Source organism: Jaculus jaculus, chromosome 1 (assembly GCF_020740685.1).
Source record: "Jaculus jaculus isolate mJacJac1 chromosome 1, mJacJac1.mat.Y.cur, whole genome shotgun sequence".
NCBI lineage: Eukaryota > Metazoa > Chordata > Mammalia > Rodentia > Dipodidae > Jaculus > Jaculus jaculus.
Window position 1 is genome coordinate 228,565,382 of NC_059102.1, and position 138,156 is coordinate 228,703,537.

Below are 138,156 nucleotides of genomic sequence, written 5' to 3' on the forward strand. Positions count from 1 at the left end.
GGGTGTTATAGCCAGTTTCCCCATGCCAGTATTTGGCACACTCTCCTGTTGCTATGGTCTACCTTATGTTGGCCAGGGGGTGATGTCCACCCTCTGCTCATGCCACTCTTTCCCCCTGCCATTGTGGAGCTTCCCCTCGAGCTTGTAAGCCAAAAGAAACCTCTTTTTTTTTTTTTTTCCCCAGAAGCTGTTCTTGCTTGGGTGATTTCTACCAGCAATGCAAACCGGACTGCAACATCAACAACAACAAAAATTGCGCTCGCTTTGGCAGCACATATACTAAAATTGGAATGACACAGAGAAGATTAGCATGGCCCCTACACAAGGATGACATGCAAATTCGTGAAGTATTCCATATTTTTCATGTGCTGTTTACATACTGAATGTGTCCATAACTAATGTAAAAAAGAAAGCCGGGTGTGGTGGCACTTGCCTTTTAATCTCAGCATTTGGGAGGCAGAGGTAGGAGGATTACTGTGAGTTTAAGGTCACTTTGAGACTACATAGTGAATTCCAGATCATCCTGGGCCAGAGCAAGACCCTACCTCAAAAAAATGAGAAAGAAAAGAAAAGAAAAATAATGGGCTGGAGAGATGGCTTAGCCCTTAAGGTGCTTGCCCATGAAACCAAATGACCCAGGTTCAATTCCCCAGGACACACATAAGCTAGATGCACAAGGGGATGCATACATCTGGAGTTTGTTTGCAGTGGCTGGAGGCCCTGGCACACCCATTCTCGCTCTCTCTCTCTCTCTCTTTCTCCTTGCCTATTTCTCTGAAATATAAAATAAAGGGCTGGAGAGATGGCTTAGCAGTTAAGGCACTTGCCTGCAAAGCCAAAAGACCCAGGTTTGACTCCAGGACCCATGTAAGCCAGATGCACAAGAGGGCTCACACATCTGGAGTTCTGGAGTTCATTTACAATAGCTGGAGGCCCTGGTGTGCCCATTCTCTCTTTCTCTCTCTACCTATTTCTGTATCTCTCTCTCTCTCTCTCTCTCTCTCTCTCTCTCTCAATTAAATAAATAAAACTAAAATAAAAGAACATATCCCACTATACCATGATAGAGAATTTTTCGGTCTGGAGTATGGCTTAATATTAGAGTGCTTGTCCACCATGCATGAGGCACTGGCATTCCCAGAACTATAATAAAACAAGCAAATAATAATAATAATAACTTTTTTGGGTGGGGGGTTCTCACTCTAGCCCAAGCTGACCTGGAATTCACTATGTAGTCTCAGGGTGGCCTTGAACTCATGGCTATCCTCCTACCTCTGCCTTTCGAGTGCTGAGATTAAAGGCATGTGCCACCACACCTGGCAGTAATAACATTTGTGAAAACTTGAAAACCACTGTTCGAGCAGAATTTGCAACACAAATGTTAAGAGCAGCATCATTATCAGTAGCCAAAAGGTGGAAACAGCCCAGGGATTCATCAGCTAAGGGCTGTTGGACAAGTTGTGGTCCATCCACAGGGTCATGTGGCCATTGAAAAAGGTGCACTATATCTCAGTTACCTTCTCATTGCTGATGAAGATCAGTTAAAGAGGGCTGAAGAGATTGCTCGCTGGCAAGGCCTGACAGCCTGGGTACAATTCCCCAGTACCCATGTAAAGCCAGTTGCACAAAGTGGCGCATACCTCTGGAGTTCATTTGCTGTGGCAGGTGGCCCTGATGTGCCCATTCTCTCTCGCTCTCTTTCTTTGGAAATAAATAAAAGTTTTCTTCCTTTTTTTTTTTTTTTTAAAAGGAGGGCTGGAGGGATGGCTTAGCAGTTAAGGCACTTGTCTACAAAGGCAAAGGACCCAGGTTCAATTCCCCAGGACCCATGCAAGTCAGATGCACAAGGTGATGCATACATCTGGAGTTTGTTTGCGATAGCTGGAGGCCCTGGCACACCCATGCTCTCTCCTGTTCTCTCTCCCTCTTTTTCTCTGTCAAATAAATAAAGGGAAATAATATTTATTTATTTATTTATTTATTTATTTATTTATTTATTTATTTATTTATTTGAGAGCGACAGACAGAGAGAGAAAGAGGCAGATAGAGAGAGAGAATGGACGTGCCAGGGCCTCCAGCCACTGCAAACAAACTCCAGACGCATGCACCCCCTTGTGCATCTGGCTTACATGGGTCCTGGAGAATTGAGCTTTGAACCAGGGTCCTTAGGCTTCACAGGCAAGCGCTCAACCGCTAAGCCATCTCTCCAGCCCCCATAATAGGCTTTTTTAAAATTATAATTATTTTCGGGACTGGAGAGATGGCTTAGCGGTTAAGCGCTTGCCTGTGAAGCCTAAGGATCCCGGTTCGAGGCTCAATTCCCCAGGTCCCACATTAGCCAGATGCACAAGGGGGCGCACGCGTCTGGAGTTCGTTTGCAGAGGCTGGAAGCCCTGGCGCACCCATTCTCTCTCTCTCCCTCTATCTGTCTTTCTCTCTGTGTCTGTCGCTCTCAAATAAATAAATAATTAATTAAAAAAAAAAAGAAAAAAGAAAGCCTATTATGGTGGCGTATGCCTTTAATCCCACTAATTAGTAAGCTGAGGTAGAAAAATTGCTGTGAGTTTGAGGCCAGCCTGACAGTACATAATGAATTCCAGGTCAGCCTGGGCTAGTGTGAAACCCTACCATGAAAAGCAAAACAAAACAAAAAGAGAGAGAGAGAGCTGGAGAGATGGCTCAGCAGTTAAGAGCACTTCCTGTGCAATTATGAGGGCATGAGGAGGCCTGAGAGACTGCTCCAGTTCAATCTTTAGGACTCACATAAACCACTGGGTGTGGTCACACATGTCTGTAACCCCAGTTTTGTGGGGAGCAGAGACCAGAAAAGCATTGAGATTTGCAAAAAAAAAAAAAAAACCCAGCAAGCTCTGGAATCAGTAAGAGAAGAGAGTCAAGTAAGAACAAGTCAAAGAGCGATGGGGGAGGCATGGAAGCTCCTCTCCAGCCACTGCAGGGAAGGAGAGCACCCACCTTCGAAGAGGGCACGGCGCCACAGGGACACGTACACACGCATACACCACACCACACATGCCGCGTCACCGTGTGTGTGTGTGTGTGTGTGTGTGTGTGTGTTTTCGAGGTAGGGTCTAGCCCAGGCAGACCTGGAATTTACTAGGTAGACTCAGGGTGGCCTTGAACTCACAGCAATCCTCCTACCTCTGCCACTTGAGTGCTGGGATTAAAGGCATGTGCCACCACAGCCAGCCTTTCCACATCACTTTTAAAATACTTTTTAAAAATGTATATATATTTATTTATTTGAAAGAAAGAGAGAATGGGCACAGCAGGGCCTCTAGCCACTGCAAATGAACTCCAGACACATGTGCCCCCTTGTGCATCTGGCCTACGTGGGTCCTGGGGAATCAAATGGGGATCCTTAGGACTCACAGGCAAACGCCTTAAACACTAAGCCATTTCCCCAGCCCCTTAAAATACTTTTTAATATTTTATTTATTTAATTGAGAGAGAGAGAGGAAGAGGCAGAGAGAACGAGAGAATGGGATTTCCAGGGCTTCTAGCCCCTGCAAACAAACTCCAGACCATGTGCCCCCTTGTGCATCTGGTTAACATGGGTCCTGGGGAATCAAACCTGGGTCCTTAGGCTTCAGAGTCAAATGCCTTAACTGCTAAGCCATTTCCCCAGCCCCAAATATTTTATTTATTTATGAGGAAGAGGCAGGTAGACAGAATGGGCATGCCAGGTCCTCTAGCCACTGCAAAGGAACTCCAGACGCATGCGCCACCTAGTGCATCTGGCTTTATGTGGGTATTGGGAATTGAACCTGGGTCCTTAGGTTTTGCAGGCAAGCATCTTAACCAATGAGCCATCTCCCCAGCCCCACATTATTATTATTATTATTATTATTATTATTATTGATGTAGGGTCTCACTCTAGCCCAGGCTGACCTGGAATACACTATGTAGTCTCAGGGTGACCTGAAACTCACAGTGATCCATCTACCTCTGCCTCCTGAGTGCTGGGATTAAAGGTGTGTACCACCATGTGCCTGGCTCACTATTTTTTTTTTGTTGTTCTTTTTGTTTTTTTTAGGGTAGGATCTCACTACAGAGTGAGACTACAGAGTCTCAGGGAGGCCTTGAACTCACAGAGACCTGATCCTCCTACCACTGCCTCCCAAGTGCTGGGATTAAAGGTATGTGTCACCATGCCCCACTTTTTTTTTTTTTTAACAGTGAACAGTTTTAAGAACCTTGAGATGGGCATGGTGGCACATGCCTTTAAACCTAGCACTCAGAAGGCAGAGGTAGGAAGATTGATGTGAGATTGAGGCCAGCCTGGGACTACAGAGTGAGTTCCAGGTCAGCCTGGGCTAGAGTGAGACTACCTCAGGAAAAAAAATAAAAAAGCATGGCACGGTGTCTCATAGCTGTAATGTGAGATAGAAGTAGGATGATAAGTCGTTTGGGGTCATCCTAAGTTCCAGGCTGGCCTGGGCTACATGAGACCCTGTCTGAAAGAGAGGGAAGGAGGGAGGAAAGGGAAGAAGGAAGAAAAGAAAGCAGGAAAGAGAAAAGGTTGGTAGTGGAGATCCCACTGGGAATTGTGCCAACAAGGTCTCTGGCCGGAGGCCTTTTGGCAAACTGCTAATAGGAACAGGGAAGAGATGTTCGGCCGCATGGCTGTGAGGAAGTGAGGAAGATGGGAGTGGAGTAAAGGCTGCATGATTAGTCATCGATGTTTTCCAAATGAGCCTTAGGATTAAAGCTCTCAGGAGGCAGAGGTAGGAGGATTGCCTTGAGTTCGAGGCCATCCTGAGACTACACAGTGAAACCTCAAAAAACCAAAGGGGAGGGAAAAAAAAAAGAGGCTTAGCAGTGTGCCTGTGGTTTCATTACCCTACATGAGCAGTGAAACCAGAACCTGACTAGATGGGTCGATGGAGAAACAGGCCCTAAAGAAACTGGAGGCTGAAGGCCCCAACTTGAATCCATATGTGCGTCCCCACGGCTGACAGCCATCAGGACAAGGGCAGTGTAAGGGCTTTGGGACAGACCAGGCTGCTATGATTGACAGCTTCTGAGCAGCCCTCCACAGCCCTGCCCCACCCCGGCATCTTTCAGGAGCAGCAGTGGGCACATGGGTGCTTCTGGGAGGGCAACACTGGGGGAAAGATGGAAGCTGCTCCCCGCCTCAGCCTCAGCCTCATCCCCTTTTTTTTTTGAGGAAGGGTCTCACTCTAGCTCAGGCTGACCTGGAATTCACTATGTAGGCTCAGGGTGGCCTTGAACTCATAGCGATCCTTCTACTTCTGCTCCCCGAGTGCTGGGATCAAAGGCGTGCTCAGCCTCATCACCTCTATCCAGCCCTGGTGATTGCTCCCTGGCCTCCTCCCTGGGGCTGGCTCTCCTCACGCTGCTCTTGCAGGCCAGCAGGTATTCACAGCCCTCTCCTGGAAGGCTGCTCACAGCCCAGAGGGGAACAAAGCGGCCTGTGGTAAGCTTGGCTGCCACTCCCCCTTCTCTTGCCCACAGGTCAGTGTGGAGGCAGGGACAGCTCAGGGGTGGAGATGCCGAAGGACTCACCCCTTTCCTTTTTTACAGGAAACTTCAAGAGGGATTGTAACCAAGCACTTTGATGCCACCTGGATGCCCTCCGTCACTGTGCCCTGTTAACCTGCCCTGGCAGCTCTGTGCCCTGCCTTTCCTCCATGCTGACGGCGTCCCAGTGTCTCTTGGCCCCCAGGACAGAGATCATCTACTGCTCAGGGAAAGGCAGAATGCACTCTTGTTGGTCACCGAACACAGAGAAGCAGTGAGTGGACAGGCCTCTTCTCCTGATGACCTTGGCTACGAGCAGAGATGGAAGGGGTGGTCCTGAGCATCTAGGTCCTGGAGCCTGACCATATCACTCCTGTTCTCACAAGGGACAATGACCACCACCCACAGCTCTCAGGGCTGTTAATCCTCATTCTTTTTTTTTTTTTAAGATTTATTTTTATTTATTTCTTTATTAGAGAGAGGGGGAAGAGAGTGAGAATGAGCACACCAGGGCCTCTAGCCACTGCAAACAAACTCCAGACGTATGTGCCACCATGTGCATCTGGCTTAGGTGGGACCTGGAGAATTGAACCTGGGTCGCTAGGCTTTGCAGGCAAGTACCTTAACTGCTAAGTCATCTCTCCAGCCCTCATTTTTCAACCACCATGTTTCTGCACCATAGCACCCCTGATAGCACCCAGTGCATCTCTCTTGGTCACCCCACCACCTGGGATGCCTTCTTCAAACTACCAGTTCTTCTGAACACCTCAAGAACCCTTTAGCTGCTCAGTAGTCACCATGCTATGTCTGACTACCTGAGACATTGGGAGCTTCTTCTAGTGACAAACCCTGCTTTTTGGGTATGACCATCATTGCCACAGATGTGGGGGTTCCTGAGCTCTGTATCAGGGATTTGACACCTCCAGAGCCAGCATAGAATGACCATTCAGTGTCCCAGAGAGCCATGAGGTAAGGGCCTTTGTCAGATACTACTGCAGACCACTGATCACTGACCCCAGACAGCAAGCTCAGTGAGTCCACAGACAACAGAAATGATGTCACACTGGCTCCCAGCCCTGACCAGGCCCCTCCCATGCCCATTTCCTGCTCAAAGCTGTGTTGGAAGGGAGCATGAGATGCCCAGGACACATCCTTGTGCATACGTGTCCACTCCAGAAGGAAGCTCTTTGAGAGTTGTGGGTAAACTGAGTCCTGAAAATGTGCTCTGCCGGCTCTTCAGAGGACCCTTGGGGTGACTGAGTGGCCAGCGGCAGAGGCAGCCCAGCCAAGGCTGAATCTCCATGGCCCTGCCTGGCCTGCCTGGCCCCCTTGTCCCTCACATTGTTTCCTGTGAGGCCTATCCCAGCAGAATTCTAGTTGAAACCTTTGACTCAAGCTCTGCTTCTTGGGTGCTTCCGGTTAGAATCCCTCCCCTGGGTTAGGTGTGTGGCCTAGTGAGGGGTAGAGCTCTTGCTTAGATGTGTGTAGCCCTAGGATCTATTCCCCCCTGAGATCTCTATTCACGACACAGGAGAGATAGAGATGCATATAGACAGAGGGAGAAACCAAGAAAGTGTGCAGTGTCCCTGACACGGTCCCTACAGAAGTTGCCATAGCCAAGGTTCCTGCAGGGCCAACGCCCACACCATCGCTGAACCCACAGTCCCCATTCACACCCTGACCCACACCCGCACCCGTTATCTATTGCCCCTCACTCTCCCCCCTGGCTTCTAGGAGTCTCTTCACTGAGCCTGTCTTTGTTTTCAATTATGGTGGGTTTGTTATCAGGGGAAACACCTGGCAATCAAGCTACCCGTCAACAGTCAGCAGGTCAAGGGCCTCAGCTAGTAGGCAGCATGCTTGGCCTCAGCCACACAGTGTGCAGGAGCTCTCAGCAAGCGTTCCCCGGCTGCAGGAAGCACCACCCAGACTACGCTGAGCTGGACTGGCCAACAACACACATTGCATGGGCCGGTGGGGGAGTGGAAGACCCAGAGCTTAAAATTCCCAGCAGGCCTCCTCCTTCATCCTCTCCTGGTGCACCCAAATATCTGAGGGCTGGGCCAACCCAGAGGGAAAAGGAGCTAACTCTGCAGGAATCCTTCAGGCACTGCGTGGTGCAGGAATGCAGAGAATTCCTACCTAGATTCCAGGTTGGGGTTGGACTGCCAGGAAGATGAGAATGTGGGACTGGAGAGATGGCTTAATGGTTAAGGCTTTTGCCTGTAAAGCCAGAGGATCCTGGTTTGATTCTCCAGGACCCACGTAAGCCAGATGCACAAGGGGGCATATGCATCTGGAGTTCGTTTGCAGTGGCTGGAGGCCCTGGCTTGCCCTCTCTCTCTCTCTCTCTCCCTTTCTCTCTCTCTCAAATAAATAAATAAAATATATTTTAAAAAAATATGAGGGCTGGAGGATGGGTAAGGTGTTTGCCTGCAAAGCCAAAGGACCCAGGTTCAATTTCCCAGGACCCACGTTAGCCAGATGCACAAGGGGGCACATGCATCTGGAATTAGTTTGCAATGGCTGGAGGTCCTGGCGTGCCCATTCTCTCTCTCTCCCTCTTTCTCTGTCAAATAAATAAATAGATATAGATATAGATAGATATAGATAGATAGATGAAGCTGGGTGTGGTGGCACACACTTTTAATCACTCAGGAGGCAGAGGTAGGAGGATCACCTTTAGTTTGAGGTCACCCTGACACTACATAGTGATTTCCAGGTCAGCCATAGTGAGCCCCTACCTCAAAACCCCCCCACCACAAAAAAAAAAAGAAAAAAAGATGAGAATGTGTTCTCATGGGCAGGGCCCATGGAGGCACCACACATCCCTGGCCATCTGCATGGCTGTCTCTCTCCCTAGGTCAACAGGAAGCCCCATGCCCCTGGGACCTTCCTCTTTCCTTGCATTGTTTCCCTTCCTCTTTTCCACAGGCCTGGCTGAACAAAAGACAGCAGGCAGAGTGGAGCTGTTGAAGTCTCTGTGCTGGACGCAGGCCCTGCTATGCCTCTGCACTCCATGGGCCCCTGGGTGATATCCAAGGCCTCCTCCTGGCCCTCCCTGTGCATCCTCCACATAGCAACCTAGCAGCTTCTGTCAGTGCCCATCCCACAGCTGCTCCTTCTCTCCGGCCTCAAGAGGAAGGGCAGACTCCTTCATGGTACTCCTCATGGGTCATGGTCAGGCCACCTTAGCCACTGTGGCCTCACACTTAGGAGGAATTGGGCAGCCACTTCTGCCTTCCTGCCACAAATGCCCCGGCTCATCTCCAAGGATGCAGGTTTCCAACCATAAGTGGATTTGTGGCCCTAGGACCCCAGACCTGGAAGTAGCTCTTCCTCCCCCTTCCAAACACCAGGGTTCAGCAGCCTCCCCTGTCACTGAGGCACACCACATCTGCCAAGCTCCAAACCCTCCAATAGGTTCCTACTCTCCAGCCAGCACTGCTGGGACAGTCCTCCTCCCAGGGTCCGCCATCCGCTCCATCAAGCTGTCTGCATGGGATTGGGCTTCACACACAGGCCCCCCTTACAAACTGTATCTGACCTCAGGTGTTTTGGTGATTTGTTTATTTCTTTATTTCTTTATTTAGGTTTTTCAAGGTAGGGTCTTGCTCTAATCCAGGCTGAGAGGCAGACGTGAAATTCATTATGTAGTCTCAGGCTGGCCTCGAACTCACAGTGATTCTCCTACCTCTGCCTCCCAAGTGCTGAGGTTAAAGGTGTGAGTTACCACAGCCGGCCGGCTTTTTTGTTGTTGTTTTTGAGACAGGATCTCCCTATGCAGCTCATCCTCCGGATTCAGGCTTCTGAGGACTGGGGTTAAAGGAGCACAACACCATGCCTGGCTACCTTGTGGATTTTTTGGTTTGTTTGTTTTTGTTTCTGTTCCTTTTGAGGCAGAGTCTCTCTCTAGCCCAGGCTGACCTGGAATTCACTCTGAAGTCTCAGGTGGGCCTTGAATTCACAGCAATCCTCCTACCTCAGCCTCCTGAGAGCTGGGATTAAAGGTGTGTGCCACCATGCCTTTTATTTTTTATTCATTTATTAGAGGCAGAGAGAGAGAGAGAGAGAGAGGGAGAGGGAGAGGGAGAGAGAGAAAAAATGGGTGTGCCGGAGCCTCTAGCCTCTGCAAACGAACTCCGGACACATGTGTTACCTTGTGCATCTGGCTTATGTGGGTCCTGGGGAATTGAACCTGGCTCCTTTGGCTTTGCAGGATAATGCCTTAACTGCTGATCCATCCCTCCAGCCCCAGTGCCTTTTTTTTTTTTTTTTTTTTTTTTTTTAGACAGAGTCTCATATTGTAGCTCAGGCTGTCTTGAAGCTTATGGCAGTTTTCCTGCCTCTTTTTCCTAACAGAATTTTTATAAAAAAAAAAATTGTTTTGAGCTAGGGTCTCACTGTAGCCCAGGCTGACCTGGAATTCACTATGTAGTCCCAGGCTAGCCTCAAACTCATGACAATCCTCCTACCTCTGGGATTAAAGGGCTGTGCCACCACACCTGGCAGCTCCAGAGTTTTAAATTATGCCTGTCAAAGGAGCTGTGCCATAAAGTCCCCATGGGGCTACAGACTCATAGGAATTGGCTATCTATGCCAAGATGGGCAGCATATAGAAGCCTGGGGTTCTAGGGCTGCAGTAGCGAGGTGGTACTCCATGGAGAGGCTCTGTGAGATCTTCTGGGCCTCCCAGAGCTCCTGCTTTCCCCCCCAAGAGCAAGGAAGCATACACTGACAGGCCAGGCGATGGCGGCCTACCAGCGCCTGATGGAAGGGGTAGAGGGGAAGAGACCCTGGGGTGAGCATGCTTGCCTCCACAGTTTTAGGGAGTATGGGAGGCACTGCCAGAGCTTAATTGAGTTTTTCAGAATTTGTAAAATTAATTAACTAATCAATTTGACACAAAAAGAGGGAGGGAGACAGAGAGAGAATGGGCACACCACGGCCCCCAGCCACTGCAAATGAACTCCAGATGCGTGCGCCCCCTTGTACATCTGGCTTATGTGGGTCCTGGGGAATTGAACCTGGGACCTTTGGCTTTGCAGGCAAATGCCTTAACTGCTACGCCATCCCTTTAGACACCACCCCCTTTTTTTTTTTTTTTTTTTTGAAGGTAGGGTCTCACTGTAGCCCAGGCTGACCTGGAATTCACTATGGAGTCTCAGGGTGGCCTCGAACTCATGGCGATCCTCCTACCTCTGCCTCCCGAGTGCTGGGATTAAAGGCGTGCGCCACCACGCCCGGCTACCACCCCCTTTTTTTGACATAGGGCTTTGCTTTATTTAGTCCAGGCTGATGTGGAAATCACTATGTAGTCTCAAGGTGGCCTGAAAGTCATGGCAAGTCTCCTATCTCTGCCTCCAAAGTGCTGGGACTAAAGGTGTGCACACCACGCCTTCATAGTGTTTTTCAGACAGTTCTAGGCATTCTCCCTTGAGTTCTTATAAATAGTTCAAAGACCCCTGTCCATGAAGAAGGGGCTAAGTCTGTGGTCATTTGTGGTCAACAGGTATCAGAAAAGAGATAGTGGCAGGTGCCTTAGTGAAGCTGGCCAGTGGCCCCAAAGCACAGTGACCATACCTGGAGCCCTGGGACCCAATAGGTCACCACCAAGCTCATGACTGTGTCACTCTCCACCTAACTGATTGGGCTATGTATGCAGAGTATTGTGTCACATCTGGTTTTGCTTGCCTCTATGCCCTAGGAACCTTCCTAGTTCTGCATGTGAATCAGATGGGCAGCTGTCCAGATGACCACAAGCGTGAACCCTGTAAGAGCTCAAAGCCTGGGCTCACATTCTTGTTTTTTCCCCAAGGTAGAGTCTCACTCTGGCTCAGGCGGACCTGGAATTCACTATGTAGTCTCTCCGGATGGCCTCAAACTCATGGTGATCCTCCTACCTCTGCCTCCCAGGTGCTGGGATTAAAAGAGTGTGCCATATATTTTAAAAATAAAATTAAAAATGGGCTGGGGAGATGGCTTAGTGGTTAAGGCACTTGCCTGTAAAGCCAAAGGATCCCAGTTTGATTTTCCAGGCCCCATGTAAACCAGATGCACAAAGGGGCACATGTATCTGGAGTTCCTTTGCAGCGAGTGGCTGGTGGCTCGGGCACACCCATTCTTTCCCCCTCTTTCTCTGCCTCTTTCTCTCAGATAAATTAATAAAATATATTTAAAGGAGTGTGCCACCATGCCCGGCGCATTTTTTTTTTTTTTTGGTTTGTTTTATAGAGAGAGCGTGCGCATGTGGCAGAGAGAAAGAGAGAGAGAGAGAGAGAGAGAGAGAGAGAGAGAGAGAGAGAGAGAGAGAGAGAGAGAGAGAAAGAGAATTAGCATACCAGGGCCTCAGCCACTGCAATCAAATTCCAGATGCTTGTATGCTTGTGCCACCTAGTGGGCATGTGCAAGCTTGCACTTGTGTCCCCTTTGGGCATCTGGCTTACATGGGATCTGGAGAGAGAATCATTAGGCTTCACAGGCAAGCGCCTTAACCACTAAGCCATCTCTCCAGCCCTTTTTTTCTGTTTTTTTTTTGTTCATTTTTATTTATTTATTTGAGAGTGACAGAGAGAGAAAGAGGCAGAGAGAGAGAGAGAGAGAGAGAACGAGAGAGAATGGGCACGCCAGGGCTTCCAGCCACTGCAAATGAACTCCAGACGCGTGCGCCCCCTTGTGCATCTGGCTAACATTGGTCCTGGAGAATCGGGCCTTGAACCGGGGTCCTTAGGTTTTACAGGCAAGCCCTTAACTGCTAAGCCATCTCTCCAGCCCTTTCTCTGTTTTATTTTTTTTTAATTATTTTTTATGAGAGACAGAGAGATTATTGGCATGCCAGGTTCTTCAGCCACTGCAATCAAACTCCAGACACATGTGCCACCTTGTGCACATGCGTGACCTTGTGCATGCATCATCTTGGGCTTCTGGCTTACGTGTGATCTGGGGAGTTGAATATGGGTCCTTAGGCTTCGCAGGCAAGCTCCTTAACTGTTAAGCCATCTCTCCAGCCCTGGGCTGACACTCTCTTACGGTGACTGTTAGGCAGGGCTAAGGACAGAGTGGAGGCCATGTCCTACCCTTCCATTTGGGAAAACAGTGCTGAGAAGTTCAGCATCGTATCTGAGGCCAAAAAGCCAGTAAAGGTGGAGCTGTCAGCATAATCAGGATGATGGTGTTTCTGATAGTGGTGATGGCATTGATGATGTTAATTGTATTAGTTACATTCTCATTGCTGGACAAACGACCTGACCAGAAGCAACTTAAGGAAAGAGGGTCTGTTTCAGCCTATAATTCAAAGTTACAGTCCACCATGGAAGGCACTGCCTGAAGAAGCACTCAGGAGCTGGCCGCATTGTGTCTGACACAAGGAAGCACCGAGATGAGAGCTGACGCTCAGGCAGCTCTCACCAGCCCCTTGAGTGGTGCCCTTCACAATTAAGGTGGGTCTTCCCACCTCGGTGAACATCATCAAGATAATCCTTCCAAGCCAGGCATGGCAGCACACGCCCTTAATCTCAGCATTTTGAAGGCAGAGGTAGGGGGATAGCTGTGAGTTCGAGGCCATCCTGAGAGACTACATAGTGGATTCCAGGTCAGCTTTGGCTAAAGAGAGACTCTACCTTGAAAAAACAACAAAAACAAACAAGCAAACAAACAAACAAAAAAAGATAGAGCCAGGTGTGGTGGTGCACATCTTTAATTCCAGCACTGGGGAGGCAGAGGTAGGAGGATTGCCGTGAGTTCAAAGCCACCCTGAGACTACAGAGTGAACTCCAGGTCAGCCTGGGCTAGAGTGAAATCCTACGTCAAGTAAAATAAAAAATATACATAAAAGAACAATCCTTTACAGACATACCCAGAAGATAGTTTTCCTAGGTGACTCTAGGTCGAATCAAGTTGACAATATAAACCATCACAGTGATGACAATGTTGGTAATGTTGGTGATCATGAGAAAAATGTCAAATATCTCAACAAACTGTGTTGAAAGAGTTTCTGGAGGGGCTCTTGAGGTGGCTTAGTGATTAAAGGTGCTTGCTTGCAAAACCTGATGACCCACATCCAATTCCTCAATACCCACATAAAGCTAGATGCAAAAAGCGACACACTGGGTTGGAGAGATGGCTATGTGGCTAAGGCCCGTCATGCCTAAGGACCCAGGTTTGATACCCCAGTACCCACAAAAGCCAGATGCACAAAGGTGCACATGCGACTTGAGTTTGTTTGCAATGGCTAGAGGCACGGGTGTGCCCATTCTCTCTCTCTGCCTCTTTCTGTCTCAAAATAAATTAAAAAGAAAAACTGGCACATGTCTCTGGTGTTTGCAGCAACAAGACACTGTTATGTATAAACATACACACACACTCAAATAAAAAATATATAAGCTGGGCATGGTGGTGCACGCCTTTAATCCCAGCACTCAGGAGACAGAGGTAGGAGGATCGCCATGAGTTCAAGGCCACCCTGAGAATGCAGAGTGAATTCTAGGTCAACCTAGGCTAGATTGAGACCCTATCTTGTACCATCTATATATGGAGAGAGAGAGATTTTGGGTATACTGGATAAAATTTAAAACACTGCTGAAATTATTGCCACCCAATTCTTCTCACTGATTTGTAATGTAATGTAATGTAATGTAATGTAATGTAATGTAATATAATGAATCCACAGTGGTTCATGCTACATTTCTATTGGACAGAGCAGTGCCAAATGCACACATAGCAATCAAGGCCAAGTTAGTCCTCTGTCCATCTCCATATTTTCTGGAACCAAGAGGGACAAGGTGGGTTCTCTCATAGAGATAGACATGAGGCTCTCAGTCGCTGTCTCAGCTCTGCTGTGAGCAGGATTCCAAAAGATGCCCTGGTACCGATGAGGAAACCAAGTGCTCAGGAGGAGAGGAGACTGCCTGTGTCACCCCACCTGTGGGCAGCAGTGGCATTTTCTCTATACTCCTGCTTTTTCCCATCCATAACAGACTTCAAGGTTGTCTGGCAGATAGCCAAGTGCAGATCAACCCTGGATGAGTTTCAAAAGCTTTCACTAAAGGTGCAAGCTGCCTCTAGACATGGTCACAAGCATCAAGTTAGAAGCCAAGATCGTGTAAAGATCCCCTGTGGTTGCAGGTGACTGACAGGATCCCTTCAGGACCCCAGGGAATCCAGTTCCCTCATCAGCTACTGCTTCCTGTCTCAGTCTTTATGGGAGAGCAACAGACCAGCTGTGTGCTTATGTTTTCTTTATTTTGTTATTATTAGTTTTTCCTCCCCAGGAAGGGTCTCATTCTAGCCCAGGCTGACCTGGAACTCACTCTGTAGTCTCAGGCTGGCTTTGAACTCACAGCGATACTCCTGCCTCAGCCTTGCCAGTGCTGGGACTAAAGACATGTGTCACCATGACTGGCTTCATTCTATTTTATTTTAATTTTTTGAGGTAGAGGTCTTACTTTAGCCCAGGCTGGCCTCAAACTCACAGTGTTCCTCCTACCTCTGCCTCCCAAGTGCTGGGATTAAAGGAGTGCAGCATCATATCCAGCCATTATATATGATTTATTTGCAAGCAGAAAGAGATAGGAGAGAGACAGAGACAATGGGTGCACCAGGACCTCCAGCTGTTGCAAATAGACTCCAGATGCATGCACCACTTTGTACATCTGGTTTTATGTGGGTACTGGGGAATTGAACCCAGGTTGTTAGACTTTGCAGGCAAGTGCCTTATCTGCTGAGCCATCTCTACAACTCTAGTTTTCCTTCCTTCCTTCCTTCCTTCCTTCTTTCCTTCCTTCCTTCCTTCCTTCCTTCCTTCCTTCCTTCCTTCCTTCCTTCCTTCCTTCCTTCCCTCCCTCCCTCCCTCCCTCTTTCTTTCTTTCTTTTATGTATTTATTTGAGAGAGAGAGAAAGAGGCAGATAGGGAGGGAGAGTGAGCATGTCAAGCATGTCAGGGCCTCTAGTGACTGCAAACGAACTCCAGATGCATGTGCCACCTAGTGCATCTGGCTTTATGTGAATACTGGGGAACTGAACCTGGGTCTTTTGGCTTTGTAGGCAAGCGCCTTAATCAGTAAGCCATCTGTCCAGCCCTTTATTTTTCTTTTTCACATTTACTTTTTAATTTTATTTTATTTTAGAGAGAGAGAAAGAGAGAGAGAGGGAGAGAATGGGTGCATCAGGGCCTTTCAGTCACTGTGAACGAACTCCGGATGCAGTTCCCCCTTGTGGTGCTTGTGCAGCATTGCGTGTTTGCATCACTGTGTCTGGCTAAGTGGGATCTGGAGATTCACTAGAACATGTGTTCTTAGGCTTCGCAGGCAAGTGTCTTAACCACTAACCCATCTCTACAGCCCTACTTTTAAATTATTTTATATCTTATTTTTATGTATTTATTTATTTGAGAGAGAGAGGGGGAGAATGGTCATGCCAGGGCATCTAGCCACTGCAGAAGAGCTCCAGACACATGTGCCACCATGTGCATCTGTCTTAGGTGGGTTCTGGGGAACTGAACCTGGGTCTTTAGGCTTAGTAGGCAAGTGGCTTAACTGCTAAGCCATCTCTTCAGCTAAACACACACACACACACACACACACACAACACACACACACACACACACACATTTTTGTTTTGTTTTGTTTTTCAACATAGGGTCTCCCTCTAGCCCAGGCTGATCTGGAATTCACTATGTAGTCTCAGGATGGCCTCGAACTCTCGGTGATTCTCCTACCTCTGCCTCCCGAGTGCAGGGATTAAAGGCGTGCGCCACCACACCCAGCCTCTATGTAAAGTGGGGGAGAAGTACACCAGGTAGAGCCCAAAGGCCCATGTGTAGCTCAGGAGTCCTTGTGACCAGGTATGAATCTGGGGAGAAAAGCATGAAAAGAAAAAAGAAAGTTCAAGGAGCTCTCACCATGTGGGGAGTTGGAGGGGTTAAAGAGCCCATGTGGAGCGTGAGGGCTAGGGGGCTCTCCTGGCTGGGTCTTGGCTAGGGTCTAGGCCAAGCAACCCAGGCACAGCAGAGAAAAAAACTCTCCCAAGTGCAAGTTCTTAAGTGATCAGAGAGAGAGAGCTCCAGCCCTATTTAAATTTTACTTTATTTGAGACACACACACACACACACACACACACACACACAGAGGCAGATAGAGAGAATGGGTGTCCCAGGGCTTTCAGCTGCTGCAAACAAACTCCAGACACATGCACCACCTTGTGCATCTGGCTTACATGGATCCTGGGGAACTGAACCTGGGTAATTTGGCTTCACGGGTAAGTACATTAACTGCTAAGCCATCATCTCTCCAGCCCTGTTTTGTTTTTTTTGAGGTAGAGTCTTGCTCTCTAGCCCATCTGGTGATATCGCTCAGGTGCTCGTTACTTTGTAATTATGAAGCCTTGTGTTCAATTCATAGCACTGAAAACAAAAAATCTTTCAAACTATCTGAGTTGCTGTCTTGGCTTTCAGCCTCTGGTGCTGTGTGTGTGCCTGCTCTTTATTCACCGGACACATGGAGGGAGGATGCATCCCACACTTGGCAAAGCAAGTCTTTTTTTTTTTTCTTCTTCTTTATTTGTGATTTAAGAAAGATTATTTATGCGTGTGTGTGAGAGAGAGAAAGAGAGAGAGAGAGAAAATGGGTGGGCCACGGCCTCCAGCCACTGCAAATGAACTCCAGATGCATGTGTTACTTTTTTTTTTTTTTCTAGAGGGAGGGTCTCACTTTGGTCCAGACTGACCTGGAATTCACTATGTAGTTTCAGGGTGGCCTCGAACTCATGGCGATCCTCCTACCTCTGCCTCCCGAGTGCTGGGATGAAATGCGTGTGCCACCACACCTGGCTTGCATGTGTTACTTTCTGCATCTGGTTTTACGTGCCTACTGGGGAAGAGACCCTGTGTCCTTTGGCTTTGCAGGCAAGTGCCCTTAACTGCTTGCTGTGCCATCTCTCCAGCCCTGGTTTAAATATTTATTTACAGCCGGGTGTGGTGGCACACACCTTTAAGCCTAGCACTCGGGAAGCAAAGAAAGAGCTTAAGGGCACTCAGAGACTACATAGTGAATTCTAAGAGTGAGACCCTACCTGGGAAAACTAAATAAGGTACTAAAAAAAAAAAACAAACTAAAAAACTAAATAAAGTACTAAATAAATAGAGTACGGGCATACCAGAGCTTCCTGCCACTGCAAACCAACTCCAGACACATGAGCCACTTTGTGCATCTGGCTTTATGTGGGTACTGAGGAATTGAACCAGATTCATTGCCTTTAGTTGCTGAGCCATCTCTCCAGCCCACAAGTCATTTTCTTCAGGAGCTCCAATCCAGGGTTGACTTTATTATTTTCGAGGTAGGGTCTCACTGCAGCCCAAACTGTCCTTGAACTCACAGCGATCACAGCAGAGAGGTAACTGTGCTCTAGAGGGCTGGGATTAAAGGTGTGCGCTACCACACCCGGCTCGGGGTAGATTTTGAAAATGTGGTAGTGGCTGGGCGTGGTGGAGCAGGCCTTTAATCCCAGCACTAGGAGAGGCAGAGGCAGGAGATGGTCAGGTCCAGCTGCTGTGCGTCCGAAATCAGGTGTTTGTTTTGCAAATGAAGAGTCGCGTAGGGAGCCACGGAGGCATCGGGAGCAGAGGCAGCTTCCTGCACCCTTCAGCAGCGGTGACCTGGCGGCCACCTACAACCGCCAGATCACAGCCGTCTCAGGAACCTAGATCTGGGTAACTTTCGCGCCACACTGCGGAAGCGTGCGGAAACGCCGCGGGCGGCTAGCGAAATGGAGCCACACGGTCGTGCGCCAGTGCGCATGCGCCGGGCCTGTCCATTTCTTTCGCGCGCACATTCGGTCCAATGGCATGGCCGGGAGGTGGCGGGGCTGAACGCGCTGCCGGGCTTGGCTCAGGACACACACTAGTGCGCACGCGTCAGCGCATCTGTTTTCCTTTTCTCCCCCGTGCAGCTGGGCACAATGGTACGGCCTGGGCGGGGCGGGGCGGAGTCTGACCAGCGCCGCGAAAACCGCGCGAAATATACGCGAAATTCGCGCGAAACTGCTTGCAGGCGTCATGGCGCAGAGCCGTGTCACGGACTATTTTGTACGCCGCCGCCCTGGCCTCGCCGCGCCGCGGCTCAAGAAGAAGGTCTGCAGCACCCCGAGCCCCGCCGGCTCCGAGCCCCTGGCGCCCGCCCCAGGCGGCAGCCGCAAGCGCGCCCGACCGCCCGCCGCGCCCGGGAGCGACCGGGAGCCCGCGCCGCCCGCGCGCCGGAGGCTGCGACTTCAGGACTCGGTGAGTTGGAAGTAAAGAAGGGTCTGGGGGATGGTGGAGGACCCCTGCCTGTCTGGGGAGAAGCCAGGTGAGACCTTACGGCTGGGATCTGGATGCCAAGACAGCGGTAGGGGGAGGGTGGAGGAATGTAGCCTTCCCCTCCCGGGATTCACTCTCTGCCTATGGGTGCAGAGGGGGCCTGACCCCTCGAGGACGCTGCAGCAAGTTGGGTGTCCTGCGAAGATTTGGACGGGAGCTCCCGCGATGAGGAGAAAGCACTGGAGGGTCTGTGCGGGGGAGGGGGGGGCTGACAAGTTGCTGGTAAACCTAGGCAGAAGTTATGCCTGGAAGCTGCTACGAGGAAGAGAAACGGGCCCAACAAGCCTGGTGGGTCTTGTCCCTCCTGGTGGTTTCATCAAATACTTTTCCCCCAAGGTAGGGTCTCGCTGTAGCCCAGGCTGACCTGCAGTTCACTATGTAGTCCCAGGGTGGCCTCGAACTCACCGCGATCGTATTATGGGAGTGCTGGGATTAAAGGCGTATGCCACCACCCCTCGCCATCAAAGACTTTTGATTGACAGGCACCCACAAGAACCTGCCTCCCAGCCCTCGGGGTCCAGTGAAGAAACAGTGTGTTGACCTGTGACTTCCTTTCTACTAGGATTCCTGTCCTGGCTCTCCAGATGCGCCAAGCTCCCCAACAGCTTCAGACTCGCCAGACCTTGCACCTCTGGTCAAGAGACTAAAGAAAGCCACGGGCTCCGCAGTCTCTCTGCCCCAGCCTACAGTCCAGCAGGACAAGGTGAGGAGGTGGACCAAGGGCAGACTGGGGAGGTCCGTGGGTGACAGGCTGGTCTGACAGCACCTGTGTCCCCAGGTTCCTTCAAAGAACTCCGTCTCTGAGCTCAAGTCCTGCCTGCAGCGGGCCCGGGAGTTAGGAGCAAAGGCCCGGGCACTGAGGGCCAGAGCCCAAGAGGATGCTACAAAGCCTTGCATCTCAGAGGCCAAGAGCTCCACAGAGCAACTATGGTGAGTCCTGATGGGGTCAGGACCGGCTAGTAGGAGGCAGTGCAAGGCCTGAATCGAAGGGCCTGGACTCTGTTCCTTCTAGGGCAAACAGTTGGTATGACCACAGGGTCTTGTTTGTCAGCTCTTATGTCCTTGTCCCCATTTAAAGGAAGATAGCTCTTGTCTTGGGTTCAGAACACAATGCATAGCTGGTTAATGTCATGTTTCACTGTGTTTCAGTCTTTCTTAGGTTCTGTGTGGCCACCTGTCCCTTCCCCTTTTCTCATTCTGTTCTCAAAGGCAGAAGTGGATGTGTTTTTGAGGCTGGGACCAAGGGTTTATGCCACCTGGTGGCCTGCTGCTGGGTTGCGGGGGGGGGGGGGGGGGGGGGTCGGGAATGTGTGTGATCTGGTAGTGGTGGTCTCACAAGATGTCTCCTTTCTGACAGCGGCAAGAAGGCCCCTGCTTACCAACGCTTCCATGCCCTGGCCCAACCTGGCCCCCCAGGCCTTGTCCTGCCTTACAAATACCAGGTGCTAGCTGAGATGTTCCGTAGCATGGATACCATTGTGGGCATGTTATTCAACCGCTCTGAGACCGTGACCTTTGCCAAGGTCAAGCAAGGTGTCCAGGACATGATGCGCAAGTGAGTAGCCTATGGGAGCAGGCTTGGCCACTACTGGCATCTAAGGCTGGCCTGCCTGGTTTCTTCTGACTTAGCCCCTTCTCCTACAGACGCTTTGAAGAGCGCAATGTGGGTCAGATCAAAACTGTGTATCCTGCATCCTATCGCTTTCGTCAAGAACGCAACATTCCCACCTTCAAGGACAACGTCAAGAGATCTGATTACCAACTCACTATTGAGCCATTGCTGGAACAAGGTGAGTTCTGGCTCTAGGGTCTCATCCTAGGCATGGTCATCTTGGACTTGGTTACTTGCCTGTGACCCCAACACATTTGGTCAAATGTTGGCATCAGGTTTGTTTGTAGTCGGGCTGGGTGAGCCTGAGGCTCAGCAAAGGTTCTTTCCACAGAGGCTGGTGATGGCATCCCCCAGCTTACAGCCTCACAGCTCCTGCAGCGGCGGTATGTTTTCCGGCACAACCTGGTGGAGCGGGTCAAGGAGCACCACAAGGTGAGTGCCTGGCTTGAGGAAGTGGGTAGGTGCTAAACCTTTTTAAAAAAATATTGTTATTTAATTGAGAGAGAGTGAGTGTGCCAGGGCCTCTAGCCACTGCAAATGGAAATCCAGAAGCATGTGCCACCTAGTGTATCTGGTTTACATGGGTACTGGGGTCTTGAACCTGGGTCCTTAGGCTTTGCAGGCAAGTGCCTTAACTGCTAGGCCATTTCTCCCGGGCCCCCCTCCCACCTTTTTTATTTTTTGGTTTTGTGAGGCAGGGGCTTGTTCTAGCCCATGCTGATCTCAAGCACATCCTACCCCATCCTCCCAAGTGCTGAAATTAAAGACATGTCCCCGTTGTTGTTGTTTTTTTTTTTTAACTTTATTTATGTATTTTCAAGCAGAGCAAGAGAGCACGAGATAGGAGACAGAATGGGCACACCAGGGCCTCTAGCCACCGCAAATGAACTCCAGACACATGAGCCCCTTGTGCATCTGGCTTACATGGGTCCTGGGGAATCGAACCTGGGTTCTTTGACTTCACAGGCAAATGCCTTAGCGTTAAGCCATCTCTCCAACCCCATTTTTTTAACGGGCGGGATTTGTTTTTTTTTTTTTTTGTGGCAGGATATTCTATCCTGGGCTGACCTGAAACTTCCTCTGTAGCTCCAGGTTGACCTCAAATTTGCAGTGATCCTACCTCAGCCTCTTGAGTGCTGGGATTAAAGGTGTACATCACCATGCCTAGCTCAGTCCCTACTCTTTTTTTTTTTTTGGAAGTAGGGTCTCACTGTAGTCCAGGCTGACCTGGAATTAACTCTGTCATCTCAGGGTGGCCTTGAACTCATGGCAATCTTCCTACCTCTGCCTCCCAAGTGCTGGGATTAAAGGCGTGTACCACCCCGCCCGGCTACTCAGTCCCTACTCTTATGAGGACAGTGTGGCTCAGTGCTTTTCACGCCTTGGGCAACCTACTCAGGCCCAGTGGACTGCCCTGCCCCCAAGTGCAGAGGCCTGCAGATCTTTTTATTTTACTTGCAAGTAGAGGTATGAATGGGTGTACCAGGGCCTAGTGCCACTGCAAATGGGCTCCAGACACGCAGCCTTGTGCATTTGGCTTTATGTGGGTGCCAGACAACTGAACCCAGGCCTTCAGGCAAAGCACCTTTAACCAGTGAGCCCGCTCTCCAGCCCTTTGCAGGTCTCTTAACCCCTTACATTGGCTATCTTAGGAGGTAGGGGGGGTCCAGCTTTTGTTTGCTGGCACCTTCTGGGCAAGGGCTTCCCAGAGCTTAGGGTCTCCTAGGTCACTTGGTGAGTACCATCTGTGCAAGGCAGCATTGCTTTCCCTTACCTGGCTGTGTCACGGCAGAGAAGTTAGGTCACTTCCCCAGGGTTCAGCTGGAAGTGAGTCGGGTAGTCCAACATTCATTTACCTATTTCTACAGGCTTTCCTTGCCTCATTGAACCCCCCCATGATAGTACCTGAGGACCAGCTGACACGCTGGCATCCACGCTTCAATGTGGATGAGGTGCCTGATATTGAGCCAGCTGAGCTCCCCGTGCCACCCACTGTGGAAAAGCTAACCACTGCCCAGGAGGTGCTGGCCCGTGCCCGCAACTTGATGTCGCCCAAGGTGAGGCTGGTCAGGCTTGTGATTGGATCCCTTCCTCCTGAGGGAGTGGGGAGCTGAGGTCCAGAATGGGGCAGTACATGTCTCACACCCTACTAAGGGAGCAGTCCAGTGGCTTTGCGTGTCTGCTGGAGAACTGGGTCTGGAGAGAGATGGGTACTTCTTGGTGGGGCGTAGGCAGAGCAAGGGGCTTTCTCACAAGGCTGGGGCTCACTGCCTCTCTTGACCTCTGCCTACTGTTTAGATGGAAAAGGCTTTGAGTGACCTGGCCCTACGCTCAGTTGAGCCCAGCTCCCCGCAGGCTCCCAGCTTGGCACTGCCAGCTACTCCGCCTGCCACCCCACCTACTGCTTCTCCCAGTGCCCTGAAGGGCGTGTCCCAAGCCCTGCTGGAACGGGTGAGTCCTGGGTGACAAGTAGGGGCCTTGGTGATGTGCAGAGGGCTTTGGTGGCCATTTTCGCTGACCACTCTGCATTTGTGCAGATCCGGGCCAAGGAGATCCAGAAGCAGCTGGCACAGATGACACGGTGCCCGGAGCAGGAGCTGCGGCTGCAGCGGTTGGAGCGCTTGCCAGAGCTGGCCAGGGTGCTGCGTGGAGTCTTCGTGTCTGAGCGCAAGCCGGCACTCACCATGGAGGTGGTCTGCAGCAGGATGGTGGGCAGTTGCCACACCACATTGAGCCTAGGTTTGTGTGGGGCAAAGCGGAGGTGAGGGTGGGCATGGCTGTGCCTGATGTGGACTTGTTCCACTTCAGAGCCTACGGGCAGCTGCCTCAGGGGCCTCACCCTGAAACCTGTTCCTTGTAGTCCTTGGAAGAGAATTCAGATTTCCATACTTGAGGCCACATGTGAGCTCATGCTCCCCTCCAGCCTGGTCAGCCACATCAGGCCGGGAGCCCTTACTGTGTCTCCAGCCCCTTACTATTCACCTGCTGCTTCTTGTGGGCACTGCCCAGGGAGTCCAGGGCTGGGTCTATACCCAGTAATAATAAGTCCATTTTATAAAGTAGCTAAGCTCCAAGGAAGGCCTGTGGAGAGTTGTAAGTAATGCACATGGTTGGCCAAGGGCACCACTCTGACATCCCCCTCCACCATCCACAGAGGAGATGGAGAAGCACTTGCTGCTCCTGTCCGAGCTGCTGCCAGACTGGCTCAGCCTGCATCACATCCGCAACGACACCTACTTGAAGCTGGACAAGGCTGCAGACCTGGCTGGCATCACCACTCAGCTGGCTCGCCAGACTCGTACTGAGGGGCTGTGACAGTCAACAGGATTGGTGTTCTGGGCACGTCACTAACATGATGCATGTGGGCCTCATCTCAGAACTTTTGGGAACAAAGCTCCGCCAATGTGGAGCTGAACAGTGAGTGGCAGAACGGTGCTCACATCCTAAGCCTGGGAACTGTGACTTCATATTTCATGTGATCTCTCATGACTATTTGCCTGCAGTGTCCATCCCATGAGCTACTCAAGGCTAGTTCTAGGTGCTGTCAAAGCCAAGGTCCAGGTGGAGTTCAGAGGCTAAAATAGCTCTGATGTCTCCTGCTCAAGGATGTTGTCCTGATTCACAGTCCTGTAACGGAAATCTTAGATTCACGTTGAGAACTGCTAACCCAATTTGATGAGGACAAGGCACTAAAATGACAAAGCCAGACCCTTCCCCTCTTTGTAATGAAAATATCTGGGTTTTAAGATGAAAAAGTTTTGTGAATATTAAGGTCATGGTTTTGTTTGTATAAAAATCAACCATTTTCAAGCCTCATATCTCTTGTCCCAGAGGACCCAACTTTCAACCTTAGCTTTTATAAAGCTTGAGTCACTAGAGATTTAAATAAAAGTGCTGTCTAGATGACTGTTGTGCTGAACAAGTTGCGGAGAGATACTACCTCCATGACATAACAAATTAGTCTGGGCCTAGCACATTCAAGCCTGTGGCTTTTATCCTCAGCATGTCTTCAGCGAGCCAGGTCAACCGTTTCAGCAGGAAAGAGTTGATGGGGGTGATTGGGCCGTAGGATTCTAGAGGAGCAAGAAAGATGCTTCCCAAGGCTTTAGAAGGGGTTGCCTTGTGAACCAGGACTGAAGTGAGACTGACAGCAAGTGGAGAGGAAGGCTAACACTTGCTACACCAAGGGACTTCTCTGCTGAACCTGTTCTTTATAAAAAGAGCCCAGCTCCTTGCCAGGCAGCGCTGCAGTACCTTCTGCTGCCTTCAGCCACCCATGAGCAACAGAAGTGTGGAAATGCCATGTGTCACGAAAGTTACTCTGCTAACTGTGGCATGTGCCGTTAACTCCTGGTAGTGTGTAGCTCTGCTCTAGGCATTGGCGCTTTTATTAGACACTGCAGGAAGGGTTCAAGTGGTCCAAAGGCACGCGAGTTGGGTTGGCCAGCCAAGAAAGAAAACGGATACAAAATTTCAAGAGAGCAGCTGGGTCTGACCCTTGGTGGTCATCTAATGACTCAAGGCTGAGCCATGGTCTGGTTGGGGACACCAAGTGAGGGAAGGCAGCCATCTGGCCTCACAGTCACTCATACTGCAGGAGGGAGAAGAAGGGGACAGCCCCCAGTTTCTCCCTGCCCTTCAGCGAGGTCAGCTCCACCAGGCTCACACACTCCAGCACCTCGGCCCGCAGCTGGCCCAGCAGCTCACAGGCTGCACGCATGGTTCCTTGGGTGAGGGGGGACAAGGAAAGAGGAAGTGATTGGTATGAAGGTTTCCTTGGCTGCGACTCCGACTCCACCCCACCCATCACTAGGAGGGGCCTACTATATGCCCTGGGGTGGCTCTTACCACCAGTGGCTAGGAGATCGTCCACAACAACCACTTTCTGCCCAGGCTCCAAGGCATCTTTCTGGATCTCTAGTTCAGCCTGCAGACAAGAAGTACTGTCAGAGCCTAGACAAGTGGCCACCTCCCTGGGCCTGGTTCACCCTTAGTCCCCCTGTCCCCTGGCTGTGTAAGGGCTCAGTGTCTCAACCTGTCTGAGCTCCGACATTTACTGTAACCACAGCAGCTCCACTTGTGTCTCCTGAGTCTCGCTTCCCAGGTTCTCAGAAAACTTGAGGGACACAGGCAGCAGTGGCCACCCCCAGCCTGCTCACCTTTCCGTACTCCAGTGCGTAGGAAACCGACACGGTGGGGCCTGGCAGCTTCCCGCGCTTCCGGATGAGCACACAGCCTAGGCCCAGCTCCTGGGCCAGAGAGGGGCCAAACAGGAAGCCCCTGGAGTCTAGGCCTGTCAGGGTGAGGCGGGTGTTGGGTGGAGCTGAGAAGCATGAGGCTTCCACAGGCCAGGGCAGAAGGGTTTAAGTATTACAGTAACCAGGGATCAAGTACACTAGGTCTGACTGGCTATAGCTAGAGGCTGATAGCTATAGGGTGGCATCTTGGCCTTGGAGATGTCACTTCCTGTCTGCACAGCTCAGGGTCACCTCAAAAGCAGATTGTGCCCAAGAGTGCTTTGTCTGCAGAGAGAGGCTGTGCCCAGAGCCATCTGCAGGTAGCCTCAGCCCGGACAGGGATAACAAGCTCACCCCTGGAGTGAGGTTGGGGGTTCTGGCAGGAAGCAAGGAGGGACCAGCAGTATTGTGCCCAATGAGAGACAGCTGAGCCTTCTCGACAATGGCAGAGCAGGACTAGGTGACTGGGAGCTGCCAGGGCCCCCTGATTCTCTGGGCCTTTCCAGGAAGTCTCAGTGCTACCCTCTCTATGGTGAACTGCTGCTTCCCCTGGTGGGCACTGAGTTATCCAAGGGCATATCTGAAGCTCAGGCTCAGACATGTGGGGCCTGGTACAGAGCTGACGCTCCACGCAAGTGTGTGCAGAGGAATGAAGGCTTCATGGATTCAGGTTAGACTGAGAGACAAACAGGCCCTTAAGGCAGCCAGGTTATAGTGGGCGTGCCCATCCTTTAGACATTGCAACACCAGTTAAATATGCAATTGAGTTATAAAGAAAAACCCAAATGTTTTTGATTTTCTTTTGGTCTACATTCATGGCTATCCTTTTTTTTTTTGGTTTTGTTTTGTTGTTTTTTGAGGTAGGGTCTCACTCTAGCTCAGGCTGACCTGGAATTCACTATGTAGTCTCAGGGTGGCCTCAAACTCACGGCGATCCTTCTACCTCTGCCTCCCAAATGCTGGGATTAAAGGCGTACACCACCACACCTGGCCTTAGCTATCCTTTTAAAAATTGAGAGGATGGGCTGGAGAGATGGCTTAGCAGTTAAGCACTTGCCTGTGAAGCCTAAGGACTCTGGTTCAAGGCTCGATTCCCCAGGACCCACGTTAGCATAAGGGGCGCATGCGTCTGGAGTTCCTTTGCAATGGATGGAAGTCCTGGTGTGCCCATTCACTCTCTGTCGCTCTCAAATAAATAAATAAAAAATAAAAAATTTAAATTTAAAAATTGAGAGTAGACAAACAGGTTGCGCCAGGGACTTTAGCCCCTGCAATTTAACTCCAGATGCATGTGCCACCATGTGTATCTGGCTAACATGGGTATTGGGGAATCGAACCTACATCCTCAGCCTTTGCGGACAAGCACCTTAACTGCTGAGCCATCTCTCCAGACCCATAGCTATCCTTGACTGCAAGTGGCCCACAGGTCGTATATGCCTGCTAGGGAGTACCCACCTGTGCTGAGCAGGGCAACCTGTGCCAGCCACAGTGGAAGGCCTTTAGGCCTGCTCAGGCTTGCTTAGGAGCCACGCCTTGCCTTAGGGATACCAGATTGTGAAGTCCTTAGACTAAGTCTCAACCCACTAAGGCTTTCCAAAGAACCAGTGCCCACCGTTTGAAGTTCTGGAGGACCCCCAAATCTCTCTCCTACAAGCACACATGTGGACCTCACAACCCTGCCTTCAGGGTGCCTTCCAACCTCATGATCCACGAGATGAACAAAGGGCTGGCCCTGGACTTGAGGACTAGGCAGAGGCCGAAGGTCGGAGGCTGTCCCGCAGGAGACTTGGTAGTGAACCAGGGTGGTCAAAGGGTCCAAGCGGGTAAGGGGAGGAGGCCTATGGGAGGAATGGGCTGAGGAGGTTGGGACTGGCTGTGAGGGAGGGAGCGTTACAGAGTTGGGGAGAAACGGGGTGGGGTCTAGGCTCCGGGATGCGGAAGTACTGCCCCGCGTGGCCACTTGCCTGCGATGTAGTCGATCTTGCCGCCGTGCTTGGTCTTTAGGTGACTGGCCAGGAGTCGGATGGAGGCGCGGAAGGAGTCGGGGTCCTTCAGAAGGGGCGAGATGTCCCTGGGAACGAGGACAGCTTGGTGACTCGGGGCTGGCCGGGAGCACGGCCCGCAGGACCCCCGAGCCTCAAGCGCTGCACCAACGCCCGGGCCGCCCGCGCGCGCACCTGAACAGCACGCCCGGGATGGGGAAGTCGGGGAAGCTGCGGATGCGCCGCGCCACCAGCTGCAGCTCGGCCTCCGCCATGGCCGCGTGCGTGCCGGACACAACCGGGCCGAGACCGCGGTCCGCCGGGGCGGGGCGGGGCGTCCTCGGTGGGCGGGGCTCCCGGGAGAGGCCGGAACGAGGGGCGGGGCGTCCGGAGACGAGGGCGGGCACGTGCTTCCGGTAGGAAGTAGCGTATTTCGTCGGACCCTAAATGCAATCAGTTTGGAAACGCGGTCATTTCTTACGCCGCTGAGCAGATGCATTAACCCCCACATCCCAAGGGTGGGAAAAGGTGCCCTGGGTACGCGATCAGCCTCCCCGGACCACAAAGGGCCCGCATCCGTCTGGCCCGCGCTCGTGGCCGGGCCTCGCGTGGGCTGCGCTGCTGGCACGCGGGGACTCTGCCTTCCCGGAATCAGCCACGAAGAGGAGGGAGGGCGTTGAGTCTTAAGGCCTGCAGGGTGTGCAGCCTGCAGTGGAGGGGAAGACCTAAGCAGGTCAGGATGACGCAGTGTGCCTGACGCAGGCGGACCCTTGTTGGCCTTGCCTGGATGGGGCCCACTTCCTAGGAAATGATGGAGTGCTTAGCTGATCTGGAGGCCCACTGTGAAGGCACAGACCCTTTTGTCCATCTGCAGAGATGTGAGCCCCTTTGCTTAGGGGTGGAAACCGGGGGATCCCATTAGCCAATAGCAGAGAGAAAAAAAGGACCGACTGCCTATTACAGTATCCAGGTCCAGTGCTCCTCAACACAATCCCCTTTTATTATTTATTCAGTTATTTTTCTTGAGGTAAGAGTCTCGCTCTCACCCAGGCTGACCTGGAATTCACTATGCAGTCCCAGATTGGCCTGGAACTCAGTGATCCTCCTACCTTGGCCTCCCCATTGCTGGGATTTAAGGCGTTGCTATCACGCATGGCCCACAATCCCCCTTTAAAAAACCTAAACGAGGGTGGAAAGATGGCTTAGTGGTTAAGAAACTTGCCTGTGAAGCCTAATACACGGGATCTGATTCCCCAGTACTCATGTTATGTGGTGCATATGTCTGGAGTTCATTTGCAGTGGCTAGAGGTCATGGCGTGCCCATTTTTTCTGTCTCTGTCTCTGCTTGCAAACAAATAAATATTAAAACAAAAACAGCTGGGTGTGGAGGCGCACGCCTTTAATCCCAGCATTTGGGAGGCAGAGGCAGGAGGATTGCCATGAGTTCAAGGCCACCCTAAGACTAGTGAATTTCAGGTCAGCCTGGGCTAGAGTGAGACCCTACCTTGAGAAACCAAAAGCAACAACAACAACAAAAAAAGGGGGCTGGGCACACAGGAGCCAGAGGTAGGAGGATCACTATAAATCCGAGGCCTGCCTGGGACTACAGAGTGCCAGGTCAGCCTGGGCCAGAGTAAGATCCCAGCTCAGAAAAAAAACAACAAAAACCCAAGCTGAAAAAACATCCAAACGCCAGAGGTAATTAACACACCTCCTGTCTCTTTATTCTAGGTCTCTTCATGATTTCCAACCTTTACAGTTCAGCTTTGGCCCGACAGTCATTGCAGATGTGAAAACTTGCTCCTGGCAGGCAAATCCTCAGGGACAGGGTCTTGGAAACCCAATCTGGAGACCTGCATGGGACAGTGGCAGATGCAGCAGAGTAGTCCCACAGTGTGCTGGGCCAAGGCCAGAAACTTAGGATGATATCATCTTCACAGTTCTGTGAAACAGCCACATCTGCTTTCCCCTTGGGTGGGGTGGCATGATGATGTCTCTACCACCACTCCTGTCTGCAGCCAGAGAGAAGAGGGAGGATGGCTGGGTGGGGTCCTGACGGCTGGGTGGGTGGTGGCCCTTCTTCACAGTACTGAATTTTCACTTTTGCCTGTGATGGCAAGGCAGCAGCACTCCAGACCCTGAGATAGAGCACTGGGCCCTAGACAAGGCCAGATGCTTCTTAACAGCCAACTGGGAAGGTGGGCTGCAGGAATGAGGAGTGGATTCCATGGCCAGGTTTCTAAAAGCTATGATCTTGAGGCCCTGCTGCTCGTTGGGGCTTCCTGCCCAGTGGTAGAAGGCAGCTGGGACTCCTCCAACCTGTGTGAGTCCTGAGGCCTGAGCACTTGCACGGCTGGCTGGAGATTCCTGTCTGTGCTGGTTAATGGGGCCAGGAACACTTCTCAGGGACAGACTCCGGGGGTGTCAGACACTTCCCCAACTTTTCACAGCCTGGGGGTGCCCAGTTCTACAAAATGAAATTCAAGAAAATGAACTGCAGTTATCCAGGCTCTTCTGGTCTGGGCATACCCAAAGGCCATGGCCCCTCACCCCCATCCACCCACTTGGCTGCGGAGTTCAGAGACAGACAGACACACACACGCACAGGCAAAGCTCACACCTAGAATCACTGGAGGGAACTTGGAACCCAGGGGCTTCCTCCTCAAACAGCAGCAAGTAAGCTGCCAGGAAAGAGCGGGCAGCCTCAGGGAAGAACTTCACACTGCCTCCTGGGCAGTGTTTCCAAGTGGGAAAGCCTAGGAAGAAGCCTAAGGATATCACCAAACTGAGGTGTTAGGAAAGTGTTCTTCCCAGATGGAGGGGTGGCCACGATGCTAGCTCAGAGAGCCTCTCCAGGGAAGCTAGGGTATGGACTACCAGACTGGCTCAGTGTGAGCAGGCTTCTGGGAACAGGAAGGGAGCTTCTGCCCTAAGGGGCACCTGCTTGGCTGTGATCCTACTCAGACCTGAAAGCCAGGTGTTGCTGAGTCAGACCCAAGTGTTGTGACTCTGCTTCATACACAGCATCTGAGGCACTGCGTGTCAGTGTCTCTGCTGCTGTGATCACAGGGGCCCCCGGAGACATGTGTGTGCGTGCGTGCGTGCGTGCGTGCGTGTGTGTGTGTGTGTGTGTGCAGTGTCAGCTGCCTGTGTGGGCACTGACAAGGCTGTTCCCACTCTCTGGAGGATAGGAACAGTAGTGGTGAATATTTTCAGGGTAGGGTCTATACTTCTCCCAGGTTCTGTCTGAAGGCATGGTGCAAGGTACCTCCCAGGGGTGTTGATGGCTTCATCATAAGTTCAGGAGGAACTGACTTGGCTTTTGGGTGAGCAGAGCTAGTGGGGAAGGACTGCAGGAGGGTGGTAGGTGGGGCTACTGCTGAGGGCAATTTGTGGACTCCGCTGGACATGGCTGTTCACAAGTATATCCCTGGCATTTAGGAGATGGTGGCAGCATCTGGCCACATGTTACTCACCTCCCTGACCTGGAGCCTATCTTCGTGGGCTCAGCCTGTATTGCACAGTAACTGTAGATCTGATGGGAGAAGCACTACCCTGCTGGGGGAGACTTGGGCTCCTGGAACCTTGGAAATCTGGTGGTCCTAAGAAGGGACTCACCACTCCACTGCTGTCATACCTGGCTGGAACGCCAGCAGCACAGTGTCCCTTTACAAGAAAGGCCTTGCCAGGCATGGTGGCATACACTTTTAATCCCAGCACTCCGGAGGCAGAGGTAGGAGGATCACTGTGAGTCCAAGTCTAGCCTGGAACTACAGAGTGAGTTGTAGAGATCCTACCTTGAAAAAAAAAAAAAACAAAAACAAAAAACCAGCAACTGGGGCTAGAGATGGCTTAGTGGATAAGGCACTGCTAAGCCTAAGGACTCAGATTCAATTCCCCAAGATCCACATAAGCCAGATGAACAAGGTGTTGCATGCATCTGGAATTTGTTTGCAGTGGCTAGAGGCCCTGGAAAATCCATTCTCTCCCACCCTAATAAATAAATAAAATATTTTTTTAAAAGTCTGAGTCTTCCTATGGTGACACTCAGCACAAGACACTAGTCCGGTGTAGGGACCAGGCCATTTCTCACAGGCTCCCATGAACTGTGAAGGCTCTGTCCAGCCCAGTCCCAAGCAATCCCTTAGCAGAGGAGCAGTTCTCCAGTCCTTGGACAAGGCTAGTCACCCGCCAAAATCCTCACCAGAGGCATGTTCCTGTGCCATTTCCCTCCCATACTGCTCAGAACAGTGACTTCCTCCTTGGTACCCACGTCCACCTAGCCAGGCCAAGCTCTATGTGTGCAGGGAGCCAAGGTGTCCTCAAAACAGAACAAAGCCAGCATCCAGCCTGGGCAGCAGTAACCAGACACAGGAGAGCCCCAGCACGCACCCACCACTCACCATGACAGCCTGGTTACACACATTGAGCTGGGGCTGTCCTGGGACCAAGGCCTCCTGGTGCTGCCGGACGACCTGGGTGGTTCTGTCAAGGACATCCTGGTACTCGGCACTGGCAAAACTGGAGAGAAGGCTTGGTCAGAAGGCTGTGACGTCTGGGGCTAATGAGCTCCCAGCAGACAGCACAGGAGGTTTAGACATTCCAGACAGGGAGGGTATAGTCTGGAAAGTTTGATGCTCTGAACTGGCATGAACAGCAGCCTGCAGTCAGAGTGGGCCTCCCTGGTCAGCCACCTTCTCAGACTTGGGCAGGAAGGCTTCCTCTGTCCCTGCCTGTGTGACCAGGACCCCTATGGCACACATTTTTTTCTTAAGTACTGTCGTGAAAGGGAGGGGCTAGAGGGAAAACAGCATCCACAGCTCTAAAGTTTCAGCACGGGCACTTGTGGTATGTAATTCCTTTTAATTTTCACTAAAACCTGTTCAATGAATGCACCATGCAGCTGGAACACAATGACTAACCTCTGCCGTCCCCAACTGTGGTGCTGTCATGATGTATAAGGATGTCTTTGGGGACCAAGTCTTGTTTTTTCCGAGGTAGGGTCTCACTGTAGCCCAGGCTGACCTGGAATTCACTATGTAGTCTCAGGGTGGCCTTGGACTCACGGCAATCCTTGTGCCTCTGCCTCCCGAGAGCTGGGATTATGGGCGTGCGCCACCACACCTGGATACCTACCTTTGTCTTAGGCCTCAAGGATCTGCCTCTCCTCAAGCTCCACTTCCAAAGGGTTATGCCCTGGGGCCAGGAGGTAGCTTTGGGACAGAGACTGGGCGGCTGCTTTGATGGGTGGGGTTGTGTGGTCCTCACCCAGCCTGGCAGGAGGGGCTCACCCACAGTAAGTGAACAGCTGTGGGGAAGCATCTCCTCAAGAGAGGAGATCTCGGGGCTGGAGAGATGGCTTAGCACTTAAGGGGATGGTCTGCAAAGCCAAAGGACCAAGTTCTATTCCCTAGGACCCACATAAGCCAGATACACAAGGTGATGCATGCATCTGGAGTTTGTTTGCAGCGGCTGGAGGCCCTGGCACGTCCATTCTCTTTCTGCCTCTTTCTCTCAAATAATAAAAATAAAAATATTTTTTAAAAGAGAGAGAGGAAATCCCCTCAGGACCCAAATGCTGAGCTAGATGTGTGGTTGGATTAGAGGCACCAGAAGGACACTGGCCTTTGGGTTGCCCCCAAGGGGGGTGGCCATTTCCAGCATCTCATGAGCCCATGATGGGGGCTAAGCCAAAGGACGGCCCGCCTCCAATCCACCCTGGTTTAATCTCCACTCACAGCCTCACCAGCCCTTATTTCCAGAGTTCCTATGACTTGCGATGACTTTAAGTGTGCCCTGTGAGGAACTACCACACAACACCAGCTCTAGAGTCAGAGATCTGGAGTTGGGGCCCCATAGGGCCTCCCTCTGGAGGCGCCTTCCTGTCTGGTCCTTGATTTGTGGCTGCATCTTGTCTCTGTCACATCCTCATATGTCCTTCTCTCCTTGGTATTGGTGTCCCCTCATCTCTCAGGATGTATTTCCCCCCATGACCTCATTGCTACCTTGACCTTACTGATATCCACAGAGACCTTACTTTGGACACGGATTTGAGGGATCCTCCTCTCACACTGCTTCTTGCCATGGTCACTGTCTTGGACTTTGGAGCTGGTTGAAGGTCCAGGGGAAAGAATTACTAAAAGCCACCTCACAGCCTGTGGGCACTGAGTGGACCTCAGGGGTCAGTCCCTTCCTAAGTGACTGCTGGGCTAGAACTGGCCCTGGCGGTTTTAGGGGGCAGCCAGCTCCAGCACAGAGTGGAGTATAGCCTAGACCACCTGCAGTGCCAGTGGGCGGGCGGCTCTGTGCATTGAATCCCCAGCATGCAGGGCCAGAGCTGGGCTTACACGGTGTGGTGAGATACAGGCACTCAATGGAGGATGTAGGAGCCCAAGACCATTCCCATGCCCAAAGCCCAAAGCTCTGTGTCCTGTGCCTGTCTCCTACCACCCCCTCAAGTCATCACCTGACTTAAGCAGAAAGCTGCACTATCCAGACAGTCATCAAAATCCATCAGGAACGCTGGAGGACTCAGAGACATGGACCCCAGGAACCCCATTCTGCCAGGGGAGTTGAGGTGGCCTCCTAGGACCCACCCTGGCAATAGCTAGTCATGGATGGGGCATGGTGGCCTGAGGAGCTGCTAATGGGTTGTGACCTTAGAATCCCACTATGGGGTGGGAGGCCTCAAGGGGGTGTCCTTGAAGCCAGGGCCAGGAGCTCTGAGTGGCCACTTAACTCGCTGGGGCCCGTCACTGTGAGCAGCCAGGTGGTACCGGGAGCAGTGGCTCCACAGCTGAAGCACCCTAGTCCAGCAGGAACCACTAGACAACCTCCAGCTCGCTCCAGGGTGCTGGCTGCCACCTGAAGCACCTCACTCCAGGATCTGGGACCCAAGGTGTTCCCTGCACAGCCCCTTTCTTAGCCCCTCCCTTTAGACAGCCCAGGGTCGGTCATCACAGCCAGCCATTTCCCTGTGCCTGGGACCCCTTATCCCTGCCCTCAGCCATCTTAGAAGGCAGCTCAGGCAGGGCTGGAGACACATCGCCGGGTGAAGGGTGTCAATGGATTGGACTCAAAAGAGGCAGAAGCGGGGCAGCCGCCACGAAGGGCAGGAGCGAGGGAGCTCCCAGACAGCAAGGTAGCCGTCAAACCCAGATGGGGAAGCCAGACTAGGAAGCAGTGACGACCTGCTTCCACCTCAGGACAGGGGCCCAGGTGTTGTTTCGCACATTCACAAGGGCACACATCCCTCCTGTGATGAGAAAAGCAACTCCATGAAGACAGAACACCCAGGCAGGCACCTGCCTCTGGCCAGGATTGACCAGCACTTCCTCGGCAGCATGGTGGCCCTGTTTCTGCCTCACCTGAGCGGGAACCTTTCTCCAGGGTCTCGTCCCAGGTGGAAGATCAGAGGCAGCTCTGTGTGCTCTTCCTGGGTGTGGGTCGTAACTCCCGAGACATTCTGCCCAGGGCAGAAGTTGATGCCCTGCAACAAGAGGTAGGGAAGGCAGGTGGGTGTTCCGGAAATGGAGCCTGCACAACAAGAAATGCCCCGCAGACGCTGTTCCTCCTATTTCCCCATGCCTGGTGCTGCAGGATGGTCACTCAGCATTCCTGGGGTGTGGGTGTCTTGCTGAAGAAGCCTCAGGGCCAAAGCTACTATGCAGCTTGCCCCGAGTGGCTTCCTTCCTTCTCTTTTTGGTATCTACTTGTGGGAGCAAGGCAATTTGCAATAGTCTAGGCAGTTTAGGGTGGTAGAATATACCTGTGCTGCCAGCTCTTGGATAGTGGAGGCAGAAGATCGGGAGTTCAAGGTCAGTCTGGACTACATGATATTGTTTCAACCACAAACAAAATTACCTAGGCAGTCTCACATTTTGACTGCCAGCAGTAATGACAGCTTCTTTTATCCCCTGTGTGCCCCAGGAAGGCCAGTAAACCTCTTAGAAAGACGTAAGCCATAGCATGGGAAGAGGATGGACCATGTGCCTAAAAGCTAAGAGATGCACAAGGGTGCACATGTGTCCGGAGCTCACCTGCAGTGGCTGGAGGCCCTGGCGTGCCCATTCTCCCTCTTTCTGACACACACTCTCTCAAATAAATTTTTTAAAAAAGCTAAGCGAACACAGGTGACAAAACAGACTCATGGGTTAGACATGGAAGTTGAAGGCAAGACACAGAACCACCACAGCCGCAGGCTGAGAAGACACACTTCAAGTGATCACAACCTCTACCTTAAGGGGTGCAGAAAAGAGACAGAATTGTGCATTCAGGCTGCAGCCAGGCAGCGCAGTGCCAGTCCCTCTAGTGCCCTCCACAGGTGGCTCTGGCTGCCTATTCCAAGTGTAGCCTGAGACCCGCACACTGGGGTTGTGGGTGCAAGTCTGCTGTTTGTCCTGCCTGCACTCAGCTCTTTCTGGCTGCCCCTCAGGGTTCCCTGATGTGGAAATGGGGAGGACCCCAACTCCAGTCCCAGAGAGTTGTGAGTCAGGGGATCACCGTGGTCTGTTAACCTCTGCATGGGCAGCTGGGTGGGAAGGCAGAGAGCAGTGTGGTCTGCTAAAAAGTAGGCACCTTTAACCATGGAGCCATCTCCCCAGCAGTCTGCTAAACAAATGTCTCGTAGCCCACGGGTCTGTGACTGGTCAGTGTGGTAATTCAGTGTCTACAAGTCAGGGAGGCCAGCCACCAGAGAGGTTCCATTCGCGCCGAGCAAGCTGCAGAGCTGAGTCTGCAGCTGGGAGGTCATAGCTACCTTCCAACGGAAGTGGTTTCCAGAGTAGTGGCCATCTAGAGTGTCCTGCCAGGGGACAAATGTGCACTGTACAGCGGGAAACTACTACAGTTGCTGTGAAAACGCCAAGTAGTTAGTGGAGAAGTACCCAAGTCTAGATAGAGGCCATAAATTATAACTTGGATGCAAATCAAATAAGCTATTTAATTAAGATCCCACTAATTGGTCTAGGATTTCCCTCTTCCAGCTGCTGCTGTCTGGTTGCCGGGCCCTCAGGGCACTGTCAGCAGTGCCTCCTCCCCCCACATAGCAGCATGTTGGGTAGGGCCTTGGCCCTGGCTCTGTGAGGACAGGCAGGTGGCTAGAAGCCCAATCTGAGTTTGGGGAGGTGGCAGGAATACAACCCCTCAGACAGGCTTGCTCTCCTGTGACAGGGAAGAAATTCAGGTCGCAATTCTCCTCCCATTGTGGATACTGCAGAGCTGTTGTGGGTCTTCAGCCTGGGCAGCGTGGTGCAGGACCCTGGGCAGCCTGTGCTGGCCTCACCCACAATCATCACCCACCACCAAGCAGCTACTAAAGGCATGGGAGACACGACTATCTACCCGCAACACAGACAGCGTGACAGGTGCAGTGAGCATGGCGGCTGGCACAGCCCGCAGTGGACGGACCCCAGGCACTGAGGACAACACAGCATAGGCCTGGAGGGGCCTGGGGAGAGGGGAGGTTCTACCCATGGAGGAACTAGGCAGAGATGAAGACAGACTCGGAGAGACCCATCCTGAGTACTGTGTGGGGCAGTGCAGGCTGGGACACCTGCTTGGTTGAATCTCAAAGCAGCGAGGACAAAGACAGGGCCTGGCTGGAGTGGCGTCAAGGCAGAGGTAAGGCTGGCTCTGAAGGTGGGTGGGAGAAAGAGCCTCCAGGATTAGGCAGTTGCTAGTGATCTTGAGCAGTCTACCAGGCGTCCTCTGTCCCCGCTGCCAGCTTACCAGGCAGGCACTATGTGTCCCCACTCCAAGGCCATTCTACTAGGAGGAAGGACCCTGACCACGGCCCCAGCCATGGGGCCCAGTACTGCCATCTATCTCTGTGTCTCCTCTCTTATACTGGCCTAGGGGGAGGAAAATACTAAGGACCTCATCAGTGGGTGAGGCCCACCTAGCACTTTGCTGAGGAACTTCCCACAGGCCACTCCATAGCAGTCACACCAAGGAAGCCTAGGTCTGCAGGCCCAATGTGGGAGTGCAGCAGCCTACCCACTCAGGTGACCTTCAGCCAAGGGGACATACAGATGGCAGCATCCTCAAGCCTGGCCTTTAGAGCAGGAATGGCCCCCGTGAGCAGCTATGTGACCTCTAGACTAGTTACCCATCAGTAGGGGATGGCAGGGCAGATGACAACTCCTAGTCCTTGGCATATGTGATCTGTGCCTCTGAGCAGCTCGGAGGACATGAATTGGTTCTTTGCAGGACTCCTCCTGACTCTGGGCCATCAAAACTGCTACGTGGAGACCCTGGTGTTTGAACTGAGAGCATCGTGTACTCACAACAAAGGGTGGCGGGAAGCTCATGAAGGCCTGAGGCCTCTAGAGGCTGATCCATAAAAATCACATAGTGACCTGGGACCACAAGACCGGAATCCATCAGGTGAGTCCTGGTTACAGTCTAGGGTCTATACTGATGACCCAATGTCATGATCGTGGACTTCAGCAGGTAAGCCTAGGGTGGATGCTGACTCTTCTGATCCTGGCTGTGATCTTGGGCAGGTACACCACTGTGCTGGCCTTCATGTAAGGCAGGCCCCTTGGGTTATGAGTTTTGAAGGGCAGAGCTGGCTGGCCCTGGTCTCTCCCTGCTCCTCTCAGCCCACCAGGCAGGAGCAGCCTGGCTGGGAAGCACTAGCCTAGCTCGTCTCACCCAAACGCCAGCATGGCTCTCTCTAGACTGAACTTCAGCAAGTAACCAATTTTCAACTATCTTACCTGAGCTCAGTGGAATGGTGTCTGTCAGTCCAGATGTGGCAAGGGAGTATATGAACGGTAAGGACCACAAATATTCCAGATGTGAATTTTACATGCTTCATGTTCCCAGAAGACAGAAGCCATGCAAACCCAAGCTGACACAGGCTCCCCAACAGGAATCTCACAAAATAAAAGTGGCATACTCCTCTGTGGCAAAGGGAGGGGAGGGCAGCCCACACCAGGCCTGCCAAACAGAGCTGCTGGTGGCACTGGTTGGGCTTCTCCTAATGCCTTTTAGCAAACACCAACCAGTTCCTGGAGAACCTTCCAGGTTTTCACAGGTCCTGACAGGAGCCACTCTGAGCATTCTGGATGGGTACCAGTCAGGTAGAAGCAGGAATAAGTCTGTGGGCCATGCCCCAAGGAGAACAAAAGGACAGAACAGCCACCTTGTCCCTAACTTACTCAGCAGGGATCCACACAGGCCTAAAAGGTGCTTCCTTCTTCCTGGCTTCTGAACCTCCCATGCTTTTGAGAACACTAGGGACCTCGGAGAGGGCCCTGGGGAGATGGGGCCACATGTGGCACCCCTAAGGCTCTGTTCACTGTCACCTCAGATCCCTTGAGGGTACTTCTAGAGTACCTCTGGGTTTGGGTCACTAGGAGCAGCAGCTGCCCTGAGCACCCAAAGAAGAACAGATACGCTTAGGGTCCTGGCTGGCAGGGTGCTCAGGATGGCCCTTGAGGCACATGTGGCAGGTATGGGTGGGGCCCACACGGTTACAGAAGAACCTGCATGTCAGTGCCCTTGAGTCACAGTCCCAAGTCCTCCTTCTGTGCTGTCCACCTGTCTGTGCTGCCCTGCCCAGTCTGGCATTCTACCCAGCCCAGTATCCTGCCTAGCTTGGAGCCTTGCCCAACCTGCCTTCTGAACCAAAGAGTTTGCAGTTTGCTTCCAAGTTCTAGTATTCAGATCTTTCATGATGTTGATTTTCTTCCCAATTAAGACACATTAGTGGCATTTCATGTGCCTGAAAGCCTTGTAGAGCCCAAGGGACTACACCTGCGTGGGCCCAGTGACATGCAGAGTGCCAAGCAGGTGCTGGCCTCAGGTGAACAGACACGGACAGCAGGAGCCCAAGGCTGTGTGTGCTGTGACACGTCACTCTCAGACCATGGCCTGGAACTGGGATGCAGACTCTGCCAGTCCCCTTCAGGGCACCTGGGCCAGGTCACCCTTACCAGCCTCAGAGGAGGTGAGGGAAAAGAGGCTCAGGAGAGACCCAGGGGAGTGGCAAGATAGCAAGGCCCACTGCCTGGAGCTGGGCTGTGTCCCTCTGAAGGCCTCTGGTCAAGGCAGGATGTCCCACAAGGGTATGAAGGTCTCTCTTATGGCATATCACTCAGGTGTCCCTAGCATCTCCCATGTAGGGCAGAAAGTTTGACTGCCTCCAGTTCCTGGACATCTGCCCACTGTGTGAACACAATGTGTCCACGCTAAGGGTAGTGGGGACTAGGAGGCTGAGGCCACACCAGGGAAGCAGGCAGTGGGGGCTGTGGGGCCTCCTGCCACCTCATCCTCTGGCTTGCCCCTCTTCCTGCTGGTGGCTCAGAAGTGGACAGAGACTCCACCTCCCCAGGAGGTTCTCAGTGATGAGCCCCTCCCCCGCCCCAGGCTTGAACCCAGAGTCCTGTACCTGTCTGAACTCCTCCCAGGAGTTGGTCCAAGTCCAGAAGTGGGCTTTGTGTTGGCCAAGAGTGACTGCCATCAGTGTGTTGCCACGGTAATAGAATATAGGCCTGTTGGGTTAGGGAAGGGAAGAGTAAGGACAGAATCCATGCGTTCACGTGTGGGGCTTCTGGCTGGACAGTGGCGAGCTGCCTGTGTCAAAGAGCAGGTTTTAGCTGATACTTTAGTTGACCATGCTCAGGTGAGACAGTACAGAAAAAAAAAAATGGGAAGAGGGATGGGGGTGTGGCTTAGTGGAAGAGTGCTTACACCAAGAATTAGGATGCTCCTGGCACCATGTGTGGGTGTTGGGGGTATGTATAGGTCTGCATGGCTACAGGGCTGGCTTGTGGTGAGGCAAATCCAGGGCCCAGAAGGTCAGGTAGATGGGAATCCCCTTTCTAGAAACCAGATGCATCTGAGAGAAGCCTGTGGCCATAGGCAGGGACACAGTCCTTCAACCTGCCCTTCAAGATGCTTTCCAGAGTCAAGGCTTGCTGGTGCCCTGATGACCCCAGGCTACAAACTTCCTCACTGCCCTTTCATCTCCTTCTGCCTAGAACATACTCCCATATCCTTTCTCACTGGCTAGGACCAGGTGATGAGGAAGCTGTAGCCTGCCTACGGCTCTGGGTCACTAGGAGCTATCAGCTAGCACCCACCTGTCCATGATCTGGCCCTGGAGCATCGTGGGGAGGAGGTCGAGGCCATCAATCACCCTGTCACTGGGAGGCTTCAGGCCTGCGAGAGACAGGCTGGTGGTGAAGAGGTCCATGATGCTGCCCAGCTGGTGGCTGACCTGAAATGGACACAGGACTTGCTTGAGACACTGGGACAATGAGTACCTGATTCTCTTCCAGCCTACACTTGGGCGCACATGTTCCTACACACACCATGGGGATCAAGGTCAGAGCTGAGTGGAGTCATGGGGCCAGTGGGTAGCAGAAAGGACTCATGCCATGCATGTGACCCTAGAGCCAGGCCACACTCCTGCTCCACAGCCCCTGCTGCATGTGAATCTGCAGTCATGAACAGAAATGGCAAAAGTACTTCCTGGTTCCTACCGAGGAGACACAGGGAGGGTCACATCTCTCGAGGCTCAGCTGTCCTGAGAGATAGCAATATAGATTTTAACATCTGAAACCCTAAAGCTACTGTGGGCTTTGCGAATGAGAGGAGTGCTGCAGGAGAGAAATCATGAAGGGGTGGTGGGGTAAGAGGGGACCAAACTAAGTGGTACCCTGCCGAGGAGCTGGCCAGAGCTGGTTTCCTTACCCACCCAGCAAAGGGATCGCTCCAAGAGAGGCAGTTGTCGTAACACATGGAGCAGAGGGGAGCACAGCCACCAATAACCAGAGTGGCTAGGGGTGGTGCCATTGTGGCTCTGCCTTCTCTGGGCCATTGGGTCCTTCACTGGCTACTCCATCCTCAACAGCTGGCCAGGCCCTGGCTGTGCTGGGGACAGGTAGCAAGGCTGTCCCTGCTTACTGACTGTGGGAATCAGGCAGGCCAACACGGGGTAAACACATTCCCTGGGGTGGGGTGGCATGTCTGGGATCTTCCAGGCAGGTAGCGCCCACAGCTACCAGCCAGGAACTCAGGCTGGGTCCAGTTTGGTCAGCAATCTCCAAATTCCTTGCTTGGCCCATGCTTAGCTACCGTGGCTGAAGATGTGACACTCAGTGCAATAAGGTCACTGTGTGGTAGACACTCCTCTATAGAGGCTTTGGTTAACATGGTACGCTTGTGGCTGTTTGTGCTGATCATAGTCTATTACACACACCCAGGGCAGGGAAGAACACTAGCGTCCACATTTGGTTCAGAATCCCTCTTTTTAAAAAAATATATTTATTTTTGTTTATTTACTTATTTATTTGAGAGAGAGGGAGAGAGGGAAGGGTAGGATGGGCGCTCCAGGGCTTCCACCCACTGCAAACGAACTCCAGATACATGCACCCCCTTGTGCATCTGGCTTACATGGGACCTCGAGAGTCAAACCAGGATCCTTTGGCTTTGCAGGCAAACCCCTTAACTGCTAAGCCATCTCTCCAGCCAGAATTCCTCTCAAGCCTTCACAAGGAACAGTCTCCTAGGAAGTCCACAACCCCCTTCCAGGGAAGGGAGAGGAAGAGAGGGGGAGGAAAGAAGAGAGGGAGGGAGGGAGGAAGGAGGCTGGCAGGCTAATCCTTTCACTATGCGGAGAAAGCAAGGGAGAGGAGCTTGTTGCACGGCTTGGGCAATGGAAAGGCGTAGATCTGATGCTGTCAGGGTGTCTAGCTGAGTGTACACAGAAGCTGTTCATGATGCTGCACCCAAAGCGGGAGGTCACTGAGGCTGCTATGAGCACTTTAAAGTCAGAAGTGAGTCAAAGGGTGCAATAATCCCACCCCTGCAAGATGTGGCTGTGGGAAGGCTAAGTAGCTGACTTCAGTGGACAAATGTCAGAGTACTTATGTATAATCCTGTTATCACAGCACACAGCCTGATTCCTTTCTGATCAGTTTCCGTTTGTGTCTCACGGGAAGTGTAGCACAAAGGTGGCTGTGGCTCCAGAGGGCTGATCCTTCCTCCCTCAGAGAGTAAGGCTGATGGGAATAACTGTGTGTGGGGGGGGGCAGACACCCTGACCCCTTGGACAGAAGCAGGGTGGGTGGGCTGGGGCAGCTCCGTCTGCCACCCCAGGTATGTCTGAGTTGGGCCAGTGTTAGGTAGGGACGTGTGCAGCCTGTGGCCTTGGAGTCTATGTGGCTCCTCATGGAAGAACAGAGCCCCTTGTGGGCATTTCTCCCACTCCTCACGCCTGACTCCTGGCCCAAAGCTCCCTGTAGACTACACCAGAAGCGACAGCACTTGGGGATGAAGAGGTGGTGCAACTATGGTCCAGGTGCCTCATACAAGGATGCACGGACATGCCAGTCTGAGTACGCATTCCCACCCTGCTGACCAAGCTTCTCCTGTGTGTAATGGGGCCACTACCATGGCCACTCTGCTCTTCAGAGGAAGGTGGGCCTTTGTTAGGAAGGCCTGTAGCTGTCTGTTCAGCAAACCATGTGGTCCTTCTGCCAGAAAGGCCCCAGTGACTTGGGGTGACCTAGAAGTCCTACGTTGGGAGGTCCTGGGCAGAGGGCCAACCAGGTCTGAGTTTAAAGATCAGGTGTGCAGGACAGGTGCCACCCCAAGTGTCTTTTGTTTCTGGGGATATGTGAAGACTATTCCAGGCATGGTGGGCAGGAGTGCAGACCTCAGAGCTGGGCACTTTCAGGCTGTTCTCAGTTTGTCCCATTGGCTGCACAATTAGAGGAGGGAAAGCCACTTGAGGTCAGCAGAATGTCAGCCTCCAGGGACATCTGCATCCCAAATCTGGACCCTGTGGTTACATGGTCTCACACAGCCATGACACATAAGACAGCGGGGTGGGCAAAGACCCCACATTAGCTGGCCTGGCACAAGAGACTGGCCTGGACTATCCAGTGTTAATAGCTGGATAAAGGTGGAAGAGTAGGGCTAAAGACAATGAAATGGAAAAACGTGAGCCTAGCCCACCAGGCCCCTGAGGCTGACTTAAGGAAACAGATCTGCCTTGGAGCCTGCAAGGAGTCGGCCTGAGGAACGTGGTTTAGTAGAGTCTGTGTGGACACAGATCCTGACTGTGGGAGATGGTGTTGTCCAGCCCTAAGTGGCAGGAGAGAGAGGGAGACTCCTATAGCTCTGATAACCTGGAGGCCATCAGGCTACCATTGCGAGGGCAAGTGATGGCTATGGTGTGAGACACACCTCTGAGATTACCAGGGGGAAAAGGTCAGTTGAGAAACAAGTCACACGTGTGCCTTGTATAGGAGTGACTAGAGAGTCCCACAATGGACTCTTAGCCAGGATCTGGCTTGCCTGAGGCTAGGACTTAAGGATGCCACTTGTCATGATGGCTCTCCAGGCTGGGGCATAGCAGGATACACACAGACATAACACACAGATATTGTGACCACACAGAAATGAGAGTCCCATGTTAGGCTGCAACTGTCCCCTGCAATGAGTTCACAGAACACAGACCTGGGGGATGGTGTGGCCATACCAGGTGTACACACTAGCTGCCTGTGTTACTTTAGAGGCTCCCTGTGTCACCAGCCCACTGAGATCCCACAGTAACTGACCACAAAAGTCCTTTCCACACAGTGAGCACCACTTCCTCTGTGAAGCCCTGCAGGCGATGCAGCCCCAGTAGGCATGTTGACTTACCTGGCCTGCAGCAATGTGCCCAGGCCACCACGCAATCGCAGGCTCTCTCATCCCACCTTCAAATGTGGTCTGCTTCCCGCACAGGAAGGGACCGTTGCTGCCACCTGGAGATGAATCATCACCTATCAGTCCTGGGATCCCAGGCCCAGCAGGGAATCAGGAGTACATAAACCCCATGCTCATTCCAGGAGGCACCAGCCTGTTCTGGCTCCAGAGCAACTTGTGAGGTGACCTTGAGTCTTGAAGCCTTCACATAGGCAAAGGGCCAGGCAGAGGAGGCCAAAGTCAGAAAACCTGCTCTGATTCAAGAAGCTGAGATGCTCAGGCTGGGGCTTTACAGAGACAGCAGACAGGTCTGGGAGCTGTTACTCAGAAACAGAAAACCACCAGCCGCTACGCAGAGCCATAAAGTCCACTCCTTGCCATAGGCTGTGGCACCCACCAATGCTATACACTTAGCGTTCTTAGATGCTGACATTCACAAGTGTCCCGTGTCTGGGGGCATTCTACTTGAAATGCAGCCAACACCAGGTACCCACCCTCTGGTTCTGACACAGGCCCCAGGGACTGGGTACAGGAATGTATTTCCCACAAACACCAGGGCTGGATCTTGAACCTGCAAGCTTGTGGGCAGGTATCAGAGACAAAGCTCTCAGGTGACATGTCTGGCTGAATCCCAGACACAAAGGTTCTTGGGGCTGTGTGGACCTGCATCATGAGAACTAGTGCGTCCCTACTGCTACAGTACAAACTGCTGGAGTCTACCTTAGATCCCTGAAAAACAGGGCTGGGTGCAGGAGAAACAAAATACTTTCCTAGCAATGAAAAAGTGAACAGAAGCTGGGCGTGGTAGCGCATGCCTTTAATCCCCCCTCCCCAAAAAAAGAAAGAAAAGAGAAAAAGTGATCAGGAAAAGCTGGGCATAGTGGCGCACGCCTTTAATCCCAGCACTCAGGAGGCAGAGGTAGGAGGATCGCCGTGAGTTCGAGGACACCCTGAGACTACATCGTGAATTCTAGGTCAGCCTGGGCTAGAGTGAGACCCTATCTTAAAAAACAAACAATAACAACAACAAAAAAAAAGTGAACAGGACTCTCATCCTATGGGAAAGGCAGTTACCATGCTCTGTGGCTGCCCAGGAATCCTGTCCCTTCTCCATGCAGCCAAACCAGTTTAAGCAGAATTCAAAACAGAAGGGCCACGTTGCCATTGTGCAGACGGGACAGTGGCATGGATGGATCAGCCAGGAGAGATAGTGGGTAGCAGCAGGGTTGTGCCTAGGGAGAGTGCCCTGGGCCTGAAGACAACCACCATACTCTTTTTCTACTTATTCTTCTTTTTCTTTTCTTTTCTTTTTTTTTTATTTGAGGAAGGGTCTTTCTCTAGCCTAGGCTGACTTGGAATTACTCTCAGGCTGGCCTTGAACTCACAGTGATCCTCCTACCTGGGCCTCCCAAGTGCTGGGATTAAAGGAGTACACCACCACACAGAGTCTCACTCTAACCAACGCTGACCTGACCTGGAACTTACTCTGTAGTCTCAGGCTGGCCTCAAACTCATAGTGATCCTCTTACCTCAGCCTCATGAATGCTGGGATTAAATGCATGAGCCACCCAGGGTGGCTTCTTTTTCTACTTTTTTTTTTTTTTCAAGGTAGGGTCTCACTCGCCCAGGCTGACCTGGGATTCACTATGTCGTCTCAGGGAGGCCTTGAACTCATGGCAATCCTCTGCCTCCTGAGTGCTGGGATTAAAGGCATGCACCACCATGCCCGGCCTCTTTTTCTGCTTCTTAAACTGAGTTTGGGCATGCAGACTTCCATTTTAAGGTCATTTATACCTTGTACGCTTACATGGGGGTTTAAAAGCATCCTATAATTTAGAAGTAAAGACTTAAACTGCAGAAACCCAGTGCCTACCCTCAGAGGCCTCGTGCTTCTGGTTAGTGATGGCTACCAGAAGAAGAGCCCTGGGGATGGTGGTCAAGGTCACTGCTGCCCTTTTCCCAGCACCTCTTATCCCTAAGAGGGCAGCAGCTGGGCCCTGGGCCTTTGCTGGGAGGTGACAGGGCTCTTGTACCTCTGTGGAACATGAGCATGAGGGGGGCTTGCAGGAAACTAAAACCACTGCAGATTATATAGCTGGGCTTGTGGAGCTTCTAGGCTGGCCTGCCTGGATTCAGCAGCCTGTTGTGTTGCCAGCATGGCTCTTTTTCAGCATCAGCTGGCTGTGCAGTGTTATCACTTGGACCTAGGAAGACTACAGGACAGGGGTGAGCCACTGAGGAGGTGGCAGAGCCTGAACTGCCCAAGGGCAGTAAAGGTGGAGGTGGTTGCCAGGCCCTGAGTATTGGCAGGTAGCACCATCCTGACAGGGCAGCTGAGCCACTGGTCTCATGAGCCACTGGCCCCAGGACCTCCCCAGCAATGCCAGGTGCTCAGCCAAAACCATGGCTACCAAAATGTCTAACAGCCTGAGGCTGCTAGAAACTGGCTTCTTCGGGAGTGAGACCTTCATGAGACGGTGTCTCTTCCCCCTGTAACTTCTTGCTTCTTCCCCTTCAGGGGATCCAAATTCATGGGGGCCCAGGCCAGTCCTGGGAGGGGAGAGCCAGGACCTTGCTGCGGGACATTGTCCCAGGGAGGCCTTCCAGCGCTGACCTCGGGCCTGGGGACAGAAGCCAGCACTTGCCTTGCTCGGGAGCAGAAATGAGGGCCGCACCGTTGTCAGATGTGAAGAAGACAAGCGTGTTCTTCTCGAGGCCCAGGCCCCGCAGATGGCTCAGGATTTTCCCAACACTATCATCGATTTCCCGAATAGCATCACCATACCTGCAGGGGAAGGTGACCGTCTATCAGGTAGCCAAGGGCATTAGGACGATGCAAAGAGCACATTCGTTGTCACTACAGAGACAGAAGCAGGACAAAGGGGAGTTCCCACTCAAGTTCAAATGCTGCGCTGCAGACCGAGCCCGCACTACTACTGTGGCCCTCCGTGCCCAGAGTGATCGTGGCTCGGAAGGGGGCTTCAGAGGCAGGGCTCTTTGGAGCTTTCCCCTCTGTGTGGTGCTGAGGATTGAACCCGGGGCCTCATGCATGCTAAGCAATCCTCCCACGCCTGAAAAACATCCCAGCTGTCTGGGGCCTTTCCACAATGGCCCTAAAAACCATGCCCCACAATAATCGGCACAGTTGAGGTCCCCAGTGGGGCCTATGACTCACCGCCCTCGCTGACTGGTACCCAAGAAAGGTCTTGAGGCATAAACAGGTGCATGTGTGGCATCAATGGCCCAGTAGAGGAAGAAGGGGCGCTGCCTGGTGTGCTGCCTCTCAATGAAGTCCAGGGCTTCCTAGGAGGGAGACTTCTGTCCTCCTCTGCTGCAGGCCAACTGACCCTCCCACCTTCCTGACTTGCCCCAGCCCACTAAACCTCACTTGTAAGTACAGCTGGGTGAGGTTGGCTTCTCCGGTCTTCAAGTTAATTGGGAATTCTTCATAGAATCTTAAAGCAGAGAGAGAGCGAGAGAGAGAGATGAATGGGTGCATCAGTGCCTCTAGCCACCACAAATGAACTCCAGATGTATGCACCACCTTGTGCATCTGGCTTAAGTGGGCACTGGGGAATTGAACCTGGGTCCTTAGGCTTCACAGGCAAGCGCCTTAACCACAAAGCCATCTATCCAGCCCACACTCTTGTTTTTAAAAAAAGGCAATGATCTGGCTTAGCCCTTCAGTTTACCTGTGTAAAAAGAGCTTCTGCCAAAGGAAGGAAGGAAGGAAAGACAAGTTAGGCTCGTGATGTAGGTGCTGATGCTGAAGGCGCCCTGCCCAGCACTGAGCCTTAGTTGGTTCCCTTCTGGGACAGCTCCCTCCTGTGACAAGGGTCCCCTATGTGGATTTCATGTCAGTTTAGCCTGGTCATCTCTGCTGTGTTGCAGTTGACAGTGTAACTTGGTGCCACAGACACTAGTCACTTCACCAACAGGCTGCATGGGTCCTGAACCCACTCCCCAGAAGAGTACAAAGCTATGAGTGCACCTTTTTGAAGAGCCTTGGAGTAATACATCCCAAAGGGACCTGTCACCCTAGAAAGGCACCAGAAGAACTTCCTATTAGGCTTTAAGAACAGTTTCTGGGGCTGGAGAGATGGCTTAGTGGTTAAGGTACTTGTCTGCAAAGCTTAAGGACCTGGGTTTGGTTCCCCAGTACCCACACAAAGCCAGATGCACAGAGTACTGCATGTGTCTGGAGTTTGTTTGCAGTGGTTAGAGGACGTGTGCCAAAACTTTCCCTATCTAACCTCCCTTCTTCTGTTTTTTTTTTTTTTTTCCAAATTTTGTTTATTTATTTAGTTTGGTTTTACAAGGTAGGGATTCACTCCCGTCCAGACTGACCTGGAATTCACTATGTAGTCTCAGGCTGGCCTTGAACTCACAGTGATCCTCCTACCTCTGCCTCCCAAGTGCTGGGATTAAAGGCATGCACCACCACACCTGGCTCTATCTACCTCTTTATTTATTTATTTTGGTTTTACGAGGTAGGGTCTTACTCTAGCCCAGGCTGACCTGCAATTTACTCTGTAGTCTCAGGTTGGCCTTGAACTCACAGCCATCCTCCTACCTCTGCCTCCCGAGTACTGGGATTAAAGTCATGCACCACCTTGTCCAGCCTCTTTCTCTTAAATCAATAAAAAAGAACAATTTCCTAGAAGTAGAGCTCTCCTGCCAGCACACAGCGTTCACCAGCAGATGGTTCAAGAGCCACCTGTCCTGATCCTGGGGCCTTACCAGAGGTGAAGGGCAGGAGTGAAGCAAGGCTGCTATCAGCAGGGGTGAGGCAGGAGGGAGGGAGAAGGGGCTCCATTACCTGCCGACCATCTCCCAGTCTCTGTACACAGGAATGTTGGGCTTGGCCCTGTTGTCATAAGGTCCAAAGTGACAGTTGGGGGATCCAAACCACTCATCAAATCCATGCCTCAGAGGGTGAAACTGGGGCCTGTGACCCAGATGCCTAGAAACAGGAAGCAGGACACTTCAGGCACCTCCACCAGGGACAGTCCAATGCTGGGAGCAGCAACAACCAAGCCTGTTCACAATATTTCATCCCAGAAGCAGCCTACCAGCAACCTCTCTATTCAGTGCCGGCCATGCTATTGTCAGAGCACCAGGCATAACCAAGGGTGTCCAGAATGCTGAGGGTGCACAGCTGAAGCTATCCAGGTAGAGCTGAGGGTGTCTAGGCATACCTGAGAGTATCAGGGTACAGCTGAGGACACCTCAGCACAGCAAAGTACAGAGGAGGTCTGGGGGTTCTCCAGGATGTTGGGAGGAGGCCCCAAAGGGTGATGTAACAGTAAGAAATCTCACAATTACCCTTGGGTTGGAGGGGTGGCTTAGCAGTCAAGACACTTGCCTGCAGAGCCAAAGGACCTTGGTTTGAATTTCCAGGACCCATGTAAGCCATGCACAAGGTGGTGCATGCGTCTGGAGTTCATTTCCAGTGGCTGGAGGCCCTTGCACGCCCATTCTCTTTCTCTGTATCTGCCTCATTCTTTCACTCTCAAAAAAATAAAAACGTTTTTTAAAAAATCAACCCTCACCCCCACCCAAAAAAACTTTCTTGTCTTTACTGCCCATTTCAGCCCATCTCCAGGCTCCAGTGCTACCTCCTTTCCTTCTTCACCCTAAGGAACACCTGAGGCCTGTTTCCACCTTGGATTTCCAGCCAGGCAAGTCACTGCCTCATCTCACAGCACAAGCCATCAAGTCTTCTCTCAGTTAAGGGAAAATCACCAAGAAGGTGACTGGGTGGGTGGATGACACGGCAGCTCAGGGCTTGTGCCCTCACCCTGAGAGCCCTAAGCGTGAACAGTGAACACACAGGAGCATGGCAGCGCCCATGCTGGCAATGGAGCAAACTATTTAGAGACGGAGGCTCACCCACTGAGAGGAGTTCAGGGTGGTGTGCGGGGTGAGGGGGGAAGAGTTGTCAGGTGAAGTTATGGGAGTCCCCAGAGGCCCCACCCCTCCTCTTCTGGGGCAGCTAATCTCATGTTGTCCCTCCACTAGCAGCCACAGGAAGGCTTCTGGGAGATGCCAACACCTTGACTTTGGCTTCCAGCATCAGTGAGCCAGAAGCCTTGATGTGTCCCTGGAGCAGAGCCTGTCCTTCCTGGGGAGGCTTGCTCTTCTGAGCATGTGTCAGAGGTGATCACTGCCAGGTGTGCCATGTTGATATGGCCTGGGACACACCCCCCATTTATCTTGGTTATCCACACGCCTGTGGAAAGCCTCTCGTGGACATAGCTTTAAACACAGTATCGTCCCTCTTCTCAGCTGTACTTGGTGGAGAGAGGGTTTCAAGCCCGACCCCCAATCACTCCTCCCGGCCTGAAGTGCAGGTCTGAGGTCAGCATGTGATCCCTTGATCACTCTGTGGGTGGGGTGGAGGGGTATCAGGGAAGGCAGGGGAATGGACGGGGCTGGCCAGCAACTGCTCTACCTGGCCTTCAGGGAAGCACATCTGTGTGGGGCTCTGGTTCCTTACTTTCAGCAAGGGAGGATCTGGCTTTGCAGTTCAGGCCTGCCCGATAGCTGCAAACACACAGGGCAGTCTAGAGTCACTCTCTGGCCTTCATACCTCTATTGTCTATCTTCTCTTCTGCATCTTGCATGCTCTCAGGCCCAGTACCTGACATCTGTCCTGTCTGAACACTGCCAGACAGGAGGGAGGCCCCAGCTGCAGGTGACCTTTTTGTGCCCATGCCCGGCAGTACAAAGGCTGCTGTGTATGAGGAACATGACCAAGGCCCAGCTTGGACACAGCTACAACTGAGTACACTGGTCTCAGCAGTAGCTGGTACTGGCCAGCAGGTGAACAGGAATGGACAGAGTGCTGCTGACACCCTGGGATTTGTGTCCCAGCCCCACTGGCTCACATGTGGCTTCTAGAAGATCACACAGTCTACTTGCAGGAACCCAGGCTCTGTCTACCTCAGGACTTGTTTCAGAGTCTTGGTGCTAAAGTCTGCATGAAGGACACAGGGCAGTCCTACTTGCAGGCCACAGCAAGGACCAGGACCCTGCTCATCAAGAGCAGCTGAGAGATCTGTCCCAGACCTCCTGAAGCCCATCTTCTTGCCAGTCTCACTGCTGGCCTGTTTGCACACTGAGCTATGTTCTGAGTCACCCAGAGCTGCTTCTCCTGGTCACCTCTTTCCTGTCAGGAGTCATCCTGGAATCTTGGCTGGCTCCATGGACACTTTATGCCTGTCCAGCTCTAGTCCTCAGTCACTGAGAATAGGAAATTATGGACGGGAAGAGCTACCAGACCAGGTATAGGTACCTCTGGTCACCGTGGGACCTCCTTTGTCACCACAGCCCCTCAGAAGGCAGCTCCATGTTTCCTGGAACCTGCTTGGGAAGTAAGTGTGCTGGTGAGGAGGGGCCTGACATGCCCATCAGCTTGGCTCTGCCACGATGACTAGCTGGGCACACTGGCTTCACTCTTGCCTGAGGAGTGACAAAGTGGTCCCTTAGGCAGCCTCTGGATCACTTGGACTAGTGGATTATTCTTACGGTCTCAAGATCCACGTCCCTGTGGCTGCCAACAACTTCAGAGAGGCTGTCCCCAAAGGACACCCCAAGAGGGGTCATGAGCTCATACAGGTAAAGGGACATGGGATGTCTTCAACACCCAAGTATCTCCAGAGTCAAAGAGAAGAACCTCTCTGCTGTCAACGAGAAGCAGTGCAGTGGCAGGAGCTGCAGACAGCTGCTGCCCATCCCATGGGCTCAGGGCTGCCTGTTGCTCTTCTGCTCCTAGCTACTGCTGTGTGCTTTAGAATAAAGTTTTTGCTGCAGAAACTCTCTGTTGGCTGGCAAGGTACCTGGCCCAGGATGGTATTTGGGTGTGCAAAAATGTGGCTGGCTCTTTACTGACCCTGTAGGGGAAGTAGGGGGAGGCAGTGCCAGGACGCAGGGACGGCTGACAGCACACAGGTAAGAGAACTAGCTGAGGCAGTGCATGATGATACACAGCGTTATGTGCTTGTTGTGACGCTGAGGCAATTCTGCTACAGCCTGGTGTCTTGACCTCAGATAGACCAGAGATCCTAGCAGCAGGGGCACAGCAAATGCCAGGGAGGGTCATGTCACGCTCCTAACTGCTCCCTGTGGAAACCAGGAGTGGTGGCTTGTGCCTTTAGTCCCAGTATTGAGGAGGCTGAGGCAGGATGATCACAAGCCCAAAGCAAGCCTGGGCTACACAGTGAGATGCTATATCAAAAAACTCCCCACAGTAATCTAAATGGATCTACAGCTCAGTGCTTCCACCCCTTTTCCAGGAATTCTTATTTGGAAAGACCTGGGCAGGCTGTGCAGAACCTGCCCCAGCGGTGTAACCAGGACTCACCACTTGCCCACGATCTTGCTGGTGTAGCCAGCCTCCTTCAGGAGCTCGGGTAGGAGATGCTCCGAGTCAGGAATGCCACCCACGATCTCCTGTGGTGTGTATGCTGGAAGAGCAACACTGCATGAGCCAGCATCCTCGCAGCATCAAACCTTCGGAAAAGATGCACGTGCTGGCCGGGCAGGGCGGGCAGGCAGAGCCGCGGGTAGGTTTAGAGCACTTCTCGGGATATTCTCAGACACTATCCAAGCAAACACCATCGTGGGGTCGGGATGGTGCAACGGCCTCCTTGGGGGGTGGGGAGGCATTCTGCCGGATCTCAGTGCTGTCTCTTACCCCTTGACTCTTCAACTGCTTCACCATCTGACAAGCTGTGATCCTGGTCCATACTCCCTTTCTTCAAGGCTACCTAAAATCTCATGTGGGAGCCCACCCCTAGAGAACCTATTCCAGCTCTAGAGTCTGTTTCCAGAACATTGCCTGTAGTGACCTTTAAAGCTCCTGGCTTCCCTAGTGCCCTGGGAGCTTCTAGGAGGAGGATGTATATTCTCTTCACCATCACCAGGCAGGGCAGGGGTGACAGCTGGGTGCTGAGTGGGGTACCTGGGGTGTCCCAGCCTCTCAGCTCTTACTGAGCCAGTACAAGGAGGGAGCTGGTAACCTGGGGGTCCAAACAAGGCTGCCTCTACTTGTCTAAAACATTTATCATGGAAGTGCTGGAATCCCTTAGAACAGAAGTCAAATATCTAGCCTTAGGCAGTGTATGCCACTCCATAGGGCCACACATGGTAACGAGTGGACAACACATCTCTCTGCTACATTCTTTCCTGACCCTTGGCTTTTCCTACTGAGGCCCAACACAACAGGAGAACAGCCTTCCCCAGTCTAGGTGGGCTGTCCTTCCTTGCAGGGCTGGGAGGACATACCGTTCCTGGCATGTGCACTGGAGGTGTAGAAACCGTTGCGGATGGGCAACCGTCCTGTGAGCAGGGCCGCCCTAGCTACGGGGACAGATAAAGACAAACACTGTGAGATGGATCTGGGAGGACCTTCAGAGAGCCCTGCAATGCCTCCCACATGCAATTCCTGCAATGAGTCTGCCACACTTGTGGGAGGCCCTGAGTCGTTGGGGGAGGGGCAGGCACAATGTTCTGCTGAAAGTGGAGATGTGGACTACAGGCTCTGCTGCTTAGCTATGTCCTGAAGACCTGTGCTTGGCTCTCCAGGATCTGGGTCAGCAACTGGGCTGCAGGCTGGCATGACCCTTCCCTCAGCTGACCCTTCACCCTATCTATTATTAATTCTTTATTTTTTTCTTTATTCTTTTTCTGTTTTTTGGCTTTTCAAGGTAGGGTTTCACTCTAGTTCAGGCTGACATGGAATTCACTATGGAGTTTCAGGGAGGCCTCTAACTCACAGTGATCCTCCTACCTCTGTCTCCCGAGTGCTGGGATTAAAGGTGTGTGCTACCACGCCCAGCTCTTTCTTAAGGTCAGAATTTCTTTCTTGTTTTTGAGTTAGGGTCTCGCTCTAGCCCAGACTGACCTGGAATTCACTATGTAGTCTCAGAGTGGCCTCAAATGCATGGTTATCCTCCTACCCTGCCTCCCAAGTGCTGGGATTAAAGGCGTGTGCCACCATGCCCGGCAAGGTCAGGATTTCTATAGGCATGAATCTAGTAGGAATGATTCTCCTCGGGAGAAGGGCATGGCTTTACTATTTCCCCACCAAGACCCATGTCCTGTAACCAGGAAATGCTCCCTAGAGAGTACTCTGAGCCCTTGCTGGGGGCAGTGTGGCCCATCCACACTAGAAGACCCCTGGGGATGGGGTTATCCTTCCATGCTGAAAGACAGCAGCTTTCAGGGTTAACTACTGCCTCTGAAATGTCCTGGAAGATTTTTAAGCCCAAATGTTCAGAGGACTTAGAAGTAGGGAAGAACCCATGTGACCAGGGGCTAATAGAATCAATGACAAAGACCTTATTCTGCTTGCTGCCCTTCCAGTGCCTGGGAAGTGGATGTGTCACGTGGGGCAGGGCTGGAGGGGAGGATGTGCTGGGTCCTGCTGGCTTACTCCACCCCAGAGGCCAGCCTGCACTGACTTACATGGTGAGCACAGAGGGTTGGCAGAATAGAAGTTTGGGAAAAGCATCCCTTCTGCAGCCATTCTGTCCAGATTTGGGGTCTCTCTGGAAGGTTCTCCATTCACTCCCAGGTCGCCCCAACCCATCTGTAGGGAAGAACAGAGAAACAAAGAATTAGCTCTTTTGGCAAGTAGTACTTTATTTCTTCAAGAGAGAGAGAAAATGGGCATGCCAGGGCCTTTAGCCACTGCAAACCAACTTCAGACGCATGTGCCACCTTGTGCATCTGGTTTATGTAGGTACTAGGGAACTGAACCTGGGTCCTGAGGTTTCACAGGCAAGCACCTTAACCACTAAGCCATCTCTTTAGCCACAAGTGGTACTTTTTTTTTTTTTTTTTTGGTTTTTTGAGGTAGGATCTCACTCTCACCCAGGCTGACCTGGAATTCATATGTAGTCTCAAGGTGGCCTCGAACTCATGGTGACCCTCCTACCTCTGCCTCCCGAGTGCTGGGATTAAAAGCACATGCCACCATGCCTGGCATTGTACACAAGTGGTACTTCTGACAGGGGAAGGCTGCAGAGTTCACCTCCTAGCCCACTTGCCCTGGGCGCTCGCAGAACCGTTTCCAGGGTCCCCCAGGGCTGGGCTTCGTTGGCTGTCACTTCCATGTCTGACTGACTCCCATCTGTGCACTGTGTCTGTGTATCTGCCCCTCATCCCCTCCGCAGCTGAAGCCAGTATCTGCATGCTCTCAGGGCCCTGGTGTCTAAGAATATACACCTAGTTTCAACATAAAACTGTTATGCAAATTTAGATTTCAAAAACAAGTAACGACAAAAAGCTGAGCCCAGAGTTACCACATAATGCAGTACACTCCAGAGAACTGAAAACTCATGCCCCAAGACTATATACACAATATCCATGGCAGCCTAAGGGCCAAAGCCAGTCCAAGTTGACCACCAGATGATGAATGGACAAGTTGTGGTCTATACTATATGAGCGTGAATTGTGTCTCCCCAAATTCATGTCCACTTGGAGCCCATGAGTGTAACCTTATTTCAGGACAGTGTCTTGGATATAATGAGTTACAATGAGGTCACCTGGGATCAGGGCTGTCTGAACTCAATATGGCTGGTGACCTGTAAGTTGAGGGAGAGACACATTGGGAGGAGTGTGAGCCCCAAATGATTATCTATGTTGAACATGAATGACAGCTGCCATAAACTCAGACTGTGCTGTGCCCTCTTCATACCTTGAGCCTGCCTGTGCCCATCAGGAATTCTACAGCTTTCTTTGCTTTTGCTTCCCAAGGTAGGGTCTCACTCTAGCTCAGGCTGACCTGGAACTCACTCTGTCATCCCAGGCTGGGCTCAAGCTCACATATCTCTGCCTCCCAAATGCTGGGATTGAAGGCGTGCGCCACCACACCCAGCTCACAGCTTTTGAAAAGTTTCACTTCTTGTTGGTTGCTCCGGTTCTGCACAGGGACAAGCAGGCAATTGCATCTCCACTTCACATGAGCATCAGAGCTTTGAATGCAATAATGGCTCTGGTGGTTTCAGGTCAGGTACCCCATTGGATGAGACTATGGGCGGAGCGCCTGGCCCAGTAGCCAGGGACTCTTCTAACTCCTCTTCTTCTTTCTTTCTTCTTCTTCTTCTTCTTTTCTTTCTTTCTTCCTTCTCCTTCTCCTTCTTCTTCTTCTTTCTCTTCCCCTTCCCCTTCCCCTTCCTCCTCCTCTTCTTCTTCTTCTTTTTTTTTGGTTTTTCGAGGTAGAGTCTTACTCTAGCCTAGGCTGACCTGGAATTCACGATGTATTTTCAGGGTGGTCTTGAACTCATGGCGCTCCTCCTTCCTCTGACTCCCGAGGGTTGGGACTAAAGGTGTACACTACCATGCCCGGCTCTTAGCTCTGTTTCTAATAAAGACTGTAGAGAGCTTCCTGAGAGCAGGTGTGATCTGTGGGCTGAGTAGAGGGCTGTCTGCCACTGGTCTCAGCAGTTCTCAGAGTCCCACATGTGGCATGAAGCCTTCAGAATTGGAGACAGGCCTTGAGCTCTTTCAGAGTGCACCCCTAGATGCATTCTAGGTATGTCATCCTGGACTCCAAGGACACTCTTGTGGAATGACCAGTCAGATACAACACTGCTCTGGCAAGGCATACCTCCTAGACAGATGAGGGGGTGAGGGATGGCATATAACCCCTACGTACACCATCCTGTTGCGAGAACCAGCCTCCCATACTGGCTCTGACCCCTGAGGCAGGGGTGGGTATGTGGGCTTCTCCCGGCCCAGGCAGGGTCTCATTCTAGCCCAGGCTGACCTGGAATTCATTATGTACTCTCAAGGTGACCACGAACTCATGGCGATCCTCCTATCTCTGCCTCCTGAGGAAAGGGATTAAAGGCATGCACCATCATTTTTTTTCTTCTTTATATTTATTTATTTGAGAACAAGAGTGAGAGAGAGAGAATGGATGTATCAGGGCCTCCAGCCACTACAAACAAACTCCAGACACATGTGCCACCTTGTGCATGCATCTGGCTTATGTGGGTACTGGGGAATTGAGCTTCGAACTGGGATCCTTAGGTTTCACAGGCAAGTGCTTAACCACTGCACCATTTCTTCAGCCCATTTTTAATTTAATTTTATTTTTTTGAGGAAGGATCTCTAGCCCAGGCTTCCCTGGAACTCACTCTGTAATTCCAGGCTGGTCTTGAACTCATGGTGATACTCCTACCACTGCCTCCCAAGTGCTGGGATTAAAATCGTGTGCCACCACACCTGGCTGTGTGTGGTCTTTGGCAGGTCAGTGTGATTGGCAGGGGAGTGGGCCTTGAATGGTGCAGTACACTGGCTTTGAGGCATCCACTCCCTGTTCTGGCACTTTCTCAAGTGGAAGGGGTGAGCCAGCCCTTAGTCACTTATGACTGGGGAAGGACAAGGTCATAGGAAGCAAGGCCACAGTGACATTTCCTGGAAAATCTTAACTGAAGACAATCTTAGGCTGTAGTGAGTATGAGGCTGGGAGGCCAGGGAAGTCATTCTGGGCAAGCCAGACAGACATAAGCACCTGCTGCAGGTTCAGGCATGATTAGCCCGACAGAGGCAGCTATAGAGGGCTAAGGAGAGGCTGGGGTGCTGAGAAGAGGGTCTAGAGGAAGGCCTCATGCTGGTGAGGCTGTACCCTTTTACCACTAAGGAGGCACTTCAGGGCTCCTCTCACCTGCTGGGACCCCTGCCCCTTCAGAGAGTGACACCCTAAGGATGGTCAGGTAGACTCCAGGAAGTCTTTCCTCCCAGGGTGGCTCTTCCAGGGGTGGGCCCCAGTCAGTCAGAACCACGGGATGCTACCTCTGTTACTTGTAAGGTGAGTGAGCTGGGACCTGCCCGGGGCTGTCACGGGGACCATCACAGCCGGCTCACAGACAGCAGCCTTATGGGAAGGGGGCCTGAAACTCATCTGCTTGACTCCAGAGCTACCTAGTTTGTCTAGTTAGGAAAGCCAGGGGAGTCCCATTTTTGCTTAAGTTACTTGAGTTCATTTTATATTATTTGCATAAAAAGTCCCAAGTAATACATGTTCCTTGAACAGACTGAAGTCGTTCATCTCTGAAGAACCCACAGAAGCCCTGGGAAGAACCCCGGAAAGAACACTGGCCAGGATGTTTCTGCCCAATCCCCAGCGTGCCTAGAAGTTCCCAGTCAACCTCCCTGGGGGAAATATTCTGGTCACAATCCACCACCCAAAACTTCCTCATTCTAAACTGGCACCACCCAGTAGGAACACAATGTAAGCCCTATGTGTAATTTGCCATTTCCTAGTAGCCACACCAGAAAAGTTAAGTGGGTACCTAGGCATGGTGGCTCATGCTTATTATACTCCCAGCACTCAAGAGGCTGAGGCAGGAGGATTGCTTTTAGTTTGAGTCCAGCCTACATAGTGAGTTCCAAGCCAGCCAGAGCTATAAAGCAAGACCTTGTCTCAAAAGCAACAACAAAGGGCCGGTGAGATGATTCAGCAATTAAGGCACTTGCCTGCAAAGCCTAAATGACCAGAGTTCGATTCCTCACTACTCATGTAAAGCCAGATATACAGTGGCACATGCGTCTGGAATTCATTGCAGAGGCAGGAGTCTCTGACACACCCATTCTCTCTCCCTGTTTGCGAACAAATAAAATGATTTAAAAAAGGTAAGTAGATGAAGTTAAAACTAACATTATACGTACTTAATTGCCAAGTCTATTGTTTTAACACTCTTCAATATAAAGAAGTTACTAAGGACGTGCCACCAGAGGGGAACTCTAGCTTCTTATACCCTGTCACTTGGAAAGGAGAAAAGTAGAAAAGCTAAAGGAACATCTGCTGCAGTCAGTGCCTCTGGAAAAAAAGTGTGGTTGACTCCAACACACTAAGTAACTCATTTCCAATCCTTCATGTCACTCCAAGGACGGGCGGAAGGACGGACGGACACACAGACAGACACACACACACACACACACACACACACACACACGCCCACACACTCCCTTAGATAAGAACACAAGGACAGAGCTACCCAGGACTTGGTGGCTGATGGAAGGCCCCAGGCTGCACACCTGACCCTCAGGTGACATTCTTATCTTTCAGCTGTTCCCTGCCAGACCTTCGTCCAAAGTGTTTGAGAGGCCCGAGGCTGCCACCCAAGGCAGGGTGCGCGCTGACCCTCGAGCATTGCTGCGGGCCGCCAGGGCCCAGGGAGCATCCTTCGGTGCGGCCCTGGCCTCTTCCATGGGGACGGCCCAGGCTCTCAAGCCTCGGTGCAGACACCGTCCGCGGGCCACCCCGCACCTCCTGAGCCCTCGCGCTGCGCGTCCACCACTCACGTCATCCATGAGCAGAAGCACGATGTTAGGGGGTTGCGGGTGATGCGCGACCGCGAGCTCCGCAGCGCTCAGCACCAATAGGAGACACCATCCTGTCGTCGCCTCGGCAACCGCCGCCATAGCAACCACACCGCGTGTCCCGGAGCAAGGACGGAGCGCTAATGCAGCGGTCCTTCTGTGGGACTGCAGGGCGGCGCCAGGCGTCTGAGTGACGCAAGGAGCGGGGACAAGGCCTGACGGGAAGGGGGCGGGGCCACGCCACAAGCGACGAGTCGGGCTGCCCGGACGGGGAAGGAGGGGCGGGGCCACGGACGCAGGGGGCGGGGCCTGAGCCTGAAAGGGAGAGGCGGGGCTGAGGCTGGTTGAGTGACGAGACGGACTGGGCCGGGCCTGACGGGACAGACGACGTGGAAGCACGTCTCAGCGACGCCGGGGCTCTGGACCGCGACGACTTTGCCTGATCGGTCTGGTGATCGGGGGGCGGGGACAGAGACCATCTCGCTGAGTGACAGCCGGGGCGGAGCGTGGGGCGGGGCCTGGCTGCTGTCACGTGACGCAGAGCGCGTCCTCCCAATATGGCGGTGTGCATTGCGGTGATCGCTAAAGAGGTGCGTGAAGGCGGGCGGGCGGCGGGCCTCCTTCCTCGGGTCCTTGCGTGTTCGGGGCCCATTTTTGTTGCCCTTCTCGCCAACTGTCAGTTTAGCACCCCGCCACTTGTCAGGCGCCAGTCGGGGCTTCTGGAGCCCTGCGACCCACCAGAACCGATACACCCTCGGCCTCCGCCGCCTTCCGGGTCCTGCCCCTCTGCCCGCCTCCAGGACCGTTCGCCCGTCTCTTGACAGCTGTTACCTACAAACCGAATGCGTCGCGCCTTTGTCTAGAATCCATCCAGGGGCCTCCTGCCATGCCAAGTGCTGCAGCCCCAGAGGCGTCCCCTTTCCCTTCCTGTGCCTTGGCACCTGCGGCCCCTCCCGTCAGCTCCTGTCCTTCCCGCGGGCCAATAGCTATTGCATTTCCTGGGAGAAGCTGTTTTGGAACATTAAGACAGCTCCGGTGTACACGTGGTCCCGCTGCCCTACTAGGTCTTTCTTGAGACCAGCGATCAGGGATGTGGTTGCCGTGAAGCTGTCTGTGGGCTTCCCTTTGAGCTCAGCCAGAACTAAGCTTACGGTTTTCTTATGGTGCAGTTGTCCCCATCACCCCTACCCGCCTCCTCCCCGGGAATCAAAACCGTCAAGTCAAAAATGTAGCCGCTTCCTTGATAAACTCAGTAAAATTCAACATCTATGCCAAGCCCTTCTGAGTCGACAACTGTGAGTTTGTTGACCAGATACCATTTAGCGCCAGTAGGTGGGGACAAGATGTCATCCAGGCACCTTACATAGTGGCTGTGGGAGCCCGGGAGAGAAGCTGTTCAGCTTTTGGGTTAGGATACTTAGAAGTGTAGAGATGGATCCAGCTGACCCTTGGACGATTGAGCAACAGGGCCACCTTCCTTTCATGGCATGTGAGGAAAAAGCCAGTGCTGGAGGTGCCCTATTAGCATGGCCACACACAGTGAGGTGGTTGAGGTAGTGTAGAGCCCAGGGAGGAGAGTCCAGCCACTGGGGTGCTAGAGCAAATTATGCTGCACTCGAGCCCCTTTTCTTGTGCCTCTGCCCACCTTCCTGCTGTGTGAAGGTAGCACATGAGCTTGCTTAGGTTAGATTGTGCCTCTACAGGCAGCGTGCACTGCAGTGGATTTCAGAGAAGGGACAGTTGGAGAGCTGTCAGGCACACTCTGAAACTTTTCAGAATCAGCACATGCTGGGAAGATCCCCATTGTTTTCAGTGATTTCCATCCTTTCTTGCAGAACTACCCTCTGTACATCCGTAGTACCCCCACGGAGAATGAGCTGAAATTCCATTACATGGTGCACACATCCTTGGACGTGGTAGATGAGAAAATCTCTGCCATGGGGAAGGCGCTGGTGGACCAGAGGGAGCTCTACCTGGGCCTGCTGTACCCGACTGAGGACTACAAGGTGTATCCTTCAGTGCCCGAATGGCATCTTCAGTCTCGGGGGCGGGGGAGGGGAGGTGTGAGGAAATCCATGAACAGGAAAATCATGAGGGTTTTCAGGTGGCCAGGTAGCAGGGCATCTTGAAGCTTACAAAGGCCTAATGCTTTTCTCCCTTAATTGGAAGATTTACTTGGAATAGCAAGGCTGAGCTCCATGGAAGATGTGAGTCCACCTTCAGGGACCAGTGCTCTCGAGGGCCACCATCTTTGAGCCAGGGGTGATTGTTCCATGGTATCATCATTAGGCTTAACATCATGCAGCACTAGAAACTTTTTTTCTTTTTGGGTTTAATTTGAGGTAGGGTCTCTATTCCATGCTGACCTGAAACTCACTGTGTAGTTTCAGGCTGGCCTCCAACTCACAGTGATCCTCCTACCTTTGCCTCCCAAGTGCTGGGATTAAAGGTGTGCACCACCATAGCCAGCACTGAAAACTCTTTTTTAAAAATATTTATTTTTATTTATTTATTTGAGAGCGACAGACAGAGAGAGAAAGAGGCAGAGAGAGAGAGAGAATGGGGCGTACCAGGGCCTCCAGCCACTGCAAACGAACTCCAGATGCGTGTGCCCCTTGTGCATCTGGCTAACGTGGGACCTGGGGAACCGAGCCTCGAACCGGGGTCCTTAGGCTTCACAGGCAAGTGCTTAACTGCCAAACCATCTCTTCAGTCCTTTTTTTTTTCCCCCCATCATCAATATTTATTGAGCATTTACAGTGTACTGGGCACAATGGAACATACAGAAAACATTGCCCCTGCTTGTGAGGAGCTTACATTCTAAAATAAAAACATACACCTCTTTTAAAATGGCAATTTTGTTTGGTGTTTTCTTAAATAGGAAATATTTGGTAGGGTGTGAGCTTTGGGTATAACTTAGCCCCATCATTATTTAAAGAGGAAGAGAAAGGATTTTAAAGGCAGACAGTGACAGACCATTCAGGATAGGGAGACAACACATTCTCATCAACTAAGGAGAGATGTGCTGCAGTAAAGGGGAGAGGGAAGTGTGTGGGGTGCAAGCAAAGGAAGAAGATCATTATCTTAGACATGAGTGGAGCCAGAGATCGTGCAGCCTTTCCCAAGTACATGGCCACTAAGTAGGACTGGTTAGTGACAAGAGGCTAAAAAGGTAGGTAATCTTGCTTACTTGACAAACAGAAAGAATAAAGGATCAAATCAAAGGCAGGCTATAAGAATACCAAGATAGTTGTAAAAAATAAAGTGATTTGGAAGCACAGAACTTATAATGTCATGATGGGCCAAGAATGTTGTGGCTTCCTAAGTTAGAAAATACCATATACCAATTTTTATTAACATTTTCTATGATTATAAAAAATATCCCATGGTAATACCCTCCCCCCCACACTTTCCCCTTTGAAATTCCATTCTCCATCATATCCCCTCTCCATCCCAATCAGTCTCTTTTATTTTGATGTCATGATCTTTTCCTCCTCTTACGATGCATATACCAAAATTTTTAAGTGGACCATATTACCTTCTGCCAATCTGTCCCCACTTCCCCCCAAAAGTTCATTTCACTGGGAAAGGGGGAGAAAAGGGGGGGAATATGGGATTTGGTAGAGAATAGTAGTTATATTAGCATTTTTTGTTATGATAAACTTGGTAAAAGCCCATTAGCTGCCAAAGGGAATAAAGAATTTCCAAGAATGTACAATTTCCTTTAGAGAAGTTTCAAAACTAAGACTAATTTACATGAAAAGCTATGGAGAAAGTAGTTGAAAAGTCTATTCATAAAACTTATTCCACTGACATGAACTTAAGACACATGTTCTTAACAATTATGCTTGGATTGTTCATGACAGTTTCATAAGACATTAAACAAAGCTAGCCATCATCTCAAGTTATTTCCCTGTTAACTAGTTTTACAGCACATGCATGGTAGGCAAGTATCAAAAAAAAAAAAAAAACCCCTAAAAACAGTTAAATACATGGGATTTTTGTTTACTGCGGTGCTTGATACATATGAAGTCATGAATGCCAAACATTCATTTTACTGTACTTTTACACTTGTTCTTAGGTTGCCTGAAACATTTAAGTACAAATAAAATGTGTAGCAAAAATAATGAAAGCAAACAGCAGGTAACTTTACAAATAATGGAATGTGAACCGTTTCTGCCCTTATCCAGAGTAAATTAGGTCACAACTTTTTCTAAAGAACACTTCTGTAGCTGCAGTCAGATGTGCATGCTGAGACTGACTATTCCACAGAAACACGTGATTCCAACATGTAGTATACCATGGGATATCTGTTTGTACCACAGCCTTGTAAGTGCTCCAAACCTTAAAGTACCCACAATAACTACGCTTGTGACTGGAACCAATTATCCCTTTTATTCCCCACCGGGACAAACCAATATGTAGGCAGTTTTCCTTGCTTAGACATGGAAGCAGTTTTAACACTGGCCCCTGTGAAGCCACAATGTACCAAAAGTACTATGCCAAACATTTATAACGTGTATAAAAATTCCACATCCCCATATTGGCCACCTCAGGATGAAAACAAGTAACTCCCTAAATGTTAACTGGCTCTACTCCCCTAATATTAAACATAAGAACCACATGGGAAATAAAGAAATTCAAATAGAGGTAACATAAACCTGTCGTAAATTGTAAACAAAAAACTATTTGTGGGACGGCATGGATGACAAATGGTCTACTGTATAAATTTGAGAATGAGGCAGACAAAAGTTGGAAGGCTAGTTAATTTTCCCCTCCTTTTGCTTCCGCTTCGTCTCCTTGGGTGTCTGATGTCCACAATGTCAAGTTGTCTCTCAGTCACTGCATTATTAGTGTGCTGTCTTTGTATGACTCTTCACTTAATGCACGAAGTTCAGCAGTGGCTTCATCAAAAGCTGTCTTTGGGCTGGAGAGATGGCTTAGCGGTTAAGCGCTTGCCTGTGAAGCCTAAGGACCCCGGTTCGAGGCTCGGTTCCCCAGGTCCCACGTTAGCCAGATGCACAAGGGGGCGCACGTGTCTGGAGTTCGTTTGCAGAGGCTGGAAGCCCTGGCACGCCCATTCTCTCTCTCTCCCTCTATCTGTCTTTCTCTCTGTGTCTGTCGCTCTCAAATAAATAAATAAAAAATTAAAAAAAAAAAGCTGTCTTTGCAAGAGAGCAGGCTTTCTCTGGTGAGTTCAGAATCTCATAATAGAACACAGAGAAGGGTCAGGTCCAATCTGATAGGATGTGTTGGCTGCATTTCCTTTTTGCTGATTTCAAAGGCTTCTTGGTATGCTTGTTGTGACCGATCTACAATCCCTTTCTTGTCATCACCAGCAGCAACCTCAGCCAAGTAACGGTAGTAGTCTCCCTTCATTTTCAAATAGAAGACTTTGCTCTCTGCTTGTGAAGCATTGGGGATGAAGAATTTTTCCAAGAGAGACAGTACATCATTGCAGATATATATTAGCTCTGTCTCAACTTTCTCTCTGTATTCTAGAGCCATCTGCTGTTTTTTTTTCAGCACCTTCCATCTTTTGCTCAATACTTGGGATGACTCTCCAGAATGACCTATGGGCTCCTCCAGCATTTTTATAAGCAATGGAAAGAAGATTCCGCTCCTCATTAGATAATTCAGCTCCTTGCTCCATTGCAGACTTCATGCAGGCTGCCATGTCATCATATCACTCAGGCTGCTTGGCCAGTTTGGCCTTTGTACCAACTCATTTTTATCCATGACTGGATGTCTGTGTCCCAAGTGGGTGGCGGGTGGACGGGCGGATTGACGGGTGCTCGGCAGTCTCTGGGCAGTGGCAAGGCTGAGGCTCTGTCCTCTTCATTATTATTAGTTTTATACTCAGTGGATACAGTCAAGTTGATACCATTGTTAGCCTCCTCCTTATCCTCCCCCTCCCCCTGGCCCCTCCTTGTTGAGGTATATGGGTCATGCATTGTGGGGTTAGTCCTCAGATATGGGTAGGAGGAAATGTCTCTGTGTATCATGACCCAACGTGTGCCTCTGACATTCAGCCCCTTCTGCAAATTTTCCTAAGCCATCTTGGGTTTATTTTAGGTCTGCTTCAGTGATGAGGTCTTGGGAGCCTCTGTGTCTCTGGATATCTGATTTGGTAGGAGTTGATTGTTCTCTGAGTCAATTTCCTTCACCCTTGTGCTGGTACCTGGTTCACCAAGAAAACAGCACCCTTGCTTGTTTTGCCAATTATTCTTAGTTTCAGCTGGGTCTCTTTTCAGGTATGATGGGGTGGTTCTCTCCTTAGGATCTGCAGCTATCTGAAAAAGAAAAGCAGATTCTCCAATGAAGAATAAAGTTAGCGCCAGATAAATGGGATAACCCTTATACTTTTAGAGAGGATTTAATAGGTGTAGGCCCTCTCGTAGCCCACGATTGGTGGTAGCTTGATAATGGAGAGTGGGATCATTTTTGGATATGGTTCTGACTTGTTTCCCAGCTCCAGCTATGGGTTCCATTCCACTGAGCGGACCAGTTAGCCAAATCAAGAGCAGTTGGTTTCCCACCATGGCTGTGCGCCATTATTGCACTTGCCAGCACTGAAAACTCTTAACCGACCCTTGGGATAAATTGATTGAGACTATGGAGTCCAAAGACATTCCTGTGGACACTGAGGTAGCCAGTCCATAGTGACATTGATGCAGGAGCCACCATGTCATACTTTGGTTTTGCAGTTAACCCTGTGCCTAATACTGGTTGAGAAAGAGGCTGAGCTGGTCCTGGTACACAGACATATTTAGGATCTGTGAACTGGGGGCTTAGCTGCCTCTGCTCCTCCAGCATGTGCTAGTTGGTACCCAGGAAGTATCCAGACTCACACAGTGTGCAGTTAGCACAGCACTGGCCCAGCCTCTGTGCTTTGTATACTTCAAGGTCATTGAGTTTCTCCGAAGTGAGGGCTGCACACAGAGGTCTCTGGGGTGGCAGGTTCTTGATGATGATGCTGTGCATCAGTTGCTGTCATGCTGTCCCTGTGTCCACGTTTCTCCTAAACCAGCTGTGCAGATATGGCTACGTGACCAACTCCAAGGTGAAGTTTGTCATGGTGGTAGATTCCTCCAATACAGCCCTTCGAGACAATGAAATTCGCAGTGTAAGTGCAGGGTGGGTGAGTGGGTGGGTGTTTCCTAGTGTCTGCAGTAGCCTTATGCACATGTGCATTTAAACCACTCCTGGGTCTTTCAGATGTTCCGGAAGCTGCATAACTCCTATACAGACGTGATGTGTAACCCTTTCTACAATCCTGGGGACCGCATCCAATCAAGGTGGGCTCTGTCTTCTGTGTTTGCATCTTTGTGTAGCTTCTGCCTTGTGACAGTGAGGCTATTTGCTCTGTCCCAAGGCCATGGTTTCAAAGCAACCAGTCCCTGTTTTTCCAAATCAACATGACAAAGACCTCCAGTGTCTACAGCAGATCAGGAGCAGGGCTCACCCATCTGCTCTCCCAGGGGTCAATGGTTTCCTGAGGACCTCCAGTGGATTCAGCAAGGGCCGTAGCCTTCTCAGAGGCAGTGCCATTCCATTGTGGCCTGGTGTGCCGTTTGTGTTAGACGTGGGTGGTTTGGAACTGATTGGAAGTGTCTCCCAGTCACCAGCTAGACAGATGTCACATAGGTGCTTCCTCAGGAGGCATAGATGCCATGTGTGTGTGCTCTATTCCAGAATTACCTTCCAGGAAAATTCTAAAGGACCTTCTTGCAGTTGAAAAATGGCTCAAGCCAGGCCTTTCTTGCACTTTCTATCACCTTCCCTTGGCCAAGACACTGTGTCTTGGGGTCATTTGGGTTTCATATTGTAGACAGGTGTTCCCAGGCTGCAGCACCTCCTGCCTATGAGGTTCACTCCCCACCCCTGCCTGCACCCTGCAGAGACCTGCCTGGGAAGGCTGTGGAGCAGTGGGTCTGAGGATTCAGGCACCACGGAGGCAGAAGATGGGTCTCAAAGCCTAGTGTGGGTGCACACCCTACTTCCCTGGAGAAGCCCTCTGCATCCAGGGGAGTGGGTGGTGCAGTGCCACTCTCTGCCAGCAGAGGGCAGGACTGCAGTTGCCCTGCTCAGTGTTTGTGGTTCTCTCTTCACAGGGCCTTTGATAACATGGTGACATCGATGATGATCCAGGTCTGTTGAGAGTGAGCTCTGCCCTGGTCACTTGAGAAGCATATGTGCTTGGAGATGGTTATTTATTCCCCTTCCTCCCCGAGTGTAACCTGCGCAGCTGGTCAGGGCCTTTGGCTCCTATCTTTCCACTAAAGATGTCACAAGACAAGAACTGCTTTATCCTGTGTCATCAGAGGGCCCAGCTGAGGATATGGTTGGGGACCAAGTGCGCACCAGGAAGCATGCTCCTTGTAGATTTGAAGGGGCCCTGACTACAGCCGGGACATGTGGGGGGCGCACCCAAGGCAAGAAGACTCCTGCCTCTGCCTCACTCTGTGCTCTCACCAGGCCTCCGTTACTGGAGTAGGTGGATGGCCCAGAAGGGTGAGAGGAGCCCAGAGCCAACCTGGAGGGTTGAGGTAATCCAGGACAAACAGCCACACACTTTTCCCCTTAGACTAGAGTCCTTGTTTTGGACCCACCATCTTTGGTGGCATTTGGCCCCAGTGCCTTTGCCCAGCCCCAGCCCCAGGAGCCTGTGAAATCTGGAAAGCCTCACAGTCCAAAGCGTCTGATCAGCTGCTGTGCTTTCCAAGTGCCGAACATGTGGACTTCAGGAGTCCTTTCCTATCTGCCAGTGTGCACAGAGGTCGGCCTGGTCCCCTTGCCGCTTCCAACCTTTGCATCTCTGTGGATGAGCCAGGCTCCCGCACATAACCATCCTGTGACCTGTTAGAGATGGCAGCTGCTGGCTTCCCCATGCCACTAGACACCATGGCCAAGTGATGACAGAAATATGAGGGACCCCCCCCAGGGGGCTGAGCTCCCCCGTGGGTGTCCCTGCTCCATGCTATCTTCAGAGCCTCTTCCTGAGACAGCAGTGAGGGTGCTTTCTCCTGCAGTGTCTCCTCCTTGCCCTGGCAGGCCATCTGTGTGGGCCAGCTGGAGTAGGAGGAGAAGTGAGCCAATTTCTGCATATTTGGACTCCTCTCCAGTAGACACAGGGTTAATTTTTTTTAAAACTCTGTAAGAAGAGTCTGGGCCTCCCACCCAGGTGCGTAGGTGGATGGAGCAGGGTTGAGAAGTTTAGCAGGCAGCTGGCTGTGACCCAGTTGGAGCCCAGGCTCCCAGTAAAGGCTTGAGCAGGAGGATGTGTTTGACAAGTGGAGGGCTATCAGTGAAGTAGAATCAAGATCTTGAGCTTTAGGGAGAGGTCTCCCTCCCTGGGTGGGCAGTGGACTGGCTATGGTGGGGATTGCATCTTGTCACCCAGCATCCCTTCTCCCCTTCTTCCTCATGGAACCCCAGAAATATTGGAGTCACTTGGCTTCATGACTTTTGCTTTCCTCCCTGGCATGCCAGGGTGGGTAGTTAAGGCATGTAAGGGAGTGGTGTTGGAAGAGACCTGCAGGAAAAATCCTTTAAAAGGGGTTCAGATGATATATGGGGAACTCAAGACCTTTTACTTTCTTCCTACCTGGAACTTGGATGTGGCATTTGTAGCTCGGACAGTCCTCTTGGGAATGTGAATATTAATTCATACAGTGAGAATGGAACAGAAAGCCAGGAGCCCAGGCCTGTGATGATGGGTTAGCCTTAGACTGCGTACATTTAACTTTCTGTACATGAGGCAATAAAACATACCCTTTTCTTGTGTAAGCCATTGTGGTTTGTGTTTTCTGATGGTGCGGCCAGACTGCTGGGAAGTGCCATTTACACTAGGGAGTCTTCCAATCTGTCACCAGGTGGCTTCCCCATTTTAAGCTTCAGTAAACAAAAGGTTATTCACAGTCTGTTTACCTTCTAGGACACTCTATCCTGAGGCTGGCCTTGGAGGTCCATAGCACCCACCTCCTTGAGGCAGGCTGTCCACCCCAAGCTTATATGCCTTGGGGCTGCAGTAGCAGCTCTGGTCAGTTTGTGGTACTGTCTCCGGCAGAGCTGGGGACCACAGCAGTGGACTGGCCCTATAGCCCAGGTCCTCACCTCTGTGCAGAGGTCATGCTGGGGGGTGTACTCACCTCAGTTTTTCCTCCGCCTTGGCCAGGATAGGCCTGAGTTTTCAGCAAGGGAAGATGTTTTGGGCCTCTCAAGAAGGGAACTACTACCTAGGCTTGAAGGGGACCAGAGGCTGCCTCACCAAGGGGACAACAACTACATCAAGATCACAGGCATCCCTTTGGCTGGAGTCACCCAAAGTTCCAGGCAGGAACAGGTAGCTGCCCAGGGGCACAGCAGGTTGAGAAGAATGGCAGGCTCCTTGGCAAGGCTCCACCCCTCAGCCTCTTGGCTGCCTTTGCCCAAACACCACACTAGGACAGACTTGTTGCTCACCATCTGCCTGCTGGGAGGTGCTCAGTAGGTGCTCGTCCACCTCCTGGGTGGTTAGGGCAGGCATGTCTGCTCACTTCCAGAGATAAGTGAGGACTACCCAGGCTTTCAGGGTAGCACTGCATACAGCACAGTAAAGAGGCCACCTGTCTGCAGCAGAGTTGCGGGCACGGCTGGCTCCTGCTGGCCAGGGGAGAATCTGCTCCAGGCCTCAGCCAGCTCCCAGGGCTCTGGTGTCCTCGGCCTTGAGGTTTACAGGCCTCCCTGCAGGCTGCACCTCTCCATGTCTTGGTCTCATGTTTTGCCTGGGGTCCATTGAAGAGTACAGAGTACTTACGGAGTTATATCTGCAGAGCCTCTTCCAAAGGGCACAGGTTACGTTTCACCTTAGGGAAGGATGATGTACTCTCATTTGGGGGGACAATCACCCCCCCCCATAGGAAGGCTAATGTTGGCCCACAATCACAAGCAGCATGTAGAAGTTGGCTTGGGGAGGGTGAGGATGGATGGAACCCAAGGAGGGCAGCTGGTCCCCAGAGCAGGGCTCTGGTGCTGGAGGTGGAGATTGGGTCTGATGAAGTAGCCATGGGCTCCCAGGGAGTAGAGGTGTACCTGGAGCTCTGCGGAGGCTCATGGAATTAATGAAGCTGCCATAAGGTGACGAGCGGCTTTGGCACCCAGTGGGGCATCCAAGCAGCGATTCAATACAGACAAGTGTTTATGCTGGGCAGACCTGGGCCTACCAGCCTTGCTCTGCTGAGTACCGTGGAGGGGCACCAGGCAGCCTATCTTCACTAGGCACACAAAGCACGACAAAACAGAGGCTGCCTAAACGCCTGGCTAGGCCAGGTTTATGCCAGGTGTGGCTGGAACATGGCAGATTAAGGTGGGGAGGCACCCTATAGACTGCCAATCAAATCATGGGGCACAACCCTGTTCTCACTTGCAGCCACAATCCATCACCAGCCTCACTGCGGACTACTCCAGAGAAAGGTTTGAACTCATGTCCAAGATAGGAGGGAAAAAAAAAAATATGTTTTCATGTGCTTTTAAAAAATACTCAAATTTAATAATTTATGCTTTACTGTTAAGACATGTCTATTTTCTTTAAAAGGAGTTGCTTGAGTGGGCCAATCCCAGCTCACCCTGTCCTCCCTTCCACCTCCCCTGCTAGGCCCAATCCCACCCACTGTGCCTGCCCGCTGTGATGGTGGGGATCCAGATCACTTTGGGAGGTCCAGGTATGCCCACCCAGGCTCACAGGCCAGCCTGAAGTAAGCAGGAAGGCAACTGTTTACTCCTGAGCCAGATCTAGCCGCACTCCCAAAACCAGGCCATCCCTTCAATATGGTGAGAACCATGGTGAGAATCGTCCGCGGCCCCTGCAGAGAGGGGAAACAAAGGCAGGTATGCCATCTCAGAGAGGATACCGGGGCCTAAAGCTTAAATAAAGGTTATCACCAAGTTGCTCAGGGACCGTGAGGAGTGCCTTGCCAGACTCCCTGGCTCTCAGAAGGGTCCCAGGGGAGGAAGGAGGGCTGGGGCTGGGAGCTGTAACACGTGGCCTTCGCGTTCAGCTACCCCTCCACCCGTACTCATCAGGTCACGTTGTAGGCTGGAGGAGCTTGCTACGGATGTCCACCCAACATAGCAGGGATGGCCGGAATCTACAGAGCTGTAGTGGGACCCATAAGGAGTGGCTCTCCTATCAGGGAGGGTACCAAGAGCCCTTCTAGGCTGGCAACTCCTTCCACTCCTGACTCAGCCTCTTCCCAAGTGCCCTGAGCAACATTGGCTCATCTGAGGGGACAGCCACTTAATACTGCACAGACCCTCCCCACTGACCTGCAGTCCCAGGCGCCCTCTGTGGCTCCACTTACCTACTACTCTGCCCACGAGATCTGAACCAGGGTCTGCGCTGGAGGCTGCTGTGCAGGAAGGGGGTCGCCCTGCTGCCTGTGTGCGCCCGTAGCCCACCTCGGTCCGTGGAGCTGATTCCTGGGAAGTTTGTCCTCTTGGGAAGCACCTGGAACCCACGGTCCAAAATGCTATTCTCCACCTTCCTTGCCAGGGGTCCCTGCAGCCAGCAAAGGGCTTGGGGTTCCTGACCCCTTGAGTCTCCATTTAGGCTGAAATTGTCCTTCCACCTTCACCTGGTTGCAGCTAAGGTCACGTGACATGCTGGGCCGTCATCACATTCTCCTTGCTGGGGGACCCTGCTCAGGAGGGGAACGTCTCCATGCTACAGTTGTGCCCAGCTGAGCCTTGGGTCTAAGCATTTCCTCCATCCGCCTGCCTTAGCCACGTCCAGCCGATGTGATGTGCCCAAACCATGCAGGTCAGCTGGGTAGTTGTGTGTCTTAAGGCAGGTACTCCAACCCCTCTGAGCCCGTTTCTCGAGGATTCACAAGTGAACGTGCAAGCAGGTCTCAGGGCCACGTGGGTCCAGAGGTGCATGCAGACAAGACACCTGGGGAAACCCACCTTGATGACCCGGCCTCGGAACACGCTCTCATCCAGCTTCACAGCCACCTGGGCAGAGCTCGGGGAGGCAAACTCGATGTAGGCATAGCTGGGGGCATGGGGGTGGGGAGTGAGGGGGGCAGGGAGTAAGGAGCCAGGCCCCACCCTTGCTGCCCCACCCAGACTTTGCACTGACCCCTTGGGGTGTCCGGAGAATTTGTCGCACAGGATGGTGACCCTCTGAATCTCCCCGCAGGGGCTGAAGTAGGCCTCCAGCTCCGCAGCCGAGCCCCCATAGTCCACCTGCTTTCAGGAGGGGTGCCTGCCATGGGTGATGGGCTCCTCACCCTCCCGTGGGCGTTTTATGGCTGATAGGTTGAAGTCAAGGTTGGCCCCTGACTGGGGTTGCTGAGTCCCATTCACTACTGCCCAGGGTCATCACTGGGAGATATTCAAGGGCTATGCAGACAGATGATTGTGCCCCATCAGCTTCTGACTCATGCCAGGTGTGCATGGCCTTTTTGAGAGAATTTTTTAAAATTTTATTGATTTATTGAGAGAGAGCGAGAGAGGGAGGGAGGGAGGGAGGGAGAACGAATGAGAATGGGCACTCCAGGGCCTCTAGCCACTGCAAACTCCAGACACATGCAACCATTATGTGCATCTGGCTTATGTGGGTTCTATGGAATTGAGCCTGGGTCCTTAGGCTTCACAGGACTAACAGCTAAGGCATTTCTCCAGTCCTTGTAGCCTTTTTAAAAACAATTATTTTGAAGCTGGGCGACAGTGGCACATGCCTTTAATCCCAGCACTCAGGAAGCAGAGGTAGAAGGATTGCCAAGAGTTCAAAACCAGCCTGAAACTACACAGTGAATTCTAGGTCAGCCTGGGCTACAGCAAGACCCTACCTTGAAAAACCATAAATAAATAAAATAATAATTATTATTATTAGTTTGAGAGAGAGCAGCAGAAAGAGAGGATGGGCATTCAGCTGCTGTAAACGAACTCCAGACACGTGCGCCCCCTTGTGGTGCATGTGCAACATTGCATGCTTGTGTCACTGCGGGACCTGGAGATTTGAACATGAGTCCTTAGGCTTTGCAGGCAAATGACTGAACCTTTTAAAAGCAGCAAATCTCACAAAAATCCCAATTCTGGCATTGGTGTTAAGACACATTTCTTAGAGGGCACAATCAGCTGCTCCCAATGTCACACACACACCCCTCCCACCAGACCATGGAAGCATTTGAGTTTGTAGCCAGAGGGACTTTTCTCCAAAGCTCACAGCCAGCCCCATCCACTGGGGAAGTCCCTGGTATGAGTGCCTGGCTAGGTGCCCTAAATGGAGATGGACCCTGTGGGAAGGCTGTGACTTCTCTACCATGCCCTCCTTGCCACTCACATTGCCCACGTAGATGGATCTGTGGTCGGTTTCCACTTTCTCTTTGGGGGTGTCAGGGAAGGAGCAGCCTGCAAAGAGAGAGCCTCAGGACCAGCGGGGTCCCATTCCGCACAGCCCTGGGGTGAAAGGTCACCCAGGCTTTTAGAGTGTTCATACCGTGGGGTGTGTCAGACCTGTCCTGGAATGTTCCCTTAGCGGCCATTACCGTGAGACCATTCTGAGCCTCCCCCCTCCCCCCGCCACTCAGAGCAGGTGGAGCTCAGAGTCTCAGCTAAGGGGTTGGTGTACAATTTCCAGTCATCATCCGCGGACAAAGTCAGTCGGGGTCCCCAGGCTCCTACCCATGGCCGTGGAGCTCAGCAGCTGTTTGGCCTCTGCTCCCTCTTCCTCCCCAGCATCGCCCTGCACATCAGGTGGCTTGGCATTCTCCATGGCCCATAGCTTCAATTTAATGGCCTCCAGCTCCTGCACACCACCACACAGTGAGTCTGGGGTGGGTGGCTATTAGACCCTTCTAGCAGCAAAGACAATTGTAGCCAGCTGGCCCCATAGAAGCTCACAGCCACTGGGGGATAGCATAGGACATCCTCTCCTTCCTGAAGTCATAGGCCAGGGCCAGACACCTAGGTTGGAGAAACCCTTGCCACCCTTAAACCACAGGACTTCCTCCTCCCACCAGAGAGGCCCTTGTGGCCTATAGCATTGGCTTCATTGCGTCCTCTTGCACGGAAGGAAACACTGGTCATTCACCTTCTAAATCAGCTGTGGTCCTCAGTTCTCATCCCTGTGTGGCCCTGCTCCTCCACGCCAGCATCCCTACCCACCTCTGCAGGTTATGCCTGGCTGCTACCTGGTCAGGTGCCGCACACTCAGTCAGGGTCTCTGGCTCCAGCAGGGAGAGCAGGAAGCCTGCATCTTTGTCTTTTTCAGCTCCCTCATTACTCTCTGTCCCACTCCCGTCTTCTGGCTCCTTAAGGGTCTTCTCTGTCCTGCTCCAGGCCCCCCAGCCCTGGGCCTGTGGGTCCCAGGAGACTGTCTGGAGCCAGGACGCAGTAGGGGGTGGGAAGAGGGTATGGCTCAGAGAAGGCCACATGGGTGTGTGTAGAGGGGGCTTTAAGAGGTCTCTCTGCTCACTTCCATAGCATCAACTGCTCCAAGGCCCTCTTCTAAAGCCCTCCTCCAGGCCAGCTGCTTCCACTAAGCACTTAAGGGCATCAGGCTGGGCCAGGCTGCCTGGCTTGAGAGGTTAAAGACCACAAATTCCCACTCCACCCTCCTCACCAGCTGTACCCGCAGGACACTCACAGAGGAGGGTCAATGACTCCAAGGTGGGGAGGGCTGGGCCCTGCCTGCATCAACTCAGCCATGCTGTGAGCTCGCTGAGCTCCACTTTCTCCTGGGAGCACACAGTGCACCATGACTGTCCCTCTAACAGCAGGCCCTAATCAATCATCTGGCCCTGGGCAAGTTATCTGTTGCAGGAGGCTCCAAGGATGGTTCTGGCACCCAGGACCAGAGCTAGCTCCCTAAGGAGGTGATGCTGTGGGTGCCTGGGTGCTCCAGGTCAGACTGGCATCTGGGCTGCTGAAGGTATGCCCTGCTCCATCCACAGTGCCCCCCCTCCCACTCTTACCTTGGGCCGCTTTAGGTAGGGGCCAATTAAACTAAACTGGGACCTTTTGGCACGTGGCCGCTTTGGCAGAATCACATGCACTGGGCTGTGGAGAAGCCTGTGTCCACTTTCTTCTTCTTGGGGCACCCATTGGAGTGGCTTATCCAGAAGTATGTTGTGGTCTTGCTGGCTTCTGACTGGGCATGGGCACCGATGCTTCGTGAGTCCACCCTGCTGAGCCTCAGGGCCACTCACACATGTTACTGTCATCTTGAGAGGTGTCCACAGGAACCCTCTGGCGATTCTACAGTCCCTGATCCACAGCCATATATATATATATATATATATATATGTTTAATTTTTTTTCTTTTTTAAATTATTTATTTATTTATTTGAGAGCGACAGACACAGAGAGAAAGACAGATAGAGGGAGAGAGAGAGAATGGGTGCACCAGGGCTTCCAGCCTCTGCAAACGAACTCCAGACGCGTGCGCCCCCTTGTGCATCTGGCTAATGTGGGACCTGGGGAACCGAGCCTCGAACCGGGGTCCTTAGGCTTCACAGGCAAGCGCTTAACCATTAAGTCATCTCTCCAGCCCCACAGCTATATTTTTGAGACTCCACCACAACACTGGCCAATGTCCTCTTTGGTAATCTGGGCCTGGGTAGGAGAGCCAGACCTGGTGTGGAGCTATACTGTTAGAAAAAGCAGGAGATGAAGCCGGGTGTGGTGGCACACACCTTTAATCCCAGCACTTGGGAGTCAGAGGTAGGAGGATTGCCCTGAGTTCGAGGCCAGCTTGGGACTACAGAGTGAATTCCAGGTCAGCCTGGGCTAGAGAGAGACCCTACCTTGAAAAAAAAAAAAAAAAGAAAAAAAGAAAGAGCGGGAAATGAAACAAGAGAAAAGACTTAGCTCAACTGCAGAGATGGGCATTATTTGGGGACACTGGAGAAGGGCTCTGACCAGGCATGATAGAAGCCCCTTTTCTTATAGACTAGGGAATAGTTACGGGGCAGTGGAGTCATTGGAACTCTCTGGTTTCAAGGCAGTCCACCTTGCACCAGGGCGTGGGCCATGTCAGGGAAGTGATAATCAGACAGATGGTTTGGGTCATTCCAGGAAAGTGGTCAGTGGGAGGAGTAGTTTGGGTCACTTTTGGTAAACAGAGTTACAATGAGATGGCAGTCAGAGTCCCAACATGCAGACATTCTGGTTCTAGCCCTAATGAGGTTGGTTGATCCCTTTCCTCTTGGGGCAGCGGGATGGGGCCGGGGTGGGGCGGGGAGGCAGCTGCAGCTATGGCAGCCCTGGGAAGTTGCTGGCCGCTGATTCTCAGCCCAACTTTCCACTCACTTCCTGCGTTCATTCAGTTCTCACCTCCAAAGAGGCCAGCTGAAAACTGCAGTACCGGGTGTGATGGCTCACCTAGTACGTGGGAGGCTGAGGCAGGAGGATCACCACAAGTCAAGACCAGCCTGGGCTAGAGAGCGAGACCGTTTTCAAACCAACCATCTATCTTTCCGAGAAGCAGCACAAAGTTTACGGTGGCCTTTCTGGCCCACGAAGGACTGCTTCTGATAGTCACACTGGGAGGAAAGTGGTCTGACTGGAGCCTGCTTTCTGCTCACAGCCAACTGGCATGGAGGATCCCAGGGCCCCGTGCCCCAGACCATCAGCCCTCCTCCCTGATGGGCCTCTCCCCACCTAGTCTTGCTCAATTCAGTTACCCAGGTCTCCCTGGCAGGGGCACCATCCACATGAACCCAGAGGGCAGGCTGGCCACCGAGGGTGGGCTGGACAGGAATGGATGTCGTTCTACTGTCCTCCTGCTAAGGCAGGATGCCTTCCTACTGGAGTCCTGCCTGGACCGTTCTTCTACCATGCAGGACAGGGCAGGCTGTGTCCAAGCCAAGAGCAGTTTGGATGGGGCCCAGCCTCTCTCTGGCCAGCCTACCCTCTGAGCTCAGCGTCTGCAGTGGAAAAACCTTGTCACCCCTCCCCCAGCCCGTGCTATCCTGGGACCGCTGACACACCAGGCCCAGTGGGGCTCCAGCCAGGCACCCGGCCTAGGGACAACGCGCCGCCATGCTGGCCCTTCCTAGCAGCACCTTCCAAATATACCATGCTCCAAGCTGGGGGCAGTACTCACGACAGCTGCTTCCTCCAGGTAGCCACCAGTGCCGCCCAGAGCTCCACAGCCAGGTTCCGGGGGAACCTGCCTCAGCCAGCCAGGGAGAGGCTGCCACCAGCTTCCTGTCCCCTTAAGTGCTTAGCGTCCCCTAAGGCCTTCAGTGTCACTTCAGGTCCCTGTGTCCTCGCAGGTCCTCTCAAGTCCCTGTATCCCCTCAGATCCCGCGTCACCTTTCTTAGTGTCCCCTCAGGTCTCCAGTACACTCTCAGGACCTCGGTGTCTTCTCCTACCTTCAGTGTCTCCTCAGGTGCCCGCGTCCCCTCAACGTCACCCTCAGGTCCTCAGGGTTGCCCTCAAGACCCTGTTTCCCCTCAGGTCCCGAGTCACCTTAGGTCCATAGCCCCTCAGGTTCCAGTATCCCTCTCAGGTGGACATCTCCAAAGATGTGGTCTCAGAGTGCCCCCCTCAGAGGGAGAGCCAGGTCCTTAAGGTTCACAGGATAATTTCTGGGGTCCGACGTTGGGGTCCTCCTTGAGGCCCAACCTTCTGATATTGACCCCAGCTGCTGAGGCAGTGGCAGCGACCAGAACCATGGTTCCCAACCCCCTTCAACACCATGTCCTGGCTCCACCTCTTCCCAAGCATACCCCAAACCATGTCTGTTCATGGACGTAAAGAGTGGTCCCACACGTGTGTGGAACCGTCCCAAGGAGCAGCTGAGCCACATGATAAGATAGCAAACACTCACTTTATTACACAGATATAATTAACCTGATCACCATATCCAGAGCCCACAAAACAAACAGGACGGCAGGGGGCAGCAGTGGTGGGTGACAGGCTGCAGCACCCAGAGATGGAGGACTATGGAAAGGGGCTTCTCGTGAAGAAAGCAGCCGCTGCTCTCCGCCAGGCCCTGTGGGACAAAGAGGAAGGGGGTAGCGTCTGTGGCCCCTGCAGGCTGTGTGCAGCTGAGCTTCCGGCCTGACTTTTGGCCTGTCATGGAAATGGTGGCGAGCTGAAGGCTGCTGTACAACCTTGTCCAGAGGCGGGCGCATCATTTTAGGACGTGGCAAGCAGGCTACACTCTGGGTCTGATACTGGGGGAAGGGGGAGGCAGCTGGATCAACAGAAAACAAGCAAAGTAAGAGTGTTCTGGAACTTAAGGACCTGTGCAGGTTGTTGGGACTGTCCTGGGCAGGCTCTTGCCCTGAGCCCAGGTCACCTCAAGTTCTCTCTTCCTCTTGCCCATATAATGCTAACCTAGAGGCCTTTCCCAACATGGCGGGAACCTAAGGACAGGGCAGGAGAGCTGTCGGGAGCTGTGGGTAGCCTCAGGTGCTCCAGTAAATACCCCCACCATCAGTGGAGTATATTAGATGGGATCAACATGGAGCTATCTGAAACCCTAGCAAATGAGACAGTGGTGCCCCACGTGTCCCCAGGAGCAGTGAGGTCCTTGGAGTGCTGCTCTCTCAAGGGGTGGTTGGCACTAACTCTGAGGAACCTCCTCCTCTAGGCACCAACCTCTGGGGACAAATGGGAAGGATATTCCCCACTGTCAGAAGATGTGGCCATCTGTTGGTCTTTGCAGAGCCCCTGAGCAGCTATGCTGGGCTGCCACCCAGCTCTTTCATGGCACCTGATCTCCGCAGGTAGGCCCACTTCTACCAGAACTGTCATTAGTACTGGCCCAATTGGCCCACAGTAGAACCTCACGTGTTCCCGAAGGTGATCTGAGCAGGCCATCGTGGGGCAGGGCATTAGAAGGGCCTGCTGCCTCCTGGACAGATGCCCTTTGGGAATTCCTGGTTGCTGAGGGCAAGCACGGTAGAGCTATGGAAGGATCCAGAGGACCCTTTGGTATACAAAGGTGCCAGGTACACCACTCTGAGTGCAGCTGGTGAAGAAGTGGAGGGATGGATGGATCCAGCGATGGCATGGCTGTGTGTGTGGGACTGGAGGACAGACAGACATGTGAATGGTGCATTGGGGGCAATGGGGGTAAAGAGACAGGAATGGAATAATGAATAGGTAGAGGGACAGAGGGACAGGTGAACAGGTAGGAGGAGGTAGCAGGTGAACTGGATGGAGGTGGGTAGATGGAGGGGCAGATGGATGGGTAAGTGAATGCAAGTAGGTAGATGGATAGGTGGGTGGATGGAGGAAGATGGGTAGATGGAGTGGGGTGGATCAATAGATGAGCAGATGTCTGCGTGGGTCAGAAAGATGACCTCAGGAGGTGTCAAGCCATCAGTGTGGTTAGGCTGAGGGGTGGGCCGTGTAATGAACAGATGGATACCAGAGACAATACTTTGGTTTCAGCCTAAGGATCTATTTCAAAAAACTGAACAAGAACTTTGAGCCTATGATGACATCACACCCAAGCTCTAGTAGGTATTCCTTCTGACCAATTCCCGCTTGTCGGGCAGTGGGACCTGAGCTGTGGTTAAGAGACGGCCTGCCCTAAACACTGTGGCCACATGTGGAATGGGAGCAACTGGCCCCTGTGCCTGAGCAGAACAGGGGTGGTCTTGAAGGAGCCCTTGCAGGGCAGCCCGTAGGGAAAGGCTAGTCTGGGTCCAGGGCAAGATGACAGACAGGGTGGGAAAGGAGGAAGGACAAACCCGGAAAAGACACGGAACAGTGTCTAGGTTGGATCTTGAGGGCCAACAAATCCTGCCTACCTCACTTGGCTTAGTTTTGGCCTCAGAACAGAGGGTAGAGCTGCCATTCTGATTTGGGGTAACAAGGTTCTACAGGAGCAATTGTCCTGTAGAAAGTTTGGTTTATGTTTGACCGTGGTTAAGAGGAGGCAGAGCCTTGCACTTGGGCCTGGCCCCATGGTCTGTGAGCTGGTGAAGGGAGCGGGAAGGGCTCCACGGAGGAGGCAGATACGGGGCACCACGTTGTCCAGGCCTGTGTAGAACTCTCTTTGCTCATCATGAGAAAAATGGAGGTTCCAGGTCCAGACTTCCAGTTGAAACCACAGGAATGTTGTGGTCATGGCCACCTGGGGCACAATTCCTAATACCGAATGTCCCAAGACCCTTGTCCTTCCCAAAGGTGTGGTTTCCAAGACTGGCTCCAGTATGACTGGTCTTTGGCTAGCTGGCACAACCCGCCACAGCACTGCTGGTCCCACAGCAGCCTAGGGCCTCAGTGCCAGGCTCAGCACCGCCCTTCCTTGCCTCAGGTGATGCTGCTGACACCTGTCCGGGACACACCTGCGGCCCTCCTCCTGCTGTTTCTGGGCCTGTTTCCACCTCCAGCCTTACTCCCACCTTCCTGCCACCCCGATTCTGCAGTGCCCATAACCACCGAGATTCCACCTGTTGGCCTGCAACGCCTCCTTCTGGGGGTTTACATCCCACTGGTGGCAACTCCTCATGCACAGGGGATTCACTCTGGGCAAATGGTATACGACAGCTATCTTGATGGGAAAACCCCTATCAACAGCCTGGGTGGAAGGCTCTGTTGAACCCTGAACACATGGCCTAGGCTGAGGTGGTTGGTTTGGATGGCCAGTGTTCTGCTGTATCTGGTAGGCCTGCTTATCTCCCCCGAAGGGACACTGTGGTAAGGGGAGGGAAGGAATAGGTATTTATAGGCGGAGAAAAATGGGAGGTCCCCAGGTGAGGGGCTGCTTTAAGATCCCCTTTAGATCAGCCACCCCGGCACTCCCAAGTCCTGATGCCGGGGATCTGAGTCATCACGGGAGCCATCCTAAGGCTCCTTACTCTGACCCCCAGCCAGGCCAGGTCAGGCGTTTCAAGACCACGGCTCACCACCACGTTACGGCACTGTGCAACCTGGAAGCCCAGCTTTATTTCCCCCCAACAAGCACGGTGCCCACCACCTCCTGTCAGACAGGACTCTTCACCAACCACTGCCACCTGCCTTGCTCACCCAGAAAGGCCCAGGGGACTGCATGGCATGGCGCAATGGGGACACGAGGGAGTGCCGTGAAGGGTGGAAGTGGGGAGCAGGATCCGGGGAGGCAGGTCTCCTTCACTGCTGCACTGACTCCACATTTCAGTAGGCTTAGTGCTTAGGAGACGTGGCCTCCAGAAGCAAGGGCAGGTGGCCTCCATGCGCAATCATAGGCTGGAACCCCACATGGGTCCTTGCTTCTCCAAAACCCACAAAAGCACGTCTCGGCAGGGCTACAGCCCCAGGAACCTTCCAGAGAGCAAGAGCGCTAACTTGGCCCTCAGAATGAGGGTGCTGCTCTCAGGCTCCGTTCTGGGTGGCGACAAATCAATGGCTCTTGACAGGATCCTTCCATATAACGTTCACTTAAAAGGGTGAAATTTACAACTGCAAAGAAATACCAGCCACCACAATGAGCCTTCAGCTTAGATTCCTCTAAAAAAAAAAAAAAAAAACCAAAAAACCAAATCTGTTTCTTAAACTTCACATACTTCTGTGGTTTGTCTTAATTTCTTTTTATTTGGCAAACATCTCCTCCGTACTGATGCTATGGTTTGGACCTCTGCAGAGCTTATGTACATTGACACACGCTGCACGCCTTACTCTGGTCAGGGCCCCCTGGTTCAGGAGTGACCCTCCCATATTGCACTCTAGGCTGGAGCGCACACCTCCGTGCACACAGGTGCTGACCATGGCCCGTGTCTGCTGTCTAGCCTTCCGTTTGGTACAGGTGTGAACCTCCTTCCTTCATTTCCTCCTTGAGTCCTTGAAGGAGTCAAGTGGGTGGAGGGGAGGGCTGGAGTGTGGGCGGGGTAGCATTACCCATCTCCCCCAGGGCTGGAGATGCGCGACGGGGTGATGGATGACAGGGCAGATGCAGGGGTATGTCCAGCTGAGCTTGAGTCTTCCGGGTGAGGCAAGGGTGGCTGCTGGCTTTTGTGGCTTTTTTTTTTTTTTTCCTTTTCTTTTTCTGCAAAAGTTTGAAAGAAATGAGAATAGCCGCAAGACACTGGGCTTTGGGTGACAGGGCTGAGATGGAGGTGGGGTAGGGAGGGGGAGAGCAGAGAGGTAGAGGAGGAAAACTGAGAAAGGTGATTGCTGTCTCCTCAGGCTTTGACAAGCAGCCAAGAATCAACCCAAAAGATTGTCACAGTTTTGTTTCGGAATTATGCTCTCTCTGGGAGGGGGAGGAACACTTCAGCACTTTTTTTTTTTTTTTCACAAGTGGGACAATGAGACATGAAAAGTCACAGAGGGTGTGAGGACAGACAGAGATGTCTCCCCTGCATGTGGGGACACCCAGACATGGCCCTGGGGCACACGATGCTTGGGCTCATGCTGACTCGGGCTCACAGATGAGGTGCTGAGGCTTCGTTACGGACCCCTTGGCCCAGTGAGGGCACTGCCCACCAGTCAAAAAGGAACAGAAGTTCTCTTCTTGGCCCAACCCAACAAATCCCAATATCCCAAACACCCCTAGTTCAAATAAAAACCAGAATAAAAGATCAACATCCAGACAAACCCAGGATGGAGTAAAACAGTGAAAAGAAAATACTTTGGCAGTGACAAAAAAATTTTGGATTTTGATTTCTTGCATTTTCTTTTTGGATTTCCTTTGGAGCGAGGTGTATCTGGCATCCTTGGCTGGCTAGCTGGCAAGGTAGTTTACAGGTATGTTTCCTTTGCTTTTTTTTTTTTTTAAACTTTTTGGATTTTTTTTTTTTTTTTTTACTTAAAGCCAAAGAGTTTGATATTTAAAAAAAAACCTGAAACCAAAAATGCTTCTCTAGTTGGAAACTGAAATCATTCTTGCAGTCTCTGCTGCATGCACCAACCCCTCTTGGGGTGGGCTGGGTGACTCAGCAACTCTGGCTATAGAATCACAGTATCTTTCCCCTTTTTAATAAGGAAAGGGGACAACCCCACAGTCTTCTTTGTCCGTTTCTGAGTAGCTTGTTTGCCAAAAAAAAACAAAAACAAAAACAAAAACAAAACCTCCAAAAAATTCTTCGCTGAAAATATAATCCACCGATTTGATTTTTCTTTCCATTGTAGAGAAAGTGTGTATCTAAAGACAGAAGAGGAGAGACTCAGAGAAATCCAGAGACGGAGAGAGAGGTAGAAGACAGACACAGGAACAGAGAGACAGAGACAGAGAGAGGACAGACAGCAGGCAGGGCTGACCACGCTCCCGCCAGCAGTCTGGAGCTCAGCGGTGGTTCTGAGGATGCTTGCGGAGAGAGGTCGTGGGAGGTCATGGTGAGACCTCATCAGGTAGCTGAAGAAGCTGCAAAGATGCAGTTCTGTTGGATCTGTTTTCTTTTGGAGAGAAGCAGTAGCAGCAGTGACTCCACTCGGCCAGCTGGCTCCGGGGCCAGGCGTTTGGCAGGCCGAGGCAGGGCTGGGAGGTTGGCGGGGCACGGCGTCCATGGGCTGGGCATCGGGGTCTGGGGGTCAGCGGGGTACAGGAGCATCCAGTGGGCCGGGTGGGCCTGGGGAACAAGGGCGAGAGGGCCCTGCTGAGCCAGCCTCGCTGGGGCTGGCTGTGGCGTCAGGCTGTCCGGGCAGTGGGTCGGCCACAGCAGCTGCAGGGCCCTGTAGACTCTGGCCACACACGTGGTGGTGCTTCTCCCAGTCCTTGTGCTGGCAGAAAGACCCGCAGTAGCGTGCCGCGTTGCAGCCGCTGCACGTCTCGCTGGCCTTGCGCCCGCAGTTCCAGCAGCTCTGGATGTAAGGGGAGTAGAGGTGACGGTCAGGGTGGGCAGACCCCTTATGCCTAAGTACACAGCCTTTTGCTGAACAGGAAGCCATGAGCCCATCCCCAGCTGCTGAGACCCAGCCAGGCTTGCACCCAGAGAGGAGAGGGAACGCCCAAGAGCCCCTAGGGACTGCTCTGTCAACCACTCACTGCGGGGGTGGTCACCGAGCAACACAACCTTTCCTAACAGAATGTTTCCTTGTGGGGTCAGCTGCAGCTCCCTGTGTGTGTGTTGGGGGGGGGGGTGAAGGGAGCTGACCCTACCTCAGGAATCAAGGGCCACCTCTTGTCCCTATTTGGCCTCCAAAGCCCCTGCCTGACTCGACCCCATCCTGCTGTCCCTAATTCATGTTACTCCAGCCACACCAGCCTTGCTGGCCCCTCCGCTAGGATTGCCTTTACGCTCAACGCGTTCTCCAGGTCTGCTCAGCTGTCAGGAACTAGTGAGGTGTTCCCCAAGTACCCTCCCCCCCACCGTGCCTGAAGTACCGAACACTCTGGGTCTTTTTCCTCCCTCTCATGCCAGCTGAGACTTTCCTTATGTGTGTGGTTCAAGACGTTTCTCCACAGCTGGCTGTTGAAGCATCCAGTGCAGAGGTGCACAGACTGCGACCCTCCAGCCAACATCAGTGCCTATGCGTGTAGAGCTGGCCCTTCTCCAAGGACAGCCCAGACCTCCCCTCGAAGGGCCTGTTCTTCCTGAAGTCCTTGCCCACTAAGCTCTAGGACAGGAAGACACAGTCTTCCCAGAGTCCTCCTGTGCCCACCTTGCTGGATAAAGTTCAATGCCCAGAATCCAGGCACAAAGGACCACGACTCCCATAGCCTTTCCCTTCCTACTCACTGGGCACCTGCCTGTATGCCAAGACCCGAGGAAGGTCCCAAGGGCCCGAACAACCTTCCTTGAACCTCTTGCTTTCGCAGGCTAAAGACCATGGGCTTTAATGTCAGCAGCACTAACCTCAGACAAACCATCACCCTCCGGGCCATCAGCATCTACAGTTTCAGGATTTGGGCGGGGGGGGGGGGGCGCATGACGCCCATGCTAGGCCACGTGGGTCTGTGCACTGACAAGCAGTGCTGAAGGGACAACATGCTTGTTGCAAGCCACCTGTGACAGCCACAGTGACTCTGGGTTCAGAGAGCTTTTGTGGCCCCTCGGGTTGCACAGCTGGGTGGTTCCAGCCCGTCTCGTCAGCCCCACACCTGACTCCCAGGACACAGCACCGGTGGAAGCCAGGGGTGAGGTGCAGGAGCAGCCAGAGGCCTCACCTCACTGGAGTCCTCCTGCTGGTTGATGACAGTCAGGGCGTCCTCTGAGGCCTGCCGCTTGGCTTCGGCCAGAGCCCGCTCCATCTTGGCGCGCTCCGTGGTGATGAGCTCGTGGGCTTTGCGCTCGGCGTCGGACACGGCTTTCTGCAGCTCAGACATCGCCTGGCGCTTCACCTCGTTCACAGCCTCTTCTGCAAAGCACAGAGGTGGGCTGGTGGTCACACGGGCTGGCAGCCAACTGGGCAGTGCACCTGGGCTGGGTAGGCCTTTCACACTCACCACCTGGGCAGAAGCCTAGATGTAGCTGTCTGCACACATGCCTGCCGTACGCCACAGGCACACGCACACAGGAACTACCTGATGACCTCATACCTGTGCTGACGAGTATGTAGGTGAATGCATGTGTCCCAGGTATGCATGCGCAAGCCTGGTCATGAGGGCCACAGGCAAGTGTGACCTTTCCTCCTCCACTTGCCACTGTCTTGGTTCTCACTCTGGGGTGCACCTCCGGAGGGCAAAGACCCAACCCACGACAAGAGTCTGCCCAGGACCTGCTTTGAGAACCAGAGCTCTCCTGTTGAGCTTTGCTTGATCCATCCAGTGGGAGCCAGAAGCTGCCTTGCTAGGGTGCTGCAAATTCCTGGATCCCATGCTACCATTTGACAACTCCTGCTGTTATTCTACTTGACCTCCTCAACAGTTCTGTTTAGAGATCTCAGCTAAGGAGAGCCCAGTGAAGAGCAGCCCAGTCAGGGAACATGCTGCATGGCCAAGCCAGAGAAGCCTGTTTCCACCTCTACCTATCCAGAGACCCTAAGCCATCTGGGGACACCTACATTCACTGCCAGCCTGCCTGGAGGCTACAGGTCAAGGCTGACCCCAAAAACTATGTCTGTGCTAACTGGCCAGTCTCAGCTTTGTGAATGATACTATTTCCCCTCATGAGGCTATCTCGGTTTCCTTGGCATGTTGTCCCTTGTATTATGTTGTGAAAGAGACTGCTTAGAATCAGCCTCAGTGGGGTGGTTATGATTAAGCAGGGCTCCCATTTAAGGTACCAGAAATACCTCATGAGCCTCCTGTCTGAACATGTGTGTATGAATCGAGTTGCTGGCAGGGCCTTTGATCTGATGCATGGTATATGGCTGTGTGGATACCAGCAAAGGCCTCATGAGGTTATGCCATGGGGCCAGATGAGGTGAGGAGGATGACCAGGTGAAGGAGGATCCTGTTTTCCCAACTAGGCTAGGGAGGAACAGGGGGTTCAAGCGTGGCCCTGGCAGCTAGCCTTGCCCTGGCTGCAACTAACTCCTTGCTCCAATGCCAGTCCTGATCCCTTCATTCTCTCACTTAAAAAGAAATTATTTGGGGGGAGCCTAGAGAGATGGCTTAGCAGTTAAGGCACTTGCCTGCAAAGGCAAAGGATCCAGGTTTAATTCCCCAGCGGAATTGAAGCCAGATGCACAAGGGAGCACACACATCTGGAGTTCGTTTGTAGTGGCTGGATGCCCTGGCATGCCTATTCTCTCTTCCTCTCTCTCTGCCTCAAATAAATAAATAAAATATTTAAAAAATATTTATTGGGCTGAAGAGATGGCTTAGCAGTTAAGGCGCTTGCCTGTGAAGCCTAAGGACCCAGATTTGATTCCCCAGTACCCACATAAGCCAGATGCACAAGCTGGCACATGCATCTGCAGTTAATTTGCACTGGCTAAGGGCCTGGTATGCCCATTCTCTCTCTCTCTCAAATAAATAAATAAGTAAAAATATTAACAAATATTTACTATTAATTTGCAGAGACAGGTGGGGAAGAGAGATGAAGAATAAGCATGCCAGCACCTCTTTCTACTCCAGACAAATTCCAGACGCATATGTCACTTTGTCCATCTGGCTTTAGGTAGGTACTGGGGAAACAAACTTGGGTCATCAGACTTTGAAGGCAAGTGCCTTTAACCACTAAGCCATCTTTCCAGCTCATCATTCTCTCACTTTTGAAATTCCAAGTCCCCTTTATTTTATTAGTATTATTCTTAAACATATATGTGTGTGTATGTATGTGTATATGTGTGTGTGTGTGTGTGTAATTTTTTTTTGTGTTTTGGTTTTTCAAGGCAGGGTCTCACTCCAGCTCAGCCTGACCTGGAATTCACTACATCGTCTCAGGGTGGCCTTGAACTCACAGTGATCCTCCTACCTCTGCCTCCCAAGGGCTGGGATTAAAGGCATGTGCCACCATGTCCTATTTTTAAATATTTTATGAGCCAGGCATGGTGACACACACTTTTCATCCCAGCAGGAGGCAGAGGTAGGAGGATCACCGTGAGTTCAAGGCCACCCTGAGTCTTCTTAGTGAATTCTGATCAGCCTAAGCTAGAGTGAGACCCTACCTTGAAAAACAAAACAAAAATTTTTTAAATATATTTATTTATTGGAGGAAGGGAGGGAGAGAGAGAAGGAAGAAGAAGGAAGAGGAGGAGGAGGAGGAGGAGGCAGCAGCAGATAGAGAGAATAGGCACACCAGGGCCTCTAGCCACTACTAATGAACTCCAGATGCATGCACCACCTTGTGCATCTGGCTTATGTGGGTCCTAGGGAATTGAACCTGGGTTCCTAGGCTTCACAGGTAAGCGCCTTAACGGCTGAGCTATCTCTCCAGCGCCTAAGTCCCCTTTCTTTCTCAGCTTCACAGTCAATCTACCAAAGGTCCAGCAAGCCATGAGCCCACCACACCCACTACCCTTGCTACCATCAGGTCCTGTCCAAACCCCTCACTGCCCCCACTACCTTCCTCCCGACAGGCCACACCGACTCCAGTTCTAAGCTCCCGATCTCTGCATGTGTATGTATGCCTGCCTGTCTGCACAGCAGGATACGTGAAGCTGGGGGCTCTGCCGTATGTTGTGTTCTGCTGAGCTACGGGTGCAAGAAAATTCTTCTCATTGCTGTCCCCAGGTCTATCCCCACAGCCTCACTCACCAGCTTTCCTCCAGATCTCCTCAGGCATGTAGCCGGAGAGGGTCCTGGGCACAAACTCCCGGTGGACATCTGAAACATGGGGGGGGGGTCCATCGTCATGTACAATATGGGTCTGTCTGTAGCCCTCTCCCACACCGGGGCTCCCTCCCACTGTGGCCATGTCTGAGTGCAAGGAGTTTGTTTCCCCTGAGGGAGATGGCCCCAGATATCCTGGGTGAAGACCCTGCATCAGGCGTAGTAAGGGACACACTTTGCAGCCAGTGGACATGGACTCAGGCTGGGAGCTAGGCATGTCCTGGGCTTTTTCTGGTCTGAGTCACCAGCACTGTGGGTGAACAGAGACCTCTAGTGACCTCCCCTTGTGTTCTAGCTCCTGTTCACTAGAACCTGGGAATAATGAATTTCTGAGCAGACTAGGCATGTCTTTGTACAAAGTGAAAAAGGCACTTCATTCCAAGTGAAGCTATCTTGACTTAAGCAAGGGTCTGTGTGATGGCCAGCTCTCTGGGGCATTAGCTTGTGCAGGGCTAGTGATCCCCCACTCCAGGCCCTCCATGTTCTCCCTTGGTGCACACCTAGCTGAGACCCCTCAGGGACACTGCAGCTGTTGAGGGGTCGAGCCACAACAGGCATGGGGCCCTTCTTCCCATCCTCCACGTCGCTGTAGCGCCGGATCCAGTGGTTAAGCTCCTCACGGTCAGCCTCCTGGCACCTGCGCAACACGGTGAGGGACCGACGAGTCTTCTCCACCATGTCCATGATGCAATTCAGGAGCTGTGGGTGGGTAGCAGGATCTTTAGCACGCTGGGACCCAGGCTTTGGCCAGATGGGGCCATTCTATACAGCAGGGCAAGGGAGCCTCAGGCATCCTCATTACCTGAGGGCAGGGTATGGAAGTCTACCTGAGCCACTCCCCTGCATCTCTGGATATCTCACTTGCATGGGAACTTGTATGGACACAGGGTCTTCCCTTTGATGCTCTGAGGGTGACTTGCCTCAGGGATCACACTGCTCAAGAGTGCAGATGAGGGAAGGAACCAAGAGGTTCCTCCTGGGACACACACTGCAGGGTGGACAGTATTCTGCTCAGCAGAGCTCCCAAGAGCCTTTAGTACATGACTCATCTGACCTGACCTGGCATCCTGCCAAAAAAAAAAAAAAAAAAAAAAGCTCCAGTATCTTTTTTCAGTGTTCCGTACACCTGGGCTCTACTCTGGAAGAGCTTCCAGCAGGAAGCAGTGGAGGAAGACAGGTATAAAATGTCCCCCACAGCCTGAAGTGTTTGTGATTAAGTCTCCTCCTTAGACCCTGGCTAGTGGAGCCTTTGGGAAGTGGTCTTGCTGGAGGAGTTGTGTCACTGTAGGCAGGTCTTGGGATTTATAGTCCAGCCTTGCTTGAGATGTGACACTTGACTTTCTGCTCATGTCATGCCTTTGCCTGCCACGAGGAAACTTTCCCTCAGGACTATAACTGAAATGAGCCCCTGCCTTCCATCAGCTGCTTCCGTTGTATGTTCTGTTGGGTGAAGGACAAGGTAACTGCCGCAGAAAACCGGGACCAAGAAATGGGGCTGTAGCTGCGATTAAGCTTGACCATGTGGTTTTTAGTCTTTTGGGACTGGTTTGTGGGAGAAATAGGAAAGAATCTGGAATTTTGGACTACATAGAGGAACCTTACTAAAATGCAGGAAGAAGTGTAGATTGTGGAGGCATGGCTTATTAGATTTCAGAGGGGATAGGAAGGACTTCATCAAGAAAAAGGCTAGAGGCAGTTTGTGTGATATTCTGGTTGCGTTCTGCCCATGTCCTGAGAACTTGAGCAAAACTGAATTTCAAAGCAATGGAAAGCTTGGTGTAGTGGCACATGTCTTTAGTCTCAGCACTTGGGAGGCTGAGGCAGGAAGACTTCCATGAGTTTGAAGCTAGCCTGGGGTGACAAGAGTGAGTTCTGGGTCAGCCTGGAGAAGAGTGAGACCTTGCTTCAAAAACAAAACCAAAAATACTAAAAGTATTTGGCAGAGGAAAATACAGAGCAGAAGGATACAAAAGACTTAGGATCTGCACAGAAGGAAGTGTGGATGGGTTTTAAAGTTCAAGTCTGAGAGATTGCAGTAGCTTCAACTGCAATTGTTTAAGAAAGCTGTCTTACATCATGAGATGGTCAAAGAAGCCAGGGGTAAAACGTTGTGGTTTGAATGTAAAATGTTTCCCATATCCTCTAATGTTTGTCATTAAGCCTCTTACTTAGCCCCAAGCTGGTGGCAATTTGGGAGATGGAGCCTTGTAGGAGGAGGCGTGTCACTGGGGGTGGGCCTGGGGATTCTGCAGTTCAGCTATGCCTGCCAGTACAAGTGAGTTCATTCTTGCTACTGCTGATGTGACAAGATGTGACACAGGGTTTCTACTCATGCCATGCCTTCCCCACCATGATGAAACTTCCCCTCAAAAGTGTAAGCAAAAACAAAACAAAATAAAATAAAATCCCCTTTCCTCCCTTAAGCAGCTTCTGGTTAGGGGTTTTGTTTCATCACCATGGGCCTCCCTGTATGGTTCTGAGTCTTTCTGCCCAGTCTCTCACAGTGTGGAGATAGGCCAATGGATGGACAATAGGGCTCACGCAAAGGGACAGGAAGCTAGAAGGGCCTCAGGCAAGTGTAGACAGGTGGTGCTGAATCCAGAGAAGCCCATGTTCAATGTTGCTGTCGCGTCTCACCCTACAGCCTCAGGTCCCATGAAGGGGCAGCAACCCCAGATGGACACTCACATTGTTCAGGTGCTTCCACTCCTCTGCCCACTCACGCTCTGTGAGCCTGTGGTCAATCACTTCTTCCTGCCGGGACCCGGGCACAGCTGCACGATAGAGCGCACACTCAGGTCACGCCTATGTAACAGGCCACCCCACCCCCCATGCGAACGCCACCAATTCTAGGCCCTGTCCGTAGTCAAGCTCTGACCTAGCTCTCAGGGCTCCTACGCCCTCGTGTCTCCCCCCATCCAAGCTTCACTTCTGCCCTAGGTTCCACTCCACATCTCAGACCCCGCCCCTGCTCTGCAAGCTCCATCCCCTCGACTCAAGCCCCATTTCTGCATCCAGACCCTGCCCTGTGCCCCCAGCCCCACACTGGGAAGACAGAAAGGATGGGGCAGGGAGCCCTGGCCATGACTCTGCCCAGTGCACCAGGAAGAGGTCAAAAACTGGCCGAGCACTTAAGAGAAGGCAAATGCTTTGCCCCTTCTAGTTCTGCCCTGGCCATCCCTTTTCTGCCTCCTGGCCTCCAAATGCAACCCCTCTTGCTCCTTCTGGGCCTACTGTTGATAAAACAGTTCCAGATCTCACTTTGAGGGTCTTAATACCCATCCAGGAGTCCCAGGGCCTCCTGGCTCCCTGTCATGCTTGTGAGTTCCCTTCATCTGGTTGTACTCATGTATTCCTTAAAGACCTGGTCAGAGGCCCCCTCCCCAGCTGGGAGTCCTTGAAGTCCCTGGGTCCTGTGTCTCTGGTCTCTAGTGGTACAGGTCTTCCTCACAAGCTGTCCACAGGGCAAGAAGGTGTGTCCCATACACCACTGTGCCCCCAGGCTGAACTATGGCCTGGGTATTCACTGGCCTAAAAGTGTAGCCATGGACCGGCTGCACGGGCAGTGGGTCAGACAGAGCAGCAAGCCAACATGCTTATTCCCTATGGGACCTAGGCTCTCATCTTGCTACTACGTGCCTCCATTTCCCTACCCTGCTGAGCTCTTGCATAGGAAGGAGCTGAGGGGGAGGAGCCCCAAGTTGACCTGGCAAACAAAAGTGGATGACTCCCCCAGCAGGCCTGTGATAAGCATCGGTCTCCCTGTCCTGACCCCAGAGGGAGGGTCTATCATCTTTCCAATCCTACAGGAAAGGCTACTAGGGCTGTGTTTACCTGTAACTGCCAGGGAATGCAGGAGGCAGTGTGTGGCCTCAGGTCAATCTGGGGTTGTGCTCTAAGCCCTGGCCAAACAACCAGGCAGGGGGCGAGTCACGGGTGGCTGCGACATGAGAGATGTCCTGCACCTGATCCGCCCCCGTGCCCTTGCCTGTGCCTTTTCCTGCAATGTCAAATGCTTCCAGTGTGCTGCCCGAGGCTACGTTCGGAGGCCTCCCTTTTAACCTGACATCTGTCCCTAAAGAACTCCTAGTGCCCTAACCTGAAATGCCTTCTTCAAGTTGCAGAAGGGCAGGGAGGTGGCTACCGCCGCTGCCATCCAGAACCCTCTCTGGTTGCCCACAACTGGCCTGTGCCAACGCCCCAACTAAAATAGAGGCTGAGATCTACGCGACAGCTGGCGTTTATTTTTGCATTAGCAGAAGCGGGTGGGAATTAGCACCTGCCTGACCTAGTCGTGGAGAGCCAGACGGTGTCACCTGCTGCCTGGGCCCAGGCCCTGGAAACTTCTACAGTGTCGAGTGGGGAGATGTTCTGGTATGGGTGAGGCCTCTGCTGACCCTACTCTGGGACCCCGTGGGCACTCTGAATGACCCAGTGTTGGCTGTTTCTCCCCAACCCACTGGGGTGGGAAAGGCTACACAGAGGAGGGTCAGGCTCAGCCGATGTGGCTGTGACTACGATTGGGCCACCTGTATTCTCTGGGCCTCAATGTCTTCCACTGAGGTGTGAGTGTGGGGCGAGAGAGGACAGAGTGCAAGCTCGGTGTCATGGGCTTCGATCAAGCTCCTGTGCCTGTCATTAGTGACGGCTGGACTTTGAAGCGCACTCTGGGGGCGCTCCATCAAGACCCCTGATCATCTCATGACTCCCATTCCACCCCAGTGGCAGAAGAGAAAAGTCAGGCAAAGAGAGTCACACGTCTTGCTCCAGGGTCACTATGGGGAACTTGGGTTGTTAAGAGAGCCAGGTGGCCCTGCTTGGAGTTTTGCCCTTAGCTGCTGTAGGTCCGAGGCTTCCCAAGCTAGGAGACACTGGGAAAGCTGGCCTCGGGCTCCTCTGTAGGTCAGCATTGTCTCCAATGGAGGAAGAGGTAGCCTAACCCCAACTGGGCATGACAGGATGGGAGGATGCCTCCCAGATGGGCTCAAGATGGTTACCCTAGGGCCCTAGGTGGCTACTGGCTCCCTACACCATAAAGGGACTGGAGGTGGTGACAGTGACTTCCCCAGAGCATAGCTAGTGGCAGAATTCCTGTACATGCACACATGGGCCCTCTTAAGTGTGCAGGCTGGCACGTACACCGGTCCTTATATGTTGTCTGTCCACACAGCGGCTGATAGCCCTCATACGGCTTACCAAGTGGCCGATGGCGTTCCCGTAGCTCTCGGGGATCGAGGTGTCGGTAGGAGTCGCGGAAGTGGTGGGCCATGGCCATGTCCTCCAGGCGGTAGTGTGGCAGTGGGGGTGGCGTGGGGTGGGGCAGCCCGTTGCTAGGGCTGCAGCGCTGTGCGGGGCTCAGGGTGCAGGGCCGCTTGCTGAGGTGGTCGGGGTGTAGCGGGTCCCGATCTGACCCGTTCTCTTTGGTCCTGGCCGAGAGAACAGGGAGAGGGTAGTGGATATGGGCCCAGCCATGGGGAGAGAGCTAAGCAGTGAAGAGCAAGGGGGAGACAGGCAGGGAGGGGGAGACAGTGTGACAGGACAGATACAGACTAGGCCCACTAGGTCCTGGTCCCCTCTCTGCTCTCCTTTGGGGATTCTGGTGGGGAACAGAGAGAAACAGAAATCTAGGCTCCTGTGGCAAGGTGTGGTGCCAACTGACTCCTGCTGTATAGCAGCAGGATGAGCACCTTTGTGGCTATCCGAGAACCTGGCCCTGGGTCACCCGGGTCCACATGGAGCACAAGTCAAAAGAGAGGTGGCTTTTGGGACGGACCCTTCCTGAGCCGTCCATCCTCCAGGGCTCCTGGGGACCCTGGGTCCACAGCCTGACAGGGAAGACTGTACAGAGGCCAATGCTGCCCGTCTGTGAGGTGACCCCCACCCCTGCGGCAGACAACAGGGCTTGGATCAGCTGCCTGGCTGGGTGCAGCACAGGCAGGTGAACAGGAAGGCACCACGGTCAGTCACAAAACGTAGCTACCTGTCGGGTGTCCTCCTCTTGCCGTTCTCGTTGACTTCCAGCAGGAGTTCAGAGGAGTCAACGGGGGAGGCGGCGCTGGCGTCCAGCAGTAGCTGCTCGTGCTGGGCCAGGTACTGGGCAGGCGTCTGCTTGGCCAGGCGGGCACAGTGTAGGAGCTCCCGCTGCAGCAGCGGCAGGTTGGCCTGTGGGCAGAACAGGACTTGAGCACCACTGACCGCTGGCTGGGGTGCAAGCCTGTACAATTGGCTTAGGTTGGCGCCAGCCCCGGGCTGGACACTGCCTCCCCGTGACTCAGGGCCTCGGGTTCCTTAAGTAGTTCGTTGTTTCCGACAGTGCCCTGGAAGGTGGGAAGAGAGGCCGGCCGGCCAGTGCTCTGTTTGATAACGTGATTTGTGGCATAGGGGACCCAGCAGCCACACTCTTCCCTGTTGCCACATTCCCTCCCAGGGTGCCATCTGTGCAAGGTGGCAGGGTGGTCAGAGCCAGACTTCCCCACAGCGCATTCTGTCCTGGAAGGCCTACCATCACATCTATGGCACAGAGGAAGAAAGCCAAGCTCAGAGAGGGCAAGCCCTGCCCATAGCGCTAAATGCAAACGGAGATGCTGCCAAGTTGTGTATTGCCTTCAGGGTCTCTGCTCTGGCCCCCCCACAAAGTGTACTGGCCAGAAGCCCTGTAGAACCCAGCCTCCCATAGCCTCCTGCTTTCCAAGCTCAGCCTTGAACAGAGCTTGCAGCTGGGACACGGACATCAGTGATGTGCCTTTTGCAGCTCCGTGGTTCTGAGCACACAGGGAGCATGACCCTGTACGATCCTTACCCTCCCCTGAGTGGTGACATCATGAGTTGGCTTGGCATTTAGAGAGGCCACCATAGTGGGCACATGAGACTTGAACACATACCCTGCCCTTAATTCCCCGTGCTTAACTCCTGAGCTGGGCTGGGGTCTCCTGGCATGCACTACTGGAGGCAGTGCCTCCTTGCGCTACCCCAGCCTTCCCAGAGTCTGCTGGCAGCCTGGCTCTGAGCACCCTGGACTGGGGCCTAGCGGCAGGCCCTGGGGAGAGCCAGCAGTTTTAAGTATTTGTAAATAAATACAATCCCCAACTTTCCCATGCGTTTCAAAGCTGCCGGAGCTGCCTTCTCCTGCTTTCCCCTGCCTTCCCCGGTCCCGTTGGTGCGTCCACCCAGCCCATCAGGCAGCCAATGCATTTTCTGTTGAGCAGTGTGGCTGCCAGGCCTGTTTTTCTGTTTGGATAGCTGAACACGGGCCAGCCCACCATCTGCCGACCACGTCAGAAGCATGAGCTAGAAACGAGGTCCCGGGAGGTCTGAGGAGCCCAGTGTTCCTTCCCTCACCAGCCCTCTTCCCTTAGAGTCCTCCCCTTGGCCAGCATGGTGGGGTGGGGGCCAGGCACGAGTGCCGGCTGGTCACTGGTAGGGTGGGGAAACATCTGGGTTCCTGGCCGGCTGGGGCCAGCTGGGAGCCGGGGTCTGGGGCGGGGCATGAGGGGTGTGGCATCTCTCCAGCTTCTGAAAAGCTCCACTGTCCAGCCATGCACGGGTGGGCCTGGGGCAGGGGAGAGGGTACAGGCAGCCTAGCTGTCTAGTCCTGATTCTCAGTAGCCCTTGGCTGGGAGGATAGGATCTCTGTTTACCTAGGAAGAGTGGATCAGGGTCCTCACTCTGTCCCTAGAAGCCAGGAATGTCAGGGTGGCATCACTACTCAGAGGCTGGACAAACTAAGCTGGTCGCAGGATGCTCCGGGCCTAAACTCCTCCTCAACATGGAGGTTCCGAGGCCCAGAAGACACTAAGCCATTTTCAGGTGAGACTGAGGCCATAAGAGCCCAACATTCACAAAGGCCACTATGAGTAGTTTTTTTTTTTTTTTTTTTTTTGAGGTAGGGTCTCACTGTAGCTCAGGCTCACCTGGAATTCACTGTGTAGTCTCAGGGTGGCCTCAAACTCACAGTGATCCTCCTACCTCTGCCTCCCGAGGGCTGGGATTAAAGGCGTACACCACCACACCTGGCCACTATAGATGTTTGCAATGTCCCCTTAGTGCTACTGAGCCCCTTCACTATGACCTTGGCAGATGGCTAACCCTGGCATGGCCATAAGGGTCTTTGTGGCCTTGTGTAGGACACTTAACTTCTCTGACTCTTTTTTAAAAGACATGTTATTTTATTTATTTAATAGAGAAAAAGAGGGATGGAGGAAGGGGAGAGAGAGAGAGAGAAAGAGAAAGAGAGAGGGAGGGAGGGAGGGGGAGAATGGGCACACTAGGGTCTTTAACCACTGCAAGCAAACTCCAGACACATGCATCCCCTTGTGCATCTGGCTAATGTAGGTCCTGAGGATTTGAACCTGGATCCTTTGGCTTTGCAGGCAAGTGCCTTAACTGCTAAGCCATCTCTCCAGCCCTCTTCTCTGACTCTCGCCTCATCTGTAAACTAGAGCTGCAAAAAGCCCTTCTATGATAAGCTTCAGTGAGCTCTGAGTGAATTAACTCAGTTCTTCCTGCAACATGAGTGAGAGGTAGACACCGTCACTCTGTCCAGCAGAGGACCCAAGAGAGGACTGCAGTTGGAGCCAAGCACTGCCCAGTCATACCCACAGTCCAGTTCCTTTCTTACAATGGTATCCCCTGGGACTTCCATGAGGAGTACTGTGGAGGCCAGAAGGACCATGGACATTCAAGAAGGTGCTGTGACAGCTCCCTGCTCCATGAAGATGAGGCCCCTCCCATCCCAGAGGGCAGTGACATACCTGCAGCTACTGTGCTCAACAGCCAACATCACTCCCTATGGGGTCCTCCGGGTCCACTAGGCTGGACCTCCACCATGGCTCTTAGAGAAGCAGGGAGTACAGCGGACCAGGGGGTCTCACTGGCATGTCAGTAACAAGCCCGGAAGGACTGGCACACCTCATATTTTCATATATATATATATTTTGGTTTTTCGAGATAGGGTCTCACGCTGGTCCAGGCTAACCTGGAATTAACTCTGTAGTCTCAGGGTGGCCTCGAATTCACAGTGATCCTTTTACCTCTGTCTCCCGAGTGCTGGGATTAAAGGCGTGTGCCACCACGCCCGGCTCATTTTTTACTTCTGGCTCTTTCTGCCCTTCAGGAGCTCTATGTCAGGGTGATGGATATACTCTGGGTCCCTGACAATAAGACAAAGGAACCCTAAATGGGCTACGAGGTGGGATGGCCCTCAACACCCACTGATAGCTACTGTGGGGAAAGGGGGAACAAAGGCAGTGGGGTCCCTCAGCGAGGCAATGCAGGTAAAGTGTTCTGACCTGTGACCACTTTGGGTGGTGCTATGCTGGACAGGATAAGAGCCAGTGCTGAGGGAAGGGGATATAGGCCTGCCCAGTTTTTGCCCTGCTCTGGGAGTGAACACATTGACTGATGCCGCCAACATCTGCTACAAACACAGGGTCTGACAGAATAGGTAGGTGCACTGTGTCCTGAAGACAGGCAGAGGCAGAGCCGGCAGTAAGTGGAGGGTGAGGAGAATGAGGGCCTCCAATACCTTGTGATGTGGGCTCGCGCACCAAGACTTCTGCTGTCACCAGCTCTGGCGTGAGTCTGGTAGGGTGAGGGATGGAGGAAGGAGGAGTGGATCTAGGGTGTCACATGGCTTCCCTGTGAGACACTATGGGGAATAAGGCTGTCAAGGTGCACCCTGTGAAGGCCACAGGGGCTTGGAACTGGACAGACCCAGGCTTGAGCCTGGCCTTGTGTCTCCACCAGCTGGGAATGCAAGGGCCTTAGTTTTCTTACCTATTAATCCAACAGTGGGAGGGTCTGTGTATCCCCGTCCAGGAGCCAATAATCATCTGCGACATACTTTATAACTCACACTTTGTCTAAAGGCAGCTTAAATCCCCATTGATGTAGCTGCCTAGTGTGAACTGAAGACTCTGTGGCCGGCCAGGCAGGTGGCTGCTAGGTGGCTGGGTTGGGCTCACACTTGGGAGCTCAACCCTGGTCTGGTCTGACCTTGACACTCCTGGAAGGAGCCCCAATTAGGGCAGAGCCCAGACACGCAGGAAGAATGACCCTTGGCCCTAGCGAGATGTGAGGTGAGGGTCTGACGGGTTAGTGGGCACTCTAACATGTGAGCAGGCCAACAAGTCCCATGATCACATGGCCAAACACATTCAAGAATGCCCCGCCCTCGCTTCCTCTCAGAATGGCTGGCCAATACCACATGGATGTGGCTTCTTCCTCTGTATGTGCACAGACTGCCAGATTTTATTTCTGTTTTGCAGTACTGAGATTGAGCCCAGGACCTTGCATGTACCAGACAGGTACTCTACCACTGAGCTATATTTCCAACAATTACTAGATTTTTCAATAAAGCTTCTAGCTGGGCTGTGAATCCCACTCTTGGGAGGCTGAGGCAGGATTGCAAGTTTGAGGCTAGCCTGAGATATACAGCAAGTTCAAGGCCAGATTGTTCAAGTTAGTGTGACCCTGTCCCAAAATTAAAAGGAGCTGGGCTGCAGCTTAGTGGTAGAGCACTTGCCAAGAATACACGAAGCTCTGGGTTTGGTCTCCAGGACAGCATGAATTGGGCACAGAGGCAGCAGGATCTAAACTTCAAAGATCATCTCAACTACATAATGATGTTGAGGTTAGCCTGGGCTACATGAAATGCTATCTCAAAAAGCAAACCCCATTTCCCCCCAAAATAGCTTCTGATGCCATGGGTCTGGGCTGGGCACAAGAACTGTCCTGCTTACGGGCTCTGGCTACTCTGCCAAGGAGACTCCATGCCATCACTTATGCACAAGGCCCCCTTTCCTCGTTTACGTTCTGCTCTTCCACCTGACAGCTGCTCATCTGCCCTCCTGTCCACCACACGTCTGTCTGTCTGTCTGTCTGACACCTGCCCCTCTACATTTACTCCCTCCGCTCCCTCTGTTCTTGGTGGCTACTGCTCCCCTACCTGAGGGCCTTTCCACACGCTGTACCTGGAGGGCTCTGTCGCTGGCCCCTCTTTCAATAGCCAACACCCCTTCCTTGAGGGTTCTGGAATATTTTCTCACTGCACACATTTTCAAGTTCTGTAACTGGTTGGTAGCCCACCCAAGCTGTGGCTCCAGAGGACTCTGCCTGCCGGTCCCCTGAGCCTTGCACAGTGCCTCACATGGAACACCTGCTGAGGGAGTGATGAGGACGTACTCTGTCCAGCAGCTGACTCATCAGGCCTGGCCACTAGTTTGCAGTTTCAACTAGTAGGAATCAGTGGTGCACACTGTCACCCTGGGGTAGTTGAGCATGATGTCTGGCTGGGAATAGGGGTCAGAGGCCGGGTGGGGTCCGAGAACCCAGGACTCTCGGAAGGAGGCCTGAGCAGGCTTGCATTACCTTCAGAAAAGGGATGACGAATGGCCGTAGAGGGAAGTTGGTAGCTTCTTGGAGCTTGGAGTGAAACTCCTCAATTGTTAGAGTGGAGTTCTGCAAGAGAAAGGACCTCACCTGAGTGTCACATGGCATGTAAGCCCAGCTGCCCCGCCCACACCTCCCGAGGAGGCGGTTCTGATTGGACAGCAGGTGCTAGGGAGGGCTTAGTCCAGTCAGAACGGAGCTGGTGGAATCACGAGGGAGGAAGCCCACCTCACCGAGGCCCTCATGCGTTCTCATCAGACCTGGGGAAGATGGGCAGTCGGGGGGCCCTGGTGACTCACCACCAGCCCCAGCACCAGTGTGCGCACGCGCTCCCCGATCTCAGGCGAGATGTCGCTGCCAAACTGCTGCAAGGTGGTGAGGAAGCGTTTGAGTTTGCTGAGCTGCCGCGCGCCGCATGCCGGGGGCAGGTGCTGCGTGGACAGCGAGGCAGTGGACGAGGTGGCAGGGCCATTGCTGAAGCCGTTGGGTGTGGATGGGGTGCCGTGGACAGTTGTGGGTGAGTGGCTGCTGCCGTTCATCACTGCGGGAGGGAGGCGGGCATAAGGGCAAGGCATGGCAATCACTCTTGATGACACTGACCATAAGCACGCGCAGTGATGGTGACCACGGCCAAAATGACGACAGCCAACGACGGCGGTCCTGGGCCCTCGCCGAACAGCTGTGTTCCACCACACAGCGCATATCTGGCACTCCGTCCTTCCGACCACGCTACGGGGGAGGTGAGTCACGCTCCTTTACAGATGTGGAAACCGGCACCTGGGAGGCAACAGCACTCAACCCAGGTTCCCCAGGCCGAGGAGCGATGTCAGGGCTCACACACTGCAAGTGGCTGCTCAGCCAGGTACATGTGCGTGCACGTGGCTTGCGATGCTCTTAGGGCCTTGCTCTAAGCCCAAGGTTAAAACCGTCATGCCAGCAGAAATACTGGGTTCCCCTCATCCAGCAGATGCCCAGCCCCACTGGGCTGGCTCAGGCTTTCACTGTGAGCAAGCATGGGGCCTCTCCGCCTGTGACAACTCAGGAAATGAAAAGCCACTCATCCCCTGACACCCCTAAGGCCAGCAACCCCACTTGAGCCACAATATCCCAAATCAATGCCCCACCATCCTACGTCTTTCCCCAGCCCTGAGCAACACAACCCCATGCTTCTCTGACCCTGAGCAATGCCCTTGAGACTCCTCAACCTCATGCAGTGGCCCCCCTGGCCCTGAACAATGCTATAACCTGCACACAGCTCAATGCCTGGGCAGATGGGGCTCGAGGTCCCCCAGAGGAACTGGTACATTCGGCCGGGTCCTGCCTGGGGCTTCTGGACGCACAGAGGCATGTGCACATGGGCTGGTGCATATTAAGGACAAGCAGGTGACTGAAGGGACAGCTGATGAGCACACTGCAGCCAGCACTGCCAGTCACTGAGCCATGACTGCCTGGCTGGCCCCACCGTCAGGTCAGCGTCTGAGAGCTGAGGCCTGGGGCTGCTATGAGGAATCTTTGCCTCTCAGTCTTGGGGGACAGAGGCAAACGCCAAGCCTGTGGAACCCAGCGAGGTCTGCAGACAGAGCAGAGGTCACCGGTCACAAACACCCGCCATCCCCTTCCCTGTCACATGTGCATGCACTTGCTGGGACACCTCTGGACCTTTCAGCTATGGATCTCGAGTGCCTGTGCCTTGTGTCCCCTGCCAGGCTGCCTCATATAGTCTCCTGCCTTGTGTGGCTGGATCGAGGCAGAAGCTGTGTTCTCAGGCCTGGACTTGGGAGTGTGGGTCAGGGGAACCCTCAGGATCACATTCCTTGAGGCCTCCAGCTATCTGGTTCCCACTGTGGTGAGGCCCAGTAGGGCCCGTGAGTGCTGAGGGAGACTCCTCTGGGCTTGCAGAGTGCACAGGCTCCAGTGGAGCAGCCTGTGGGCATCTGCTGTTCACTGTGCTTGCCATGGACAATGGTGCCTTGCTGTGTCCCTCCAGACTGCCCCTGCCTGTCCATTCTGATCAGAGACCTGGGGGCTAGCCCGCTGGGCATAGGGCAGGTGAGGTGAGGTCTGAACCATAGCGGTCTCTCTTTTCTGGCCCTCAGCTGCTTCACAGCTGTGGTTCTTGTGGGGTTCCATCACTTCTCTCTGCTGGGCCTACAGGCCTGGGCTCTTGCTCCTACTCTGCCAGCTTTGGGGCTGCAGCCTTCAGTGGGTCACTCATGGCTCCCCTCCTGGTCACTGGCTCCACCTTGCCCAGACACTGCTTGAGGCCCCAGCCCAGATAACTCACCTTCAGTTTAGGGCTATAGCCTCTCACACAAGCATGCTCCCAATCCCCACAGTAGACAAGGCCACTAAGGCCCTGGAGTGAGACAGTTCAGAGTTAGACTCAGCATGTGGACCCTTGAATTGTCTCACTGCATGGCTAAGCCCAATGTAGGGAAGGACCCTACCCGGGATGCTCTGTCTAGTGAGATATGATCTTTAGGATGAGGCTTCCACTCTGCTGTCTCTCCTCTCTCATCCTGGGCCTGACAGAGGCTGCTGGAAGGCCAGTACAGAGTGAAGTCCAGATAGGCTACACAGGTCAGATCTGGGCCCTGCCCAGCTTTCTCTATTTGTTAATGTTCCCTCCAGCTGCCTTGGAGTTTTAAAGTGGGGACCCTACTTGTTCCACACTCCACAGATTATAGTGTTTTTCCACCACCTCCCTTGGGAGCTGGCGCCTTTAAGATTACCACCCAGACTAGCTCTGCATGTTGGGTATTGTGTGAGGCACCCCTCAACAGCTGGCCCCCAAAGAGCAGGAAAGTTATGAACACGTGCAGGGAGAGAAATGTGGGCACGTGTGCTGCCTCGGACTTCCCATGCCACTGCTGGGCTCTGAGCCCCCCTGTACACGTTCTAAGCAGGTCCCCTCCTTTTATAGGGGACACATGTGAGTTAAAGCCAGTTTGTTTCCCCAAATGACCCCAGGAGCTTCTTCCAGGACTCAGAAACCACAGCCAGCTCAGGAATGGCTACAAGTGAATGGCAGACAGCCTGCACAGACCCCTACGATGTGCACGCGCTCCCCTCCTGCTCTGGGGTGGTCAGTGATGGCCACACACACCGTGCTGACCGCCAAGGGCTCCTGGCTTCTCTGAGGCCTTGTCCAGAGGACCTTGTTGGGTGGACTCCCCTCTCGCTGGTCAGCTCTGATGGACGCTAGCATATCTTCCCAAGTCAAGCCTGATGACAACAACTCGCTGTCAGCCCAGCCAGGCCAGGAGATGGCCCATCACCATGGAGACCTTACCACAGCGGTGAACTTGTGTCCTAACGATAAACATATCGTCTCCAGGGCTCCGGGCCTCCTGGTGGCTTCTATGACACATTAGCGTCCATATCACCTGAGTCACCACCCACCAGCCCCAGCCCTGTCTTGTCCTCCCTGAGGCCCGCTTACCAGACTTGCCCTGGGTGCCTGGGTCCCTGGTGGCCTGCTTGCCTCGCTGCCCGTCTGTCCTCCCTCCCGTGGCTGCCGGGCAGTCTCAGCAGCTTGCTAAAGAGACGCCCAAAATAGCCCCCGGCACAAGTGCTTTCATTCCCACAACAGGTGTGTTACTAAGTTCGACTGCACACGTGACCCTGCCTGAGTTTTGGGGGCACACGATAGCTACCCCAGCCTTGAGGCTGGGGTAAGGAGTTGGCCTGGGGTGAAGGCACCCGCCACCCCTCTCCTGACAAGGGGCTTTCTGCAGCTAGACCACCCTCAGCACCACGCCAAGAACTAGCTGAGCACAGTTCAGCCTACGTGCTGGCCACGGTGCACAGCCGTGCATGGCAAAGAACGATGGCACCAAGCAAGACAACGTTAAAGGATGAAAATAATTCACCGTGATGGCCTCATTCCTAGAGCCCGGGAGTTCCGGCAGACTGGCTCAGTCAAGGAGCCACCAGGCAGTGACAGTAGGTGGGGGATGAGCCCTGTCACCCCACTGCGGCATCTATCTCCTGGACACCTGCCATGGGCCCAGAGGCCTGGTGGGACTGTCTACTAGTGACTGACGTCCATGGGGCATGTGGTGAGTGGCAGGCACTGCAGCAATGGCTCTGCTGGCCCAGCTCATGATCACCCTTGGCACTCCATGCTGTGACCATGTCACTTTACAGGTGAAACAGAGGCACAGGTGGTCATACCTGCCAATAGGAGGAGATGGGGCCTACTTTTGAAACAGCCAAGCTTAAGTTGTCATTGCTACTCTGTGCATTATTTTATAAGGAAGGAAACTGAGGCCTGAGGGGAATGTGGACTGGGCCCCTCTGCCTCCTTATAGCTCTGCCATTGGCTTCAATCACCCCATTTTGCTCTTGGGGACAGCTCAGGAGGTATTCGTGTGCAAAGACCCCACAGCCTGAACACAGTATCTGTTGGGTCTCAGGCCCCAGAGGCCCTTCCTCCTGGAGTGTCTCTTGTCCATATGCGGAGGCCCTCCTTAGAGGCCAGCAATGGGGGTTATGAGGTGGACTGAAGTGGCCTACCAGGGCTTGTGGGGAAGCTAGAAGACAGGCCTCCAGAGGCATTGAGGTTTTTATTATTTTACTTACAGAGACAGACCATGGACCACTTTAAGCAGCCATGGAAACGGCCATGGGGCAGTGACGTCGCAGGCCCATCTTCGCCATCTGTAAGCAAAATAAGAAAAACATGCCGTCAGGAGGGCACTGTGCTGGCCCAGTCCCTCTGCCGTTCAGCAGGCCTGGGGATCACACTGTCATGACAGGGGCCAGTCCACTCCCCCTTTGGGCCACAGTCTCCTCTGCTGTAAAATAATGGCTTGCACAGGGTGTCTACAAGCATGTGACATCCCTGACCATGCTGGTGGGACACCTGGCTCTTAAAAAGCCCTCTTCTCAGAGGGTGCCGTCAGAACTGTCTTCAAGGGGCCTGAGGCTCCTGCTATGTGTTTTCAGTGAGTTACATTCAGGGACGGAGTCTCCAACCTCCATCCTGAAGTCTAGGGTGAAGTGAGGCAGCTGTGTCTGGTGTGAGAGAGGATGGTAGCCAAGATAGGTGGTAGCTCTGGGAATGTGTGGTGAGGCTCCAGTCTTGGGGTAAGAAAGGGTAGAGAGAGGCTCAACCCACCTAAGGGCTCCCAGCCTGAGAGGAGTATGGGTCAGAACCCCATCCCCTATTTTGCTCCAGGTCTCCACCTTCAGCCTGCTGCCTACCTTCCCCAGCCAGCTACAGCTTCAATTCCAAGATCAATCTGTGCCCAAGGTGGTCACAGGGCCAGGAAAACCAAAGCCCTCGAGTGGAGGTTCAAGGTCAGTCTCTTGGCTTGGCTCAGAGGCTCTGGGCAGGAATGTGTGGCCGGCTGCTGAGGCTTCACTAGGACTCTTTCCAGCCAGGTACAGGGGCATGGGTAACCACCACTCTCCGGGAATCATGAATTAGGAACAAGTCCAAGGTTACCTCGGGAGGCCAAGCATCAGATGGGCACTCCCATCGGACCCACAGACTCGAAGCAGAGGCTCAGAGATGAAGGGAAGCAGTTCGCCTCTCTGTGCAGAGCTGTGCCCTCTCCTGCCCCCAAAATATGACCCCCCCCGTAAGGTAGGACTAAGGGGACAGGAAGGACATGCCCCCCACCTCCAACTGCACACGTGCTGACCGCCCTTACATCTGTTCACAGGCCTCATGAAAGCAAAGTCCTGTGGGGCTCAGCTGACCCCCCACTGCATTCCCAACCGGGAATATCTGGCGCCCAGGATGGCACTTTTGGGATGAGTCGTGTGGGGTGGGGGAGGGGGTGCAGCAGGAAGTAGGCTGAGGGTGGTGTGCCGATGTGGGTGGGAGACAGCCCAGAGCTCCTGACCAGCCTTTCAACTTGCCTGTTTGTCCTTCCCACTTGGGGCCTTTGGACATTTTTTTTGGGGGGGGCATTTTTTATTGTTGTTATTTTTGAGGTAGTGTCTCACTCCAGCCCAGGCTGACCTGGGATTCACTATGTAGTCTCAGAGTGACCTCCAACTCACACTAATCCTCCTACCTCTGCCTCCCAAGTGCTGGGATTAAAGGCATGTGCCACCATACCCGGCTGATTTGGTGGAGGGGCATACTTTCAGGCTGTATGACAAAACCTTGTTGCCAGGAAGGAGAGACCCCTCCTCCCCCATAAACAAATTTCTGCCTTTGTGCCCCTAGGCTGAGGCATTGGCTGGTGACATCAGCACAGGCCAACAGCATCCCCTCTCACCTACCAGATGAGCTTGGAAGCCATCCAGCAGCCACAGACTGCCTGCGGTTCAGTCCAGAGGGAAGGATGGTTAGGGAAAGAGAGACATTACTGCACGCGCCACGTCAGCACCTGAGGATGGTGTGTGAAAAAAGGAACAGCCACTTCTGGCCTGGAGGAGTGTGGCCAGCAGTCCACCCACATGGCAGGGTCAGCTGCTCCCCTGGAGCAGTATGCTGGGGAGGACAGAGGTCTGACTACAGGAAGCAGGGCCGGGAGTCCCTAATATTTCAGGCTCGCCACACCATTGGGGTGCTGGCTCAGACAGATCTCATATATAACGAGAGTGAGTCATGGGCGTTTGTGGACGTTCAGCCACGAGAGCCGTGTTATGTGCTGAGCACATTTATTTTTTTAAGAGGCAGATATAGAGAATGGGCGCGCCAGGGCCTCTAGCTTCTGCAAATGAACTCTTGTCCATCTGCATCTGGTTTACATGGGCCCTGGGGAATAGAACCTAGGTCCTTAGGCTTCACAGACAAGCACCTTAACCACTAAGCCATTTCTCCAGCCTCCAGGCACATTCTTGGGCATTCCTAGCTCCATGACGCTGCACCTGGGAGTAAGTGGCATCACCCTGGAAGCAGAAGCCTGGTCTAGAGCTGACACCCTGCCATCATGGCCACTCACCCCTCAGCCAGACCCATCTTTCTCCAGATGGAAGGGACAAAGCCCCAGCCTGGGAGGGCAGATCGAGCTAGCACCCTGTATGCAGGGAAGGAGGGGTCCAAGGGAGCACAGGTCCTGGCCTGCTGGGGACCGGGGATTACCATTCCCGGAAGTATCTTGTTTCAGTTGGAGATCTGGGGAAGATCAGCTTTGAAGCTGGGGTGGTGGTGGCATGTTTTCTCTCCATCCGCCAGAACACTGGGGACACAATCCCAAGACTCTCTCTCGGGGGACAGGAGATACTATCTACTACATTGGCTCAAGCCTGGGTTTTCCTTTTTCCAAACTGTTCAGGACCCCAGTGAAAAGGGGCTCCAGTGGTGGCTGTAGAGGAGAACTGGTTTCTCCTGCTCTATGTTCCCTGGAAGCCCCCCAGAGTGCTGTAAGATAGCCCGAGAGTTCGAGAAGTGGCAGTGCGCACGGCTGGTTCTAGTCCCGCCCAGCCTGCTTTTTGTCGTATCCCCGGTGGCTGAAGCCCTGGGGGGTTGGCTGTGGACTTCTGGGCACCTGCTTCTGGACTGAGCCTCTCCACAGCCAACATTACCTGTGAGTGACACAAGGCAAGTCCTTGCCCCTTTCTGAGCTTATGTTGTCCTGGGTGTGGGGAGGGCCTCCTTAGGGTGGCAGTTCACAGGTAGTGGCCAGTTACTATCCTGTGCCTATGGTAAGTGGACACTTGGGTTGTAGAGATGGCTCAACAGCTAAAGGGGCTTGCTTGCAAAACCTGATGGCCTGGGTTCGATTCCCCAGTACCCACATAAAGCCAGATGTGCAAAGTGGTGCATGCATCTGAAGTTCATTTGCAGTAGCAAGAGGCCCTGGTTGCACCCATTCCCTCTCTGCTTACAAACAGATAAATAAAATCTTTTTTAAAAAGGTAAGTTGCAGCCGGGCGTGGTGGAGCACACCTTTAAACACAGCACTTGGGAGGCAGAGGTAGGAGGATCGCCATGAGTTCGAGGCCACCCTGAAACTACAGAGTGAATTCTAGGTCAGCCTGGGCTAGAGTGAGACCCTACCTCAAAAAAAAAAAAAAAAAAACAAAAAACAACAACCCCAAAAACGGTAAGTTGGCACGGATCAGTTAACCCATTTCAACCGCATGGTAGCAGTGAAGCAGGAGCCACGGCCAGCCCCACTGGTAGCTCACTTAAAGTCACATCGCAGACTTGGGAGTTCAAACAAATTTGAAGTAACTATACTCACACTGCAGCTCCTGCCCTGAGCTGCTTAGGACAGAGGCCGGGGTACGTGACTCACGTGTGTGAGGTGTGAAGGAAGGAGGTCGTGTGGCTCCCTGGGACACCGCAGGTGGCGGGGGTGGCATGCTGGGGGGCGTGGACCGAGGCTGCGTCTTCACCTCAGCCGGGGAGTCAGGCATCTCTGCGGCCTTCTTCCTGTTGGCTAGGGGGAGAGAGGAAGATGATGGCAAGGCAGCTAGAGGCGGAGGCAGCTGGTCCACACCTGAGCATGGGCCCGAGCATCCCCTTGCCAGGTGTGCTTCTGGCTTCACCCATCCCACGGGAGCCCCAGGTGTCTTCACAGGTGGCTGGCATATGCTCACAGGTGACCCAGGGGCAAAGCCAGGCCGAAAGGTGGCTAGCCAGGACTTCTGGGGGGGTGGGGTGCACACCAGGGAGTTGGTGACATCCTATGGCAGAGTCCTATGCTCCAGACCCAGGGCCTGAGAATCTGCACTTGCAAGGTGGGGGCTTCCCAGAGGGAGCAAAGGGACCCTGGGGTGTAGAACCCCTATTTTAACCTTTTTCCTGCCCCATGGCCCTCATGACTCCAGTGGGAGTTTGTGTAGATGACAGGGTGTCTGTGACCTGGTCCCTGAAATGTGGCCCACAGGTTCAAGACAGCTAGGCCCAAGCAGGTTACAGTGAACCCGCTCTGTGAGGTCAGCGGAAAGATGGCGAGGCAGGCGAGGGTGAGGGAGGGGCGGATTTTCAGCTGTCAATGCCTGCAGAGCAGGACCTGGTGGCAAAGGTGGTGGGCCCCGGGCCAAAAGGCCTAAGCCAGAACTTGCCTGGGACATTCTTTGAGACCTGGGGTTTCCTTTCACCTCAAGGGAGGGTCATGGCGCCAAGGTGCATGGGAAGGGCCTGAAAGTCGCTTCAGTGTCAGGTGGCCTAACAAGGTGGAACTGCTGCTTGCTGTGAGCACAGGGCAGACCATGCCGCCCCAACGCGCGCCCACCACCCACGTCCTGCTTACAGTCATGCTCACGGAGCCTTCCGCAGGCTGAGGCATGAAGAAGGCGGAGCCACAGCATTTGGAGGCTCCACGCCCACTGGATGTCACTGTCTGCAATTGTGCTTATCATCTCTCTCCTCTCTGCTCTTCCTGCCCTGCCCTCTTCTCCCAGGGCACCATCGCCTTCAGGTGCAGACACACATGTGGGTCCAGGCTACCCAAGCTCTGTGGCTGGTAATCAATAAGTGATATTCACTGGTTTTGATACGCCAGATGGAGTGCAGCCCCCTTCCTTCCTTCCTTTTTCCTGAGGCAGGGTCTCACTCCAGCTCAGGCTGACCTGGGATTCACTATGTAGTCTCAGGGTGGCCTCAAACTCACGGCGATCCTCCCTTCCCTTTTTCCAGAGGGGAGAAAAGCTCAGCGAACCAAAGGGCCTGCATGCTGGCCGGTGTCTGGGCCAAGGGGGAAGAGGCAGGAAGCCCCCATCCTGCTGGGCCCACAAGGAGAGGGAGCAGATGGCACACAGCAGCCACCCAGGCCGCGGCACCTGCTGTCCCCCAGCTGCGGCCTCTGGCCCCCCTCCCACCAGTGCCTGGCCCCTCCCCTCTCCTGCCTGTCCGAAGCTGACGGCTGAGCACACGTGTGGCTGCAGCTGTGGGGATCCATCATCGCCGTGCCTGGCTGCAGGGCTGGTGGCCAGTCTCCGGTGACAACCAAAGAAGGCCACTGCGACAAGCGGCTCTGGCAGGGAGCGGTCCATCCCCACCAGCCCTTCACCTGCCCGGGCCGCCCTTGGGCCTGCGGGCGGATGACACCGCCTGGGAGGGCACGGCCAGAGCCAAGTGTCTCAAGTACCAGGCTGGCCTGGGACGCTGGGGACACCCTGTGTCTCGGAAACCCTTCACCAAGGGGAGGTGGCTTCACCTGAGCCTTGAGAAGCAAACAAATTAGAACAAGGGGTAATCACACATCTCTGGGCAGCCTGGTTCTGGGCACTGGCTGTCAGCTTTTAAGGACACTTGTTTAGCTCTGAGTCTCTGGCAGGTTTCACTGACTGGCAGGCCAGTGGGTGCCACAGACCACCACGCCACATTACAGCAACCGCCATGCTGTCCCTCTGTCAATAATTACGGAGTCACAGCCGTATGCCCACGACACTCCAGGCACCGTGCTGGTGCCCGAGGGCCAGCAGGGAACTTAACGTCCTTCCCTCCTGCATCATCGGAATGGAAGTGGCCCGAGGCAGTCCACTCGCTTAGGAGCCTCACTCAATGCAGCGGACTTGGTGGATGTCTCAGGTCTCATTTCCAGTCAAGTTAGTACAAGTCAAGTCTCGCTGAGGTAGACACCACCCAGAAAATCAGGGTTGGTTGGAGCTGCTCTCTCATCCCTTGACCCCCTCGCCGTCACTAGAGTCGGGTCACACCCACCTACAGCCTTGGCCATACTCTCCCTCAGCCTCCTCAGAGGTAGTCTCACAGACCCATTTCACAGAGGAGAAACTGAGGCTCAAGAACTGACTTCTCCAAAGCCACCGGCTGTGCGGGGCAGCACCGGGTCAAATCCTCCCCTGTCCATGACATGGTTCTCTACGCACCCATCTGCTGAGGCCTGTTTTCCCAGTTCCCAACTTGGGCTGCTAGGCTGACTTTTTTTTTTTTTTAATTGACAACTTCCATAATTGTAAACAATATCCCATGGTAACTCTCCCTCTCCCCCCACTTTCGCCTTTGAAACTCCACTCTCCATCATATCCCCTCCCCCTCTCTATCAGTCTCCCTTTTATTTTGATGTTATGAACTTTTCCTCCTATTATGATGGTCTTGTGGAGGTAGTGTCAGGCACTGCGTCATGGATAGCCTAGGCAGACTTTTTTTTTTTTTTTGGTTTTTCGAGGTAGAGTCTCACGCTAGTCCAGGCTGACCTGGAACTGGCTATATGGGCTCAGGGTGGCCTCGAACTCTCAGCAATCCTCCTACCTCTGCCTTCCAAGTGCTGGGATTAAAGGCATGTGTCACCACGCCCAGCCTAGGCAGACGTTTTTAACCAACTGAATTGGGCTTTGCTCGCTGCGAGGTGAGCTGGGCGGGAGAGAGCAGTAACAGCTGTCCTGGAGGCAGCACTGCTGGTCACCACGACTTCCACGTGTTGGCTGCTGACCTCAGGACTCCCCCAGGGTCTCACCACAGCTCACAGCCCATGACAGCACAGCCAGAAGTCAAACTGGGCCATTGGTGTGGATGGTTTTGAACAGGCCACTGTGCTCGGGGGCTTCCAGAGCACAGCGACTACCCGTAGCCACCGTGAGGCCCATGTGGAAGAGGCATGGAGGTGGCTATGGTAGACAGGCTTAACAGTATGTCCCCAGGGCCACTGGCCAGTCCTGCTCCTCATCCTTCCCACAGGAAGGTATCTAGTAAAGCACACAGCCACTGACCATCTGGATGCAGCAAGCCCCTAAACTCAGAGCAGATACCCGTGTGGGCACCTGGACTGCAGTGGTGCAGGGAAAGCAAGTGGGGCGTGGGTCCCTCAGGAGTTTGGAAGTTTAAGGTGGGCAGCAACAGGAAGGCAGATTTCACCGAGGGGTGGGTCCGTGCACCCTCCATGGTTCCACGTAGCTGGAGAAATCGAGTCTCGGAGAAGACAACATCGATTAGACAGCCAGAAAAGCACAGGCCTGGCTCAGGGCTTCCTCGTCGGCATTCCTCACACTCCACTGCTTACTGTGGTCGTTGATAGGACTTTGACTCCGTCCTCAAGGTGGTTCAGGCATCCTGCCCACATTGGGATGGCACATGGGCTGTCAGGGAGATGGGAGGGATTGATGCCTTGGATCTGAGGCTGGCGATGGGGTGTGTCGTCCCCATAGGACTAGGTCAGTGGGTGACTGACACCCAGGGTGCCTTGAGGCAGGTGGGGTGAGGACTGTCTTCCCAACTCCTTGAGGCTCCTTACAGATCTGAGCTCCCATGAAGCAGTGTCCTGTCCAGCTCCACGTCTACAGCAAGAGGGTAAGTCAGTGTCATGGCGGCAGTAGGGCCCCAGTCCCCATGGGCACCCCTGTTTCTTCTTGAGAGTCTCAGATCCCTAGGAGGAGACTGGCCAGGGAAGGAGGGCCCAGCATAGCACAGGCAGAGGCTGTGGAACTTGAAGGGACGTGGGGTTGTCTGGTGCCCAGGGCAGGGGTGGTTGTGAGGACTGCTGTCATTGGCTTGGTGGCACTCTGTTGGTGCGGTGTCTCCTACTCTCTCCATGGCTCAGGACAGTACTGTAATCGTCATGTTGGGGCACATGGGGCATCCTCTGGAGGTACCAGGCTCTCTCATCCTGTGGATATATGGTGAGGAGCCATGGCATGGTGTTATGTAGCCCCAAATAGCTAGGATGTGAGCGGGGAGCAGTGTTTATTATATGAGGGTCTGAACATCCCTCTGATGTACAGTCAGCCCTGTGGCACCTTACTGGTGGGGAAAGCAAGGCACAGAGAGGTTAAGTGGCCAGGAGACCCTGGTCCAACCACATGGTCTCTAAAGTATTTCTCCAGCATTTATACCTCCATGGCCCTGGCTTAGGGCAGGAAATTTGTGATCTACCCACTCCGAGTCCCAGGAACTCCACAGAGAGCCAGGCAGAGGCTTGGCGCAAAGTTCATCCTGAGGGGTGCAGCTGAGTGGTGAACCCTGAGGCGATACCCCACCCACGGAGCCCGAGGTCACAGGCGCCTGGGACAGTCTCAGGGAAGAAAGGCAGTGCTCAAGTCTGGCTCCTCCTCTACCCTGTCCCAGCTGCTTTCCACTTCCCACCCTCCAGAAAATTCCCAGACCCCATGGCTGCCTGTGGGCCCAGGGGAGCCCCTGTGTCCTTCCCGACAGTACCCGGTTCCCAGCTGAATGCCGCTGCGTGTCCATGGAGGAAGCGGCTCTCCAAGGCCAGGCGGGGCTGGTGGGAAAGAACACGGAATGTGCCGCAACAGGCCACTCCATCCATCACTGTCCCTGTCGGCTGTGGTTCCCAGCCCGCCCTCCCAGCTGGGAACTGGCCACAGCCCAGCACTCCCAAGCCAGGCTCTCGGGCCCTCGTGGAGGAGGCACCGGCCCTGGTGCTGTCTTCCTGGCTCCGCTCTTCAGTCCTGTTGTGTCCCTGGCAAACAAGAGAACCTTGGCTTGCACTGCTCAGCCTGACCGGCATCTGCAGTGACCGCAGGTGACCCTTACAAAAACCTTGGGACCAGGAAGGGGAGTAGGTCACAGCAGGTACTGACAAGAAGTCTCAGAGGCAATACAGCTGTGGCCACAAAGTCCTGACTGTGAGCCAGGCCCTCACATGAGCGCTGTGTCCATCACCTCATGTTGGCCCTCAGGTCCATGAGGTTGGCAGACGAGGCACAGTGAGCGCTGGGCTGTCCTGGAATGGATGCAGTACCTTCACTCCTGGGTTGACTGCAGCGAGGTAGGGGGTTTAAGGCCTATGGAGATCAGAGAGGTGTCGTGAAAGGTCTCAAGGGCCCCAGTGTATTTGCCCTTCACACCCCCAGGGACCTCAGTGAGGATGGACGGCACACAGTTCATCACTGGTAGCCATGTAGCTGAGGACATTGAGGATGGAGGGAGTATGTTCTACTGGTGGCAATTTTCTCCTTGAGTCATGAAACTATAGTGTCTTGTAGGAAAAGTGAGATGAGCCAAAACAGCCGACCTTGTGAAGCTAAGATCACCCCACTGTAACCTCACAACCTGGTCAGGCCTTCCCAACAGCTAAGGCCACCTGAGGTCACTGTGATGCCATACAGTGGGTGAGGGGCACTAAATCCCTATCTCTTGAGATCCAGCCTCTATACCTGGCTGGGCACAGGCCAAAAACACTCTGCTACCTGGGCCAAGGTAAACCCATATGTTTAGATTTCCTGGGAGCTGGGGGTGGTGGTCGCCAGTCACCACTCCAAGACACAAGCCCAAGCCAGTCCCTTGAAGATGGCTCTGTCCCTACTACCCCGTAGTCTCTCTTCAGCCCCAAGATACTCCTGCCCCAGGGCTTTTGCACTAGCCAGCCCTTCTGTGGGAGTACCAGCCCCTCCATCCACAGTTTACCCTCTCATCCTTTGTACCTTTTGCCAGATTCTCAGAGACTCTGTACCACAGAGGCATCTGGCAGCCATGCGGTCCCCTTCCTATGGGAAAGCCGAGTAACTAACTGAGCAGTGGGAAGGCCAGATGGCTGTCAGAGACCACAGCTTGTGGAGCTGCCTGGCCAGTTTCAGCGTTTTGACACCTCCATGCAGGCTAATGGAGTGCCTCTGCCAGTATTTCCGTATCTCCATCCATCCATCCTTCATCCACCTACCCACCCATCACCCATTCACGATTCATCTATGCCCTCACCCATCTGTCCATCCATCCTCTATTTACCCATTATATAACCCATTATCCCATCCATTATCTATTCCTGCTCTATGTATCTATCCATTCACTATCCCTCCATCACACATACATGCATCCGCTTACCCACAGCCCTGTCATATCACAGATAACCCTAACATACCCTTGCAAGCTGGACACCAGCCTCAGGGGTCCCTCACACCTTCCACAAACAATGAGCAGTGAACAAGGAGCCCAAGTGTATGGGAAAGGGGGATTGAGTGGAGCAATACACAGTGGAGCCCCACTTTAGGGAGATTTACAGAACCCTCTGGACAGGGTGACAGAGTCATGTGGGGAAGCCCATGGCTACTGCTAAGCACAGGTGTGGACAGCCACAGCTCCCTGGAAGACAGGGCCATCCTACTTGAGTGTTCAGTGCCTGAGGGCTTATAAAATATGATTATGTCCTGGCATGTCCAGTTTTGTGGCTTTTCTGGTGATGTAACCTTGTGAGGGGCCCTTGAAGTGTAAGATGGGGTGACGGGAATAGCACAGAGTGATCCTTACAGAGGGTCTTGATACCCCAAGATAGCCTCTTGTCACCATGATGCCACCCCCTTTGGGGACATGTACATCTTCGAAGCAACTGATGAAGCAGGCGTTTGCACTCCCAACCCAGCAGGGACTCTGGAGAGGTTGAGCCTAGAGATGGCTCCTCCACCTCAGTGGTCTCCCCCAGGGACCTTGCCCAGGGCCTGACCTTAGTGAGACGGCAGCCTCCTATCCTGGACCCTGGGGTTAAGCCACAGCATCTGGAGTCCCCAGAGGGCTCCTGTGATCCAGAGTCATCTCTCCCACCCAGGACAAGTATCTGGGGGTTCACAGAAAAGTCTCCAGCAGGAGACTTGTTCTCAGAAGGCCGTGACTGGGTCAGACCTGAACTCCCAGGCCAAGGTGCAGCAAGGGGCCGTGGGCTTTTCCTGGACGACCCCACGTCTTGGCCAAGCAGTCTGACGTTGGGGGACGAGCTCTGTTCTGCCTTATCCAAGATGGGGGGGGCGGGGCTCAGCTTTGATCCCTCAGGCAGGGAGCTTGGAGTGGGTGGGACACAGCCCTAATGAGTCCCAGGTGTCGCTGGAGTGACTTCCCACATCTGTTTTCCATCAGCCTCCACCGCCCATGAATAAGTAATAATACAAAAATACAGGGATTACTGTTTCCCGGTCCGTGCTCCGCTGGTTGGCGGCCCTCCCACCCTGGTGGCGACTCAACTCCTAGCCAAGGCTGCGTTTTTCCCGCCAAGCCCTGCCCTGTCTTTGGAGGCCTGACCCAGGACGGCCATTCCTCTGGCCCAAGCATGCTGCCTGCTGCCCTTGCTCAGCACTGGGCCACCCCCGGACAAATCCAGAAATCCCACCGCCCCAGGTCTGCGGGGATGATGATGGGTTCAAGGTCTCCATGGCCACAGAACAGAGCCTGGAAGGAGGGGGCTAAGTTACTACCCTGAGTGAATTAGCGGTGGGCGGGGGTAACTCCTGAGTGACCCTGAACTTTGGGACCCACCAGCAAAATGGAGGCACATCTTAGGGTGGGGCCACTTGGGACAGTAAACACAAAGAGGTTTTGTAGCTCCAAGTGGAGATCTGGGCTCAACCCTCTACTCTATCTCCAATGCCCTCAAGAAGGCAGGCAGAAAAGAAGTGTCTCAATCTCAGGATCCCCAAGGAAACTTCACTGGCTTTGCCTTTTCCTAGGCTGGGCCTCAGTTTTCTCGTCTGCAAAGTGGGAAGAATGAGCCCATGCCACCAAATTGGAGTCAGCAGGACATGTGCTCTAATCTGAATAAAGTGCCTACAGGCTAGGCATGGTGGTACATGTCCATAGTGCCAGCGACTCCAGAGGCTGAGGCAGGAAGACTGGAAATTTGAGGCCAGCCTAGTCAATCTATTAAGACCCATCTCACAATTAAAAAATATGTATATATAGAAAGGGCTGGGGATGTAGCTTAGTGGCAGAGCACTTACCCAGGCTGCGTGAATGAGGCCCTGGACTCAACTGCCAGCATTGTAAAGAGAAAAAGAAACCATCTAGAAATGGCACCTGGTACCTGTGGGGCAAGGCACTGGGTCCTTCCACAGATGGTCACACTAGGCAGAGTGGGGGAGCCATGGAGCAGCATGCACTTTGTGCTACATGGCATGTTCAACTGGCTTCCTGCTGCCTCTGCACCCACCTCAGCTCTCAACTCACCCCCTCATTTTTCCCAGTGAAGCTGTGGGGAGTCAGAGCCCAGTTTACAGGTGTGGAACTGAGGCACGGAGCTGTGATGTCACTGATGCCATGACTATGTTACACCATAGCTCCCAGTTTGTCCAGCTTAGCTAGTAGGGTCTGTCCTCTGTCCAAGCGCCCAGAGCCCAGCCCAGTGACAGTGGACATAGGAGACTGCTGGGAAGAACACTTCACAGCAACAGAGGGGACAACGTGGTCCAGAGCTGGCCAGCAGTGGCTACAATTGTCATAAGCAGGTGAAGGAGTCGGACAGGCTGAGGAAGGTTCTTCTTTCATGAGCCACTAAAGAACCACCCATGATTAGCTCTAGGGTCCCCTGAGCAGGTGATCTGGCACCAGGTGGGGACAACCCAGCTAGATAGGTCCAGCCTCTCTTCCCTTTCCACTGAGAGAAAAACAATCCCCTCTTTCACTTGAGGCCCAAGAAGTGTCTCTGAAATGTTGGGCTCCAAAGTGAACCTGGGTGCATGCGTTCTTTGGCAGGCAAGTACCTTAATTGCTGAGCCACCTCTCCGGCCTCCCTGCTTCACTTTCTTTACCGTATCTCTCAGTACCTAAGTCAGGGTCAGTGATGGGCCCTGTGTTAGTGGCCTGATTCCCAGGACAGAACTCAGCACATGGCCTAAACACTGAGTCAGAGAAGACACGCTCACCATCCTGCCATAGTTCCCTGCTTTCTTTGCTACCCTGGGCCAGTTCACTGGCTGAGCTTTACTGGGGACCTGTCCCTCCAGTGGGTAATCCCAACAGGTAGCTCCCCTCATGTATAAAGTGGGGAGCAGAACACCTTCTAGTTATCTGCTGACTGATGAGCCAGTCCTACAGCCAGAGTTGAACACGTGCTGGGCTCGGTATTACATCCTGCAAGGTGGACTCACTACATGGGACTTATCCGAACCCCAGCCTCTTGCAAACGGCCCCTTCCCAAGCCCGCAGCTCTGACTGGGACAGACAGAATCCGCTTAGCACCCTTTGCATGGGGCTGACATCCTTTGGCTAACAGGATGCAGCAGAAGTGAAAGGAGACAACTCGCCCGGTGCAGAGGCTGCCGGCCGCACAGCCTTCCTCCTGGAGCCCAGTGTGCACGTGCCTGAGTCCCTGGGGGAGCACAACGCACACGTGGGTAGAGCTGGCCTAGCTGAACCCAGCCATTCAAGAGCCTGGCACTCAGCATGGCAGCGGCCACAGAGCGGAGGGAGGGCAAGGTTAGCTGGGGATTGGAAGTCACCTGCGGTACCTGCCTGCAGTGGTTCCTGCAGGACTGCCAGTGGGATAGCAGAGAGGGCTCCACAGAGCTCAGGCTGGGGTGGTTTGTTACACACAACAGCTGACCGGGACCCCTGGGATTCCATCCCCGTCTATCTGACAGCTGGAAGGGACCCTGAAACCAATAAGCCAACTTTATAGATGGGGGTTGACAGAGAAGTAATCCGTGGCATCTGCAGCCAAATCAGACCTCAGATGCCAAGGGTCATTGTCCATCCTCGCCTCCTCTGCTCTTACTCCTCTGTGGTAGCATCAGAGCTTCAACAGAGCACGTCCACCCTCGGGGCTGCACTGCGAGGGAATTATCACCATGCACGTAAACATTTACCAGTGACGAGGTTCATCCCGGTGCCGTGAGCACAAGAGACAGAGGACAAACAGGGCTGGTCAAGGAAGGCACCCAGTCCGTGCGGTACCGAGGATCCCCTACAATCATGCATTCACAGTGGAAACCCGTTGGTCAGTATCTGCCAACCTGAGCCATCTCATGGAAGGCAGAGCAGTTTCCCTCCTGGCTTAGAGTCACAGTGATGAACCTCAGGGAACATGAACCAGATGTTCATTAGCTACTTGAGCATAAGAGGCCTAACTCCCAATTTAAAACTTCCCAAGTGCCCATCAAACAGGGAAAGTTCACAAACTGTGGCACGTGCGCGCGTGTACACACACACACACACACACACACACACACACACACACACACGGTAGAATGTTACACAGTAATGAAAAAGGGCACTTGACCATGATGACATGGTTGCATGTCACACACACACAATTGAGTGAAGAGGCCAAGTCCCAAGGGCATACCCTGAGGGTCCCTGTGTAGGAAATTCACAAACACCGGGTCCAGAGTCAGGATGACACTTCATTCTGACGGGGAAGTAACAGGAGGAGCCTGGGAGGCAGACCTGGAGCTAGTCAAGCAATGCTTGTTGACTGTGTGTGCACACTGAGCTATCAGGCTGGTCTCAGGCATCTCTTGCAAACTCAATGCTACAAAACACCATCTGCTGATATGGAAAAGTGACCTGGGAATAAAAACCACAGTGATGACAGTGTATTAATTCCCCTGTGGACAAAAATGCACGCAGAGAGGAATGACAGCAGTACTTGTAGGTTAGGAGGCAGCTGGCACTGTTAAGCTCCTATCTGCACTTCTGAACAAGAGCCTGAGGCCCACAGATCCCGCTGAAGATCCCAGAGCCTCAGCCCAGCCTGCGACACTGTCCATCATGGAGGGTCTTCACAGCACCCTGGGCCGAGCAGAGTTAAAGGTGAGGGAGTGAGAGAGGGGAGCTCCGAGCGGCTGGAATTAAAGCCTTCCACGCTCTCCGCGGGGCTGCAAATGGGATCCAGATGTCCAGGCCTGCTCACCCTGCGGCTGGCGCGCAAAGGAAGCACATTCCTCGCCCAGCTGCTGGGGCTGCGCAGCCAACAACTCCCTAAGAGCTGTGGGGGAGGCGCCCCACCATCTGGGCCGCCCGCTGCCAGGGGAGGCTGCCAGACTGGGGGAGGGGCCACAGAGGAAGGGCCTCCTCATTCAGCATGGGTCCTGGCGTGGGTCCCTTCCCATCTCCTGCCCCTCATGCCACCAAGAAGTCAGCATCTGTAGCTTGACACCGCTTGCTAAGTACAAACAGCAGTGACCGTGAAGGTGGGGCCGGGCTGTGTGGGTAGGCGGGCAGTAGGAGCTACGGGTTGGTGGGTACATAGGTGGATGGGTGACAGACAGGTATGGTGGGGGATAGAGGGTGGGTGTGTAACCAGGTGGAGGGGTAAACGGTTTGGTATGTGGGTTGGTGGACGATGGGAAGGTGGAGTGGTGAGGTGAGTGGGCAGTGAATAGGTGTATGGTCAGAGGGACGGGCAAGTGGATTTGTGACTGGGTAGATGAGGGGTGGATGGGCTGGTGGCTGAGTGAGTAGATCAGTAGGCAGATGGATGGATGGGCAGGTGGGTAGTTGGATAGATGAGAAGATAGATGGGTGGGTAGGCAGACTGACATGTAGTTATGTGTGTGTGGAGGGAGAGAATATAGGGACCAGCAGATGGGCAAGCTGGTCATAATGGCAGGACTGCCCTGGGAGGTCATGTGGTCCATCCCTTCAGTGAGCCCCTTACCCTCAACGGGCCTCTCCCATATTAACCCTTAACAGTTCAGCAGTGTCACAAAGGCCTCCTACCCGTCCATCTATCCACTCACTAGTCAGTCGTCAGTCCCCAGTCACTCACTCGTTCACTAGCAGGCCAATAAGTCACTTGCTCTCTCATTGAGGTTCACTCATGCAGAGGCACTTATTTCCTGGCACAGTGGAGCTGGCCTTCAGCTGAGTGTTGGAGGGAGATGATATCACTTTGGGGCCCTAGCATCAGAGAGTTTTCTTGCTTCTGAACCAGTGTTCCTGGTGTGCACACAGGGTCAGAAGACTGGGGAGTTGCCCCAGGGAAGGTAGCTGTGGAGATGAAGGAAGTGTTTAGTGAGTGCCTCACATCTGCTTTCCTGGCCCAGACCTGGCTAGGTTGTGATGGGGAAACCTGGAGAGGGTGCCTCACCTTGTTCCCAAGAGGGACTGGGGCCGAGCCTCTGGCAGGACATACAGAAGGGCCTTAAGTAGCCAAGACTGTGTGAGTGCATATGTGTGTGTACACGTGCATGTGTAAGTGAGCTGTCTGCATTCATTGGGAGGGCTGGTGTCTGTGTGTGTATCTTCTTTAGTGAAGGGCATGTGGTCCCAAGGACGGGTACAACCTTCTGGTGTAGACGCAAGGTGACCTCACATGTACCCATGGCAGCTCCACAAGGTGGAAGGCGCTGCCTCTCGAAATCACAGGTCAGGGAGGACAGCTTCCTTCTCTTTGCCTCCCCTCTGTCCTGCTCTTCTATTTTAAACCTTGTCCTCGACTTATTTTTACAATCCACACCACCCACCAGCAGTGTGAAGCTTGGCTCGCCCTGGGTGGTGGTGGAGAACTAAGACTGCCCAGGCTGGAGACAGTGGGGAGACAATGATGGAGGATAACAGATAAACGCAAGTTACCGGAAGAGTCAATGAACAGATACTGCGTTGCAGGTTGGGCCTGGTGTGCAGGTCTGTAACCCAGCTACTTGGGAAGTTAAGACAAGAGAGTTAAAAGTTCAAGGCCCGGGGCTGGAAAGTTGGCTCAGTGGTTAAGGCACTTGTCTGCAAAGACTAATGACCTAGAAGCCAGATGCACAAAGTCATGCATGCATCTGGAGTTCATTTTCAGTGGCTAGGGGCCCTGGAGCACCCATTCTCTCTGTCTCTCTGTGTGTCTTTCTCTGCTCACAAATAAACAAATAACAATGTTAAAAAAAAAAAAGAAAACAAAAAACAGTTTTAAAAAAAGATCCTGGTGCACTCACTCATTCAACATTTCTTTGCAAATAAAATATAAAAAGAAATTTAAAACTTCAAGGCCTGCTTGGGTTACAGAGGGAGTTCAAGGCCAGTCTGGGAACCCTAGGACTCTGTCTTGAAATAAGTTTAAAAAAGAGCTGGGGGGCTGGAGAGAGGGCTTAGTGGTTAAGGTGATTGACTGCAAAGCCAAATGACCCAGATTCAATTCACCAGGATCCATGTAAGCCAGATTCACAAGGTGGCACATGCATCTGGAGTGGTATACCTACTCTCTCTCTGCCCCTCTCTCAAATACACATACACACACACACACACATATCTACCTCTCTGTGTATACATATATGTATATGTATATGTATGTATGTATATTTAAAAAAAGGGCTGGGGCTCTCGCTCAGTGGTAAGCACATGCCTAGTGGACACAAGGCTCTGAGCCCAATTATCATCACTGCTAAAAACAACAAAACAAGGAACTGATAAAATTTGAGAACTTGCTTTGCAATAAGAATCTGCCAGGTCCAGCTTCTGGGTGATTCTAGTACCAAGGGGACAGCAGCCCCCTATGAGTCTGTGCCAGAGCCCTGAGAAGAAGTCAGCAGGAGACCATGAACCTCCTGCCCAGCACCAGGATCTTTCTCTGTTGACAGTGAGGTGCCCCGGGCTCCACTGTTCCCCACTATTTTCACTGTTTAAAAACATGCAAATTACTGCACACCACCTCAAAGCCTCAGAGTCATGCTGCCAAGGTAAAAATCATAATGCTTCTCACATGAGTGCTAAATACCAATAAAGGCAGAAGGCAGGAGGATCATCATGAGTTCGAGGCCACCCTGAGACTACATAGTAAATTCCAGGTCAGCCTGGGCTAGAGTGAGACCCTACCTACCTTGGAAAAACAAAACAAAACAGAGAATGTTTTTCCTGATGTGTTAGGATTTTTTGCTCACTCCAATGACATGACATGTGACATGTGATGTACACATGAAGATGGGCTTGGAGTCCACACCAGAGACCTGAGACTTCTGCCTTCCTCAGTGGAGGTGGGAACGTGATCTACTTGGTCACAGGATAAACAACAACTATGCTGAGAAGATGGAGCACGGAGGGGAGGAAGGGGAGGGCAGGATAGTTTGGACACCTCTCACTTCCAAGGGCTTCTCATCTGCCTCACCTCCTCCTAGGTACCAGGACATTCTGTGAGCTGGAGTTAACCCATGGTGAGTTGGCTCCACACAGCACCATCCTGAGGATCCACAGAGTCTGAGAGGGAGGTGAGCCTGTGGTACCCTCTCCCATTCCATTCAGGTGAGCACACACCCAGAGCAGTGTCAGGGTCTTCCCAATCTGCATGCTGCCTTTGAGAAGGCCCAGCAGGGTCCAGGCTTAGGACTGGGTCTCTCCCCAGCATCAGAAGGGGCCAGTGGTTTTCCTGCTCTTTCAAGGGAGGTGAGGGGCTTTCAGAAGACCTCAGGGGAATTCTGTGAATGCAGGAACCAGGCCTGTGGATCCAGGCCCACACTGAGGCTTATCAGCATACCATGGCTGAGGTCAGAGCTTGCAGCTCCAGGCTCCAAGTACTTCGAGTTCTGAGGCCACTCAGCTAACAGCTCCCAAACCCCAAACCCAGTTTCCCAAATGTGCTGTTCCCTGAGTCAAAATCTTTGGCTATGGCTGGTCTTCTAGGTAAACTCTGGGTGCTTATGAGGCCTGGAGGCAGGGGCAGCCTCACCTCACTCAGAGGGAAGAGGGCTCTTTTGCAGCCTGGGGCTCTGCTCCAGCCTAAGGAGCCAGACCATATTCTTCTGCCATCCTGAGAGACAGTTCAAGAGCTCTCTGGTCAGGGCCTTCATCCCTGAGAGATTCCAAGCCATTCCATCCTTTAGCCCCAGGAACTGTCCCAGAAGGTTCATAAAGCCCCAACCAGGGCTGGAGAGATGGCTTAGCAGTTAAGGCGTTTGCCTGTGAAGCCTCAGGACTCATGTTTGACTCTCCAGGCCCCATGTAAGCCAGACACCCACCAACGAAAGGGTGCAAGGTCGCACATGCGCACCACGGGGCTCACGCATCTGGAGCTTGACCACAGTGGCTGGAGGCCCTGGTGTGCCAATTCTCATTTTCACTCTCTCTTTTGCACTCACTCTCTCATTCTTGCATTTAAACAAACAAACCCAACCCAAAGTCTCCCAAAGCCCAGACTCCCCACTGCAGACACATCAAGAGCCTCAAGTCTACCTGTCCCTGACATTTTGCAAAAGACCATTTTGAGTGTTTGCCGCCTGCTTGGCCTTGGGTAAGTGTGTGACCTCAGACACTGCCCTAGAAACCAGTTAACTACCTGCTCAAAGGTGACGAAGCCTGAGGTGAGTGACAGGCTAGTGGGGGAGCCAGGCAGGTGGCTCCAGGCTGGTATGTTATTGCAGGGTGAAGCCCACTTTTCTCACTTCCCAGTGAAAGACATGAGGAACAGCTTGCCAGTCCTCCTCAACCAAGGCCTGTACTCTGATAACTCTTGAGCCCACCCAGGTATTTCTGGGTAAGTGGAATTCCATGCATGTTTATTCTTACTAAAAGAAATCCAGGCATCTCCAGGTCAAACTGTTCCACCATTCTCTACCCAAAACAGCAGCAGCTTCTCTAATGCAGATCCAGAGCTCAGACCCAAACCTTGCACTATTGCTGGGTTTCAATTTCACCACAATTCTCCCTCAAGAGTTACCACGAGGGCTGGAGAGATGGCTCAGCAGTGAAAGGCACTTGCTTGCAAAGTCTGATGGCCTGGGTTCAATTCCCCAGTACCCATGTTAAGCCAGATACAGAGTGGCACATGCATCTGGAGTTTGTTTGCAATAGGAAGAGGTTCTGGTGTACCCATTCTCATTTATTTTCTCTCTCTTCTTGCATATATATATATATACATACATACATACATACATACATACATACATACATACATATATATATATATATATATATATATATATATATATATATATATATATAGTTTTTTCAAGGTAGGGTCACACTCTAGCTTAGGCTGACCTAGACAGAATTCATGATGTAGTCTCAGGGTGGCCTCAAACTCATGGCGATCCTCTGCCCCCTGAGTGCTGGGATTAAAGGCATGTGCCACCATGTCTGGCTAATATTTTTAAAAGTTAAAAAAAAAAAACAGTAAACAACTAACACATATCACATACAAAGCAAAAGGCAGTCCAGGCACATAGTAAGTGTTAAGTTTGTGTTGCTTTATAACCAGGAAACTTCTGGAGCGTTAAGTTTCCTCAGATGCTTGCCTAACTCTCTTGGCCCGCCCTCCCCCGAGGCCAGCGAGGTTGTTCTGGCTTCAGCACTGACAGACATGCACTGCACCCTATTGCTCGAAGTCCCTATGGTGGTGGAACGCCCTGGGGCTGTGCTATGTCTTACAATACCTGAGAACCCCTGTGGCCAACTGAGTAGTGACAGGTGGCTGTCACCTATGAGGTATGAGGCACATGGTGACCTGTTGCAAGGGACAGCCTCATGCACAATGTGGCGTCACCAGCTGCACAGGTGGGAAAGGGAAGCCCCACTTCCTGGCCCACAGAGGTGGCCAGGCCTGGTAGAAACGCATGTTGCCAGGTCTCTTGATGGCCACAGTAGCTGGGCAGCTGTCGCCCTGAGCAGGCTCCCACAACCTAGGAACAACACATCCTATCTCTGAATTTAAGGAAACAGCCTCCACTGGAAGCAACCAGCAAGCAGATGTTTCCTCCTGGCAGGCCAAATGGCCCGCCCTCCCTCCTCAAGGGGCTGCTGCTCTCACAGGGCAAGGCCAGAGCCATGCAGGGGAGACCCAGCAGTTTCAATTCTTTTTTTTTTTTTTTTTTTTTTTTTTTTTTGGGCAGAGGGAGGAAAATATAAAAAAAAAAATGTGTTTTACAAGCCTGCCTTTGCCATTGTTTATGTAAACAGGTAAATTGTTTCCTGCCTCAATTAAAAACATCTGCCACATAAATGAATACCAATTAACTCATCCTGTTTTTAATTACTCTGTTAATTACACACAGGCAGCAGCAAGGATGGCATGGAGCAGGGGAGCCGGGTGCATCCCTCCCCCGCTGCCCCTCCCCCTGCCTGGCAAGGATCCGAAATATGTCTGGCTGGTGACGATCAGGGTGGCAGGGAGGTGGTGGCACCCTGCCAGCCGGGATTTCCTGAGCTAGGGATGCCAAGTGGGCACTTCTTCCCAGAATCTGCTGGGTGGGGGTCTGGCCCAAGCTGCCAACCCTCTGCAATCCCAGGTCTCTGTCCTCAGGCTCTGTTGCACTGGTACACGGGGCAGGGGAGAGCCAAGTGAGCACCATGTACAGCTTTCAGAATCTTGGGGTGGTGAAGGCTGAAGGGTGAGAGTGCCACTTTCAGCCAGTCCTGCTGAGCTCTGTTCCAGGGTGGGGTGGGATTTGCCTCCAGCAGGACACCTGAGGGTGGTGCTGCGGTGGCGCACTGTTGACCGGCTGCCCAGGGACGCTAGGTGTCTCGGGCCACCCTTTAAACCCGCTCCCCTGTACCTGAGGCAGGTGCCCGCTGCTCCGGATCCACTCATTTGGCCCTTCTTCTTTCCCATCCTCTTGGTGGACTCACTCACTTCCAAGGAAGGAGAAAGTCTCACCAGCATTCTCCAGGGGGCCTCATGGTTCCTGTCATGATGTCCAAGCCAGTCCATGATCAAGGTCCCAAGAATGGTAGGAGTGGAAGGAGGGGGACCCATGCTCCTACTGCACAGCCTGCGCCCCAGGTGAGATGTCAGCTTATCTAACCCTCCCAGCCTGCGGTTGGTAGGTGATGAGACAGGAAAGGCTTCTAGTTTCTGTTTTAGAGATGGGACACCTGAGGGCCAGGGGGATGTGCAACTACATCGCACAGCTAAGAGGACACACCTACTCCACACAGGCTCCCCACCACATGCACCTGACTGCTCAGCTCCAACATGGTCCTCCCAAATGGACCCCATCTTGGCATGAGTGGAAGGAGAAGGCGAGATGCGCCATAGGGCATCTGAGACCACACAGCACACTGCCAAGGGTGGCTGCAGCTTTGGGGTTTGAAGTTAGTGTCTGCTCTCTAGTGTGGGGGTCCCATTGGTATCCTGGGCATAAGGGGCCTCTTCCCTCAGCCAGCAGTGTGCGCCTCAAGGTCTTTGTGCCCCTACTCTGGACTAGCTTCTCCCAGGTAGTACCCACTGAGCTCCTAGGCTGCCCTGTGGCTTCCGAAACCCACACTTCCTGCAAGCACTCACTGGCCAGCAAGAAGGTCTGGGCCACTACTTATTTGAGCAATAAAGCATCACTTTTGGGGCTGGAGAGATTGCTCAGTGGTTAAAGCACTTGCCTGCAAGGCCTAAGGACCTGGGTTCAATTCCCCAGTACCCATGTAAAAGCCAGATGTACAAGGTGGTGCATGTGTCTGGAATTTGTTTGCAGTGACTAGAGGCTCATTCCCCACTCGCACCCACCTTCTTTCTCTCTTCTTGTAACCAAATAAATAAAAATGTTTTTAAAAAACATTTCCTGTGTAGAACCTGAAATCGTAACTACGCTGCTCAAGGGTAAAGGCTCTGCATAGCCTGTTTCTGCTTTTCATGCTCTGCGGTGAGAAAAGGGTTGCACCCTCTGGATACATCTTAGCACACCACTTCTTTTTATTTTGTGTGTGCCTATGTGCAAATGCATGTGAGGGGGCCAGAGGACAACCGTGGGTATTATCCTCAGGAATTAAATCAGCCTCTGTTTGAGATAGCGTCTCTCACTGGTGGAGCTCATCTATTAGGCTAGACTGGCTGGCCAGTGAGCCCCAGGGATCCGTCTATCTCTGCCTCCCTGATGTTGGGATTACAAGCAGATGCAACCATTCCCAGCATTTTTATTTTCATGTGGGCTCTGGGGATTAAACTCAGGTCCTCATGTTTGCAAGGCAAGCACTTAACCAACTGAAACATCTTCCTAGCCCTAAACATCTGTCACTTCTGATCTCAGAAAGGGCCCTGCCATAGGATGGTGTGTTCATGTGGGGTGCTGGGCTGCCTTGGGTCCACCCAGCACCATGGGGGTGGCTCTTCTAGGACACCCAGAGAGAACAATGCTCACACGGACTTTATCCAGGCCTGTCCTTGGGGCGGGGGCAAACTTGGAAAGTGGGGCCATGAGCAATGTAAATTCTTTCCTTCTTTCCTCCCTCCCTCCTTCTCTTTGAGACAGGGTCTCACTTTAGCTCAGATTGGCCTAGAACTCACCCTGTGACCCTGACTGGCCTCAGTCACCCAAGTGCTGGGCTTATATGTGTGTGCCACCAGGCTTAGTGGAATTTTTTTGTTTTGTTTTATGAGACAGGGTATCACTCTCTAGGTTGAATGAAACTCACCATGTAACCCAGGCTATCCCATAACTCACAGCAATCCTCCTGCCTCAGCCTCTTGAATGCTAGAATTACAGGATTGCACCACCATGCCATGAAAGGACCCTAAAGATACTCAGGCTGGGGGACTGGTGATATGGTTTAGCAATTAAAGCATGTACCTGCAAAGCCAAAGGACCTAGGTTCGATTCTTCAGTACCCACGTAAGCCAGATGAAGGTGGCACATGCATCTGGGGTTCCACTTGCAGTGGCTCGTGTGCCCATTCTCCTCTCTCTTTCACTTTCTCTCTAATAAATAAAATATTTTTAAAAAGATACTCAGGGGGCTGGAGAGATGGCTTAGCGGTTAAGGCAACTGCCTGCAAAGCCAAAGGACTCAGGTTCAATCCCCAGATGCACAAGGGGCACATGTATCTGGAGTTTGTTTGCAGTGGCTGGAATGCCCTGGCATGCCCATTTTTTTCTCTGTCTCACCTCTCTCTGCTTGGAAATAAAAAAAATTAAATTAAAAAAAAATACTCAGGCTCACCCTCCCCACTCTGGAGAACAAGTGTGGAACTGCGGAGGTCACGGTGACCCACTCAGGTAGAGGGCAGGCCAAGCCCGTGTCTCTCCATGGTGGAGAGGCCACATTCACAGGCTTGGTAGTCAGTCTCTCCCAGCAGCCAGGTCTGGACGTCAGGGTCTGTCCTTACATTGTCTCAGCCCGGTACCAACCCAGAAAGGGCAGGAACCTACCTCTAGTCACACAGCTGTCTTCATCCTCACCATGCAACACGTTCTCTCTTCACCTAAGCACACTCTCACCATAGATTAACTGGTGAGTCTTGTTGGCACTACCTCTCACATCTCCCTGTCCCGGGACAGCAGGCCAGTCTCCAGCAGTTGGAGACTGTTTCTGGTCCCGCCCCAGCTGATCCTCTCCCCACCCAGACTTGGGATGGTGCCAGGTGGGCAGATGGGCCTGGTGCTGGCATAGCCGTAGCCTGGGCAGCAGCTGCTCTGAGGGAACCTGGAGCCGGCTCTGCTGCCTGCCTCCTGAGCGAGTGGGAACCTTCTGGCTGTTTTGACTCATTCTATGAAAAGATCTCAGGAAACCTTGAGGAGATCTGAGGGTGGGGCCCTTGGGGAATTTTCCCAGGAAGGGGTGGCACTGCCAAGCGCCCTGCTCTGGGAAAGGGTCTCTCTCTCTCTTTCTCCTCCCAGAGACAGCTCCCACTTCACAGTGGGGAAAACGGAGGCTCCCAGAGGTCAAAGACATAACTAAGGGCACCCTAGTGGCCCCACACCCATGTGGGACCCACTGCGAAGCCTAATAGGGAACATGAACACACACAGGGACAGGCAGGGCTGCGGAATGGCTGCCGTAGCCTGGCTCCCACTTACGCCAGGACAGACTTCACCAGACCAAGGAGTGGGTGGGAGGTGTGACCAGCCAATGAAGATGGCCCAGCCTCTCTGCTCCATCCTTGGCAAGGACGCTCTTAGGGGAGAGGTCACCATGCATGGCGTGCAGGTGGGGCTGGTCTCCAGCAGAACCGCGCCCCATCTGCCTTTCTCTTGCCCAGTGGAGGGTTAGGAGCCAATGCCCATGGGGTCACCCGCCATGTCATATTTGCTTTCTCCATCAGAGAAGGGGTGACTCCACATTGAGAGGTTGGGGAGCTGGTGGACAGGATGGACCAGCAATAGGCATTTGGATAAGCCCCAGGGGCCTGGCGCCAGTACGGCGCAGAATAGAATGATTTTGGCTCCTAAAAGATGGGACACATTCCTCCTTTCCTTTTGGCACTAGGGATGAAACCCGGGGCCTTACACATCGCCAGACAAGTGTGTGTCACTGAGCTGCACCACAGTCCAAGAGGACCTAACTCTAAGTCCGCTCCTGATATCCAACTTGACGAACCCTTCATTCTACCAACTGCTTTCAGGGCACCCAAGGCCCGAGCATGCCAGCCTGACCTCCCTGACACCATCCGTGTCTTGTTCCGTAGTGCAGCTTTCAGGGGACAGATGCCCATTTAAATTCCCAAACTCCCCTGCTCAGTGGCAATCACCAGGACAAGAAGTTTCCTGTTTTTATCTTTACTTTTTACTTTTTTGGCTTTTCAAGGTAGGGTCTTGCTCTAGCCCAGGCTGACCTGGAATTCACTATATAGTCTCAGGGTGGCCTCCAACTCATAGTGATCCTCCTACCTCTGCCTCCCAAGTGCTGGGATTAAAGGCGTGCGATACCACACCGGGATTTTTGTTTGTTTTACTTGCATGTGTGACAGAGTCCGAGGGCACATGTGCACAGGACTGTGGAGGTCTGAGGACAACCTTGGATGCTGTTCCTCAAGAACGTGATCCACCTTTTTTGTTGTTGTTGTTTTTTGTTTTTTGAGGTAGGGTCTCACTCTAGCCCAGGCTGACCTGGAATTCACTCTGTAGTCTCGAACTCATGGTGATCCTCCCACCTCTGCCTCTCACGTGCTGGGATTAAAGGCGTGCGTCACCACGCCTGGTCACCCTTTTGCTTTGAAGCTGCGTCTCAATTACATTAGACTGTCTGGCCAGTGAGCGCCAGGGAATCTGCCTGTCTCTATCTCTGCAGCGCTGCGATCACAAGCATGTGTCACCACACCTGGCAGGGGTACGTGTGAGCTGGGGATCAAACTCAGATCCCCAGGCTTGCAAAGCGAGCACCTTACTCTCTAAGTCCTGTTTGCAAGCCCTTCGGGAGTGTTTTGAAGAGAGGTTTGTTCTGTTACACAGGTGAGCCCATGGTTGTCCCAGGACCTTTGCCTCAGGGGTACGGTGAGCACCCACCCTCACCACGGGTGCAGCCACAGGGAGAGCAGTGGGGGGCAATCTTCTTTAGGGGCCAGCTGGCCACTGTTAATAGCACCTTACGGCTAAGGCAGGTCTGGTGACTTCGGACCAGGCCCACGGGTGATTTGTCCCTCCAACTGTGCCGAGTCTAAGTCCTCACAGTACCTGGCCTCCTGGTCACCTCCCAGTCTTCCTCTCCTAGCTTATGCAGCCACAAGGCTCCCTGATGCTCTTCCAGTACGCAGGCCATGCTCCTACCTCAAGGTCATTGCATAGCCCGAGGCACTGTGCTGGCAGTCACTGGCTCTGTCCCCTCACAGCTTCAGCGCAATGGACCTTTATCAGGGAAGCCAGACCTGAGCCAGCTGGTGACCTCCTGCGAGCTCTCAGCCCTTGCATGGCTCCGACTGAGACACTGTCACTCAACCCCTCTATTCACTGTCCCTCCCAGACTGCGGTAGCACCCAAGGGCAGCATGTGCTGGGGAATGGACGGCACTGGCCTGTGGCAGGCGTCAGTCGCCGTCCAAGGACGAGCCCCTCCTAGCTGTGTTATGTTCCAAGTGAGGACGAGTCTCAGAACGTCAAAATGAAATGCGGGCTGCTACAGCCACCTGCTGAGTCCCTTCCCATCTACAAACCCATAAGCGCTGCTTCGGGCCAGGGCTTCCCCAGGGGGAGACAGCAGCTAGAAGGATTTCCACCCCAGCCCCTACTACAGGGAAGATGGTGGGAGGGAAGGCTGAGTTCCCAGAGACTGCCTCAAATTAAGATCTCTACCATGTTCAGATTTGGAGGGAAACAAATTAATGACTCTCTCCACGTGTCCCTGACAGGAGCTGTGTGCTGGGTTCTGCCATGGCCAGGCCACGGGAGGTGGGGACCCTCTCCACCAGCCTACCTTTGAGGGTCAGAGCTGGGGAGACAGCAGCCCAGGATATGGGAGCTGGAGCTATACTAACTGGGACCAGTTCCTCAGTTGCTGCAGGGTGGTGTGGGGCTGGGCAATGGCTGTGAGGAGGACAGGCCTCTGGGAGAAACTGAAAAGCACACAGGAAGAGGGTGGTCCCATCTCTCCCACCCCAATCGGTCCTAACTCCCCAGAAGCCCACCCCAACTCCTCTGTTCTCACACAACAGTTCCTCCCCTTCCCAGGTGGCATAACTGCTCACACTTTTACTTAAGGCCATGCGAGAGGCGTCATGGGACTCCAAGTTGCGCTCAGGAAGAGCTGTGGCCCCAGCATCGACCTCTTGTACCCCAGGTGCCCACAGGCAGAACCTCTGATGTTGATGGGAGCTCTGGCTGCTAAGGCATAGTGAGGTCTCAGAGATCATGGGGCAGGACTGCTGTCCCCATGGGCCTGGTCCCACTCCCACTCCAGGTAGTCTGTGCCACGGGAGCTGGTGAGCTCTGTGAGGCTTAGTGAGCCGCTTTTGGCATCACCTGCTGGAGGCACCCCTCCCCTGCCTCGGTATTATTGAAGCTATGGCTGGATGACCGCCTGGTATGAGCCCTTGGGAAACATCTGTTTGGATCCCAAGTTGAAAACATAGTGCCCAGGCTGACTCCATGCCATCTCCTCACCCCAAAACTAGCTGCCTCTGGAGGCGAGACACAGGAACACTGCACATACGCATGCACGCACGCACACAGAGCACCCTCTCCAGGCCTGGGAGGGAGCCCCTTAGTCCAGCTGTACCCCCACAGGCCAGATGCAAACCTTCTTGCAGACCCTCAGCCCCCATGTGAGCAGGTGTGGGCCAGACAAAACCTGAACCTATGGAGTGACCAGGAAGGCAGGCGACACTAACATTCGGAAACAGAAGATAATGCAGTGAGGGCAGAAAACAGAGTGGGGGAGGGGAAAGCCTGTGAGTGTCACCAAAGAGACAACATTTGAACAAGACAGGAGGGACAGAAAGGTGAGAATCATGTGTATCCTAGGGAAGGAACATTTCAGGCAGAGAACCAACACTGTAAAGGCCCTGAGGGGCATTGTGCTGGGCACATTTGGGCAACAGTGATGAGGTGGAAGAGAGTGAGTGGCTGATGGGCTGGGGCTTTGTGTGGCCTTGGAAGCTACTGCCCAGCCCAGTTCCTGGAGGGCTGAGTCCAGCTGGCCTTGGAGTGGACTTCTCTCGCTGCCCATGTAGGAGACCTGGGGGTAAGAAGTTAAGCAGAGAGGCTGGGGGCAAAGCTAGGTTCAGATCGTGCTGGTTACAGATCAAGTGCTGGGGACCCAGGGGCTGTTTGTAGAATCAAATGTAAAAATGACAGCTTGCAGGCAGGCAGGCTGTTCTTCAAACAACTCTCTCCAAGCACTAGTGAGGTGTTCCTAAGCCAGCTGGGGACCTTTGGCAGCACTTGCCACCTCACCAGGGCATTGCCTCTTGTCTCTGGCAGGAAGGACCAGGTAGCCTCAAGGCCAACTCTGGCCACCAGACAGAATTTTTTAAAATCATTTGTTTAATTCTTGAAACTTAGGGCTGGAGAGATGGCTTAGCGGTTAAGTGCTTGCCTGTGAAGCCTAAGGACCCCGGTTCGAGGCTCGGTTCCCCAGGTCCCACATTAGCCAGATGCACAAGGGGGCGCACGCGTCTGGAGTTCGTTTGCAGAGGCTGGAAGCCCTGGCGCGCCCATTCTCTCTCTCTCCCTCTATCTGTCTTTCTCTCTGTGTCTGCCGCTCTCAAATAAATAAATAAATAAAAATTAAAAAAAAAAAAGAAACTTAGTGGACAACACTCAGAATCCACTGAAAGATGAGGGGCATATCCAAGAAATAAAAATATATGTCCATACAAAACTGGACACAAGGCTGGGCATGGTGGTGCATGCCTTTAATCCAGCACTCGGGAGTCAAAGGTAGGAGGATCGTTGTGAATTTGAGGCCACCCTGAGATGACATAGTGAATTCCAGGTCAGCCTGGGCTAGAGTGAGACCCTACCTCAAAAAAAACAGAGAAAACTGGACACATGTACACGGCGGCACCATTCACGATGGCCAGAGGTAGAACCAACGTTTGTGTCCACCAAAGGATGAGGGTACCCCTCATCTGTGATGTGTCCACACAGTGCAACATCATTCAGCCATAAAAGGAACAAGGGGTCAACACACTGTGCACACTGGGTGAACCCTGGAAACATGCTGTGTCTGCAAGGCGCACACACACATATGCGTGCACGCACACACACACACACCTGCACGCAAAGTTCCCCAGGGTCATGCCTTGAAGTCCAGCTGCTGACTAGAGAGACAGCCCTGCCCACAAATTCTCGCCACACAGCTGCACACAGCACAATAGCTGCTGGGGCTGCACCCTGGGGAAAGAGCCGCCTCTGGCTTCACATCCATGTGGACAAGGTGCTGACCAGTCTCAGAAACAGCCTTGGGGCTGGGTCAGGGAGTCTTCGGGGGAGACAATGCAGAGCGAGAGAGCTGGAAGCACCCTGTCCACTGGACACTGCCGAACTTCTGTAGATGCAGCTGCCGTCCCAGCCCACCTCATGGGCTTCACCGGTGTCCTATGACCAGAGACAGTGGCTAAAGTCCTCCCTGAACTGGCTTCCTTTCCTTTCCTTTCCGGATGGGCTTTGCCCCCAAAGCCTTGGCCACCCCTTCCTTCCTGCCCAGCTTAGGTCACCTCTGCAGAGCCACCCTGGCTCCCCAAGCTAGGTCCCGAAGTGCACTTTACACAGTGCCATGCACTACATCCAAAGGGTCACAGCTGACAGCACACTGCATGCCCACCTGTGACCTCTGCATCCCTCTGCTCAGTGCCACCCGGTGTGGCAGCTGCAAGCAATGTGGCTCTGGAGCTACACAGGCCAGGGAAGAAGCCTTGATGCTGACCAATGCACACGCAGGCCTCAGAGATCTGACCCCAGAAAAATACAATTGCATTCTGAAAATGACAATTTCTACATAGATGTGAGATTAAAGTATAAAAATTAATTCTGGGGGCTGGAGAGATGGCTTAGCGGTTAAGCGCTTGCCTGTGAAGCCTAAGGACCCTGGTTTGAGGCTCAATTCCTCAGGATCCACAAAAGCCAGATGGACAAGGGGGCACATGCATCTGGAGTTCGTTTGCAGTGGCTGGAAGCCCTAGCGCGCCCATTCTCCTCTCCTCTCTCTCTCTCTGCCTCTTTCTCTGTCGCTTTCAAATAAATAAATAAACATAAAACAAATAAAAAAATTAATTCTGTTCCTTTTCCAACGTAGTCATGAGACAATCTGTGTCAGAGGTGTTCCTGGTCCCCTTGAGGGCTATCTCTGTCCCCACCCCCAGCCAAGGTCCATCCACACGGACAAGCAGTTCTCAGAAGCCAGTTTGGGGCAGAGCACCCATGAGTCCCAAGGATCCAGGAAGGAAGCAGATGGTAGCCAGAGGCCTCGCTCTCTGCACCCAGCCTGCCCTGCTGGCTTATGTGGACACCCAGGAAGAAGACACTCGTCACAAAGTGCACGGTAGTCGGTGGCCAGCCACCTCTGGGTTGTCCTTCTGGAAAGAGCCGCAAGGTTTGAATTGTGTGTGCTTTTCTTGCCAACGGAAACCACCTCCACGCTCGGCCCTGAGGTGTGACAGATGGGACGCCTAGGCCCAGAGGGGAGGAGAGTGGGGGACAAGGACAGAGCCAACGTCACCCAGGCCCATCGTGTGACTGGCGGTGGCTCAGCACCTGGCAAGCGGGCACAGAAACACCTGTGCACCTGTGGACGGCGCAGGTGGAGCCCCCTCTCCCGCCAGCTCAATGCCTCTAAAGAGCAAGGCCTCTAGAGTTAGAGCCAGGTATCTACTGCCTCCTTCCACGTGGCACAGACATAGCCTAGGACCAAACGCCAACCTTATAGGGTTGTCTTTTTCTTTCTTTTTTTTTAATTTACTTGGGGAGGGGGGCAGAGAGAGAGGAAGAGAGAGAGAATGGGCACACCAGGGCCTCCTGCCACTGCAAACGAACTCCAGACACATACACCTAGATTACATGGGTCCTAGAGAATTGAACCGAGGTCCTTTGGCTTTGCAGGCAAACACCTTAACCACTAAGCCATCTCTCCAGCCCCTTTTTCTTTTTGGAAGTTGGTTCTCCCTGTGCAGCTCAAAGTCTAGAATCTGCTGACCATCCAAGTCTCCAGTCTCAGGTTTACCGGTCCTTGGCTATGACTGCTCAGACACTGAGGAGGTTGCTGGGCGAGGCCGCCACACCGCATAGTCCAGCCTGGGCTGTAGGAGGCCATGGTGCTCTGTGGCAGTGCAGGGTGGCCAAGGGAAGAGGCCGGGCCACTAGGTGTCTGGCTGCTGGGGACTTGTGGTGACTCAGGAGACAGACCTTGGCTTCCAGCAGGAATTCAGCCTCTGCCACTAAGTAGCTTCAGGGTGTGACCCACCCAGCTTCAGTTTCCCTCTTAAGATGGCCCAGTGCACACAGCCCCAGGACTTGGCTCCATGCTCACTGGATTTCTCAATGGGAGGAAGGATGCTTGGTGTGGAGCTCTGGGATGTGGAGGATTGGGCTGTTTCCTTGCTTTACCACGTACAAACAGCAGAGAGCAAGCCTCCAGCACCAAGCTAGTAAGGAGGGAGAAGCAAAGTCACTGGTGCCCACACCCACCTCGGACCAGGGCAGGCATTGGTATGACTGACAGACACTTCATTATAATCTAAAGAGATAGGAGCTGGAGAAATGGCTTAGCGGTTAAGCGCTTGCCTGTGAAGCCTAAGGACCCAGGTTCGAGGCTCCATTCCCCAGGACCCATGTTAGCCAGATGCACAAGGGTGCACATGCATCTGGAGTTTGTTTGCAGTACTTGGAAGCCCTGGCGCACCCATTCTCTCTCTCTCTCCCCACTTTCTCTTTTTATCACTCTCAAATAAATAAATAATAAACAAAAAATTTTAAAGAGATAGGAGAGCTTGAGAAGACAGCTCACTGGTCAAAGGCATTTGCTTGCAAAGCCTGATGCCTGGGTTTGATTCCCCAGTATCCAGTAAAGCCAGAAGCACAAAGTGGAGTTTGGAGTTCGTATGCAGTGGCAGGAGACTCTAGCATGCTCATTCATTCATTCATATTCTCTCTCTCTCTCTCTCTCCTTTCTGTCTCCCAAATAAATAAATAAAAACTTTAAACAGAGAGATAGGAGCCTTAGAGTCTGCATGTGTCCAGGTCACACAGCTATGGAGCTCTGAGAAGCCCCAGTTCAGTTCCTTCCTCTCCCTGCTTTCTGAGGACAGAAGGACTGCAAAGATGGGCAGGGGCTGTGACTCTAGGGATGCCTCACCGCCTTATCTGTAAGATGGGGCCTACAATAGCCAAATCAATTTCCTGGGAAGGGGGCTGAACATGATGATACACGCCTTTAATCCCAGCACTTGGGAGGCTGAGGTAGGAGGATCGCCCTGAGTTCAAGGCCAACCTGAGACTACATAGTGGAATTCCAGGTCAGCCTGGGCTAGACAGAGACCCTACCTTGAAAAGCCAACAATTTCCTCTGGGGTCTACTGGATGCTCCAGGAGGTCTGGACTCTGGAAGGGACCTCTTTATGGGTCCCACCTGTCACCCAGGGCCATGAGGTACACAAGGAGCCCTTTTGACTTGCCCCTGGGAGTGTCCTAGAGTATCCTGTCTCCTCTACAGCCCCCCCCCTTGGGTAAACAGGAGAACGCCCATGCCCACACCCTTATGCCTCCTCTTACTACATCCACAAAACTCCAGCCTCAGGGTCTGTCTGGGAGGCTCTGAGTACCCCTACACTACACAGGGAACAGACAGGCCTCAAGAGGCTGAAAGTGAGGTGGAAGGGGCCAGAGAGTGAGGCAGGTGGCCTGGAGCCTGTGGTGAGCTGCAGGCTATGCTGCTAGTTTTGGCCTTAAGAGACATCTTCCTTATTATGGCCAAATTCATCCTTGTTTTCCTTCCTGGTGACATCTGGCTTGCCTTGAGGTCCCAGGAATTACAAAATGCGAGAGCTTGAACTTCTGTTTTATTGCCTTAGGAAGCATGCTACACAGGGAGGGAGAGCGGGCAGGCGGGCAGGAGGGAGGGAGGGGAGGCAGAGGCCGATGGATACAGCTCCAGCCAGCTGCTCACCACTCGGGTTAGGCTAGGAGTCAGAGGTGGGAACCAGGAACCTCCATCCCAAGTTTCCACCTGCCCATCCTCTCTCACCGATGCTGAGGAACCTTCTCCTCCACCCAGGACCAGCTTCCAAACAAGCAAAGCCCTTGGTCACATTCATGCACTTGGTAGAGGGTGGCCTCCAAGTGCAGGTCTGTCATTGCACCCTGCCCTAGTCTGGGGACCTCAGAATT

General features: G+C 53.0%; 6 protein-coding genes, 1 non-coding gene and 1 pseudogene across 12 annotated transcripts in view; 3 read left to right on the plus strand and 5 right to left on the minus strand.

Annotated features, from left to right (window-relative positions):
• The first annotated feature begins 255 nt into the window (after positions 1–255).
• Positions 256–362, plus strand: LOC123458156. Its single transcript, XR_006635454.1, has one exon. It is a non-coding gene; the product is annotated as a U6 spliceosomal RNA (small nuclear RNA).
• An 18,173-nt stretch (positions 363–18,535) lies between these two features.
• On the plus strand, positions 18,536–24,365 carry Cdt1 (chromatin licensing and DNA replication factor 1). The gene is made up of 10 exons (XM_045150222.1): positions 18,536–18,772; positions 19,413–19,553; positions 19,629–19,780; positions 20,208–20,405; positions 20,495–20,640; positions 20,794–20,894; positions 22,331–22,519; positions 22,761–22,913; positions 23,000–23,201; positions 23,617–24,365. The coding sequence occupies exons 1-10, from the start codon at positions 18,551–18,553 to the stop codon at positions 23,775–23,777; spliced, it is 1,665 nt and encodes a 554-aa protein (XP_045006157.1). The 5' UTR covers positions 18,536–18,550; the 3' UTR covers positions 23,778–24,365.
• A 451-nt stretch (positions 24,366–24,816) lies between these two features.
• Aprt (adenine phosphoribosyltransferase) lies at positions 24,817–28,010 on the minus strand. Its single transcript, XM_004666070.2, has 5 exons — positions 27,877–28,010; positions 27,664–27,770; positions 25,622–25,755; positions 25,311–25,389; positions 24,817–25,187 (listed from the first exon to the last, which is right to left on the minus strand). Exons 1-5 carry the CDS (start codon positions 27,954–27,956, stop codon positions 25,045–25,047), a joined length of 543 nt encoding a protein of 180 aa, XP_004666127.1. The 5' UTR covers positions 27,957–28,010; the 3' UTR covers positions 24,817–25,044.
• Positions 28,011–29,380: 1,370 nt separating this feature from the next.
• Galns (galactosamine (N-acetyl)-6-sulfatase) lies at positions 29,381–59,874 on the minus strand. Of its 4 annotated transcripts, none has more exons than XM_004666071.2 (14): positions 59,707–59,874; positions 54,859–54,982; positions 53,677–53,751; positions 52,754–52,856; positions 49,208–49,351; positions 47,777–47,843; positions 47,564–47,691; positions 47,034–47,173; positions 44,344–44,447; positions 40,773–40,909; positions 40,079–40,181; positions 35,049–35,170; positions 32,085–32,202; positions 29,381–30,148 (listed from the first exon to the last, which is right to left on the minus strand). In XM_004666071.2, the coding sequence occupies exons 1-14, from the start codon at positions 59,824–59,826 to the stop codon at positions 30,062–30,064; spliced, it is 1,572 nt and encodes a 523-aa protein (XP_004666128.2). In that variant the 5' UTR covers positions 59,827–59,874; the 3' UTR covers positions 29,381–30,061. The 4 variants fall into 4 exon arrangements, with proteins under 4 accessions (XP_004666128.2, XP_044997485.1, XP_044997484.1 ...); XM_045141550.1 differs by lacking the exon at positions 59,707–59,874 and adding an exon at positions 59,487–59,542; XM_045141549.1 differs by lacking the exon at positions 59,707–59,874 and adding an exon at positions 59,400–59,418.
• A 344-nt stretch (positions 59,875–60,218) lies between these two features.
• Positions 60,219–69,513, plus strand: Trappc2l (trafficking protein particle complex subunit 2L). The gene is made up of 5 exons (XM_004666072.2): positions 60,219–60,314; positions 61,560–61,732; positions 66,763–66,850; positions 66,943–67,022; positions 67,839–69,513. The coding sequence occupies exons 1-5, from the start codon at positions 60,282–60,284 to the stop codon at positions 67,882–67,884; spliced, it is 420 nt and encodes a 139-aa protein (XP_004666129.1). The 5' UTR covers positions 60,219–60,281; the 3' UTR covers positions 67,885–69,513.
• LOC101608922 lies at positions 64,489–65,463 on the minus strand (annotated as a pseudogene).
• Positions 69,514–71,527: 2,014 nt separating the features above from the next.
• On the minus strand, positions 71,528–75,143 carry Pabpn1l (PABPN1 like, cytoplasmic). Its single transcript, XM_004666073.2, has 7 exons — positions 74,901–75,143; positions 74,392–74,515; positions 74,051–74,118; positions 72,845–72,951; positions 72,670–72,757; positions 72,066–72,211; positions 71,528–71,567 (listed from the first exon to the last, which is right to left on the minus strand). The coding sequence occupies exons 1-7, from the start codon at positions 75,141–75,143 to the stop codon at positions 71,528–71,530; spliced, it is 816 nt and encodes a 271-aa protein (XP_004666130.2).
• A 6,460-nt stretch (positions 75,144–81,603) lies between these two features.
• Positions 81,604–138,156, minus strand: part of Cbfa2t3 (CBFA2/RUNX1 partner transcriptional co-repressor 3) — a 60,942-nt gene continuing 4,389 nt past the window's right edge. For 2 of the 3 annotated variants that reach the window (XM_045155079.1, XM_045155082.1), the window contains exons 2-12: positions 108,401–108,544; positions 104,781–104,858; positions 100,496–100,737; positions 100,176–100,265; positions 94,789–94,970; positions 94,005–94,234; positions 91,497–91,582; positions 89,309–89,507; positions 88,734–88,802; positions 85,758–85,948; positions 81,604–84,451 (exon numbers count right to left, since the gene is read on the minus strand). In XM_045155079.1, the coding sequence (XP_045011014.1) occupies positions 84,182–84,451; positions 85,758–85,948; positions 88,734–88,802; positions 89,309–89,507; positions 91,497–91,582; positions 94,005–94,234; positions 94,789–94,970; positions 100,176–100,265; positions 100,496–100,737; positions 104,781–104,858; positions 108,401–108,521 (1,758 nt within the window). In that variant the 5' untranslated portion in view covers positions 108,522–108,544 and the 3' untranslated portion in view covers positions 81,604–84,181. The remainder of the gene's footprint in view (positions 84,452–85,757; positions 85,949–88,733; positions 88,803–89,308; positions 89,508–91,496; positions 91,583–94,004; positions 94,235–94,788; positions 94,971–100,175; positions 100,266–100,495; positions 100,738–104,780; positions 104,859–108,400; positions 108,545–138,156) is intronic. The other variant, XM_045155084.1, reaches the window with a different exon arrangement.

Bases quoted from the DNA above. Each gene is read 5' to 3' on its own strand.
- Cdt1 (XM_045150222.1), top strand. From the start codon at position 18,551: ATGGCGCAGAGCCGTGTCACGGACTATTTTGTACGCCGCCGCCCTGGC. The intron at 20,895-22,330 runs GTGAGTGCCTGG...CTATTTCTACAG, and splicing joins GGGTCAAGGAGCACCACAAG to GCTTTCCTTGCCTCATTGAA. The intron at 22,520-22,760 runs GTGAGGCTGGTC...CCTACTGTTTAG, and splicing joins GCAACTTGATGTCGCCCAAG to ATGGAAAAGGCTTTGAGTGA.
- Aprt (XM_004666070.2), bottom strand. From the start codon at position 27,956: ATGGCGGAGGCCGAGCTGCAGCTGGTGGCGCGGCGCATCCGCAGCTTC. The intron at 25,756-27,663 runs GCAAGTGGCCAC...TCACCCTGACAG, and splicing joins CAAGATCGACTACATCGCAG to GCCTAGACTCCAGGGGCTTC. The intron at 25,188-25,310 runs GTAAGAGCCACC...CCCTCACCCAAG, and splicing joins CGATCTCCTAGCCACTGGTG to GAACCATGCGTGCAGCCTGT.
- Galns (XM_004666071.2), bottom strand. From the start codon at position 59,826: ATGGCGGCGGTTGCCGAGGCGACGACAGGATGGTGTCTCCTATTGGTG. The intron at 54,983-59,706 runs GTGAGTGGTGGA...TCTTCCCTACAG, and splicing joins TGCTTCTGCTCATGGATGAC to ATGGGTTGGGGCGACCTGGG. The intron at 52,857-53,676 runs GTATGTCCTCCC...TTGCTCTTCCAG, and splicing joins CAGTGCACATGCCAGGAACG to CATACACACCACAGGAGATC.
- Trappc2l (XM_004666072.2), top strand. From the start codon at position 60,282: ATGGCGGTGTGCATTGCGGTGATCGCTAAAGAG. The intron at 60,315-61,559 runs GTGCGTGAAGGC...CCTTTCTTGCAG, and splicing joins TTGCGGTGATCGCTAAAGAG to AACTACCCTCTGTACATCCG. The intron at 66,851-66,942 runs GTAAGTGCAGGG...TGGGTCTTTCAG, and splicing joins GAGACAATGAAATTCGCAGT to ATGTTCCGGAAGCTGCATAA.
- Pabpn1l (XM_004666073.2), bottom strand. From the start codon at position 75,143: ATGTGGCCTTCTCTGAGCCATACCCTCTTCCCACCCCCTACTGCGTCC. The intron at 74,516-74,900 runs GTAGCAGCCAGG...GGTGGTGTGCAG, and splicing joins AGTGTGCGGCACCTGACCAG to GAGCTGGAGGCCATTAAATT. The intron at 74,119-74,391 runs GTAGGAGCCTGG...CTCTCTTTGCAG, and splicing joins GCTGAGCTCCACGGCCATGG to GCTGCTCCTTCCCTGACACC.